The sequence below is a fragment of the Amblyomma maculatum genome, chromosome 10, assembly GCF_055883805.1.
Source record: "Amblyomma maculatum isolate TAMU_Amacu chromosome 10, ASM5588380v1, whole genome shotgun sequence".
Taxonomy (NCBI): Eukaryota; Metazoa; Arthropoda; class Arachnida; order Ixodida; family Ixodidae; genus Amblyomma; species Amblyomma maculatum.
Genome location: NC_139353.1, coordinates 175,665,828 through 175,801,463, shown reverse-complemented (window position 1 = coordinate 175,801,463; position 135,636 = coordinate 175,665,828). Strand labels below are relative to the sequence as shown.

The window sequence follows — 135,636 nt, the reverse complement described above, 5'->3', positions numbered from 1 at the left end:
CCTACGTAGTAGCATTTATACAATTTTGTTTTATTACAAGCGTATCGTTATTCGCGAGAGAAGAATGTCGTAATAATTATTGATTGCTTCTCTTTCCTCTGAATTAGTAACCTTCGAAAACTTCGGGTAGACGTTTCTGGAACTTGGTATTCCCCATGCTTGCGGATGACTAGTTTTCGGCAACTTTTCGCTGCGCTTTGAAAACACTGTCATAAGAGCAACATGTTTTCATTTTCCTGCAATGCCTGCCTTGTAGCTGCAGGTGGCTTCTCAGATGTGCTTGGTCGGTTGACAGCTGAGTAGAAAAAGGAAAATTTAAACCTTGCTTACAGGGAACGAAAGAATATTACTGTCAGTTTGATTCATTTCGAGGACGCTGAGACACACGTCTGTGCGGTGCATCGGTGAGACACTTCGCTTTTGTTTTCTCTGCAAAAGTCTTTCACATCGTGCACATGTTCAGACTCAAAACATTTGATGCATTTAGATTTGTTTGAGCCCCGAAAAAACCTGTCAACCCCAAGGAAGGCTTAAATCCGGCAGCTATCAGCAGCGGCGCGCCGGCTCCTGTTGCCATTCCTGCTACGCTTCCCTCTACAGACACATAACTGGCCGGTGGTGGCGCTGACTGCGCCGTCGGTGGAGGCTCCTGGCGGGTGCATAATTGTGTTACGTTAAGTCGAGGTACAGTGCGGGGAAGCCACTTGCGGCCTGTTTCGCGTGCGTGGTGTTTGTAAAGCATGTTGTAGGCGTTCGGTCAGAACATTATCCACGTGTTAATTCGGCTACAGAACTCGGTTCACTCGAATGCCTTTCATTGTTTAATGAGCGCAAAGCGATGATCAGTGTTAAAGGACAAACACAGGCCGATGTTGCGGATGCTTACAAGAACACGCACTTTGGTCATGCCTTGGTGACAGGATGGATGGAGGTAATTTCTGAACCTAAAATGTACAGCATGGACTGCCCCCTGAATAGGTCACCTTTATCAGAGTGACAGGAAGCGATCGGTGATGTTTGATACGCGCATCCGTCGATGTCTTTTCTGAATATAGCCTAGATCAGAATGGTAGATGAAAACATGAGTTACTGACATGGTTTTCAGTGGAAATAAGGCTTACAGCCTTACATGACCATTTTCGTGCATTCAGAAATACTTCTCATTAAAGGAATAAATATCAGAAGCAGTTTTGCCGCAATTTGTCTATGTTCATCTCAGAGCATTCGAGCTTTACGTATTTGATTTATGTTTGCGCAGAAAAATTTCCCCGGTCTTGATTTGTGACAGAAACATTCTTGCCAAGCTTCATTAAAAAAAACAAAAAAAACACGCAGTTGCTTTTTACAACAGCGTTTTCTTCGCATATCATATATGATTCCCCATGCAGTTGCGATACGTTGCATGCATATACACAAAACATAGGATATGAAGAGCAAAAAAAATAAGATTGGCAAATATGTTGAAAGTAGGTGAAATAACAAAATTTATTGCATAAAATATAAGCTCTGTGATACTTTAGCAGTGAAGTTCCTGCAGTGTGATGACGTCACTCGCATCTCTCATACTTCCGGTTCTCCTAATGAAACAATGCAAAGCAGTTTCGCTCCCTGTTGAAGCGCGGAACATCATTGCACTTCTTTCACGAAACATTTGCGAGGCTATTATGAGAGGGCAGCCTGCAGTGCACTTGCTTGGGAAGCCAATTAGGAATGTGGTCCGTTTTGTCCAAGCGCACGTCAGCAGTTGGCAGCGGTACCAGCGGAGGCCTCGTCATTGGTTGAATGAGCGACTCGATTTCAGATAGTGATTGCCTTGCGCGCTTTCTCTCATGTGGCTTCCCTGCCTTGCAGAGTCCTTCTGTGACGGCAGACTTCAACTCAATTATTGGTGTTTTGCCACAGACTTGCCTTCGCCACAGCAGCCAGGCATTCACCACAGTCAAGTCCATCAAGTGAAAGAAGATCCGATGGTACGACATCTTAGACCGTATTTTGATTCGGTAGTAGCCCAACATCGAACCAACATCAGATCATAAGGAAAGCCACATAAAATCCACACGTGTCATATAAAGGCCTTTACGGGATGCATGTTTTGCTGGGTGAATGGAACTTGGTGAATGTTTAATTAGGCTGGTTAAGATAGTGCAGTGGATGTTAAATGAAAGGCTAGGAAAGAATAGGTGTTTCGTAAATAATTAAGTTACTTCGTGATATAAAAATTGATTGGATCTCCAATCTGCCATTCAGTAGGTACACTGCTTGAATAAATGGACTTAATAATATTGATGCCAGCATTAAAACTAATATTTTTGTTACCTCTGTAGTTTTTAATATCTTATCATTTATATCAATAACGAAAGCTGATGTCAGCCTTAAAATATTATTTATATAATTATACCAGTAGACGTCCCTACTACTGGTATTATAGCTTTAGTGTCTAGTGGTTTAATTTAATGTGTGTTCGTGTATGAAGTTCGTGCAAAAAGGTGTATTGAAACTTTGTGGAAATCCGGATTCTTTAAAATTTTGTCACAGTTATCAATTATGGCAACCGCATTGTTAGACGACCGATTTGTTCTTCAAAATTGTCAGGGATTTGTCGTAAGCATAATTGGTAATGTTTTGCAAAAAAAAAAAAAAACACATTTGCTTTGCCTTGAATGCACACTTCGTGGATCCTTTATTAGCTATCTTCTCTGCCTCCAGCACGGTTTGGATTACTTTACAATTTCACCGCTCAGTAGAGATCTTGCTTTTAAGCTTTTTTAATAAAGCACCATGAGTGGGGCTTTATTTTTAATAGCTGTTATAAGTACTAAATTCTTGGCGAGATCATTTGGTAACGATGATTTGGGCGAGATCATTTGGAAGTTTGACGAAAACAGCAGTTTTCAAATGCGCTTTTTTAAGGCAAGCAAAAATCTCTAGCTCTCTGACTATCGCTCTGTGATCATCGCGGTGATACAGATTTATCTGTTTGTGGTGTTTCCTTAATTACATATGAATATAAGAGGAGTCAGGGTAGCTTAATGGTAGCTTATAATTTGAGGCAATGAAGGGTTAGTTGGTTAGGAGGGGAAGACCTTAGTAGATGAGCCAGTATATTTGCGGTACCAGTCGTTTCACTAGTGGGCTCAATGATTATCTGAACTAGCTAGGAGTATAATAGGCAGGAAACAAAATCAATTCATTCCTTAGAAACTGGGCATGAACTTTGTAAGCAATCTGTGTTACGGTAGCTAAATGTCAGAACAGACCGAACGTCGCAGTTGGATACTTCGTATATACGCAGTGCAGGCGTAGTTCAAGTGCTTATTTGCAATCTCAGTTCAGATTCCTGGACGGCGGCACACTGATAGCACCGTAAGCCCGCAAGACGTACTGAAGGTTACCGCAAACATGTCCAGGGTAGTATCAACGCGTACTTTATATTGGAAGATGTGTCAGAACTTTAGCAGCATTTCGCCAATTTGCGAGGTCCGCATTATGTTACGCAATTCGTGGACCTAGCTCTTTATACGTTCTACGGATGGCGCCACGTCATTTTGCTCCGCATATTCTTTCCTTCCGTGCTTTGCAGTAAACCTCACCTACTTCATCGTCGTGCCCAGGTACTACAGCACTATGCTTTAGGCGCGACCGATCACGCCTCGCGTAAAACTGCAACAGTCTCAGTAGAGTCTATTAGCACGCTCTACTTTCACGCTGTGCAGTAAACATCGCCGTATTCATGAAGTTCCATCTGCGCCGCTCCTTCCTTATACCTTACAAAAACGTAGTACGCATCCGCAATGTCGCTACATAGAGAGACCGTAGTCGTGCCAGGGAGACTCGCCAGGAAGACAAGATTCCCAACTAGCCCGTATCCGAGCTTACAAAGACTGCAAGCGATTCATGATCGAAGTGCTAGCAGCACCTGCGACTGCGGTTCAAGCCCAGCGCTCGTGAAACTTCGTACAAGGACAGTTGAATCTGTATACGTTTTTTTTGTTGCGATCGAGATGTCACTGCCTCTATTATGTAAAGCGTATAGGTCCTTGATAGCGAGCGTACGTAATGTTGAATAACGATGCCACATTCAGGAGACGGGAGTATTTGCCTGATATATATAGGTTAGCTTCGACAGAACGCTTCTAATGTTACTGCGAAAAAGTTTTGAATGTGAAATGAAGTGTCGCCTTAGTGCTCGGCAGGGTGCCTTTTATTATGTTATTACTGAGAGCAACATCGTAAAATACTAAGACTTAATGATATGTCAATGATCGGAGACCACTTCAAAAAAGAAGTTAATGCCATTTCAGCCAAGTTGGTGAAATGCGAGCTAAATGCTCAAGCAAGTTGTAGTTCACTTCGCTTTAAGCTTGAGGCTTTCAAATACAGTGTACAGCAGATATCCATTAAATTGGTAAACAGGATCCTTTGTGATAGCACAGCTTAAACTTTTGAGACCGGTCAAAACAATTTTATGAGGCAAATGCAATGGCGATGTGTAGGATTTAGTTGGGCAAGTGTTCAATTCATAAGGACGATGACACGCAGTGCACAGCCTGACAGAAAAGCAACTAAACAGACGTTATAGTCGGCTGCATCGGTATCATTCTGATCTCTTGTAGTTGTCTGGAAACCGAATCTGTTGGCACCTCTGCCGTACAGAAACCCACTATCGGCACAACGCAGCCAAATTTATTCACCTCAGTCCTAGGTCAAAGTCCTTTCCTAACGTGTCGGCTGTTCTCTGCCTGAGCCGTGCAGCTGGTAGGCAACTACACATGCAGCCCGGCTTAGTTGTTCATTGCGGCCTCTAACGCTAAAGAGTTAAAGCAGCTATTCCGCCGGCTGTTGAAATTCATCGAGTCAGATGGGGGGGGGGGGGGGGGGGGAGCATCGAGCCAATACACGTGAAAGCGCTCGATGTGGTGCCTACGATAGTATGATCGGATGCTGGTTTACCTGTTTAGGAGGTTTACTTTAGAAAGAGATTCAGGCTATGGATACGTGATAGTGGTATCTATCACAGTCTGAGAGACGCCAAAACACAGACTCGCGACATGTATTTGAAAAAAAGACACTTATATAGCTAAAAAGCTTTATATTACACACTATGCGTAGTCCGAAACCTGCTTTCATGCTTACACACTGTGATGGATTGCGCACTTAAAAAACCTTACCCTCGTTCCTTATACAGAACGCTTCGCCTAACTCAGATGTTTCCTAGGTAAGGATCCTCCGCAAAAGTTTGGTATCTGCCAGAAAAGCAGGCACTGCTTATTGCGTGTAGCATCCGGGAATGTGCCACAATGCTGAGGTATATTCCATCCGGTTCCAGATATGCAGCTGTGTTGTTTATTGGGTCCGCTTGAAATTCCTGTCCCTTTTCAAGGTAGAAGAACAACAGATAGTTCCACAGTATAACATAATACTGAACAATGGTTGAGTGGGGCTTCAGTTTGCATGCCGAGCATATTTTTCGACAGGATGACTTGTCTTCGTCTGGCCAGTGGGATCACTGGCGGGGTTTACCAACGCTTTTTCGGCCGAAAAAAAGCCAAGGAGAGGGGGAGGGAGACGTGGAGTAAGGAATGAAATAATATTTTCTTGGGTTTTAACCTAAGTGAACCCTAGAAGGAGAGGGGGGTGGGGTCCCGTGACAAAAAAAAAAAAAAACAAAATTAAAGAGGCAGCAGTCAAAAAATGTAGAATATATTTGCCGAAAATGTAGAAAAATGTAGAATGGGGCTTTCTTGAAAGCGGACATACATTCCAAAGAGCCCTGATAAAGGTTACAGGTACAAGTAAAGCAGTAATAAAAGAACATGTTTAAAAAAAATAAATACGCGAAGCTTACTATTGGGCCGGAGGGAGGGGGGGTGAAATCTTCACGGGTTGCACTAAGTTCAGAATGTCTTGTTACGGGCTGGTTGGTCACATTCGTTCATCTTCAGAATAGAGCGAATAAAGCAAGGACAGAGCAGCGACACTTCGCTTTGTGTATGACGTGTCTCTGCTCTGTTTTTGCTGATCCGCAGTTTTGGAGATGAACAAATTTCACCGTGTCTCTGCTCTGTCCTTGTTTTATGCGCTATTTTGTGAAGAGGAGATGCTGTGAATAAGTTCAGTTCAGGCGTTCAGTCGTGTCCGACTCTTCGTGACCCTATGGACCATGTCACGCCACGCTTTCCGGTCTCTCACTATCTTCTTAACATCACATAACTTCATCTGCAATGCCTCGAGAATGCCATCTAACCATCGCGTTCGCTGCCTACCCCTTCTCCGGCAACTCTCATCCTTTCCCAACATCAAATCTTTCTCCAGCGACTCCTCTCTTCTCATCAGATGACCAAAGTAGCTGAGCTTTAACTTTAGAATTTGACCCTCCAATGAGCAGTCAGGGTTTATGGTCGACAATATCGACTGATTTGATCTTCTGGCAGTCCAAGGAACTCTTAAGAGTCTTCGCCAGCACCACAATTCAAACGCGTCAATTCTTCGGCGGTCAGCCTTTTTCACAGTCCAACTCTCGCATCCATACATCACAACTGGAAAGACCATAGCACGGGTTATACGGATCTTGGTTGGCAGACTAATGTCTCTGCTCTTTACTAGGCGGCCAAGGCTAACCATTGCTCTCTTTCCCAGAAGCAGGCGTCTCCTAATTTCATGGCTGCAGTCTCCTTCCGAGGTAATCTTGGCGCCCAAGAACAGAAAATCTGTCACAGCTTCCACTTCTTGTCCATTGATGCTCCAGGACTTGATAGGGCAACACGCCATGATCTTCGTCTTTTTAATGTTCAGTTTAAGCCCAAACTTCTCACTCTCTTCTTGTACGCGCATCAGAAGTCTCTTGAGTTCCACTTCACTTTCTGCCATTAAAGTGGTATCGTCCGCATATCTAAGGTTGTTGATACGTTTTCCAGCAATCTTCACTCCAGCTGAAGACTCGTCCAGACCGGCCTTCCTCATGATGCACTCTGCATATAGGTTAAATAGGCAGGGCGACAGTATGCAGCCTTGCTTCACCCCTTTCTCAATCGGAAACCAATCAGTAAGACCATGCCCAGTTCTGACTGTGGCCTCTTGCCCTTCATAAAGGTTCCTGAGGAGACAGATGAGGTGAATTGGAACTCCCATCTCTTGGAGAGCTTGCCACAATCTGCTGTGATCTACGCAGTCAAACGCTTTCGCATAATCAATAAAGCAGAAGTAAATAGGTTTCTGGAACTCTCTTGCTTTTTTCATGATCCAGCGAAGGTTGGCAATTTGGTCTCTAGTTCCTCTGCCCTTGCGAAACCCAGCTTGCACGTCCGGAAGCTCCCGATCCACATACTGCTGCAGCCTACCTTGCAGGATTTTTAACATCACCTTGCTAGCATGCGAAATAAGCGCGATCGTGCGGTAGTTGGAACAATCTTTGGCACTGCCTTTCTTTGGAATGGGGATGTAAACTTACCTCCTCCAATCCTGTGGCCACTGCACGGTTGTCCAAATCTTTTGACATAATGTATGCAGTGTGTTAACAGCGTGAATAAACTGTGCACGTAAATCATCACGGGATTGTTTTTCTGACTGGTTATGGCACAGAGGTAATCTATTGAAGAAATTTTAACTTTTCCTCGGAGGTGTTTTTCCTGTTGGCTGCAATTATATTGGTTTATGGATTAGATATGCCTCCTGAAGAAGGGTTTAATGGGTTGTTTGTGGGCATCTTCCTTGCACACGTACTCTTTATTTTAGGTCGCTTTTAATCACAAACTGTATCCTACACCTCATGTCACAATGGGGGTGCCGCAAGGCTAAGTACTAATGCAGCTATTATTGAATACATGCCTAAATGACGTCACTCAAGTAACCAGGGTGCACAAGTAAAAATACGCCTATATGCAGATGTCTCCGGAAAAGACAAAGTAATCGGAAAGGGAAATTTCAGAAAGGAAAGAAAGGACTGTGGGGGCCTATCACATTAGAATGCATGCAGCTCCATGTGAATTAGCGCACCGTTCCTATTACTCACCAATAATGAAGTTAGATCGTTAAGCAACACTGTGCGCATGTAGTAGTAAGTGCAATAAGTTTTCGTGCCTGTGGTTGTCATCGTCTTTGAAATACTGTATTGGATAGAGACTTGCTTTTTATCTTGCGAGCGTTCGATACGGATACGTAATTTGGTTTGTTTACTAGTCTGTTCTTCCAGTAAACCTCAGTTGTTAGTCAATCACTGTCATATGCACTTCTCTTGAGTATCTGCGTATTGTGCTGGTTCAATATTTTATAACTTATTTGTGAGCACGTACTGTACTGCCTGTAGGGTTTCGCGAAAAGATATGGTAGCGCGTGCGTCCTCGTGATAGGAACAGCGCAGCAGACGTCGTGCTAACTTCGTCCGCGTGCGCAAACTCTGGCCGTGTTGCATGCTTACCACCTTTTTTAGGCGCTGATCAGCAGTTTGGTCAACGCGCGCGCTATTACGTTAAATATCAGGAAGGCTGTATACTCTATGAATTTTATGATTTCTATCGGAATAGAGATCCAAGGCTTTGAGGAACCATAGTAGCGGCGTAAGCCACCGAACGTATGATATTTTGGTAGGGACGCTGATGTGACACAGCACTCTGAGCAGGCCTGTTGAAGGTTCGCGAACGGAAGAATCCCGCGTTTGACGTGTAAAATACTGGGGCGAGCGGTGGAAGAGTGCCATGAGATTACGTTGACCTTTAAAGGTTCGGTACTAGAGGAAAACGAGACTGAAAACACATTGGCCCATGCCCTAACCCTCGGGGCGGAGCAGCCATATCCTTCCAGTATCCTACCCCTGTCGTTCGCCTATAGCGAACGCCGACGCGCTGTGCGGCTGGACCGCAGTGCCTGTGAGCACCAAATGGGAAGTTAACCGCGGAATTGGCAGCAGTATTTGAAGTAATGCATTAGCTTTCCCCAAATTTCTAGAAACGTAGGGTGATGCCCTCAGCAACCCCCCCCCCCCCCCCCCCGAAACCTGTCAATGGTGCGGCGCCTGCTCAGTACTCTTACAACTCGAAGGTTAGGTTATAATTCGAAGGTTAGTGGCACGAAAACGTACATATGAATAGCATACATCAGTTAAGTGTAGAGATGCCTACAGCTGTCTGCCGATAGCGTAGATAGTCAACATGCGCTCCTTCAGCAAAATGGGCAAGCTGCCAAGGAAACGTAAGCCTGGAACTCGGAAGCCATCTGCCAGGCTGAAGACCGAAGATTTGCTATGGTGTGAAAAAAAATCCCTTCTCCTTCTTTTTTATTGCTAACACCCAAGAATCTCGTGGTATTTCCAGCAGTTGCTGAACTAAAAGCGTTCACACTTCGGCGTTCAAACATTACACACGTCTCTTAGAACACTGCCACAGTGGTTCGTCAGAAACTGAGCCATGCGACTACTGATCTAAAACGTTTGTGTTCGAGCACAGCATCGGATCTTCGTTTTCACCGCGTTGAAATGGCGCATAAACATGAAGATGCAATGCAGAATGCAATGCAACTACGGTTGAAAGAATCTCAGATTGCTGATGCTATTCGTAACCTTTCATATTGTCATCTCTAGTTGCCTGGTTGACTTTCGAATGGCAAACCTTATAAACCAACCTAGAATAATGTTTACTCAAGGTATAGAAAGTGCCCATTGAATTCAGTAGTACCTACAATAAAATAATACCTGTGTAATGCTATTCTCTGTAATTAATAAAAGTTGTGAACTCAGCAGCCCTGTACAAAACAGCGCAGCATACATGGCATTACAGACTCATTGAATTGGGGAAACCTGACTGCGCTTTGGGTTCATTCAGGAGGCGCACTTTTATCTGAACAAGGCGGCTGAATCTACAGTGGTGACAGTGAGTAGAAGAGCAGAAATCAGGACACGGTAGGATAGAAACGCAAAGTTGCTGTGCAAATCGCTTTTCGTTTACCATATCTCAAATTCTCAAACAGGATAATTTTTATTTATTGTAATGTGTCGCGATTTTGTCGGATAAAATGATTTATTCGTTATATGTGTCCAGACCGAGACCGAGCAGTTGTTTTACGAGATTTTTTGTGTCTATCCGCACGACGTGCTTTTTCCCCTGCCATTTCTGTGAGGGGAGTCGAGATGTTTTTAGTATGACTAAGAGGAGATAAGTGTCCGCCCAATGAGCAGTTTTCCAACCGTGCATCGTTTGGGGCAATATAAGAGCAGTTATTCCAATGTGAATGGGCTGGATTTTTTTCGGGAAAGTGCGTCATCATTTCTACTTTGTTCTGTTTTGAATCCACGCTGCGATGACAATTTAAGTGCTCTTTGCGCAACCCCGCAGCCTGCAGGTGTTTTACAACAGCCTGTGTGTGTACATGCAAGTGTACCTGTTTGCTTTGTGCATAGTGGTGAGGCCTAGATGGTACAAATCTTGTGGAGAACATATGTGTCTCCCTGATGTAAAGTGTAGGCTCTGCAGTGTTTAGAGGAATGTAAAAGAGTAACTATTCCAACAAAGGTGGAATGTTTTTTAATTGCTCCAGTGCAACACAGTTTTCTGGGTTGCTTCTTTGCTTGAGCGTGGCGGATCGTCACTGTAGTTGATTCGCTGTACCTAGTGTGCGTACTCACAGATTGGCATTTTAAGGCGAGTTCCTTTCTAGACTTATGGGTGTGCGCAAAAACTGCGCCTGCGCGCGAAGTTTCCACGCCTGCAAGCGCTTGAACGAATAAAGGTAGGCGAAAAGAATCGATTGTGCGAGATAGATGGAGAAAACAAACGAAACCCGAAGGCAAGTTTGACGACTGCAGAGTAAATAATTACAGCCACAAATGTCAAATCGCCGTCGAAATAGCGCCGGACGTCGATATAATTAGAACACGTGAAAGCAACTCTGACATCGAAATAGTAAAAAAAACGTCATAATAGGGTTACAAACACCGAATTTGTGTGGAATGAGTATAAGAATATGTAATTAAGAGTAAATAACACTTAATTTCACCCAACGACCTATAGGTATCAGCCATGATTGAACTATCATTATCAGCAGCAGCCTGACATACGCACTGCAAGGCGGAGGCTTCTCTCACTTTCTTCCAAATAACCCGGTCCTGTGCTAGCTGCATCCACATGACCCCTGCGAATTTCCTAATGTCATCCACATACCTAATTTTCTGCAGTCCCCTGATAAGTTTACATTCCCTTGGAATATAAATATTTACTTTAATGACCATCTGCAACGACCTATAATTTGGGTCAACAAGCGAAGGAACCTAGATGATGACGTCACAATCGTCGGAAAGACATCTACCCATTGCGCGGTCTCACAAATTGAGTAAAAAACGCCGAATTTGTGTGGCATTACATAAAACCGTGGAATAAATCGTAATATTAAAATCACGGAAAGGTGTGTAATTGGGGTAAGGGGTAGTCACAAATTAAGAAACTTGGATGGTGACTTCACATCCTGCAACCCATGCGCTTGGCGGAAGAAGCCATGAAGAGTGAAGACCACTTTGCCGGCTTCTGATCGCTGAGCTCTTGGCCCCGTCCATTGGGCCTGCATGCAGGAGACGGGGAGTAAGTGGCCTCGTTATCTGGTGGGCAATAAAGTTGCTATCAATCAGTAGAGACTGAGAAGCAATGTGAGTTCGCATAAGGAGGAATAAGATATTTAGGTAAGCCTAATTACAGAATAATTAGTAATATGTGACTAACTATATCACACCTAATTGATCAGCAAGCTCATAAATGCATTCCTAGCAAAAGATGCCAGCGTATTAGTCCCCGCATAGCTCCGCCTAGCAACAGCTGCTGGTGAGCAGCGCATGTGCGTAACGTCACATGTGGCGCCGCTGTCTACCGCCGTGCTCGAGCCAGCTGCTCTTTATAGAAATGCCGCAAATGATTACAAAGAGTAGCATGAGTGCTTTAGCCTTGCCGTTCTTGATAGGTATCTATAAGTGCCCTCAAAGAATGTTTTATTGCGGCAGAGTTAAAGGCATCTTTTTTCAAAACACCAGGCTTCAGCGTTGCCGGGAAGTTCACCGGAAAATAGGGGCCTCTTTTCGACATGTGTTGGCAGCTGACACAGTTGGACGGGGGTTTATCTTTGAGTGGTGGGATTCTACACCGCGTAATGACATGACCTCGTTAGCAAGGGCACCAGCACGGCCAAATTCCCGCCGACGGTAGGTTTAGGTCTCAACAATTCTGAGACACTTAGCTTCATTCTGGTTGATTCAGGAAGCAGATCTTGCATTTGTATAAGGCGATGGAAGTTACAATAATGACAGTGGATAGAGGTGCAGAAATCTGAACACAGTAAAATAGGAACACGAAGTTTGTACAAAGCGTTGTGAGTATCCGGATTCTCAGACACTCACAAAGGATATATGATATTTATTGTGGGGCGTCGTTAATCGTTTTTAATGGGTCCCGCAGACAGTGATTTCTCCCTTATTTGTGGTATTGCGGGCAAACTGTAGATGATTTATGATACATCTGTGTCATACTTGTATAGGTAGGGAATAAGTTGAAATCATCACTTCAGTAGAGGCGAAATGTGTTGGTCCAGTGGACATTTTAGTAGCTCTGCACTGTTCTGCGGAATATAAAAGGGCAGTTATTGCAGGTAAATCAGATGCTGTTTATCGAGGAAAGTGCACCGTCAGCTTCTATTTTTTTCTACGATGTTTTCAGAGTTATTTGGGCTACGGTGGAGCGTGTAGATATTGTACGAGAAGCTGTGTGCGCACACCTAGGTGTACTTTTTCTTCTGTGCTTATTGAAGAGGCAGGCTTTCGATACCATAACTATCGCACAGGACAACCATTTTGGTGTAATGTAAAATGTGTGCTGAAGAGTTTTTAGTGAATTATAAAAGAGTAGGTATTACAAAACCTGCCGGACATTTATTTCTTTCGTGCTATGCACCTAAAGTGCACCTACTTTCCTTGTTGTACGCGCTTCGCGGATAATCATTTACCTCTAATGCTATAGTTGATTCAGGGTACCTCGTGTACGTGTTTACAGGCAGGTCAGTTTTATTGCGATAGTGTTAAAAGCACATTTCTCCAACAAAATCACGCTTCGCAGTAGTCAGCATGTTCAGAGGGAAATGCGGGTATGCTTTCAGGAGGTTTCAGTTTGGCATGCAGGTGACATAGTCAGGCACTCAATCGCCGTTTGGATGTTGTATTTTATAAAACATCACAACATGGTCTAGTTCGCAGGCTCGCCATCTGCTGGATGGTCTAGGGTGAGATGAGAAACAATTCCTCAGATGCCTTTGAGTCCTGTCAGACGGTACCTTTATTCTACTAGCGGCACCAGGGTGATGGAGAACGGCGCGCGCGGGAAGCTGGAGGTGGTGTGTCATGCTTCTGTCCGATTCCGGTGAAATATCCCGCAAAGGTGCGTGCCATGGGTCGCCGGAATCAGGCGGGTAACGCGAACGACGAGAAGAGCCAGGATTGTAATCCTGCTGCTCAGGGTAGTGCATGGAGTCGTAGCCGTAAAGGGATGCTTGACGGCGAGAACATGATCTTGAGAGGTGGCCAGGTTGGCCGACGCGATAGCACACAGGAGGTCTGCGAAATGGTGGCGCAGGCAAGTAGTCGCCACTGTGAGCGTCACGTCGACTGTTTTCATACCAGTTATGTGTTGGCTGGTAGTAGCGGGACCGTTGCCTTGGTGGTGGTATCGGTATGTTGCTCTGCCGACGCGGCTGCAGTCCCCGGTATTCATCGAAGTCCGTTGAATTAACGAAGTCCGCTGCATTAAAGGCGGTTGTAGGAGGCGGACACGGCGGATGCGACGGGGGCAGCGCTGAGGATTCCTAAGCTAGTTCTAGGGACCGGTTCACTTCTTCGCGAACATTCTGTTGGATCGTGGAGGCCAGATCGCCAGACGATGTTACGTTAGCAGCGTCAACAGTGGCCACCGACATAACACCAGCCAAACGTCCGAACTTGGGTGTTATCCGACGCATTTTCGGCGTCTCGAACGTGCGACAATGCTGGATCATGTCAGGAACTGAATCAAGGCTTGATTCTTTGATAAGGAAGTTATAAATATCTATGGCAAACCCTTTAAGCAGATAGCCAACTTTGCCCTCTTCAGTCATGCGAGCATCGACAGGCTTACATAGCTTCAACACTTCCTCGATGTATTTGATGCACGTTTCTCTAGGAAGCTGAGCTCTTTTAGAGAGTGCTTGTTCAGCTCGCTTCTTTTTCGCGTCAGAATCTCCAAAGCACTTTTTTATTTCTTCCGCGAAGCAGTCCAAGGTGATGAAAGTGTCCTCGTGGTTGTCGTACCACGTTAGGGCTGTGCCGTTCAGCGCGAGGACTATGTTAGCTAGCTGGGAGGAAGAGTCCCCCTTATTGTAAAGGCTCACCCGCAGGCAGTGAGTGAGCCACTCATCCACGTCTTCGCTGGATGAGCCCGTGAATGAACGCGGCTCCCGGTGATGCTGCCATGAGCTCCTAGGCACGAACTTCGGAGCTTCGTTGTGAACAAGCAGCGTAGGCTCAGATTGTGGCAGGCCAGCAAGGCGACGACTTTGGCGTGGTTTAAGCTGGGAATCCGTCTTCGGAGTTTCTGGTGATGTGTACTCAGCACCCCAGCACCTGTCACCAAGATTATATATATATATATATATATATATATATATATATATATATATATATATATATATATATATATATATATATATATATATATATATATATATCTATGGGTCTGCAGGACAGATTCGGGTCGAAGCATTACAATAAGACAATAGGGTTTCTAACGTGCTAACTTGTTTATTTTAATACATACCCATATAAAGTTTGCCCAATTCACGAAGCACCTAGTTAGATAAACGTTAAATAAATGAAGTAAAAAATACTGGAATAGTTTTTTTTGCTATTAAAAATGGACCGGCTCAGCAATACATACCATCAGGAAGAAGTAACAAACGGCGAGCTTAACATAAAATCTTACTCAGGAGCGTCACATAATGAAGAGAAACACAGCCACAAAGGACACACAAGCGGTTGGAGATACGCACCCCCCGCACCCACCGAAATCAGTAAGCAAATGTTATCTTCTCACATCAAAGAATGGCAGCTCATTTTTGGCAGTATAATAGACGAGAAGCTCTATGAGCCATCGCCTTTGCTTCGTCTCTAATATTTTTTGCCTTTAATTATTGACAGTAACTTAGAACGGGTAAAGTAGAGTTTGCAAAAAGATTTGTGCTTGCAATGGCCGCCATGATGCGGCTAAAAGTTTGACTTGTTGGGTCTTACATTGTGTGGTGTTCGTACTGCCTATCATTAATGTATCGGCCGATCTAACCGATGTACGTGTTTCTATAAGGCAATGTTTTCTCATGCACAACACAGTAGTCACGCGATAGAGTTTCTGATGCTTTATTGTACATCTAGGACTCGGACTTTTCTTTTGGCCTGTAATATCACATAACTGCATACTTTTTTCTGATGCTGTAAAACCCACCTTTGTGTTAACCTTCATGACCATTCTCTCAATTTTATGTTACATGTGAATAAAAGGAGAACAAGTATTAAATCGACCGCGAAACCTGATATTGACTGAATGTTTACGACAGACGTCTACCTGTGTTTAGGACTATTATGCTTACTATTACTTGTAACTTGCTTTTCGATTAGAAAGAATTCATTCACCTTTGCACCGCCTATTGCACTTCCCTCTGCAAACAAAAGGGGAACAGAGTCAGTTACAGCGGTTCGGCTGCGGCAAGGTGACGCACGTTTCGAGCCCACATCTGTTCTTGCTGTAGCTGAACCATTGAGCCGGCCTAGCTCGGCCTTGGGCAGTGCTTGCGTGTGACGTGCTACATAGAGCAAAAAATAAAACACTTACGCAGGGTACGGCCGCTGCATTTTCAAGCGCTTTAGCGCGTTAGGACGGCATGTAAGAACACGGTAAGCGTACGCGTCCTCGACAGTTCTGGAACTGTTTGGCTGCACCACCATTCTTGTTCGCGCCCTTCGTGCGTTCTACACGCTGTGTTAAGGAAGTGAGTTGTTCAGTTCTGCTACAACACTCTCGGCGCGGAGAAGGTTTGTAGTATTTAGCCACAGTGCCCTTTACTCCTACACGTATATATTGCGCAGTAAATGTATGAGTGAGGTTTATGAAACAAAGATTGATTACGCTATCTTTTAATACTATTATGAACTGGTTTACTTATTGCCACTTCTATATTGTCTTTTCAACTAAACCGCAAGGTCTTCACTCTACCAGCTCCTATTTCAGAGTCACTACTATATATGGGTAATTGAAGATACGTTCGTAACCACGAAGCTCTGGAAATAATACTACGCAGATATGACACATTCTTTCTTCGTCGGTGTTTACGTTGCAGCATTGAGCACATTTGTAGTTGGCCCCACATCTGTTTCGGCCACAGGGGTTTGCAACTGACAGAATTCTTAGTTGTATTCGCTTTCACTCGTTTAAAAAACATACACGGTTTTGTTCGCAGCTTCACTGTTCCTGAAATAAAAGCTGATATGGAGTCCAGGTAAGCTTTTACGTCCTGAAATATTACTTTTCGCTTTTACAACTGTTTTAAATGGCCCGAAGAAATTGCTCGTTCAGCTTCTCTGAATGCTTATAGAAAATCTGTCTCGCATATTTGACGCAGGTGTGGTTTCCCGACATTTAGGCAGCTTAACTGAGCATTTCATTTGGCGCATGTTTGCTCTGACTAATATTTGAACGCCGTGTAAATAATGAGACGTTCGAAGCGCCGCGCCATGCCGCCAATTAGAGAATGCTCGAAGGCAATCCGTCTGTCATTATCTTTATATTGTGCATTTTGTTCTGAAGGGCTAATGCGGGAGATCGCTGATTAGGGTGATCTCGATTATCACTTGCACTTTGAAACAAGAACCCAGAGCTGAAATATTCAGGCTTTCTGCCATTGCTGGTGTTCTCTGCAAAGACTGAGACAAACTGTGCCATGTAAGAAAACAATCTGTTTACACAGACTGATGTTCAACATGCTCAAGTAGAGCGGAAAAGATGCTCATCAGGGCCTTGTTCTTTGACGCCCTTCGAAAATTTGCAGCCAACAATGGGTTCAAGAATTTTACCTGCGACTAAGCAACAAGTCTCGATGGAAATGAAATTAAAACTTCCTGTGCGCTGTTAGATGTAAGAGCATGTAAAAGAGCTTCAGATACCTAAATGTTACCAACATTTATTTAAACATACATAAACTTAGGCTAGGGTTTTCCTTCAGGATATACATAGAAAGCAATGAAAACCTTCCGCTGTGGCCAGCAGTTTTGGGCACTCGACTGCTGCTTGAAAGGACTTGGAGGTGGATCTTACCACTGGCTGCTGCTTTTTTATGGAAGGTAAAATTAAGGCTTCCACGTACTGTGTGATGTAACCAGACATCTTCCACTACATCATCTCCCACAGCCGGAGCTGCTTTTGCACGTTAGTCCAAGCTAAATGAATCTGAGCTGAACGTAGCCTTGACTGAAATCAAACAAAAAGAATAAATCAAGATAAAAATGGCGTTAAAAGCCTCTAAACCAAAGAAAACTACCCAAGAATATGCAAGCATGATTCTAGTAACTTTTTGCTTTTTCTCAACATGAACATTGTTTACTTATCTCCAGTCACTCGAGAATGTCATGTAAATGGGGTTTGGTGAAGCAAAGAAATATGAACGGCGGAAAAATTTGGGAGGCTCATAAACTGCAGGGAGCATACGGCTGTAGTATTTTCTATCATAGTTATCGGCATCGCAAAGCTGGGTAAATTACAATTGTCAGAGAGAACAGAGCATGAGCTCTTAACCATTTTTGGCGATTGCCTTGCTTTTATTATTTTTGAAGAAATATTTAAAACTGCCTTACCAAGGTTTCTTGCTGCTACAGACAAGTAAGTCTAGACAAACATGACCAAACTATTATCTGTTATATTCAAACCACCTGAATTGTGCTTACCTGGAGCGCCAATCCTCTTGAGAATAGACAGTAAGCATTTGCTTTGACTGGAGTAATTAATATTACCTAACAAGTGCTGATACCTAAAAATAAGTCCAGTGGTGTTAAAGTGCTTTCACAATTTTAGGCCTTGAGTAGCGCACAACTATTTTTCATCCCTGGAGGTGTCGTGCTCTTTATTTAAAAAATTATTTGAATTGACAGAGCTAAAACATGGCAACCCTACACTTCATCTACCAACAACAAGGACAGCGCTGATTTAAAGGGTGCCACCCTGTCGGGCCGATAAACAGAGCACCGAACAAAATACAAAACATTAGGCTTGGCACATTACCAATAACATGGCAAGCCACAAATGGCAGAGCACGTACACTGTGCCCTACACAAAACAATTCCCATCGTTTTCGCGACGACACTTTCGAAAAAAGTCCGAGAGCACTGCTGAATCCGCACTGGATAAATGCGAAGGCCGGAGCGTTGTTGCTGAACACGGTGCATCAAGTTTCATTCTTATTATCAAGTAAATGCACCCGTCATTGTTATCGAAACTGTCATTGTCGATATCATTAATTGCAGCGTCATTTTCACCCCTACTATCACCCTTACGGTATACAAGGACAATTACTATGTGCGCTTCACAGTGCCTGGCGTGGAGCTCTTATTTCAAGTGCAAGGTTGAGGATCCTAGGGATGAAGTTTCGACCACCGGTGCGGGCAGGATTTTTATTTCAGGATTTTTTACGGTACATTAAGTTCGCTGTCATTATTATTAACTAAATGCACCGTCATTATCATTGTTGATGTCAACGTCGCCATCATTAGTATTCGCGGTGTCATTCTCGTCGCTATCATCCTAACGGTAAACAAGGAGAATTACGATGTGTGCGTCACAATCCTAGGCGGAGCGCCATCGGCTAAAGCACTCGTCTGGGGATCCGAGGGATTGAGGTTCGATTCCGGGTGTACACAGGATTTATGTTGTGGGATTGTTTACTGTGTTGCGTTTGCTGTCATTATCACTGCCAACTAAACGCAAAGTCATTATCATTTCTACTGTCGTCGCTGTCATTATCACAAATTACAGCATCATTGTCACCGCTACTATCATCCTCATGTAGACAAGGAGAAATACGATGTGAGTTTTATGATACCGGGCGTGGTGCAGTTGCCTAAAGCTCTCGGCTGGGGATCCGCGGGATGGAGGAGGTGCCATTCCCAGTGAAGACATGATTTTTATTTTTCTAATGACGTCATCATGATGATTGACGAGTGAATGCCGCTGAATCCCGCGGAATCTTGCACTTTGGGGTAAACGTTCGAAATTTCTACCTAACCCAATGTGGTGTCACATTAGCTATAGTGTGACGGAAGTGTGTGACAGAATAATGCCCGACAGTATGAACAGTTAGACTTTCATCTTAAAACACGTGTGAGTGACTTTCAGAGCAGCAAGAGTTAGCGCACTGATCGTTGAGTACGGTCGCCGATCTGGCAAGGCGTTGTCGCATGGGAAAGGGGGCCACAGCCCCTGAGCCAATCGAAGCCTTCCACTCACGCCATTCCGAGGAACGGACTCATGCTATTCGTCAGCCGAAATCCTGCAACAGGCGACTAGCTCACTGATACAAGCGGCTGGTAGGTCGGATACATCGACATGTGAAAGGACGACGTCGAGCTCTGATGGGATCGCAGCTGCCACACGGTAAAAATGTAGAGCCTGTCCGCCAGCAGACCGAGGTTACACCCAGGTGCAAACACGTGCCTAGCAGCACTCAACCAATGAATGATGATGGCGCCACCAGGGTAGCACTCGTCTGTAAACAGCCTCTCTAACAGCCTCAAATCAAGCACTCTAGTCACTGTCAGCATGCAGGGCAGAGGCCCTCCCTGCATGTTGGAAGGTGTAGGGCTGGCGGTAAACAAACGCTGTCTCGCTGACCCAGAAAGAAGTTTGAACTTTTACTCGCAACACGTCCTGGGATTTTTGCGACATGTGCCAGGCAAAGCGCGTAACCAGAAAAGAGCTTGCAAGAATTCAGCAAAAGCTCGCTGCCGAGGCTTGTGTAAAGGGTACGCAGGAGATGAAGAAATCATCTGGGAAGCCAAAAGGCTGAAGCACAGCAAATAAGTAACCGTGTTCGACGCAGTCGAGGGCCTCAGCCCGGCCTAAGGAAATGAAAGCTTCAGTAAACTGTTTCCGCCTGTGTACTCAAACACATCCCTGGTTAGCGTTAGTGAACCAATAGACGGTCCGGGCTCAAGACTGGTAGAGCTATCCCAATGCCTAGAGGTAGACTCGCCACCTCCGGATGAAAAACGTTGCAGCGCGTCGATAACCGGTGTTGAGAAGGGTGATCGGTCACCAAGACGACGAACTCGACAGCGAAGTTCTCTCCTTCGGAACTAAAACGATGCAGCCGACATTAAACGAGGCGGCGTGGCGCCGCTTACGAGGAAACAATTCGCTAGACCAAGCAACAAATGCCCAATGACACCGAAAAATCGGGTTAAGAGCTAGTCACTAGTACCGCCGGATCGGACGCGGTGGAATGGTTCATGGCGACCAAGACAACTTGCCTCTTCTCTAGTTACTGGCTCCATAAGCGAGGAGCATGCGTCCTAGGAGAACCGAGGAAGGGGCCCGCAGAACGAGCCAACAGCTTCCTGAAAGCCGTCCTCCTTATTGAGGCTCTGTTGCACAGAGCGACGAAATGCTCGCTGAACAAAGGCTAAATATCCCCGGAATCTGAAGACGTGATGCAGTCCGACAGCATAACTGTTTCTCGCATGTCACTTCGCTAGCTCATGACCATGCATGCCCAAGATCTGCGGCATCTTCAAGGGGAAAACTGAAGGCTCCCACGTACACTGACGCATGCGAGCTTCATTACAGGATGCAGCGATAACATGCGCAAGCGTTTGGAGGTACTCGCGCATGAATGTAAGCACGCCGTCATCTCGCACGGCACTCATTGGAGGCAAAGTCTCGCTCAGCGTGATCGTAGCGCGGCCACGAGCGCCTTCCCCGCATGCACGAAAATTTTGATCCGCAATGTTTTAAGAGCATCTCAGTAGCAGGAGTTATGTCACTAATATGTGCTACAGATGAGCACAAATCTCCGCACATCCGCGTATGTCAGCTAGGCATTGGTCATTATGTAGCACGGCTGCCTCCATGCGAAAACCAAGGGCCTGTTCGAATAGCCATAGGCTGCCTGTGAGGTAATCACCGCTGGCAAATTATCCCTAGCTTAAGGACTCGATGGAAACTACCATACCCCACGCGGCAGCAATCGCGGTGTGAAGCGCAGGGTGAACCCGGACTAAACGGCTTGCGCTTTGGTCCGAGACTCACATTGCTTCGAAGATGTCTGCGTGAGGGCGAAACACGCGTTTCCTAACTTAATGGTCGAAGTAGCGTATAGAGAACTTTAGTGTAGTAGTTGGAAACGCCCTCTCCAGGCTCCCTATATCGCGCGGCGTGTCTAAAACAGAATTAATATCCCCAGTAGGACGTGGGATGTGGCCAAGGAATTTCAGCCAACTGAACGAAGGAACTCGTTCCTCAAACAACAGCTACATACGCTGACGAAGGCATTCCTGCGGCCATCTAGAAAGATGTCTAGAACAATTACGCGCCCATCAACGCCAAAAATTCAATGAGCATATGGATTATAAGATTACGAGAGAAATATCACGAATACACCACAAAACCGCGAGTCCGTTAACAAAAAAGGCATGCATATGAAAACGTGAATGAAAAAAGTACATCGATAGGGTTTCGGAAGTTGCACTCCTGTAAAAACAAAACGTCTACTCGAAGCAAATGTGCGAGATGAAGTACTTCCCTTCGCTTATCGGCATAATACATTAAATATGCTGTCACAATAAATGAAGTAAACTGCATACATGCCATCACAACAACGAAAAGGAAAAAACAGAACAAGCAAAAAACAGAAACGATGAACAAAAGAGAAGCTAGCGATCTCACAGGAAATTTCGCCGTGCAAAGCCTATAGGCGTGACCATACACCATTTTACCATTTTATTCGTCCCCTCGAACTGAGAAAAAAAAAAAACATAAAGAATTGAGGGGGAGCCCGGACCAGCAAAAGCTTTGCCAGGCTTAAACCAATTAAAAATAAATAAAAACGTGACCATACACCACCGTTGAGAGGACGCGGCGGGACGGGTGCTCAGCGTTGAAACCCCAGCTAATGGCTGCAGCAATGGCGGAGAGGCGACAGTTCGCCGATCGCTGCTGGCCGCGAAAACTTTCAGAAAAATATAGAGGGGTTGATTAAAAACTTTACTTTACGGAGTAAAGTTGTCTTCGTCATTGTGTCGACAGCGCAGCTCTTTTGTAGCGAAAGCTACATTGGTCATAGTCTCACCATTTCGCCGTGCCGCTCCGTGCCTGTTGGTGTGAAGAAAAAGAAAGAAAAGAAGAAAACGAAGAGGAAGAAAAAGAAGAAAAAAAAATGTGAAGAAGACATAAATTGGTAGTTGGCAGAAGCGAATGACAATCGCGAGTTGCTAGGACAGAAGGTTTATCCTAACGTTGTGATGGCGGTGTGTTCTATAGTTCGACGTATAGATGATGTCATACCACTAGAAGGCTTTACACCCGACTGAGAAAGGTCAACCAGGAGAGCCAAGAGGGTGCCCATACGTAACGTGATTCCCCTATGGCCTAAATAAAGCTAAAACAATAGAGTAAACAACTATGTGCAAAATACATGTTTTTACCTTCAATCCGGACCTAAGCGTAGCAATGCAGATTGCTCTCGCCTAACTCGAGGTTTAACCACAAGCTAAACCAAAGCTAATTTTTTCTTGCACAGCATTATGAACCAACAAGCCCGACGAGGTCTACTGCACTTAATATACATGTTAAGTGGAGAACAGCAAAAGCCTACATTAGTGATCTTATCATTCACCTCTTCACTTTACCTGTTCTTCTTCCTTCTTATGTTCTCTCTCTATGGTCCTCTCACTTTTCATTTTAGTGATTACTACTCCTTAGTAAGCATATTATAATTTCTAATTATGAGTAGTCGTTTCAGGTTATCGTTAGATATATTGCTCATAACGAGTCATAACTAGCTACTGCAGGGTATAAGTTATTGTAGACATTAATTTTTAGTCATTTCTAATAATTGTAGCCGTTACAGGGCATCGCTAAATGTATTAATCCTTAGACGTCATTATTATCATGCACGTCATTAGTAAACATTACTAGTCATACGTTTTGTCATTATTACTTATTACAAATAATTTTTATTCATTTCTAATTGGGTTCTGTTGAAAGCATAAAAGTTCACCGGCATTCTATAATTGGTTTGAACGAAAGGTGCGTCGCGATAATTGTCACTCATGGAACCTTGCTGACACATCTCGCACACAAATCTCACTAACGCCAGAGAGAGAGAGAGAGAGAGAGAGAGAGAGAAAACTTTTAATGAGCATATAAACAGTAAATATTCGCAGGAGCTGGGTGGTCGGTGCCCCTAGTCCAGGGCTCCGCTGGCAGCAGCTGACTTGCGGACTAGCTGGATAATCCAGGCTTGCTGGTTCAGGTTGTCGCTGGTCAGGGCCGCCTCCCACTGCTCGTGTGTCGGGCATGGCACTATTAACGTTGGGTCAGGTTTGTCCTGGCATTCCCAAGAGATGTGAAAGAGTGTGGGGCTTGCACCGTACCAAGGACAGTAACTCGTGTATTTTGTTGGGCTTATCTTATTTGAAATTTGAAGATTAGGGAATGTGTTTGTTTGTATTTTTCTCCAGTCTATAGCGTCCGAGAAAGGAAGGTGTTTGTGTGGTGGTGAGAAAATTCTTCTTTCTAACCGTAGGTGTTCCAGCCTGTCGCCGTAGGGTCCTAGGAGAGGGGTGAGGTAGGGATGGGGATCCGCCCGGTTTGTGAGAGCTCGGGCTAGATCATTCGCTACCTCATTTCCTTCTAGGCCTTCGTGTCCAGGTGTCCATGTAATTGTGTGCGTCTGGGAGATGGAACGTAATATTGCACACGATCTTTTGTGAGGTTTTTGCGGCCAGGTAGTCCCTGCAGGCTGGTTGGGAGTCCGTCACTACGTGGGATGACATATTTTGGTTGTCTTGTGTTTTTATGTTGATTACTATTGCCAGTGATCCCGCTTCCGCAGGATCCTTGGCATAGATCGAAGCCTGAATAATTGGCCTCTTCTTGTGGTCAACTGCAGCTATTGTGAACTTGCCAGGTTCGCCGTAAGCCCCTATGTCCACGTAGACAACTTCCGCGTCTTTAGACAATTGTTTTTCCAATGATTTGACTCTGGCTTTCCTTCGACCCTTTTGTAACTCATGGTGCATGTGCTTGGGTATAGGGTTCACATAGATGTTGTTTCTTGTGGATGTCGGAATTTGTGATATGATCTCAGAAGTTCTTAGTGCCTGCCATAGCCCTAGTTTTGACAGGATTTCCCTACCCGCCTGCGTTGTTGTTAGGCGTTGTTTCTGACTCTCTAGAACCGCCTCCTTGAGCTCCTCGAAGTTGTTGTGCACTCCGAGTGCCCAAAGACGTTCCGTTGATGTTGTTGGCGGGAGGTTTAGGGCCGTTTTATAGGCTCCTCTTATGATAGTGTCAATGGCCCTTTTATCAGTGAATCTAATTTCGTGATATGGGAGCCCGTAGGTAATCCTGCTAACGACTAGGGCCTGTACAAGGCGTAAGGTGTCCTCCTCCCTCATCCCTTTCCGGTGCCAGGTCACCCTTCTAATCATTCTGGAAATTTGGTTGACTGTGGTTTTGAGTGTTTTGATTGTATAATCCACTCCCAAATTGCTTTGCAACCACAGCCCCAAAACTCTGATCTTATCCTTCTCTTGAATTATCTGGTCTCCTAGAGAGAGCTGAATTTCTCCTGGGGACTTGTAATTTCTTCTGTGTAGCCTGATAAGTTCGGATTTTTCTGGGGAGCATTGAAGACCACTCTCCCCGGCAAATTCCTCGATTGGGTCTATAGCGGCTTGCAGAGCTTCTTCTTTTTGCGCCAAGGATCCCTGTGTAGCCCAGATGGTGATGCCGTCCGCGTATAAAGTGAATCCAATATCAGTGCGGGTCAAAAGTTTTTTTGCTAAATTTATCATTGCTATGTTAAATAGCATTGGAGAGATTATTGAACCCTGCGGTGTACCTTTGTTCGGCATGGGTACTTTTGGTGATCGGATCTCTCCAATTCCTATGGTGGCTGTGCGATCTGAGAGAAAAGCCTTCACGTATTTGAAAATTTTCTCTCCCCAGTTGATATTGTTTAATTCTTGCAATATGGTTTGGTGGCCAATGTTGTCGAATGCTCCTTTGAGATCTAGTGCCAGAATGAAATTTTCGCCTTTTCGGGGTATGTGATTACCTCTTCCCTAATATGGAGGAAAGCATCTTGCGTGCAGAGTCCCTTGCGGAAGCCCAGCATGCAGGAAGGAAAGATGTTGTTTTCGTCGATGTAATTTTGGAGCCTTAGGTGGACTACTTTTTCATAGAGTTTTCCCAGGCAAGAACGCGAGATGTTCACGATCAGCCCAGAAAGTATTTCGCCTTAAAACATACACAAATGAGGCCCACATTCATTTTGAAGCCCGCACACGGTTCACCATTCATGAGCCGCGACTCCGAAGCTGAGGTGGCTATTAAGTGGGAGCGATAAACTATGGCACCACTTTGATGCCTGCTGGGAAGAGCCAAAGCCACCGCTAAACAGGCGAGGAGGACGAGGGTGCGGCTGTTGCGGCCGGTGATCCATAAAGGCAGCGCCGTGGCGGCTTACGCTAGGCATCCGAGAAATCGACCTGGGTGCCGTTTGGAGCGTTACGCACCTTTTTGTGAGGCCCTGACGGGCTCCAAGATGCTCACTGTATAGCGGGAAGTTGACGCTTGACAATCAACTGCGGTTTAGTAACGCGGCCTGCGTTCCTGTGTTTCGGTTTTGCGACGCCAGGATGTTTCGCAGCCGCGGCAACACACAGGAGTCCGTCCTCGCTTGGGAGGACAAAATGGGGACCGGCAGGTACAGGAGCAGAGCGTTTACATTAGCAGACTTTATGCTTAGGGCTTGTACCATATGCTTCTTGTCAGCTTGCGGGGGCTTAGCCGCAACTGGTGGCGACGCGAAGACATGCGCCGCCTATGGCATCTGCTAAAGCCTCAGAGTACGTATGAAATGCGGACACCTTCGTAAAGCCTCGTCATCAGAGGCGAGCTCCGAGATACTAAGTCGTAGGGGTCCCAAACGTCGGCGGTGAGACATCGTCGATGTCCCTCTTCGTCTTCTTGCTGGGCTCCTGGGGACAAACATAGAGCTCCGGGCTTCATGCTAGTTCGGGTCGCACATCAGGCTCCGAGGACGGCTTAGTAGCTTTGGCAGCGCCAGCCGCATACGAGCGCGGCAGACGGAGTGCGCCATCGGGTGCTCGCCCCAACGGCGCTTTAACGCATAACAGCAGCCCACGGCGTCTTGTTCTTAAACGCTGCAACGCCCCACGTGCACGCACCGCCGACGTGGCCCTCCGCACCGCACCTGGAGCACAGACGTTTTCTTCCCCCGGAAATCATTATCATCAACTGGACCATACCCACTGCTGAGTGAAGGCCTCTCTTGTTTTCCGCCAATTTACCTAGTTCTATGCTGGGTGCATACGCTTGATCCCTGTGAACGTCTTAAGTTTATCCACCCACCTCATTTTCTACCACCCTCTACTACGCTTTCCTTCCCTCACAATCTCCTTAGTTACTCTTAGAGACCATCGCTTATCCTCTCTCCGCACTACACGTCCTGCTCATGCCCACTTCTTGATTTCGACTAAACTGTCAGTTGGTTTGGTAAAACTTTATTTCCCCCAGTAGGGGTCCTGAAGGACACTTGGCTAGGCGCCAGGTGTAGAGGGCAGCTCCCACGAGTTATTTCTGTCAACCACTTTGCAAGATTTTTATTTCTTAACATTACATCTGCCATTTTTCGTTGCATAACCCTTTGCGTTGTGGTCAACTTAGCTAGAACCCGTTACGTTAGCCTCCATTCTTCAGCTCCATGGGTGAATATCGGTAAGATAAAACTGATGCATAGTTTCCTTCTGAGGGATATTGAGAAGCTGCTAGTCATAATGTGTGAGAACTTTCCAAATGCATTCCATCCTAATCTTAACCGCCCAGTTATTTCCGTTTCGTGGTCCTGATCTGCAGTTACTACCTGTCCTAAGTAGACATATTTGCCTTCCAATTCCAGGTATTCACTACCTATTTTAAATGATGTTCTTTCTCAATCTGTTCAACACTACTTTAGTCTTCTGAATATAATTTTTTAACCTTACCTTTCTGCTTATCCTGTCTAGGGCATTAATCATTTGTTGCAGCCCATTCCCTGAGTTAGGTAACATGCAATAACATCAGCGAATCGCAAAGTACTGAGATTTTCTGCATCAAATGTAATACCAAACTGCTTCCATTCAATATCTGAATATATCTTCAAAGCAAGCTGTAAATAACACTGGGGAGATTGTTTCTCTTGCCTAAATTCTTGCTTAACTGGAATTTTACTACTTTGCTTATTCAGAACTATAGTTGCTGTGCAGGCAATATAGGTAGCTCCCAGTACTTTCTCATGTCGCTCAATCTTGCACCCCGAACTCACAATGCCTGCATGACTGCTGAGATTTTGACTGAATCATATGCTTTCTCGTACACAGATGGACATTTTTTATTCTGAGCATATGTGTGTCACCTGCTTGTTTATCACCTGCTTTCAGGACACATGCTTGATCTTGTGGTTAATTGAAGCATAAGGTTTTTGTTATCGTAAAGCGATTAACTTATTATATACCTTGTATTTAATTGATAGTAAGCGATTTCGTCTGTAAGTTTTAAAGTCCCTATCATCCCCTTTTTTATGAATTAAGATAATTTTATCTTTCTCCGTGATTCCGGTACCGATGTCATCACGCATTGCGCAGACAGGGTGGCCCGTTTCTCTTTCCAGATATCCCCTCCATCCGTCAACAAATCTGGTAGTGGTGACTATAGTTTATTTTTTTTTGGGGGGGATACTGGTCACGTGTTATGTTAGCCATCTTTGTGGCATCACTCTTGGTGACCAGGGGGAAGGAGAAGTTGGAATTAGGGGGAGGTAGGGGAGGAGGTTGCTGACGCCACCGATGACGCCGCCATTTCCGCACGAAGCACTATAGACCCATGCAGGCCTACAGAACAGAGCTGAGGCCAGTCTCCTCCAGATAAATCACGAGGAGCCGGTGAGCAGAAAGTTGGTTCCGAGCTGGGAAGAGCAATTGCCCTTCCGTATCAGCAGGGAGACCAAGATTCCGGTAGCCAGTCAGAAGTTTCTGGCGATGGCCAGCGGAGGCTGGACAGACAAGGAGCAAGTGTCCCAGTGTGCCAGTGTTGCCGCAAGAGGGACAGGCTGGGCTGGGAGCTCGGCCACAGGCATACATACGGGATGGAGTCCACGTGCAGCCTATTCGAAGTCGTAGGAGGAGGGATTTGTCCTTCCGTGAAAGTTTGTCAGGCAGCCGTTGGAGATGTTCACCAGCGGCAATACGACGGTCAGGATGGAACGACCTTATCGACCTTCTCAAGAGGGGTCTTGAAAAGTCGAAAGGTGTGACATCCTCAGTGACTGGGGCGCCGTTGTCGTGCGCCGCTTTGGCCAGGGCATCCTTCTCCTCATTGCCCTGGACTCCAGTATGTCCTGGAACCCAATGTAGGACCAGTTGATACCCCGAGTCCTGAAGGGCTAGGAGATGGGCTCGGAGAATGTTCACCGAGAGGTTGGTGCCGTGATGGATAGCAGCTGCAGAGCGGATCTGGAGTCACACAGAACATTCACAGGTCCAGGAGGGACACTGGAAGCGACGAACTGTGCGGCTAGATGAAGACCGACTAGCTCAGCAGCTGTTGAACTGGCAGGGAATGACAGGCGGCAGGACCTAGACTGGTCTAGCTGCGGTGCTGTCATGGCAGCAGCTGCTTGCAAGGTAGCGGGACGAACCGAGCCATCCGTAAAGAGGATTGTAGATCCTCTATACTCCTCTAGGAGGGCTGCAGTTGTCTGCTGGAAGGTAGCTGCAGGGTTGTGACATTTGGTGTGGCCGTCCGTATCCAAAAGACAGGAATTGGGGGTCGATTGGGTGGAGGGGGTAGGACTGAGAAACCTGGTACGGGGCCAATAATTTTTCTGTACACTGTACACGGCGGCAGCTTTTCGATGGAGGCGAAAAGCAAGGCGCCCGTGTGCTGTGCGATGTCACTGCACGTTAAAGAACCCCAGGTGGTCGAAATTTCCGGAGTCCTCCACTACGGCATCTCTCATAGCCTGAATTGCTTTGGGACGTTAAACCCCACAAACCAACCAACCAACCATACGAGAATGGGATTTGCTGTGCAGCCGTGCTAGGAGTGAGGCACCATCTGGAGCATGGCTGGGACGATCAATGTGGGTCAGTCCCCTCTGGGTGAGGAGAAGATCTAGAAGGTAGATACCAGCTTCCGCGAGGGTAGCAGGAATCTGTGAGGACTGAGGGACTCCGAGGAATCTTCTAATCCAGCGCCTTCGAATCGTGTCGAGACAGATGACTCGAGTCGACAGAAGGGAGACGAAGGGAAGGGCACACAGCATGACCAATGTCGCCACTGCTTCAAAGAGCTTGATTGCCCAAGTGGATGAGGAACCATTGCCATTTGCAAGGAGACGCTGGACTGTTCTTCCCACACAGTCAAGATGGGGAATGAGGGCTTTGTCCGCAAGGATCCAGGTGAGATGGCCGTAAATTATGAGACCTAGGTATCTCACCTGGCGTTTCTATGGAAGGGGGGTTCCTTCGACATGCAAAGTTGCAAGACGGCGGGAACTCCTTGCTCCTCTGGGATGGTAGACAAGGGCCTCAGACTTGGTAGCCGAGAGGGTCAATCCCTTGGATTCTAGGACGTACTGTACGCCGTTCAGTGCCTATTGCATGGCTTTCCTAGCGGAGACAATACGTCTCTTTGGAGCTCGGATCCAAAGGGCTATGTCATCTGCATAGATGGAGCAGGAAACCTTGCGGATTCTAGTTTTCTCGGCCTCTCCAGCTGCTTTTCTCCTTTCCATAGCTTCTGATGCCTTCGTAACCTCGCCCTTCATTACTGGCGGAACGTCGGATTCCTCCGGTACCAGAGCATTACTCGAGTCCCGATCCGCATGAAAAAAGCCTGGTGATTGCGAAAGCAATGCCGTAACTACGCTTAGTTCATATGGTAGTGTTGCTGGTGGTGGTGCTTGTGATTGGAGTTGTGGTTATGCAGTGATATTACCTGGAGATTATTGGCGGCCGCAGGAGTTAGGCAGCAGCCACCTCGCGCGGCCTCGCCTCGCGACGGCGCAAGTTGGGCCCCTGGTTTTTGCGGCAGATGGTATGATGTCATAGCAGAGGTCAAGCTAAAGGTCAATGGTAGCTACCGCGGCCTCGCCACGCGAGAAGCTGAAAGTGAAAGTAGTATTGCTTTCGCAATAAAATGCACCATAAACGTGTCGTCTCCAACTTGACCAGCCGCGTCCGTTGCGTACTTGCCACCTAGGCTGAAAGGCAGCCTATGAGACGGAGCGGAGCTTCAAGTACGGGGAAAGCGCCGCAGTCAGGGACTCATCACTGGCACAGGGGGAAGAATGCAAACCGTTAATTAGATCACAGAAGCTCCTATCTGCTCCACCAGCGCCTCCTTTCAGGCGAGAAAAAGGACGCTCTTTACCACTACTTTGGTCGCCTGGGCCACGGAAGATGAAGGAGGCAGAAACCGAAGACCACAATCTCCTCGGTGGTATCGATGATGATTTCCGCTAGAACAGGCTCCGGCATGGCGAACATGAAGAACTGCGTCTTGGAAGGGCGCATGCAGGGGATGGGCGCTCTATGCAGCGCTGAGGAGCACGGGCAGCCACGGCATGGAGGTGATTTCGAACAGAAGGCGGCAACCTCCTAGGTTGCAGCAGGAAGAGTTCGGGGGTCCGCCGGGCAGAGTGCTGGCCATGGAGCTCGATTAGTCGACGAGCTGCCTTTTAATGCAGCAATAAATTTAACGGCTACATTTAACCTCCTGTTATCCATCACTAGGCCGTCCACCAAAGCCGATGTATCTCATGTGCATGCTTACTATCGTAGGTATTCGGAAAATTGCCTTGTGTTCTCGTAAAAAGTACGTCAAGCTAATGAGAGGTGCAGAAGTGCTTAACTCTGAATAGTCTTTAATTTGCTAAGTCTAATAACAATATTTCAAGGTAGAGCATTGTTTATCTGATAGACCTTCGAGCACGGCGCCATAAAATATCACTAGCGGCTACCTATTAAACCAGCAGCACACTCTGGAGGAGCCTAAGCACACCGCAATATTGTTTGAATCGCATTTATGGCAAAACATGCGTCACATATTCAAAAAGCCGTATGCTCCGCTTATCAGCTTCTCGTGCTTTAATGAATATTTCTTTTGGCGAAGGTCATTCAAGGCTTATGCTGAAAGTTTCGCGTCAAGGAAGTTTGTCTGCGAGATGTGTCAGCGTATTTCTGCGAGTGGCAGGTACAGCGCCTTTTCTTTTCTATAAACCCCTTATAAATCGCCGGTGAAATATGAGGCATTCAACGGAACGCTGGTTGTGTTCTACAAGAGGCGCGTGATCTACCGTGTGCAGAAGCAACACTGACGTTCGCGCATCTTTACTGCAGGTTTTTCAGTGCTCTCAGAATGTTGTTTTTGTTACTAAGTGCTATGTTTATAATTATTAACTAACATCAAGCCCCTTCGGGAAGCACGAGACGTCGGTGCAGCCAGCAATAACTACTTCTTTTGCTTCGTTATCACATTTCGCTACCTCAGCGAAAGCACAGGAGCACACGCGCTGTTAAAACTAATTTTCCTCACAATCGATAATTTGTTTATGCCAACAGAACATCGACCAGAGTACATGCATTCTTCAGTCGAATAATCTTGGCGTAGCACGGAAGAGACCGCCAAATGTAATGCAAAAGTTGTACATTCCTGGGTAATGATATGAGTAAGCTACAGTCTATCATCTGAGAGGTTCCTTTTATGTGAATAGAATCTGTGTCCACTTAAACGACTATTGGATGCCAGTCGGTAGGATGTCTGAGAAATTTCGGTTATTGTCTGCTTTTGGGAATTTTGAGCACACTTCATTTCATTTCTCACTTCGGTGAGTACAAAAAGGATGCCAAAACTGTCTGGTACCTTTGAGAACAGCTCCAATTTATAAAGAGTTGCGAAAAATTGTATGGGGCTCATGTAAAAAAATGGCGTTTCTTATTGATCCAAATTTGGGAAATTAATGAAACCTGCGGCGACCACGTTCAATGCTGTCTCAAAGTTTTAGGCTTTCATATTGTGGAAAAATGTACGATCACCTTGCACAAAAATAAACTTCCAGTGGCTTAACTCAGCCATACCAGGATATACGTAGCGAAATACACGGTTTGGCTTGTTTGAGCTTGGTTATCTGATAAGTTAGATTGCACCAGTTAAGCAATTGATTTTGTCGCGGTTTCCAGTATGTGTTCAGTAAACGTCAATGTTATGCTCATGGACGCAAAGACCGATCGGTGTTCTATTGTTTGCCATATAGCCTCAATTTTGGATAGATAGCTAGACGTAAGTATGGTCTAAGTGAGATATATATGAAATGTCGGTTTGAATAAAAACATCACTCCTGAGACCGTCTCTTGAACCACATACAATCTATGTCTGGAAGCATTGACGCGAGATGCAATGGAGATATTAAGGTTTAATCACTGAGATGCGATATGCACAACATGTGAAACGAACCTCCTGCCGCACGCTTTCGGTGACTGACTGAGCTCAACGGTCTATATTTTTTCTAAATGTGTGGAGTGGTCATAATGTTTGGGACTATTAAATCTGGCATATATCTGATCATGGATACATAGTAATGATTGTTATTAAGGCTTTTAATTAGGAGGTCGCCTTTAGGGCGCCGACTGTGGCACCTCTTTTAATTATCAAGTTTGTAAAACGGCTGAAAAATGGCTAATAAAATGTTCACTCTAATGTTCGTACAAATTAATCATTTGCTGCCTTGCAGCGTGCCATAGCTGGCCGTGCCTATCGATGGCTCTTAATCTGCCCTAGAGATGTGGCGAATCTCCACGAGCAGTGTTTTGTTTGTGCAGTTATAAGGACCGGATTTGTGGTGACAGCTTACGGCGAAGTGTCACGTTCTTGCATTTGCATTATGCACATAGGGGGACGACGGTCATACACAGGTCACGTTAATGAGCTAGGTGAAAAGAAAGTGTGGAAATAACTTGCAGTACAGAAAAAATTAAGAAGTTACGAAGTTCGCAGGGGTCAAGTGGATGAATCTAGCACAAAACCGGGTTAATTGGAGAAATATGGGAGTGGCCTTCGCCCTGCAGTGGGTATACTCAGGCTGATGATGATAATGAGGATAGAGAAAATAGTTATTTTTGCAAGTTTATAGTTTTTTGTCTTCGGGGGATTTATTCAATCAATCTGCTTACTTCAGCAAACCGGTTCGCGCAGATTACTGTCTCAAAGGTGCGCTTGAACTTCGAGAGACTACGTAGTAGATGACTGCAACCTAATTATGGTTACCAAGGACAAAATAACAGAGACGTGATACTGCTCCAAAATTGCATGAAATCCTGACATCGCACAAAACACAGGAGCTTGTCCCTTTAGCCTCCATCGAAATGAGGCTGCCACAGATGCGATTTTGTTGCGACCATGAGCTTTAAAACTGCTTTATTCTCATATAATTTCTGCAATGAATGCTGTTTTCTTCAGTACTGTGCTCACAAAGCTGTTTAAGGTGAGCATGTGTGCGGCTTGCAAAATCACTTGCGTTATCGAGAGGAATTATTGGTCCAGCTTTTATGTCTTGCGCAAGAGGAACGCAGAGTTTCATTTCATTTCTTTATTCTAGTTTTTCGCGCAATACAAAACATTGTAGATGTCGAGATAAAGCAGCGTTCCGTCATTGTTTGACATCCTTTTCGGATGGCACAGCATCTCAGTAACAGTTTTACTACAATATGCAGTTGGCGTATATTGAAAAAGACGTATTTTGGCACCTTCGGCTACTCCATATTTCTCTATTGATGAAGAAACGACAGGCATGTCCGAACCCTAGGCATACACGGCCACCGAAATATGGAACAGTGATGGCACAGTTTCAGATAACCGCCCAAGTATGTTAGCTATAGTGAACTCGCAGAGATTCGGCGAACATAACGATGAAAGGTCACTTCCCCGTTTGGGCGCAGTATCGGTTTCTTTCCTATACTGCGATACCATCATATGTTTGCTAGTGACCCTCAATAACAGCACCGAGAAAAGCTGCTCCCTATATAGAGCCAGTCCAATGAACAAAAGGTTTGAATGATCGACCTTACTACGAAATCTTTCATAGAAAGACTTAATAGACTGACGTGTGGTCAAATCCCTGTACCAAGCAGGTGAAGCACACACCGGCCTTTATATTAGCGAATCACGTTTTATAATTTCATTGAATGACAAGGCCTATCAGCTGCTTGATGTATTCAAATAACGTAAATATAAAAAAGCTTTTTACATACCCTGAAAATACCAGTGGCTTACCGTGGAGAAGCAAGTATAGCACACGCGGGCTTTACAAATTCGTATTAATTCAACACATAGCATCCTACATCGAAATGGCACGTACCAGGGGCTCCACTTAAGCCTCTGTAAAAGGAAAGGTTAAACTGTGCTTAGGATTTTGTCATACGCCTAAATATGCATTCGATATGACATTGAAATGGGTAATAGTTTGCATACAATACTAAGTATGCACGGCTAATCTTATTTGCTGCAAGGTGTGGGAAAACACAGCCAATAATACCGGAAAAAACGTTAGTACTCTGTGTTTGGGACCTTGAAAGTCTTAAATAAACAGCTACCCAATCGACCAACAATTACCAACGCTAATCTGAGTAAATCTGCGCATGGAGCTTTTATGCAGTGATAGACAGCCGCGCCAGAAACTGGTTGCGCTAAGGAGTTCTGCGATGGGATATGGTATGATAGCGTGCTCTCCTAGTTACTGTAAGCGATATACCACCGTAGGCTCATCATCGTTTTTAATTCAATCAAATGTTGAATTAACGATCATGATTCATATCTTTGACGTTCTGTGCTCCTCTGTGAAAAGAAACTATGAGTCACAGTAAGCTCATACATATTTTCTCATGCCAAACTCTCTCTTTCTCTCGCTATATATATATATATATATATATATAACTTATCATAAAACGTCATATATTTCTCTTATAGTGAATTATAATTGTACGATAAGATATGAGATTAGTACGAGTTTAGTATGAGAACCTATGCATCAGGTTATTGATACCTTATAGCTTTTTCGGGAGTGGTCGCACTGCTGCCGATGGCCAATGTTAAAAAAAATTAGAAATGACTTCTTGTAATACCTTTATGGACAGTGCAGCTGGCTATACCCACTGGATTACATTACATTTGGGAATATCTGCTGGATGCACTGAAAATGAGGGCTTGAGGCAGTAGAGAAGACAAATCAAAACATTCTAGAAAAATGCTTGTCGAGACCGCGTGCTTTTGTATGCCGTACTATTCTCGAACCAAATACCGTGCCTCAAATGTACGCCACTGGTCTTTGATGTGTTCATGCATAAAGATACAGCTTGAACATAATGAACCAAAACTAAGTCATACACAAAATGACAGGCTCCATTATGTTGCTATTTTGTGCAGGTTGCGCCTTTTAATGTATGATGTGATCTGTTCAAATAGAAAAGCACGCACGCAAGAGAAAGTCTAGTGCTTCGTGACAGCAAGAATGAAAGGAGGACAAAACGTCCTTGCCGACAACCGTGCACATTTTGTACGTGCTAGAATGACCACTGCATATAACTGCACACGAAATCCCTTGCAGTTTAGGATGATAACAAGGCCGTAAAGTTTTGTTTTATCTTTTCAACTGCGCAATTGGTAGTTGTCTGTGAACTGAACTAGCTGTACATGTTCAGAGTTGAATCAAAATGTTTATTAGATGCATTATATTCGAGCAGTGTTCACGAGCTTGAATTAGGTGCTCACACGCAACGAAGGCCGTTACATCGCCCGTGCGTGAATTATTTGACTAGAACCACGGCTCCTTAGCGGCAGCGTCTAAGAGGCCTTCTCGAGAAAAGCGAGATCTCAGCTTTCCTTCAATATCGATCTCTGGAACACTCTGTGTCGGCTCAAGCAACTACAATTTTAATGAATGCATGAATAAATGAATAACCTGTTGAAGCATGTGCATTTCCAGGATAACAGCTTGTGGGGCTAGTTTTGGGCCAGTTTGGATTTTATGGCTGCTGATTTTTATTTTTAGTTTCGGAAAAGAATTTTTTATTGATGGGCAGACGTAACTGCATGGGATAGGAGTGCGAGTTTAATGTGCTTGGGGGAGTAGAGGAGGAAGTTGTGCTTATTTCGGAAAGAGGAAGTTTGGGTTCCTTTGGTTGTATTAGAGTTGGTAGTGCGTGCCTGTGTTTTGCCCTCTCTCGTGTTGTCCTTGTTGCTGCATTGTTCCTGTTGGCATGTGCAATACATTGTTCTAAATTATCCACACGCACTTTGGGTACTGATACCCTCTTTTTTCCCGATAGAAATATTGAATATTGCATCATGCTGTGGTTTTGTACAGCCATCTTAACAGCATCAGCGCCCGTTGCGTCTTTTGTACCCCTTCTTACTTTCGCAGCTGGTCCAATCGTGCAGCGTCATTAGGACTTGCCACCCATAAAATCGAAAATAAATGTACGGCATATGAAGCGGCCTGCCATTATAGTTTTTCTGTGTCCCAGCAAAGATTAGCCCGTTAAGAAGGCCAAGCGCCTAAAGAGGCGCCACAAGACTGTGAAAACTCTCTTGGGCGGCTCGTGGCAGTGCACTGCGCGTACTGAATCTGTTGTCTGTACAGGCTCAAGCGGCGAACGAGCGCTCTCAAACGGCTTTCTCCTCAATGCAGGGAGTTTTTTCTAGCAACAGTGTTCCTGCTAATGGTCGTGCCATGGAGTCAGTCTTTCTCTAGTTATCAAAGTGATGACCTGCTAGCCCGTAGCCAACCTGAACCCAGCAAGCAAGAAGGTGAGCAAGCGAACAATTGTGCTGCAAAACGATTACTGCAACTCTTCAAGCTGCGGAAAAAAATTCATCCTATTGCACCTTAGCTCAAATTCGAAAATGCGGCATGGGCTTCTAGTTTTTGTCGCACATTAGTAAGCAGCATTTTAAAGCCGTATTTTACGCCGGGGAGAAGCTCGTGCGCTAATGTGGATTAGAAAGTAACTCTAGATGACTCAAGCATCTGGTGTCATCACCGCAGCGATACTCTGCGCTGCGAAGGTGGAGTAGCCGAGAAAATATAAGGTGATAACGCCATTTCTAGAACCCACCTTTCATTCTTGGTAGTTATTAGGGCTCATGCGCTGTCATTTAGACGTCATTTTACGGGCACGTTAGTCAGCAATCGCCTTGCAAGTTAGGCTCAGTGGAAGCGTAAGCTATCGCGTAAGCTATAAGCTCTAAGACAAGTAAGGTGTGAAACACTTGTTGGGCTAGTTGGTGCATTGCACGAAGAAAGCTATCTGCGAGATAAAGGTGCCATGTTTTACATTCTGAATGGTTGAAACAGGCATTTCGTTGTAATGATCACTTAAAACTTCGCAGCTAGCAATCCGCCTCTTTGAGTTTGTGAACCGAGTGTTCATAGAATTCAAATGTGCTGAAAAAACGAGGTTCGTTTGCTTGTGTCAAAAGAGGGCTGAAGCTTCAGTTTATATTTGTACACGCATTTTATTTCTCATGTCGCCATTATGTGAATAAATGGCTTTGTAATCAATGCTCAAAATACGTATTTTCAAAAACCTTAGTGGTAACTACCGGCTCACTGGCCTTGGACTAAAGGTAAGGAAGATTATCAAAAAATTAATTGAAACCACCTTGTCACCATGCTCATTATTCGGGCCTTCGTAGATGCGTTATCACAGAAGCTTGATTGTTGAGTGCGGACGTCTTAATGGTCACTGGAAGGAAGCTTAATGGAAGGTGAATGCAAAACTTTAGCTTTTCGTAACAAAAGCGGATCCATGAAGAGGACTCTTATTAAAGAGTGCCACCTCACGAACGGAAGAGGCGTTAAACGCCCTTCCTACACGTACAAGGCGTCTTACACCTACAGGCTCCTTCATGTTCGATGAATGTTTTTGTTTAAAAATAAATTAACAGTTTTGATCATAAACACTATTCGGTAGTAAGCCCAGAATCTTCTTTTCTAGAGTGGCTTCTACTTCTTGAAGACCGAAGAACTACTAATGTGATATAATAGATTTAATAGCTGACGAAAACCAAAATATGAAAGGCATGAAGTAGCTTTCTACAGGAAAGGGCTTTTAGCATCATTTTTAGCTTTCATACATGGAAGGTATAAAATGGGAATACTCAACAGAAAATCATCACATTGAAATATATGTTCATAGAACGTTTGAATGTTGGAACTAATTATTACGTTCGTGCCTTATAAAATGGGCTAATATAGAGGAATATTGAAGAAAGCCTGTTAAACGTCAGGGATTTCAGCACATGTAATGTGCCGCCGGCGATAACGCTTTATATTTACAATGGCTGTGCGCATGCTGTAATCTTCTTTAATTGCTGGTAAATGTTTCCGCTATTATTCTACACTTACCTGAGTAGAACGGATTTGCTAATTCACTAGAATATACGGTTATATTTAGAACATGCGCTCTGTATTACAATGACAAGTATACACCCTTAATCGAATCAATGGCTCCTAATTGGGCACAGTGCTACGTTGTTCTTGGTCAGATCGCCCGTAAAAGTCAAAAGGCAATGCAAATTACAAATATGAATAGCCGGGAGGACAAGTCTAATAATGTTTCATGATACAATATAGCGAATACATATCTGAGGCAGCAAAAACCACTCACACAATTCTGGCACTATTTTGATAATGTCCAGCCAAACATATGATACTTGCATTGCCAATACAGTATCAATGTTGGGCCCATGATTTGCGCCACCTGGGAGCTTGTCTCTATTTTGTATGTCCGCTCTTTGAAATAATTTTATATTCATCGAAGGGTGGTTTGCTGTATACTGGAATGTTCACTGCATTGTGCTTCACTCTCATCTCCGTTAACAGTTTAAGCCATAGCCAAGGCTGTGAAAAAATTCCAGAACTTCAGGATACCGGGTTTTATTCTTGTGCAGGGGATGAAGGCAATAAAATACTGACGCTGTCAAAGTGCCCGTATGCTTCACGGCAACCCGGAATTCTGGGAAATGATAAAGAAGTACAGAAAATGAGGAAGAATGTTCAGGACTGGCTAAAAAAGTAAGAATTATATTTTTTTTTTGTGCACCATTTCAATATTCTGCAACTTCTAATTCCTGAACTTACAATTTCAAAAATTAGAGAGAAGAAGCGGTAATAGCAACGGTTAGCTCTTTAATGCGGTTCTTAAGAGCCCAACATAGGACGGTTGTGATTACTGATCTCGAGCCGGGCATCCTGAAGAGTGAAGTTGAATGGGCCTTAGCCAGCCTTGCTAAGAACAAAGCTAGCGGAATTGATGGTATTCCAGCTGAGTTGCTTCAAAACCTCAACCACGACGCTGTTAACACACTGCATACATTATGTCAAAAGATTTGGACAACCCTGCAGTGGCCACAGGATTGGAGGAGGTCAGTTTACATCCCCATTCCAAAGAAAGGCAGTGCCAAAGATTGTTCCAACTACCGCACGATCGCGCTTATTTCGCATGCTAGCAAGGTGATGTTAAAAATCCTGCAAGGTAGGCTGCAGCAGTATGTGGATCGGGAGCTTCCGGACGTGCAAGCTGGGTTTCGCAAGGGCAGAGGAACTAGAGACCAAATTGCCAACCTTCGCTGGATCATGGAAAAAGCAAGAGAGTTCCAGAAACCTATTTACTTCTGCTTTATTGATTATGCGAAAGCGTTTGACTGCGTAGATCACAGCAGATTGTGGCAAGCTCTCCAAGAGATGGGAGTTCCAATTCACCTCATCTGTCTCCTCAGGAACCTTTATGAAGGGCAAGAGGCCACAGTCAGAACTGGTCATGGTCTTACTGATTGGTTTCCGATTGAGAAAGGGGTGAGGCAAGGCTGCATACTGTCGCCCTGCCTATTTAACCTATATGCAGAGTGCATCATGAGGAAGGCCGGTCTGGACGAGTCTTCAGCTGGAGTGAAGATTGCTGGAAAACGTATCAACAACCTTAGATATGCGGATGATACCACTTTAATGGCAGAAAGTGAAGTGGAACTCAAGAGACTTCTGATGCGCGTACAAGAAGAGAGTGAGAAGTTTGGGCTTAAACTGAACATTAAAAAGACGAAGATCATGGCGTCTTGCCCTATCAAGTCCTGGAGCATCAATGGACAAGAAGTGGAAGCTGTGACAGATTTTCTGTTCTTGGGCGCCAAGATTACCTCGGAAGGAGACTGCAGCCATGAAATTAGGAGACGCCTGCTTCTGGGAAAGAGAGCAATGGTTAGCCTTGACCGCCTAGTAAAGAGCAGAGACATTAGTCTGTCAACCAAGATCCGTATCACCCGTGCTATGGTCTTTCCAGTTGTGATGTATGGATGCGAGAGTTGGACTGTGAAAAAGGCTGACCGCCGAAGAATTGAAGCGTTTGAATTGTGGTGCTGGCGAAGACTCTTAAGAGTTCCTTGGACTGCCAGAAGATCAAATCAGTCGATATTGTCGACCATAAACCCTGACTGCTCATTGGAGGGTCAAATTCTAAAGTTGAAGCTCAGCTACTTTGGTCATCTGATGAGAAGAGAGGAGTCGCTGGAGAAAGATTTGATGTTGGGAAAGGTTGAGGGTCGCCGGAGAAGGGGTAGGCAGCGAACGCGATGGTTAGATGGCATTCTCGAGGCATTGCAGATGAAGCTATGTGATGTTAAGAAGATAGTGAGAGACCGGAAAGCGTGGCGTGACATGGTCCATAGGGTCACGAAGAGTCGGACACGACTGAACGCCTGAACTGAACTGAACTAAGAGCTGCAACTATTTCGAGTGGACAAATCGAGCAGAGGAAAGTGATCATGGGGTTTTAAGAAAAAGTGCTGTTTCTAGAGATAATATGCTAACATTATTTGCTCTCTATAAAGTTGTGAAAAAAGGTGAGCCATGAAAGGCATACTGCTGAGATATTTCATTGTTTTGTCTTGCTATCAGCATTGCTGGTTGTTCATAAATGAGTTATTGAAGTGGCGAGTACATGTTTCTGCCGCTAATACTATTTTATTGTCTGGAAAACGAATTCGTGGTGTTAATTGTGAGGGTAGGTCGCTCATGTAAGGCAATAAATTAAATGACAGTGCGCGATTGTGTGCCCGGTTGGAATTATTACAAAGGGCGGCCGCAATGGCCAGACTACGCGTGTTCAGCGACAGTAGGATCATGCTATGGCATTCAATTTCCTTGTTCAGCAACAATAAGGGACTATCTTTGCACATATCTTGATTTCATCTACGCTGCAGTTTCGACGGCATTCAAGAATGCATTCGCTTTTCGCTACGCAGCAAGTTACTCCGAAAGAACGTTTCTGTATTGTGTAGTCCAAGAAATTCACTATTTTCATAGCTGTGTCACAAAAAAATATTAGCTAGAGCTTAAATGAGTCAAGGTTGCCGGTTCCAGCATCTCAAGGTGCAGTATGTCACACTTGTGTCGGTGGACACCTGAACCGCGCCGTAAGGGAAGGGAGGAAGTTGGGAGTGAAAATAGATAGTGAGAAAGAGGACCCATAGCGGAGGGCTACGGAGTAATTTTGACCACCTGGGGATCTTTAACATGCGCTGACAACGCACAGCACACGGACGCCTCATCGTTTCGCCTCCACCGAAACGCAGCCGCCGAGGTCGGGATCGAACCCGGGTACGCCGGCACAGTAGTCGGGCGTCTTACCACTACACCCCCACGGCAGGAATCAAATAATAATTTGAATTCATGTTGGTGAACAAAATGATAATCTTCATGTAATTTTAACCAGAGGTATGTTCGAGTCGACTGCCCTATATGAAAAGGTGCTTCTGTTGGTGCACTTTGATATTCGTTACAGCTGTGCAAAATGCTGCCATCGACACGATGAGGTTCATTTCAAAACTTTTAGACGTCGATCAGGTCCTGTTCATGAAGAGTTCCGTTAACACAGCACCTCCTCAGGGATGAGTGCGGAAATGGTGCAATGGCCGCCTGAGCAGACGACAGCTTAATTGCGCACGATGGCTTTTGTGTTGTGAGATACGTCGAAGAGAGTCGGTTTATTCCATGCACTCGTTTGTGAGAACGGTACCTGTATTCTTCATTGAAACAGTGGCACGTTACGCATGAACACATGCTGCGAAGTCCACTCGTGATCTGTAAAAAATGCATGTGTACTAGTGTGCCTTTTCAAGAGGATCGCGAAATAATATATCAGTGGACACCAGGCCGTAGTGGAATTGTTGGCAACAACGTTGTTGACGATGCTGCTCGATCGGCTCATGATACAACCGACATTGTCGAGGTAACGTAGATAACTTAGATAACTGCCGACGCGGCAAAGCACCTTCGAGTGATCTCCCGAAACGTTAGACAATCATGGTATAGGAACTGGGGTACCGTTCGCACCACACTGAACAGTTACTTCATAATCAGGTACTATTCTGCCTCGCCCGCTGTGATGCTACAATGTTGTGTCGCCTGTGGCTAGGAGTGGCGTTTACAAACGCCTATTCCAAGCTCATCGGAATAGCATGCTCTCCAACGTGTAAGCAGTGCGGGTGTGTTGAAACGATAGCGCACATACTTCGTGGCTGCCCTCAGTTTGAGCGTCAGCGTCAATTCCTGGCTGCTACACTCCGTGCTTGGACTCTCGCCCTGTTACTGAAGCTAATATTCTGGTCCCTTGGATGACACCTTCATCACAAAAGAAAGCAGTGAGGGCGCTCCTTAGGTTTTAAAGAACTCCGGGCTGAGCCCAAGAATCTAAGTGTACGGTCTCTACCCCATTTAAGTATAAATCTCTGGACATGTGACAGACTGTTTTCTATGGCATTCATTTTTTTTTTTTCATTTTTCCCCATTTTCCCCTCATTTTTCCCTTCGCGCGTGTAGGGTAGCATATTGGGCATCACCTGGTTAACCGCCCCGCCGGGGTAGTGCAGTGGTAAGTCGCCCGACTACTGTGCTGGAGTACCCGGGTTCGAACCCGACCTCCGCGGCTGCGTTTCGATGGAGGCGAAACGAAGAGGCGTCCATGTGATGTGCGATGTCAGCACAGGTTAAAGATCCCCAGGTGGTCGAAATTACCCCGTAGCCCTCCACTACGGTTCCTCTGTCTCTCAACTTTTACTTCCACCTTCCTCCCTTCCCTTACGGCGCGGTTGAGGTGTCCACACAAAAAACGAGCGTTACTGCGCCTTTCCCTTCCTATAACTCAATCACTTGGTTAACCTTCCTGCTTTCTATTCTATTTTCTCTCTCTCTTCGCGCCAAATGCCGCAAGATCCACATGCAGCTAGGCAGGTTCAATTCAAAGCTTTTTTTCCGTGTGCTGTTTGACTTCGTCACGTCATTCCGAGGCTGACACCATTTTATGTGATCGAGCGGTGAACAACCATCTGCAGCTTGTTGGCGAAGGCTAGAAGACAGCGCGGCCTGCGCTCTACCATAAGTTTACGAAGTACCCTGCGCCCTTGTTGCACTTGAATTTTTGGAACTGCTGCTGCACGCTTGCCCACCACTGCATAAATTTACAGAACTGCTGTAGCAAGCGCATCTTAATCGGAAGAACCCGGGGTGGTGCAGTGGTTACGGCGCTCGACTACTGTTCCCAAGGAGGCGGGATCGAATCCCGGCCTCGGCGGCAGCTTTTCGATGGAGGCGAAAAGCAAGGCGCCCGTGTGCTGTGCGATGTCAGTGCACGTAAAGAACCCCAGGTGGTCGAAATTTCCGGAGTCCTCCACTACGGCGTCTCTCATAGCCTGAGTTGCTTTGGGACGTAAACCCCACAAACCAAACAACCAACCAAGTTCTCCAGCGCCGCCAAACGCATCCAAGAACACGGAGAACTCTTGGCTGAGATTAGCTGAATGATGGAAGTTAGACGAAAAGAACGCACTGCGCTTTTCTGAACAGTGAGACGCGCTTAGGATAACACACAGATGAATCCTATCGAATTGTGTCAAAATAGGTGGACTATAATAATAATAATAATAATAATAATAATAATAATAATAATAATAATAATAATAATAATAATAATAATAATAATAATAATAATAATAATAATAATAATAATAATAATAACAAAAATAATAGTAATTTAGTCCTGTACTAAAGGGAGCTATTGGCATAATCTCATATAGTTGCATTCCTAATGCTTATTTTCATTGCCCAAGTGCGACACCAATTAGGTATGTTGTTTTAGATTGGTGTAGAGATAGTGAATACAGCATCGTTTATTTGCGGTATATCATAAGATCATCAGCAAACCCTGCTGAAAAATGAACGAAATAGCAATGAAATATCAATCAACCCATACACGATTTCTCATACGTAACTGGTGCAAACGCATATAATCTCACGCAAATCATTCAATACGTGATAAATATTGATATTGTAGGATGTTTTATGAGCATGGTATAAAAAGTTGTATGCGATTATTGTGACTGAGAAGTTTCGCAGTAGGGAATAAATGTCTAGAGGTAACAGTAAGTAGGTAAGTCATTTACATAAATTAGGAATAGTGGGGTGCCAAGCCCTGATCCTTGAGGTGCCCGAGAACTAACTGGTACACTATCCTAATCAGCGTTCTTAGTGCTGACAAACTCCATGCGCGAGGAAAGAAATCAAGATGTTCGGAACAGCAGGCCCAGTAATCAGCACACTGAATTTCTTTAAAGCCAGGGATTGGGTAACGTCTGGAACGTTTTAGCAGCGCCAAGAAATATGAAATAATTTGAAGAAAACAGAGTCATAATTAGGCGTAATTCGTTATTAAAGGTTTGTGGTTGAGTGTTGGAAGAGAAAAACTATCGGAAACACTATGCTGTGTTGCACATAAGCTTTTATGCTCAAGAAAGTTGATATGATAAGTGAATGCTATTTTTTCCATTATTTTTCGTGCATTTTATGCCAGTGTTATTCGTCAATAGTCAGATAGGTTGTTTTCCTTGGGCTTTGTGTGCTAGTATATGCACAGCAGTTTTTCAGTCTTCAGGTAATGCGCCACATAGATACGAATTAGTGAATGTGCATTTCAGTATGATGGTATGTAGGGTGCTAAGTCTGACAGTAGGTTTGATATTCCCTAAAAGAGTCGGCATTTATTTCATCAGTTCCGCTAGGAGATGTGCTTCAAATTACCGATAATCGGTATGACGCGTTGCGAGTCGAACAAAATTAGATCTATCGCTAAGTGATTGGATGGTTGGAGAACGAGGCGTTGAAAAATATTGGGGGAAGAAAATTAAACCTCTGCCATTTTAGTGTAAAAAGTAACGGCGACTCTAGGAAATATTCGCAAGAGTTGACCCATGTGGGGTGGTTAACTTGGGGATGTGGTGGCAGCGAATGTTGAGTTCATTCCAGTAGCCGCAGAAACTGACTTTAATGATCTCATTCATTACAAACTATTTATATAAACATGAAAGCAATTTTTTGTATTAAATCGAGAACTTTCTTGTTCTTTGAAAACTAAAATATCAAACACGAAAGGGTCATGGGAATAATGACGAAACCATGGAAGACTCGTTACGACACGTTGAACCACAGATACTGTGTTATCATCACCGTGAATGAGAATCTATAATTTAAAGCACAACTATTAGCCTGAAACTTTCAATGGCAACGGCTTCTGGTGGTAAAGAGCATTTCTGTAACCACTATGGGCAAGCTTCACATAGCGCTCGCTGCTCGCCCAGAAGGGGGTAACAGTCTGCAGAAATGCGTCTTTCAAGTGCTTGGCTGAATCGCCTTCTAAGACTCTAGCGAAGGTGAAGCCCTTCAACTATTAAAAAAGGAGCAGAAATCTGAAATTTTGTATTCTTGCGTGGATTCAGGTAGTCTGATTACTTTGGTAAAATTACTTTTCCCCCAGCTATACAAGGTAAAGAGGCCTACCGAAGTGAATCTCTTTGATTCTCTACCACAGAGAAATACAGTTTCTCAAAGAATAAAGTGAACAGTAGAACGGCGCGTAACAGATAGCTTCGATTCCACCTCAAAATATTAGCGTTCTAGCGAAACTAATATATATAACTTTTCATAACAGCAAGCAAAGGCGCCCTTTGGCGACCATTGTTACCTAGAGAATCCGCAGCATTCGTTAGCGCGATTTCATAAATACTGAATAGTTTTGTGACGCCCTTTGGGAAATGTGAATGCTGGAACAGCGTAGCTGGAAGAATTAGCTGGAAGAATTAGCAGGAAGAACTTGTGCGAACCAATCTGCCGAGTAGTGGCGACAGCTACTGCAAAAAACCAATGGCTTCAGTTACGGGCAAACTACTAGGGTATTTGAAATCTAGTAGCGTAGCCTTAATAATCACGTACAAAATCAATTTAGTAATGCATTGATCGCAATGTAGATAGGAGACAGAATTTGCACAAAGCTCCGCTGATGCGGAGTGTGGTAACCGGTATTTCTCAGACGGGCATTAGCCTCTATCAACGGGGCTTGTAGACTTGCAATACTTATGAAGTCATGGTGTTACACATGGCACTTTTAATTTAGTGCAAAACATAACAATTAAAGGGCCATATTTTGTCACGTAAACGGCTTTATCAGTTTGCACACCACTAGTAAATAAGAGTCACTTTTGCCTTTGTAGCTGCACTCACGATAAAATGTCACGCACACTAGGTAAATGTGGTCTACAGTGCTAGTCACTAGATGTATTTAGCTGAAAGAAGGGATATTACATAAAAAGTATGTTTGGACACGAGAGAAAATTGCACTAGTCTAGAAAAAAGGGTACGGACAACTTGACGTCGGTCAAGCAGCACTGTGACGTCATCACCTCTGTTATTAATTTTTCGGTGGCCTACTGTAGCACTCTCTAGTTTTGGACACTGCATTCCCTGCCTTGGAAATATCGGCTTGATCTGCCCCAACCACCAAAATTTGCGGGTCGTCCCAAAACCTTTGAAATCAAAGTTGGGTTACTGCCAAAAGTTGGGCGTTCACCCAAACATCCTTGTTCATCCGGCCATGCATTCCAAATAATGGAGGCAAGTTTGAACGTTCGAAGCTCTAGGCCTTCAAATTGTGGATTCGAATGAAAAATTTCATAGGAGGCACTTAGATACCTCTCAAATACGACTCCTTAAATTATGTAAAGTTTAGGTCTCTTTTAGTTATTTTACTTGTTGTTGTGAGATTCACACTGATTAAATGTCTTTTTGTAAGATGTGCCGTCACCATCCAAGTGTTTTGGTTTCTATCCCAAATCAACAACATGTATAGGTCTTCGGTGACAATAGGTATTATTTACACTTCATTCGAACTTGTACTCCCCTATGGGCCTGAAACGTGGAGGCTAACCAAGAGGGTTCTACTTAAGTTGAGGACAACGCAGACGGCTATGGAACGAAAAATGGTAGGGGTAACATTAAAAGATAGGAAGCGTGCAGATTGGGTCAGAGAAATAACTTAAGTGACTGACATTCTAGTGGAAATCAAGAAGAAATGGGCATGGGCGGGACACGTAGTGCGAAGAAAGGATAACCGATGGTCACTTAAGGAAACGAACTGGACTCCAAGGGAAGGAAAGCGTAGCAGGGGGCGGCGGAAAGTTAGGTGGGCGGATGAGGTTAACAAGTTCGCAGGGGTCAAGTGCATGCAGCTAGCACAGAACCGGGTTGATTGGAGAAATATGGGAGAGGCCTTCGCCCTGCAGTGGGTATAGTCAGGCTGATGATGATGATGAATTCGAAGCTTTTTGCTAATTTAGCACAAATCAACCGTTTATTACTCTTTTTTGAGATCTCACTTCCTCGACGTCTTACCGTCGTATGTTACGTCATCATCCAAGTTTCTTCCTTTTTTTTAGCAACATATGAGTCCTTCGGGGATCTTAAGTATTGATTACTCTTAATTACGCGTTATTAATATAACTTGATCCAAAGCCGGTGTCTTTAACCCTATTTTGGTGTCTTTGTAACATTCGACGCACTAGCTGTTTTCACGTCCCCTATCTAAATCGAGGTATGCAGCTATTTGATACCAAATTTGATATTTGCGGCTCTAATTATTTACTAAATCTTCAGTCGTCAAACTTTCCTACTAGGTTGATTTATTCTACCTCTATCTCATTAAAATATTCTTTTTTTCTTGTCTTTATTCGCGGACAGCTCGTGCGGACGCACACTTTCGGCGCACACATGAACCTAGAAAGGCTTTGGCCACAATATTTCTTCAGGGTGTTTGTATTCTGTATCGGTTAGCATCTCCAGTGCCCGCTTATTATTTACTAAAAAGTTATAGAAAACGGGCATGCCGATTTATATTATATTACAATCCGGCGTGCCACACGATGGCAACCTGACTACTCTGATTATGGTGCCGTGCAAGCAACGGACGTGAGCTGTTTATGAGCGCTGCCAAAAACGGCCCAATTTGACAAACATGAAAAGAGCTCCTAAAATGCATTTCCGGTCGATCGTCCTCTGGGAATGGAATATTGTATTTGAGTATAAAAGATTGAGCGTATACACAACTGCTAATAAAGGAGTGCCCACTGCGAGTATAATGCGGGTTGTACTCACTGTTCGTTGTGCTTGCCCTTTGGTTAATTCTTGGGCAAGTGGAATTTTTTCGAATGATGTGTCGCCAACTGGCCAAACATTGATCGCAACTTAAGGCCTAGTTGGACGATCCATACAGAGCAGGAATGTTGTGCCAAGCGTTGAATATGAGCCACTTGATTTTTGCGTGGCCTACACCAATTTTTGCACACATACAGAAGAGTTTAGAAAGCTGACAAGCGAAAGAGTTTGCGGCTAGTATATTCATAATTGAGCGTTTACATGCTACTTTGCACAGATAGTTTTACATATAGCACCATCGCATCGTTAGTTTTCCCCTGATTTTAATGATAACTCTATATAAATCCAGAAATCCTACATGAAAACTTTTCTTCACAGCACATTCTAGAGTTACGTAATAAGGTTATTATGAAGCATTTGGAACATTTAGATGCCCATAGTGAATATGACAGTGGCCGGCGACGGGCTGCGGCCTCTCGATCTATTATAGAAGAGACATCTGGTCGAGTTGGTATGATGACAGGTCGGTAGCGCTTGTATTCCATCATGTCTCTCGATCTGCTCTAGTACCCGGTGCTATCGCTTACGGCCGGCTCTGGGATTCTGGGAAACTTCAGCGGTAGTTTAGAGAACTGTCCAAACACTGAGACTCTCTCACTAGCTGTGAGAGTTGCTTTTGGATGTCAGTGTTTGTAGAAAGCCATTCCACCAAATATATCCGGGCATACATTATTACACTGTTGACGAGTGCATAGGATATATCTTTTAGAGGCCTAGACTCGGAAATGCCTCGGGTTGAAGTCACCGCGCCTTTGACTTTTATTCATTTCTTCTGCTCCCTTTGGAACTGTTAGGACGCAGGCCGCGGATCTTGGTCAGGAAATTCTGCACGGCGCACTCGGTTCGTCGGTGACCTGTAAACAGTCCTTAACTTGTGATCCGAAGCAGCAGTTCAGGAACCCCGATGGCACCTGCAATAACCTGGCCCACCCTTATTGGGGTAGCGCCGGTTCCTGTTTGCGAAGAGAACTGCAACCGGCTTATGCAGACTGTGAGTATGACCGCAGTGCAAAACAAGCTTTAAAAATGTGGAGAAGCGCCTCTACTTAAGCAGAACTTTTGCTGGGCAGTTGGTTCATGTGACTTGAGTGAAACAGCGCGAAAGGAGCCCGAAGGCGAAGCGAAAAAGGGACAGGAAATTGCTCTTTCCTGTCCCCCCTTCGCTTCGCCTTCGCGCTTCTTTCGCACTGTTTCACTCAAGTCACGCCTCTACTTGTTGCGGCTGCCGCAAAGACCTATATTCTACGAGGTCGTACACTCTAATTTTGATTTCTTGAAGCGGACAGACGTTGAGGGCGGGAAGCACTCGGAGAATTTCATAAAACAGACTGTGAAGCATGTCTAAAGGTCCGGCGTAGAGCATGACAACTTTATCGCCTCACTTTAACATAACAGTGAGTTTTTCTCACTGTTACGACTGAAAATATTTCCTTTGTGTTTTAACTTCTTTGTAAGAGACGCAATGCAAAATGGGCTGATTCGTGATGCGCAGAGAAGCTGACCATGTGTGCACTGAACTCGGAGCGCAAAGCTTATTCGCAGGTAACTCAACTAAGACAAGGGAGGGTTTGTAATTGCTCACACAGTTTAGGTGCTCTGCTTGGACAACACATGAAAAAAGGACTGATGCTCATCTGTAACAGAGCAAAGTTTGTGGCAGGCTTCAAATCGCAGACGGCAGCGAGGATATGCGTAGGCTAACGAGCGATGGAAAATAAATGAATTAAAATGGAAGAAAAATAAACACACTGATGCAAGACGAATTAACCTATAAACAGCTGCAGCGGTCTGTTTAATTATACCTTTAAAGTGAAAATTGGCGTTTAGACCCCAGCATTTATAATAAAAAAGCGTTCATGCACCTGCATGAATTGTGTCTTCTTATATGGCAACAATGCAATGTATATCTAGTCATCTGTATTGCGTGTTTCAAGGAAACTAAATTTATATCACCCAACGGCTCACAGCTATATCTATTTCTATTTCAAAATGAGAAAAATGTTTCGTTTAGTACATTGAGAAGGTAACCTGAAAAGGATATTCGGGGAACACGCATATACAGTGGAACAGTCCTTTTGATCCTACTCGACCGGCTAACAAATTAAGATGTCCATGGCTATAGCAAGTGTAGAAAACATTTGGCTAGAACTATATTGTCACGTAGTGGTGACGAGGGCGACGACACAAATGAAGGGTCGATGATTGCACTAAAGAAACTCTTTATTTGGGCTGACTTGCGCCCGCAAAAGAACTAAGCAACTCGGCGGCGGCGATAGAAACAAACGTGCTCGTCGATCGTCGAACAAAGAATGCTCGTCACACTCGGCAACGCTCAATTTAAAGGCTGCACAGAACAATCTAGATAACGTCGCAAACAGCTACCAGCACGGGCTGGAACATTGTGGAAAGACACCCGAGTGGCCGGAACCTTCCAGACAGATCTCGGTGCGTCTTGCGCTACGACAAAACTGATAAAGGTGTGACTCGCGACATCGAGCAGTAACAAACAAAGATTACAGAACTGATACGCGGTCCAGAATCAGAGTGATAAGCCTGTATGCCGGCGGCTGTTAAAAAACAACAAATACTGTTTTGCAGATTTCGCGGCATTACTCCCCCCTTAAAAAAACATCGCCTCGATGTTTCAAAACAAAGAAACTTAAACATAAACACTGCAAAGTATAAACACCACAGATTCTTTAACGCGCGTAATATGGCTTCAGTCGTACAACATGTACAATTTCTGGGCGTGCGCGTCGCCGTTGTGATGCTGATGTTCCGTCGGGAATGACTTCATAGTCCAGGGGTCCGACGCGGCGAAGGATTTTATATGGCCCAAAGTATCGACGCAACAACTTTTCACTTAATCCGCGACGGCGAATTGGTGTCCAAACCCACACTTGGTCTCCTGGATTGTACTCTGCGTGGCGTCGTCGTAAATTGTATCGTCGGCTGTCGGTGCGCTGTTGGTCTTTAATACGCAGCCGTGCGAGTCGTCGGGCTTCCTCTGCACGCTGCAGGTAGGCGGCGACGTCAAGGTTGTCCTCGCTGGTTACGTGCGGCAGCATTGCGTCGAGCGTCGTCGTGGGCTCCCTGCCGTACACAAGCTTAAACGGGGTCGCTCTGGTCGTCTCCTGGACTGCCGTGTTATACGCGAAGATCACGTACAGCAAGATGGCGTCCCAGGTCTTGTGTTCAGCGTCGACGTACATAGCGATCATGTCCGCGATCGTTTTGTTCAGGCGCTCCGTAAGGCCATTGGTCTGGGGATGGTACGCAGTTGTTCGTCGATGGCTTGTGTGACTGTATTCCAGGATGGCTTGCGTCAAATCTGCCGTAAACGCCGTTCCCCTGTCCGTGATGAGCACTTCTGGGGCGCCGTGTCGCAAGAGAATTTGTTCGACAAAAAATTTGGCGACTTCTGCTGCGGTACCATTTGGTAGTGCACTTGCTTCGGCGTAACGGGTAAGGTAGTCAGTGGCCACGATGATCCACTTGTTACCCATAGACGAAGATGGAAAGGGGCCGAGGAGATCCATCCCAATTTGTTGAAAGGGCAGGATTGGGGGCGGAATCGGGTATAGTAGTCCTGCTGGTCTGTTCGGCGGCGTCTTGCGTCGTTGGCACTCACGACACGTCTTCACGTAGTGGGCAACTTCGGCAGGCAGTCGCGGCCAGTAATACTTCTCCTGGATTCGACGCAACGTGCGCGCAAATCCGAGGTGGCCTGCTGTTGGCTCATCGTGCAACGCCTGCAGAATTTCTTGCCGAAGGGTTTTAGGCACTACGAGAAGCTGCGCGGTCTTGTTAGGTGCGAAGTTCTTCTTCACGAGGAGGCCATTGCTTAACGTGAAGGATGATAAATGTCGTCTGAACACACCAGGAGGGGAAGCGGTCTTTCCGTCCAAGTAATCGGCTAGCGCTTTCAGCTCAGGGTCTGATCGCTGTTGTTCTGCGAAACTGCTGGCGCTTACCGGTCCCAAAAAGGCGTCGTCGTCATCGTCCTTCGGGGGAGCATCGACCGGAGCGCGGGATAAGCAGTCTGCGTCTGAATGCTTCCGGCCCGACTTATAGATTACAGCCATGTCAAATTCTTGAAGTCGTAGGCTCCATCTGGCAAGGCGGCCGGAAGGGTCTTTCAAATTAGCCAGCCAGCAGAGCGCGTGATGGTCGCTTACCACCTTGAATGGTCGGCCGTATAGGTATGGACGAAACTTAGAAGTGGCCCAGATGATTGCAAGGCACTCCTTCTCGGTCGTCGAGTAATTGACTTCGGCTTTTGTGAGGGATCTGCTAGCGTAGGCGATTACTTTCTCCTGTCCGGCACTCTTCTGGACAAGAACGGCGCCTAGGCCCACACTGCTCGCGTCGGTGTGAATTTCGGTCTCGGCGTTTTCATCAAAGTGGCCAAGTACAGGAGGGCATTGCAGGCGGCGCTTAAGTTCGTCGAAGGCTTCTCCTTGCGGCGCTTTCCATTTAAAAGGTACGTCAGCCTTTGTAAGCTGCGTCAACGGTTCGGCGATCCGCGAAAAGTTTCTGACAAATCGTCGATAATAAGCGCACAGCCCAAGGAATCGGCGCATAGCTTTCTTGTCGGCAGGCGGTGGGAATTGTGCGATTGCAGCTGTTTTCTCCGGGTCTGGGCGAATACCGTCCTTGCTAATGATGTGACCTAGGAACCGGAGTTCTTCGTAGGCGAAGTGACACTTCTCTGCTTTTAGCGTTAGTCCCGATGACTTGATGGCTTCCAGCACTGTCTGTAGTCGTTTTAGGTGGTCTTCAAAGTTTGACGAGAAGACAACAACGTCGTCCAAATACACCAAACAAATTTGCCACTTCAAGCCTGCCAGGACTGTGTCCATTACTCGTTGAAACGTGGCTGGGGCGGAGCAGAGCCCAAATGGCATCACCTTGAACTCATAAAGGCCGTCCGGTGTGATGAATGCGGTCTTTTCGCGATCTCTTTCGTCGACCTCAATTTGCCAATATCCGCTCTTCAGGTCCATCGATGAGAAGTACCTTGCATTGCAGAGCCGGTCGAGAGTGTCGTCGATGCGGGGAAGCGGGTAGACATCCTTCTTCGTTATGCTATTCAAGCGGCGATAATCAACGCAGAAGCGAAGTGTGCTGTCTTTCTTCTTGACCAAAACGACTGGTGCCGCCCAGGGGCTGTTCGATGGCTGGATTACGTCATCACGCAGCATTTCCTCAACTTGATCGCGAATGGCCTGGCGTTCTCGCGGCGATACACGATAAGGGCTTTGGCGCAGAGGTCGGGCGTGTTCGTCCGTTATTATGCGATGCTTGGCCAGTGGTGTTTGTCGTACCTTCGATGACGATGAGAAGCACTCCCCGTAGCTTCGAAGCAGACTGAGAATCTGGTCTTTCCTGTTGTGGGTCAATGCCGGGTTGATGTCAAATGTGGGCTGACGGAATAGGTCCGGTGCGTCTTCCAGCGTTTGGTCGTGGAGGGAGAATACATCTTTGAGGTCGGCTAATTCGTCGAGAAAAGCGATCGTCGTGCCCTTGTTGAGATGCCGGCATTCTTCGGTGAAGTTTGTTACCAGCACCTGAGCTTGACCTCTCCGGAATTTCGTGATGCCTCTTGCGATGCCGACACCTCGTTCTAAGAGCAATTGGATATTTCCTTCGACGATGCCTTCAGCGGTTTCAATGTTTGCGCTACCTACGCAGACTGCGATGCTTGATCGGGGCGGGACGGTCAATTCTTCATCGAGGACGTTTAGAGCGATGTGTTGCATCGACGTCGTCGTAGCAGGAATGACTTTGTCTGCAGAGAGCTTGATGAGCTTGGATCGCAGGTCGATGATAGCCCTATGTTCATTTAGGAAGTCTATACCTAAAATCACGTCGCGGGAGCACTGCTGCAAGACCACAAAGCTGGTGGGGTAAGTACGCCCATTTACGGTTATCCTTGCAGTGCATCGTCCCGATGGAGCAATCAGGTTGCCACCTGCGGTGCGAATCAGCGGGCCATTCCAAGCGGTGGTAACTTTTCTGAGCTGAGAGGCTAACGGTCCACTAATGACTGAATAGTCAGCTCCGGTGTCTACTAGGGCAGTGACTCTGCGACCGTCGATATCAACTTCAAGGTCACTTGTTCGCGTCCTCGCATTGCACGTGGGCCTTAGTGTCCGATCTCGGCTTCGTCGTTTCTTCAGGTCATGGCCGGGGCATACCGTTGTTACTTCGCTGGGCGGCGGTGTCTGCTTGCACTCTGGTCGTGTTGTCGGCGATGTCGTCGTGTGGAGCGGCGATGAAATGGTTGCGTCGTCGTTAGTGGTCGTCGGCGGCGGAGGATCTTCTTCTTTTCGCCGTTGAGCAACCTTACCTCCAAAGGTTGCTGCCTTTAGTTTCCCCTACGGGGGCTTGGGGACCTTCCGCGCACACTACCATCATAGTTACGTCCTGGCGACGCAAAGCGGGCCCTGTACGGCGATGGAGACCTGAATCGACGGCTTGGTGGCGCAATCTCACCGCTACGCAGATAGTTGTCGATTTCTTGCGGTCGTTCACCTGGGCGTGGTCGTGGAGCGTCGACTGCAAATCCGCGGAGACCGATTCGTCGGTACGGGCAGTGCCGCAGAATGTGGCCGGCCTCACCGCAGTGGAAGCATAATGGGCGGTTGTTCGCTGTCCTCCATGCGTCGCACTTCCTGGGGCTTGTTGGTCGTTGGTAGGCATGGCGGGTGGGAGCCAAGGGACGGTTTTCAGGAACAGGCCGGTAGCGGCGAGGGCTCGGAAAGTCATCACGTCGGGGCGGAGGGCGACGTAATGCACCAGCGTAGTTCATCGCTGTTGCCTCTTGCGCTGGAAAAGTCGCAGCCGTCGCTTCAGGAACGCCCAGCGCCTGCTGGACTTCTTCACGGACGACGTCCGCGAGTGTCGCCACCTGGGGTTGTTGCGATGATGGCTGCATTCTGCGGAGCTCTTCTCGCACGATCTCCCGGATGATGTCCCGAAGGTTCTCTCCGCTTGCAGATGCGCTGGGGTAGTGGCATGAGTAGTCTGGTTGAAGTGGTCGCTCGTAGTGGCACATCCGGGTGTACAACGTCTTCTCGATGGCAGACGCTTCCGTTTCAAATTCCGCCACTGTTGTTGGCGGATTTCGGACAAGATTTGCAAAAAGCGATTCTTTGACGCCTCGCATTAAAAATTTGACTTTCTCAGCTTCAGTCATGTTAGGGTTAGCGCGGCGAAAGAGGCGCTTCATCTCTTCAACGTACGCCAGCACAGGCTCGTTAGGAAGTTGAAGTCTTGACTGAAGGAGGTCCTGGGCTCTTTCTTTTCGGACGACGCTTGAAAAGGCAGTCAAAAACGCTTCCTTAAAAATGTCCCAATCCTTCATAGCTGCCTCATGATTTTCGAACCAAACTCGGGCATGTCCTTGAAGAACGAAGTAGACTTGCCTGAGTTTCATGGCGTCGTTCCAGCCATTGAATTCTGCCACACGGTCGAAAAGGTCCACCCAGTCTTTTGCATCTTCATCCGGTCGTCCATGGAAGCAGGGGGGCTCACGGGGTTGAACGAAAACAACCGGTGCTGTAGGCTGGGCCATTGTGAGCGTCGATGTCTTCCGAGATCGAGTGGGGTCAGGCAGCAGACCGTGTTCGGGTTGTAGGCCTTGAAGTCGGCGGCTGGCTCGTTGACCTGTAGGATGGTTTTCCAGGGCGACAGGAACACGGCTTGGGTCTTCGCTTGAAGGATCAAAGGCAGCACCTCCACCAGATGTCACGTAGTGGTGACGAGGGCGACGACACAAATGATGGGTCGATGATTGCACTAAAGAAACTCTTTATTTGGGCTGACTTGCGCCCGCAAAAGAACTAAGCAACTCGGCGGCGGCGATAGAAACAAACGTGCTAGTCGATCGTCGAACAAAGAATGCTCGTCACACTCGGCAACGCTCAATTTAAAGGCTGCACAGAACAATCTAGATAACGTCGCAAACAGCTACCAGCACGGGCTGGAACATTGTGGAAAGACACCCGAGTGGCCGGAACCTTCCAGACAGATCTCGGTGCGTCTTGCGCTACGACAAAACTGATAAAGGTGTGACTCGCGACATCGAGCAGTAACAAACAAAGATTACAGAACTGATACGCGGTCCAGAATCAGAGTGATAAGCCTGTATGCCGGCGGCTGTTAAAAAACAACAAATACTGTTTTGCAGTTTTCGCGGCAATATAGTGAAAAACGTATTTCTTACGGTTCATCTTACTGCAGCTGGTGATGGCCAGCTGTCAGTCCCAGAATAGCGGCCATCACCTGGTCTTGTGGTCAAGAAAGGCAGATGAGATACTGAGAAAGGAAGAAACATTTTAAAGCCGGCTGAATGTCTTTGCAAACGTGCTTTTTTACACAAACGTCTGTACGAATGCTCATTGAATTCGGTTCCGCACGTTATTGAACAGCTGTGTGTAGTAGCAATACGTTTGACTCTTGCACAATTAACAATTGCACCACAACAAGGGAAGAAGACTTTTCTAAACGGCTCACCGACAACGACAAGAGTGGGAGCCTGCTCCGGTTCCTTACAGAAAGTAATGTACATGAGTTTCTATAATAATATGCCTTATGGCAAGCTCGCGTAAAAAAAAAAGAGGTTGCTTTGTAACTTGTTCATTGCTTGTGTTGGCTTAGGAAATAAATTCATCACCTGAATGCACCTGTCTTAAAATAAAACGTTCATTTTTCACTTGTATAAAAGCCAGAATTCACGTATAAATGGTTTCTCTGCAGCATGTGAAAGCATTATTAGAACGATTTTGAGAAAACATAGCTCTTGTTAGCACATCCTACCAACACAATACTAGATTGCCATGGTCATGCGTTCCGCTAACAATACAGTTTTGTCCCTTGGATTCAAAACAAGTCACTTAAAATAAGTACTTTGAACTCATCCTTACAAATGTAGCAGGTGTGCCATTCTTTTATAGGTTCGCATTAAAAGCTTATCTATTAAGGCCATTATTCAGTGGCCTGCGTCTTGTTAGGTGGTTAAAAATACGGCTTAGGCGTCCCCTCTTTGTTCTTTTTTTGGGGGGGTAATTTTTCTAGGATTTTTATACCAAGCACACCGAGGTGCTTTCTATACTATGGCGCGACCGCTCTTGCAGGCGTGTCTTCAGCACGAGTCTCTGTCAGTGGCCGCCCGCTGCCCAGCGCCCGCCTCGTGTCTATGATTGTTCACCCACAGAGGCGCACCGATGATAGGAACCTCACCAACCTGGCGGTCATGTTCGGACAGCTCCTTACGCACGACATATCGCTGGCAGCGCCAGTGCAGCTGGCGGCGCTGGAGACTAATTTTGGTAAGTTCGTTGAAAATTATTTCGAGGATAATATTTAAGAAGCGACAACTCCATATCCCGTGGTGGCAAGGAACTGGATGACCGCCTTTAAGAAAATATTAGTGCAGGAAAATAGCGCGCTACAATTTGAACCAGTTTGTTTTTGGTCCTTCACTCGAAAATGCTTGGCTTCAATTATGCAGAGGAGATAGCTACTATGCTGGCTCGAGTATTTAATTTTCTTTAATGTTTATTCAATATACCCGCACAATTTTTCATGTCTTCATAGAATGGTTTGACTACGTCGTCATAAGGACGGCGCGTATGTGCATAAGAAGGAACAAAGTTCAATGCGCCCCGCTTCAGGAAATTTACAGCTGGCGCATTCTCATTAATGGTTCACCCGACAGTCGCTGAAAGCATACTATCGGCACATGCAAAAAAGTGTCGCTAATCTCCCCAAGTCTCTAGATTTTTATAGCATGAGCGCTTGAGAATAACCGTTTTATACGCATATGAGGATGTAGAATCCTGCTCAAAAGTTGCTTAGGTATTTGCTACGAATTCTTTACACTCTCAGCTTTATCCGCGTCTCACCCGTGTGCGGAAGTCGGTTAACCAGTTTCTCCTGATATTGCTGCCTTCAGAGTTGACTTGAATTATTTTGTTGATAGTCGACGAAAACCCTGCCTCTTAACTTTCCGCCTCGTCCGATAGCACTGTTTAGAATCTCTCATAATTATCATACGAGCCCAATTCAGCCCTCTGATTCAATTTATTCCTAAGTGTATCAGGAACATCTCCGGTTATGTTACCTACAGAGGCTTGAAAAAAAAAAAAGTTATGCTTTCAGGGTAAAGCACCTTGTTTGCAGTCATAAGCAATATATTATATAAATTGCCGTCGTGATTGAAAAGTTTAACGTCGCCTCGTCAAATGTGCACTGGAGGGTTAATGGAACCACCACAAGTTTTTCAGAGATGCTCATCATGTCGGATACAAGGAAAATTCCTTTGCCGGAATCGGTGTAGATGAGTATTTTGACGAAGGGGGTGCTGCGTGAATAGTTCGGAAGAATGTCATGTTTTTCAGCTAACTAGCAAGTATAAAAAGGCCCTCTCTGCGACCTAAGCGAGCTAAATGGTTCCCAACCCAAACATTTACGCCGGCTAAAAACACAAGACAAAGGGCCGAACTTGAAGTGCACAATTGTGCGCATTTCTCCAGAAATCGTTCATTTTATGCATTTGCTTATTGAAGAGTAATGCGTCATCCAAGCTGCGCAACCAACTAAGGAATAAAGCAAGCACAATCTTATATTTGTATAAACATCGTTAACAAAAAAGACGGACACCTTGAGAGATTAGTTTTTGGCAATTTCTACACTGAGAATTCTGAAAAATCAGTACCACAATCTTATATTTGTATAAACATCGTTAACAAAAAAGACGGACACCTTGAGAGATTAGTTTTTGGCAGTTTCGATGCAGAGAATTCTGAAAAATCAATACCTCTTTGGTTCCTCACTACTATCTACAATTATTGGCTCTAAGAGGACATAAGTTCACCCATTGACAAAAACATTCTTACCTTCCATTGCCGTCTCTTGGTATAAAAAGTGTTCCCGTCAATTTCAGTGGTGGCCTTAGCTCGTGTGATATCTACTTATATTGCACGTATTTAATTTTGCAAGAATGCATCTGGCTCAGTATTGGTTAACTATCGCAAGGTTTCTGTAATTGAACGGCTGCAGTTATTTTACCTGTGAAGCCTAATTTTCATTTTATTGTCTGCCCTCATTGTTGCTGGAAGAAATGTAAGTACTCATGCAGTTGTTTAGTCTTGCCCAGTTAGGCGTTGTGAGCAGTCGCAGTGTTGCATACAAGGCGGTGAAGATAACACAATCTGGAAGGACAATGAAGAATTATGCGTTGTCTATAAGTGCCGTCTGGCTCGTCTGAGCCGACTGTTTTGTTTAAGTAATGCTAATGTACATGTTGACATCAATAGCGTTACAATATTGCCAAGCCTTTTTGATTGTACTGTGAAAGCAGCATTGGTCATACATTATAAATATGCATGACTATCAACAGATAGCGTGAAAGTTATGCAAGAAAAGTATAGTAAAACTACAGCGCCTCAGCAGAACGTTTAAGTGAAAAGCGACTATTACGCCTTCCACAACCGACCAAAAGCCTTCAGCGGTCTTGTTTGTGCCATCGCTGTGACTGGCTAAGCTGTTTGTGAAGGTTCCAACTACGTGATCTCGAGCGAAAAATTCAAACTAAGCCTGGTATAGCGGTTCCAAAGTGCAGTTATAAGGCAAAGCTTCTATGAGAGGTGTATCATATCGATAAGATATCCGACGTTGCGTTGCGATACTTCTGTCCGCATGTACTGAGCAGAATGTGCCTTTCTGAACATGTTTTTTGCTTTAAGCTGCTGCTGCTGCTGCTGCTGCTTTATCTGTCCTCTTCTCCGCATGCTCGATTTTTCTTTATATATATATTTTTTTACATTGCTATGAATACACAGTTGGTAGTAGTGCTCATCAGTCGTCTTGTGTGTCCTTTTTCGTCCATTGGTCGTTATTTTTGAGCTACCTTGTTGAAATAATAGGTCAACAACTAGACCAGCAGAGTTTCCCTCGTTATAACCAGATTTAAGTATTATTATACAACCGCCAGTTCACGCGGCGCCTACCACATGCTTCAAATGTACTGCTGAAATCTAATGGGCAAGTCGCAATAAACACAGAAAGTGCGTAGGAGATAACTGATGTATCATGTAAAATACAAGAATTGAGCATAATTTCAAATAATAAAAAGAAAAACGTTCGTGCTCTTACATTAGCATCGGTTTATCAGAGAAAGCACCAGATTTTGTTCTTGGCTGCTTGTCAAATTTGACTGCCACTGGTCCCGTAGTAAGCTTCAACAGATGGAATCGATCTATATAATGGGTGCCTTAACGTCGCCATCGGTATATAGTTCTGCAGCACTTTACTCACCAGACAGAAAGAAAAACACTTTCAAAATCAGCAAACAAGCTTTGCATGTGTGCGACTGAGTAACATCATATTTGCTAACTGTTATCCATAGGCCCAGGCCCGAACCCAACTTGCCTGCAGGGGCCCGACTGCATGCCCATCGATGTGCCAGAAAATGACAACTTCTACGCACAGTACAACGTGACGCGGATCGGCATGATGCGGACCGAGACGTGCCATAAGTGCGGAAGAGGTAAGCTTGCTCACTTTATCATTTTCTCGTGGACGTGTTAAATAAGTTGCCATATTTTCCGCAGACCCTAGAGACGGTCACCAATCCTGTAACATACCTAAGCTACTTGAAACGAAATAGCAGTCAATGATAAATATTGAGAAGCCTGAAAACGGGAAGCATGCCAAAAACTGAGGACTAGCGGTGTCTTATCTTGACTTGTTTGTCTAACACAATTGGGCAATTCTCCATATATAAGCATCAATTCTCTGATGTGGCAATTTATCACTCAATCAAGAAAAAAAAGGTTCTCTACCTTAGAATGTAGACAATGTCTTAGAACTTCGCCACTGCTTTTCTCACTCATCACTGTCTTCCTCTATCACTACTCCGGAAGCGAAACAAGAGGCTCTCTCGCCTAACGCAATTTATCTTAAAGGCGCAGGAAGGCAGCCAAACCTTTAACCGCAGCTTGGAAAGCAGATGTAAACTTGTTTTTATTTTATTTTTACTGCTCTCTCGCTATTTTCCGGTCTAGAAGTTATAGAAGGAAAAAATTTGTAAAGGCTCAACTAGCCTTGAACGAAGTTTCCATCGGGCGCAGCCGCAGTGCTCCTGTTTGGATCTTGGGTCCCTTCAGCGCTTAGTAAGCTTCTAGCCAACAGCTTGTTGTTCGATGTTCTCAGAAGGTTACTTGGCAATGCTGCGGCCTCTGTCTTGAGCGGGATGGCTTATGTGTATGGCGTATATGATTACGTTAAGTTAGCCAGCCTAGTTCAATGAAAGAGCACCGCAGATGGAACTTGATGAAGAGTACGATGTTCAATGCATGGCGCGAGCGTGTTTTGCGTTGTAACTTGATGCAGAAGACAATATTTATAGCACAGCGCGAGAAGACAACGACGATGCTCTTTACGAAGGAGGTTCTTTACAAAACTTTGCTGAAGAGCTAACTCTCTGGGACAAGAAGAAAACAAAACCCGAACGGACCGGCCAATCTAAGAATACACATTTTTATTCACAGATATATGACGAGACGAGAAAAGTTATGTATGATACAAAGAAAAACACTGATTACCGGAAGCAACCGTGCGTAAGATGAGTCGAATGTGGTGTCCGCGTCGGGCTGTGTCTTCCATGATGAATGTCTTAGTGGTATGCGGCAGAGAAATTGTGGCAGAGAAAAATCCTTAAACCAAGGAGCGCGGAACACGGCGGGCTCGATGATGAGATCACAGAACAGTTGCAGCACATTGCTTGCATCACACACGCCATGATCGTTACCGGTTTTTAAATAGGCCATAGGAGTCGGCACGCAAAACACACAGTACACGATTCTGTGCACAAAGTGTCCTGGAAACGCATCGGGCACGCAACATGGAAAAAGAAGCAAAAATACAATTAACAGACAACGATTACATGAAAGATCACTATCGGCTTATATAGTTGGCGCCTTATGCTTTCCGTTCACGCATTCACTCAGTGCATAATCAACAGGTGCATGAATGTAAACATCCCTTATTTTCCTTCAGAAAATTGCCAGATATAGAGCCACTCAATCTTAAGAGGACTTGTCCGTACTATCTCTCCTACAGAGAGAGCAAACATTCAAATACAGAAAGTGAAAAATGCACAATAGAAAATGTTAATATCCCACAGGTCATTGACTGCTACCACTCCTCGTTTATAGTTAGCTGATTCCAGCAAGCCCATTACTGAACTTATAGAACCTCAGATCATGCACCTTTGTGTCGCCACACAGCACACCGGCGCTATTTCTCGACGAATAAAAATGCGGTTGCAGGTGCTGTCCATTTAGTGCTTCTCAGCCGGTACTAAGCGAACAGCATGACTCTGGCATCCGCAGAAAATTGCTCACATGTGTTGTTTTCTTCTGTAGTAGAGCCGGTATGAAGGCAGTATACAGTGGTTCGGCAACAACGAGTTTTTTCCCGCGCTCGTGCGTTTTGGTGCTGGCTAAACCTGAAGTTTAACTAGTCCAAGATATCGTCTTTATACCCATTTTGTTGCTGGCTGCTGGCCTTGAACCTGATAAGTTTACCATATATATATATATATATATATATATATATATATATATATATATATATATATATATATATATATCTTGAAGCCATAGGTAGCGTAAGAGGGTTCTAGCACAGGTTTCGCCCTCGCTCTTGATCACGTTCTACGTGACGCTGGCGGTAACAAAGGATGTTCTACGTCCGCCGTCTTGGCTGAGGGTGGCGCTGGTGAACACTCTCAAGGTTCGTATACAGACAACATAAATACCCAAGAAAGTAGCAGGGGGGTCAGCGGCCGATGTAGCCCAGTTGGAAGAGCACCGGACGTGTTATTCGGAGGTCGTGGGTTCGGTTCCCACCATCGGCACGTTGTTTTTTCTTCTACTTTGTGTTTAATTATCTTTCCCCTAAACACTACATTACTAATTTCTGTGATTATCCAAATAAACAATTGAAAAAAAAAGACATAAAGTACCATCCCCTACGCTTTCCTTGGCCTCGCCGACTGTTGGCTTCTTTCCTTCATGTATTATAACGAGCACCCTCATTTCCCCTTAATTTATCTGCTTGTAGCTTACGGGGGTCTCGGTGCTGGCAGTCTTGAAGCCATAGGTAGCGTAGGAGGGTTCTAGCACAGCTTTCGCCCTCGCTTTTGATCACGTTCTACGTGACGCTGGTGGTAACAAAGGACGTTCTACGTCCGCCGCTATGGCTGAGGGTGGTGCTGGTGAACACTCTCAAGGTTTCTATACAGACAACATAAATACCCAAGAAAGTAGCAGGGGGGACAGCGGCCGATGTAGCCTAGTTGGAAGAGCACCGGACGCGTTATTCGGAGGTCGTGGGTTCGGTTCCCACCATCGGCAAGTTGTTTTTTCTTCTACTTTGTGTTTAATTACCTTTCCCCTAAACACTACATTACTAATTTCTGTGATTATCCAAGTAAACAACTGAAATAAAAAAGACAAAGTACCATCCCCTACGCTTTCCTTGGCCTCGCCGACTGTTGGCTTCTTTCCTTCATGTATTATAACGAGCACCCTCATTTCCCCTTAATTTATCTGCTTGTAGCTTACGGGGGTCTCGGTTCTGGCAGTCTTGAAGCCATAGGTAGCGTAAGAGTGTTCAAGCACAGCTTTCGCCCTCGCTCTTGATCACGTTCTACGTGACACTGGCGGTAACAAAGGACGTTCTACGTCCGCCGCTATGGCTGAGGGTGGTGCTGGTGAACACTCTCAAGGTTCGTATACAGACAACATAAATACCCAAGAAAGAAGCAGGGGGGACAGCGGCCGATGTAGCCCAGCTGGAAGAGCACCGGACGCGTTATTCGGACGGAGGTCGTGGGTTCGGTTCCCAACATCGGCACGTTGTTTTTTCTTCTACTTTGTGTTTAATTATCTTTCCCCTAAACACGACATTACTAATTTCTGTGATTATCCAAGTAAACAATTGAAAAGAAAAAGACATACAATACCATCCCCTACGCTTTCCTTGGCCTCGCCGTCTGTTGGCTTCTTTCCTTCATGTATTATAACGAGCATCCTCATTTCCCCTTAATTTATCTGCTTGTAGCTTACGGGGGTCTCGGTTCTGGCAGTCTTGAAGCCATAGGTAGCGTAAGAGGGTTCTAGCACAGCTTTCGCCCTCGCTCTTGATCACGTTCTACGTGACGCTGGCGGTAACAAAGGACGTTCTACGTCCGCCGCTATGGCTGAGGGTGGTGCTGGTGAACACTCTCAAGGTTCGTATACAGACAACATAAATACCCAAGAAAGTAGCAGGGAAGACAGCGGCCGATGTAGCCCTGTTGGAAGAGCACCGGACGCGTTATTCGGAGGTCGTGGGTTCAGTTCCCACCATCGGCACGTTGTTTTTTCTTCTACTTTGTGTTTAATTACCTTTCCCCTAAACACTACATTACTAATTTCTGTGATTATCCAAGTAAAGAATTGAAAAAATAGCCATAAATTACCATCCCCTACGCTTTCCTTGGCCTCGCCGACTGTTGGCTTCTTTCCTTCATGTATTATAACGAGCACCCTCATTTCCCCTTAATTTATCTGCTTATATATATATATATATATATATATATATATATATATATATATATATATATATATATATATATATATATATATATATATATATATATATATACACATGTATACGAACAAACGACTGGTGTCACATTCAACACACACTCATGGTCGCATTCAACTGCCAGCTATGTTATGCACGATAAATTTTTTTTGTTTCGAAACAAATTTAGGTTAAGTTTCCCAATTTACTTAATGTTGAGTTTAGGCTTTAAACGTTATTTACAAAGGTATAGGGCGTCTCACACTCCATTTATTTGCTATAAAGAAAGTCGCACGCGAATCTTTTCTCCGAGCTCCAAAAAAAGCCAATGCAATACGAAAACAATCACGTGAGAAGCGCATACGCGCGCCACAATTGGCTTGCTCTAAACGTTGGATTGGTCAAGGTAAAATCACATGCTGCCCTTACTCGATGGCCGACTTCTAGCAACAAGCGGCAAGGCGATGGCTGCAGCCTGCTCAGCTAGCTTGCCGCGCTCGCTGCAACGTGTACCGTCACGCGCGCCATCTGGCTCACGCAGCCGAAGAGACCACCGCAGATATATTGGCCTGCCGCTGAGGACAGGAGCCATGCAGCCATGAGCCACATTTGATTTCTTTAACCTAAGGCACGGGAGAGAGGAACGCAATAATGGCTTAGGAATGTAATTCTAATTCGGCAGTTTTTTTTAGCTCGGAAAAGAGACACTTGCGCATTTGTTCATCGGAAATAGAATAAATGGTTTTGCTTTAAGTACTTTTCCAATTAAAATCTCAAATTTATTGCCTAAGTAAATGTTAAGTAAAAGTTTTAGACCACCTAGAAAAACGGCCAGCTACTTTGTCTCCTTCACGCTCTGACTTACGTATCTCTTTTTAAAAGGCTTTGTAAATGTTGCCACGTGACCGGATGTTGTTTTAAATATTTGGCCAAGTGCATACACCTAGCTTCATCAGAGAGAGCACTGCAGAGAAAAGTGTATTTTGTTATCGGGGATCGTCTCGGGCTTTAAAGTGGCAGCGCTGTCAGGGAGGCCTTTGCTGCGCCAGGTATCATTTTCGGCTTGAAAAAAACAATTTTACGTAAATCTTAACCTGATGCAAACAATGCAGCTAGAAGCTTTTCGATCCAATCTGCTACTTTTGCTTTGACAGTTTTTTCGATGCAGTCAATAAAATCAGCTATTAGTCCCTGTTAATATGTAACAATGATGAACCAAAAAATACTGCAGATCAGCATAGACGGATATGAACAGCTCTTAATTGGTTTGACTGAGCTAGGGCTACTGATATCTTTAAAACCTTAATTACATAAAACTTGGACACTAATATATATATATATATATATATATATATATATATATATATATATATATATATATATATATATATATATACATATATATATATATATATATGTATATGTATATATGTATATGTATGTATATATAGCGACCCTCAGCGACCAGCGACCTGAGGGTAACAAATTGGATTCCAAGGGAAGGAAAGCGTAGCAGGGGGCGGCAGAAAGTTAGGTGGGCGGATGAGATTAAGAAGTTCGCAGGGGTCAAGTGGATGCAGCTAGCAAAGAACCGGGTTAAGTGGAGAAATATGGGAGAGGCCTTCGCCCTGCAGTGGGTATAATCAGGCTGATGATGATGATATATATATATATATATTTTATTTATTTATTTTATTTATTTATACCTCAAATGCCCCTGGTGGGGTATTACATGAGGGGTGGGCTGTTACAGTTCATTGGCGAGTCTTTCAATGAATGCTTTGAAGTGTGCTGGATGAGCGTGATGAACTGCGTCGGCAGGAAGGCGATTCCAGTCCTTTGCTGTCTGGACGAAAAAAGCATTTAGATGTGCAGTGGTATTTGCGGATGGTGGGTATACTACTTTATTGTGGTTAAATCGATGGGATACGCGGTGACAAGGCATGATGGCACAGTTTCCTAGTGATGAATGGTAAAATTTATGAAAAAGGCACAGCCGGGCTATTTTGCGGCGTGATTGGAGGGAAAGGAGATTAGATTTTGTCTTCAAATCTGTAACACTTGAGTGATATGAGTAGTCTGAATGAATGAACCTTGCTGCACGATTTTGGATGGATTCGAGGGTGAGGGAAAGGTTAGACTGGTGAGGGTCCCAAACTGCGCATGCGTATTCCAGTTTGGGACGGACGAGTGTTAAATAGGTCAGCAGTTTGACAGAAGGAGGTGAAAGTCGCAAGTTACGGCGTAAAAAACCAAGCGTGCGATTGGCGTCTTTAGCAATGTTAGAGACGTGAGTAGACCAAGTGAGGGAACGGTTAATGGTTACACCAAGATATTTATAAGAGTCAACTGCGGAAATTTTAGAGCCAAATATATAATACGAAGGTGAAGGAAAGGACTGTCTACGATGGAATGTAATTAATAACGTCTTATTTGTGTTTAGGGACATGAGCCATTTGTTACACCAGGATTCGATGTAATTCAAGTCGTTCTGTAACAGTTTAGTATCGTTGCTGTTAGCGATAGGTCGATATATTACGCAGTCATCCGCAAATAGTCGTATGTTAGAAGTTATATCAGTAGCCAAGTCATTAATATAGATTAGGAAGAGTAATGGACCGAGTACAGTACCTTGTGGCACTCCAGAGGCGACGGAGCTTAAAGGTGAGAAAAATTCATTAGCATGTACGAACTGCTTACGGTTAGTGAGGAAGTGTTCTATCCAAGTTAGAATGAGTGGGTCAAGGTTTAAACGTGAAAGTTTAAGTAGAAGCCGTCTGTGGGGAACTTTGTCAAAAGCTTTCTCAAAATCCAAGAACAATGCGTCAACTGGTATGTTGTCATGTAGGTTAGAACTAATGTCATTAATAAATAGTGCTAACTGTGTGTCGCATGACATTCCTTTACGAAAACCGTGTTGGTTAGGGTGAAAAAAATTTACAGATATAAGAAAATTTGCGATGTGTGTGTAGATAACATGCTCCATTAACTTTGAACAAATGCTAGTGAGGGATATGGGACGATAGCTATGGCGTGAAGATGGCGAACCTTTTTTAGGAACTGGAATCACCTTGCCTACCTTCCAGTCCTGTGGCAACACTCCAGATGATAACGATTGCTGAAAGATATGAGACAGAATGATACTTGTGATATGTTTGGTGTTATTTAGTAGCTTTGAGTTGATGCCATCAACCCCGGCTGAGGAAGAGATCTTTAAAGAATCGATTAATTTCGCAATTCCGTTGGCATGAAAAGTTATGGGAGGCATGACAGGGTGATTGTGTCGCGGAAAATCAGGAAGTTCATCATTAGACTCGTTAGTATAAATAGATGAAAATACGGAGTTCAGAACTTCTGGTACATCTTTATCAGGAATAGGATTATTTCGGTCATCGAGCAGAGATAAGTGATTGTTACGCGATGGATGAACAATTTTCCAAAACTGTCTAGGATTTGTCCGCAGCATGTTGGGCAACGTGTTGTAATAAAAGCTTTTCTTTGTTTTGGTGGCAAGCGTCTGAAATGTTTTGTCGATGGTGTGATATTTTTCCCACGAAACTGAGGTGTTTAAGCGTTTAGCTGCTCGATAGTACCGTTTCTTTTTGTTGTTCATTCGTTTTAGGGTAGCGTTAAACCACGGCGATGTGAGTCGTTCCGTAACAGTTATAGTGGGAATGTATGTGGTGACAAGTTCATGCATTTTATTCTTGAAAAGCGACCAGTTAGTTTCGACAGAGCGAGTAGTGAAGTCTGTTAAGTACCACGTCGTAAACTCTGACAACTTATCATTTATGCATTCATAATTACCCTTATGATAGAGCGTTAGTTTCTTTTTAGCCTTTTTTGTGCAAGGTAGCTGGCATTGGAATGAAGCTTGTATTATTTTGTGATCGCTAATGCCGGGTAAGTACGTAAGGGGCGAGACGTTGTCGGGGTGGGAAGTTAGTATCAAGTCGAGTATATTCGAAGAATGGTTATCTTCCCTAGTAGGGGCGGAAACAAGCTGTGACAGATTGAACGTGAGGCATGCGTTTAAAAATTCGCTTTCAGTGTTATTTTTGGCGATTGTTAATGCGACATCAGACCATGTGATAGCAGGAAAGTTGAAATCACCAGAAATAAGAACGGAAGCGTGGGGATATTGCGAAGTTAAGGAGTGGATAGTGTCGTAGAAGTGATTAGAAAACGAGGCATCAGCATCTGGGGGGCGATAGAAGGCTCCGATGATGACGGGAGGGTAAGACATGTTGCACATTATAAAAACAGCTTCTAACGGGCAATTTATGTTAATTACGGCGCAATGTAGGCTATGATGAGCAGCTATTAGTACACCACCACCTCGTCTATTTACACGATCGCGTCGGAAGATGTTGAAATTTGGAAGAAATGTTAAAATCTCGGAGTCATGGATAGTTGCGTTTAACCAGGTTTCACTTAATAGCACAAGTTTGCTGTCTGTTGTGTCGATAAGGTAGCGAAGTTTGTCAAGCTTGGGCATTAGGCTCCTTATGTTAGTGTACAGAAACGGAACGGCTTTGGTGCTTGAAATCGGGTTAGCTTTGGATTCTAGTTATGGGGTACGTGGGACGACTCTCTTCGTGGCATGGTTAAAAGTATAAGTTTCATTATCAATAATGAGTTTATCATGACGTAGCTTGAATTTTTTCGGTTGTGCCTTGCCGTATTCTACAAGATGTTTTCGCGCGATACGGGTGTTGGGTGAGTAGTCCTGGCTTATGCGGTAATCTGTGTTTTTCAGCTTATTAGCGCTTGAAAGTATGTTTTCTTTCGTCTTGAAGTGAGCGAATTTCACGATGATAGGTCTAGATTTGTTGGAATCAAATTTCCCTAGTCTGTGTGCGCGTTCAATATCCATCGGTGTGATATCGATCCCAAGTTCTTCGCTGCAAAGATTTATGATTGCGTCTTCGGACTGGGACCAAGATTCGTTTTCTTTATCGGTTAGTCCAAAGAATAGGATATTAGATCGGCGCGCCCTGTCTTCTGAATCATCCAACCGGCTTGTTAGTACTGATATGTCGTGGGCGTTATCTTCAGCCAGGGCCTGGACATCTTCAATTTGGGTCTTTATTACTGCGATAGACGAAAATTCATTTTCGATTTTTGATAACCTTTGCCTAATGTCATCTAATACGGCGTCGTTTTGAGTGAGTTTAGTTTGCATTGCCTTTACTTCGTTTAAGATGGAGGCTTGACCTTCACGAATTTCCTTGAGGGCGGTCAAGATGTCGCCAGACGCCTCGGTTGAAGACGAACGCGTGGGAGGGCCGGGATTTAGCTCAACGTCGCCAGCTAGTGCTAGCAATTCCAACAATATGTCTGCACAATCACGCATAATGTCAATGCAACAACAGGGGCTCGGCAGCACTAACAAGGCAGGGTAACGGGTACGCCGTGCGTATAGTGAGTACCGATTCGTTACCTGAAAGGTGAGGAGATGGCTGGCGTAAGAAGACCGCATTGTTGCTGTGCTGCCGAGCCCACTGAAGGGAGTGATGGGATGGGAAGCGCTTTTAGGCGGCTGTGTTGATGTTGCTTTCGATGCGATGGCTAGCTTTCGGGGGGTGGAGGGTGACAAGCGCCGCGCTGACGTGTCCAGAGGCGCACCGGGGCAGCAGCGCAAAGGTTCCGCTGCGCAGTTCAGTCCAGATGACAGGCCGCGCGGCGAGGCAGGAACGTCCGAACCGCCACCGCTCAGATTGGCAACCGGCCCCGCAGCAGATTCGCCGACCAAGCAGTCATCGCCAGATGTCGGCAGAAAGGCCAGAAGGAACACCTGAAAGGTGAGGAGATGGCTGGCGTAAGAAGACCGCATTGTTGCTGTGCTGCCGAGCCCACTGAAGGGAGTGATGGGATGGGAAGCGCTTTTAGGCGGCTGTGTTGATGTTGCTTTCGATGCGATGGCTAGCTTTCGGGGGGTGGAGGGTGACAAGCGCCGCGCTGACGTGTCCAGAGGCGCACCGGGGCAGCAGCGCAAAGGTTCCGCTGCGCAGTTCAGTCCAGATGACAGGCCGCGCGGCGAGGCAGGAACGTCCGAACCGCCACCGCTCAGATTGGCAACTGGCCCCGCAGCAGATTCGCCGACCAAGCAGTCATCGCCAGATGTCGGCAGAAAGGCCAGAAGGAACACCTGAAAGGTGAGGAGATGGCTGGCGTAAGAAGACCGCATTGTTGCTGTGCTGCCGAGCCCACTCATATATATATATATATATATATATATATATATATATATATATATATATATATATATAAATATACCCCTTATTTACCGACTTATCGGTGACCCCAATGCCTGAAATACAAATCAGTCCTGATGTAATAGCGAATTTGATTAAATCCCTGAAACTATCATCGTCAGCTGGCTGCGACCAAATCAGCCCCAAAATGTTAAAAAATACTATCGCAATATCAAGCAAACTACTCTACCTGTTATTCACACAGTCGCTTAGCAATGGCGAAGTCCCTCACGATTGAAAAAAAAGCAAAAAGAATTTCCATTTTTCAATCCGGTGATAGATCAAAAGCTAATAACTACCGACCAATTGCGCTCACCAGCATTCCGTCCAAACTTCTGGAACACGTGATAGCATCAAATCTAATCCCCCCATCTTGAATAACTGAAATACTTTTATCCGCTTCAACACGGCTTTCGTAAGGTTCTGTCATGTGAAACTGAACTTGCCTAATTCCCATACGACATCCTTCAGTACATGAACGATTGCTTACAAATTGACGCCATATTTCTCGACTTATCAAAGACATTTCACCGTGTTCCCGATAATCATCTACTCAATAAACTTGCCTCCCTAGGAATACCGCAGACATTACTAATCTGACTTGAGCACTTCCTGAAAGGCCGTGTACAGTTTACATCCGTCAACTGTCATAACTCATCGCTAATTGACGTAACATCAGGCGTCCCTCAGAGCTCTGGATTGTCGCCGTTATTATTTCTCATATACATTAACGACCTCCCAACTAACATAAAAACAAAACCTCAACTTTTCGAGGACGACTGTGTCATAACGTTATCAAAGGCCCTGAGGACACCAGTAGGTTGCAAAATGACATCGCCACGGTTGTATCATGGTGTGAGCACTGGCATATGCCGCTTAACTTAAGCGAATGTCAATCCATGTCTTTTCTCGTAAGCGCAGCTCTGATAACAGCACATATCGTATCAGTTCCACTCCCATTGCTCGAACGTCATTTTATAAACACCTTGGCGTCCACCTAACATCAACTTTATCATGGCTTACTCACATGAAATAATATGCTCGCAGGCTTCACACAACTCTTGCTTATTTACGGAGAAATTTACAATCAGCACCACCCCAAATCAGACAGCTCGCCTTCCAGACCTATGTTCGTCCAAAACTAGAATACGCTTCATCCATCTGGCACCCTCCACAAGCATACCTCGCTAATAATCTACAGGCCATCCAAAACCGTGCAGCGCGATTTATCATGTGACAGTACTCACGTGAAACCAGCATCACAGCACTAAAACGAACTCTTTCCCTCCAATCACGCCAAATTATATCACGTCTCTGAATCCTTCATTCTTTTTTTTTTTTACCGTCCTCACAACCAGCACCCTCTCCTGCAACCTCCCTCAAGAATGTCCCGTCGACGTAATCATAGTCACCCGATAAATCTGATTTTTGGCCGCACTGCAGCAATGAGTAACTCTTTTTTTTCCAGATGCAATCGCCCAATGGAATGCTCTACCGGACGTTCTTGCTTCATGCAAAGATCGTGAAATTTTCTGAGCGAGACTAACGAGTCACCTTCAGTGTTCTATTTGACAATGCGCACTAGTCTGCTCTTGTATATTTTGTTTGATTGTTGCTTTCGTTTTCTTTTTTTGTTTCGTTTCTTGAACTGCTGTTCGTATGCTGTTATAAAATGTTATTGCCCCCGCCCTCGGGCCTTTAAGGCTTCAATAAATGAAATGAATTATATATATATATATATATAGGTGTATTCGGATCAGAACTATAATATTTGGTGGCCAGATGTCTCTACCAAAAGGCACAAACTGTAGTTTAGCTAGATGTGCTGTAGTTTTTTCTGAAAATTTTGTATATCTCTGAGGGGGAAAATGTCTTTTGTAGATTTCAAAAAATTGCAAGTTTGGAGACCTGCTGTAATCAGAATAATAAACCTTACTGAATATTTCCGTTTTCTTTTCTGCGCATGCAGGGCCCATATATCAGATGAACCAGCAGACATCCTACGCGGACCTGTCTCAGATCTATGGTTACAACGATCAGGTCGCAAAAGTTGTGCGCAGATTCCGTGATGGTGAGTACGCTAGGGATTTTGGCAATCATGATATAGGCAACTTAGGTCGGTAGTGGTTGTTTCTCATGAAGGAAGTTTCAACGTACCAACTAATAATTTGTGTCAATAGTTCTCAGCCACGTGACAGAAGCAGAGCCACGAAAAAAAATTGTGAGACTTGGACCCTTGATGTGTACAGGTCTACTGCTGAGCCAGGAGCTGGATGGCGCCGAATACCTTCCAGCCAGTATCTTTCCTTACATCGACAATTGCAGTTTACCTGAAGAGAATGCCTTCTGTGTTCAATCTGGTACGTCCATCATCTGAATTCCCCGTCCATTCTTTCCAGCGCTGTATATTCCTATGACTGGCAAACAAGGCTAAATGGCGTCAAGAAGATATCAATGTATCCGCGAATACTTGCATGGTGGGTGTGAGAAGGCATTTTTTATTTAAAATCATATCTTGTCATGGAATATCTTCCAACGGATGATACCTCTTCAGTAGGCAGTGCTGTCCCCCACATATGAAATCAGTAAGGGCATAAAAGTGATATTTATTAGCACGATAGCATTAAGACCCCGCGTCGCAGTAAAGCCGGTGAGGGTGTTCCAGTTGTAACTCGAAAATCAGGAGAAACTAAATGAACTATTAAAATCATGCGGAAATTCGTGAAGTCGAACGCGGTCCCTTCGCAATGCCACGCAAGCATGCAACCACTCCGCCACAGAAACATTGCTTCGCAGCAAATAAAAGTGGACCTAATGTGTGCATTGGCTTGTGAATGTCGGCTAATGTCAAGTACGTCTAGAAGAACACTTCCGCTTTGCTTATTTGCGATGCGGCACTTACTAGAAACGTCCTTCGATCATACGGCGCTGCTGCAACTGATGGCGGGATCCGCATCCTGATTCAGTCATACACATCCATCCATCATCATCAAAGCATTGGGGTTTAAACGCTATCGCGTTGAACTCCTAAATGCGAAGCTTAAGCGCTCTTCAATTCATTTTGCTTTATTCGTCACGAAATGTACTGAAAAAGATTCTCTGTGCGTCATTCCCGCCGAAACATAATGTTAAAGCATGTTTGTGTACTGTGGGGCATGACGGATTCCGAGCATCCAAGCTTCGCCGTACGCAGCATAGTCATGTCTGATGAATAATGGGAGCTTGGTGGTCGAGCCGCTGCGGAGTGTTAGTGCTAATAAAGCGCCTCTGATGAGGCAACACATGATCATTTCCTGTGCTTCCCTGTGCTTCATGTAGAGTATACCTCCACGCTGATTTTAAAGGTGGAAATGTGCAGTCACCCTTTCCAGCCACCTCCACATTTATTGCCCTCCTACATTCGTTCTCATACTTTTCCTGTCTTTTCCTCTCCTGCTTTTTTTCATCGTCCTTGGGGCTAATATATATATATTGCGGCTAAACATCCCGTGTGTTACCATATTTTTTTATAGCTGGTGTGTACGGCTGGGTGGGTAGCCATGCTTAAAAATTTCTGCCGGCTCCCTTTTTTGGGCTCAATTCTGGGCAGTCGGTACGGGAGCTGAATATGGCTTCCTATTGCTAAAGAATAAACAGTTATTGGAAAATAGGCGCGGTCACAATGCGTGATAGATCTCCTGTACACGCTCAACAGAAACCTGAATAAATAGCTTACAGTACATTCTGAAATGGAAGGCAAACCAGCCTCATTCTTCTTCTTATTCGTAGTAACCAGATGCTTGATTCAAATTTGAAAGGCCTAATTCTTGGTTTTAAAATATATGGTCAACAAATAGCAAAATAGATCCAGCTGCTCGAGCGGCACGATGAAGCACAGTTTGAGAAGTTCGGCAGTCATGTAGGCATAGCGAAATCTTGGTGTAGATCAGCTGTACATGATAGTACCGGACGGTAACCTATAGTGGCTGTACAGCCACCATAATCCTGCATAAACAATAACAAAATTGCTGTAAGGAATGTTGTTTAGCAAAGAGACGCGGTCGGCCCAGTACTATTCAAAGTTTCTTCAGAGGAAGTATTCCGAGACTGGGAATTAGAACAGTTAAGGATAAGAGCGGATAGAGAATGCCTCAGTAATCGGCGATTCGCTGATGACATTGCCTTCCTAAGTAACTCAGCAACCTGGCACCTAGCTGCCAGGTTGCGATGCGGCAGTCTAAACCTGGGCGCCAGATCGGCGTAATTTGCATTGTCAGTGAATATGGCTGAAGTTTTATGTCAACAATTTTCTGGCTTCTCTGAAAGAAATGTTTGGTTTGGTTTGGTTGATTTGTGTAGTATAACGTCTCAAAGCGACTTAGGCTATGTGAGAAGCCGTAGTGGAGGACGCCGCAAATTTCGACCACCTGGGGAGCTTTAGGTGCTCTGACATCGCACAGTACAGGGGCGCATAGGTTTCGCGACGAGTGAAAAGTTGCCGCTGAGGCCAGGATTCGATCCCTCATCTTCAGAAACAGTAGTCGAGCGCCGCAAACATTGCAACGCCCTAACGGCGCTCGAAATGTGTTCCTTTGTCTTGATCTTCATGATCCCTTATTTATTCATCCAGTCGAGATGAGATTATGAATGTGTAGGATGGTAGAGGTTGCGTAATGTGGCACTACTGCGTCACAGTTGTCAGCAAGGTGTTCTTTAAAGGCACAATCTGTGTAAGTTTTGCGGCAATGACAACTCTATAACACATTTTCGCATTGCTGACAGTTGAAGCATTCACGGGGTCAGGTATGTATGAGACATCTGTATTTAGGTACCCAATTTCTGTTTCTTCTGGTAGTGCGGTTGAATGTAAAGTGTGTCAGGTGTTTCGTAAGAATCTATTTCCACCATTGCGAATGGTGCTGCTCTGTATTTGTATTATGATTTGTTTAACAAGACCATTCAACATATATTTTTATGATGTGTAAGAAGGTTGAGGAATAAACCACTACTCGACATCCATGCATAAGTGTACAGTGATAGTCGCAGCAACATTCCTAGTGGTTTCAAGATTTATGAACTTCACATTATTATTATCGGCCGGACTCTACCCAAAGCAGGGCGAAGGCCTGCCCCAAAATCCTCCAGTTAATTCATGTTACCTGCATCCAATTGACTCAAGTGAAACAATTAACCTATAATCATGCCACCTTACGTTTGCACCGACTGCTACACTTTCCTTTCAGTGGAGTTCAGTGTGCTACCCTAAGCGACCATTTTTTATTCTCTTCAACCAGCATGCTTTGTCCTTGGCCATTTATTCTTCTCGACTTCTACTAGAATGACATCAACACTAATTATTTTTCTAACAAAAGGTACACGCTTACTATCTCCTAACGTTACACTTACCATTTCCTCCTCATGTCCTTCTGCGTTGTAGAACCTTTTTCGGTAGCCTGCAATTTACAGCCCCATAGGTGTGTATAGGTAAGATTCAAATATTATGTACTTACCTCTTGAGCGATACCGATAAGCAGGATACGTTTTTGGGCGAGTTAGTTTACGACGATGGCGAGGTATGTGGGCAAAAAAGACGATCACGACAAAAGAAAAGACAGGTCGGAACGAGCGCCAAAAATGGGCAAGCTGCTAGTCATAATCTTCGAATTATTGCCAAATACGCACTATCCCCATCTTATCCTCCTTGTTATTTCCCTTTCATGGTTCGGACATGCGGTTACTACTTGCCCTATGTAGAAATATTTGCCTACTACTTCCAGTGCTTCTCTACCTAACGCAAACTGCTGTTCCTACCCAAGGCTGTTAACCTTACCTTATTCTTCTGCGTGTTGATTTTCAGGCCTATTCCTGTTTTCCTGTCTAGTTCATAGATAATTCCTTGTAGGTCATCCTCTGAGTTACTTAGGCAGGCAATGTCATCATAAAGTTTGATTTGATTTTTGAGGTTTATCGTCCAAAAGCGACTAAGGTTACGAGACACACCATAGTTAAGGCCTGCGAAGTTTTAACCACCTGGGTTCATTAATGTGCGCTGACCTTGCACAGTTGAAGAAATATCCGGAATTACAGGCAAGTTCGGTCTTGGTGAGCCAAATGAAGCTGGGCAGAGGCTAGTAGAGTTCTGTCAAGAAAACAACCTGACCATAGCGAATACTCATTTTCAACAGCACAAGAGGCGCCTGTACACATGGATTTCACCGGACGGTCTGTACAGGAATCAGATCGATTATATTATTAGCCGGCAGAGATGGAGAAGCGCTATACAAGCAGTAAAAACAAGGCCTGGGGCCGATTGTGGCACCGATCATCAGCTTCTTGTTGCCAAAATTAAGCTTCGATTGAGGAAAGCGCAGAAAACTAGAAGGCCTTTCAGGTATGATCTGGATCAGATTCCATTAGAATATGCTGTGGAAGTGAGGAATCGATTTCAAGAATTAGATCTAGAAGACAAAGAGCCCGAAGAGATGTGGACTGATGTTCGTGATATAATACAAGAAGTTGCTACTAAGGTAGTTCCAAAGCAAAAGAAATGCAAAAAAGCAAACTGGTTATCTGAAGAGGCTTTGCAAATAGCTGAGGAAAGGAGGATGGCAAAAGGTATGGGGGAAAGAGAAAGATACAAGGTGCTCAATGCGGATTTTCAGAAAATAGCAAGGAGAGATAAGAATGCCTTCCTGAACATACAGTGTCAAGCAGTTGAGGACAACAGCCAATTAAGGAACACAAGAGCTCTGTATAAGACAATCAAAGATATCAAAGGAAGCTTCTGTGCTAAGCTGGGCGTGATAAAGGACAAACGAGGCAAGGACCTCACTGAAGCCTCAGAGATAAAGAAGAGGTGGCAGGAATACACAGAAGAACTGTACAAGAAGGACCCGGATGTGCAAACCCAAGATAGGACGGTTGTGATTTCTGATCTCGAGCCGGGCATCCTGAAGAGTGAAGTTGAATGGGCCTTAGCCAGCCTTGCTAAGAACAAAGCTAGCGGAATTGATGGTATTCCAGCTGAGTTGCTTCAAAACCTCAACCACGATGCTGTTAACACACTGCATACATTATGTCAAAAGATTTGGACAACCCTGCAGTGGCCACAGGATTGGAGGAGGTCAGTTTACATCCCCATTCCAAAGAAAGGCAGTGCCAAAGATTGTTCCAACTACCGCACGATCGCGCTTATTTCGCATGCTAGCAAGGTGATGTTAAAAATCCTGCAAGGTAGGCTGCAGCAGTATGTGGATCGGGAGCTTCCGGACGTGCAAGCTGGGTTTCGCAAGGGCAGAGGAACTAGAGACCAAATTGCCAACCTTCGCTGGATCATGGAAAAAGCAAGAGAGTTCCAGAAACCCATTTACTTCTGCTTTATTGATTATGCGAAAGCGTTTGACTGCGTAGATCACAGCAGATTGTGGCAAGCTCTCCAAGAGATGGGAGTTCCAATTCACCTCATCTGTCTCCTCAGGAACCTTTATGAAGGTCAAGAGGCCACAGTCAGAACTGGGCATGGTCTTACTGATTGGTTTCCGATTGAGAAAGGGGTGAGGCAAGGCTGCATACTGTCGCCCTGTCTATTTAACCTATATGCAGAGTGCATCATGAGGAAGGCCGGTCTGGACGAGTCTTCAGCTGGAGTGAAGATTGCTGGAAAACGTATCAACAACCTTAGATATGCGGATGATACCACTTTAATGGCAGAAAGTGAAGTGGAACTCAAGAGACTTCTGATGCGCGTACAAGAAGAGAGTGAGAAGTTTGGGCTTAAACTGAACATTAAAAAGACGAAGATCATGGCGTCTTGCCCTATCAAGTCCTGGAGCATCAATGGACAAGAAGTGGAAGCTGTGACAGATTTTCTATTCTTGGGTGCCAAGATTACCTCGGAAGGAGACTGCAGCCATGAAATTAGGAGACGCCTGCTTCTGGGAAAGAGAGCAATGGTTAGCCTTGACCGCCTAGTAAAGAGCAGAGACATTAGTCTACCAACCAAGATCCGTATAACCCGTGCTATGGTCTTTCCAGTTGTGATGTATGGATGCGAGAGTTGGACTGTGAAAAAGGCTGACCGCCGAAGAATTGACGCGTTTGAATTGTGGTGCTGGCGAAGACTCTTAAGAGTTCCTTGGACTGCCAGACGATCAAATCAGTCGATATTGTCGACCATAAACCCTGACTGCTCATTGGAGGGTCAAATTCTAAAGTTAAAGCTCAGCTACTTTGGTCATCTGATGAGAAGAGAGGAGTCGCTGGAGAAAGATTTGATGTTGGGAAAGGTTGAGGGTCGCCGGAGAAGGGGTAGGCAGCGAACGCGATGGTTAAATGGCATTCTCGAGGCATTGCAGATGAAGCTATGTGATGTTAAGAAGATAGTGAAAGACCGGAAAGCGTGGCGTGACATGGTCCATAGGGTCACGAAGAGTCGGACACGACTGAACGCCTGAACTGAACTGAACTGACCTTGCACAGTACGCGGGCGCCTTTTTTTGGCCTGAAAGTAAACGTGGCCGCCGCGGCCGGAATTCAATTGCGCATGATTGGGGACAGCATTCGAACACCCTAATCACTGAACCAGAACGGCGAGGCAGTTTTAGAAGTGTCGCGAGCCTAAATGTCAAGGGACTGTATAGATAATCACATCTTGGCCCGGAAAAGTAGAATGGCAGAAGCCTTGGCCTGCAAAGCTGCTGCTTTGAATTCGTAGCAGTGTTGTTCTGTAGAGAAGCGTATGCTTCATCATGGAATCTGAGGCGTTCAATTAGAAGCAAAAATCATTTATATTGACATTCGTGAATATTTCGAGCGTTAACTAGAATTCCGTTCGCCTTAAGCATTCAGGCTCCCAGGGGAGAAAATCTTGGAATTGCAACGATTGTGCGAAAATTAAATTGATTGAGGTCATTCCGCGGCGGAAACAGCACACCTTCGCTGCGGGGCTATGTGAGTCTATTGAATGAAATATGAAAGCCGTACTCTGCCGTGACTTATAGCTTCTTCGAACGCTGGGACGAGGTCTAGGATTTGCACACTGGCCGCATATGGTGAGGCGTGGAGCAAAACGGTTAGTATTTTTCTTGCTACTTCATCTTAAGAGCGCGGTAATTGTTTGTGTGCTTTTTCAGAGGCTAGGATCATAGCGAAGTTAGCAGCGTCTGCAGAAGGTTAGGTAGGGGAATGGGATTAAATTTCCGGTGACGAATTGAAATTAGCTGGCAAAGTATAGGTTTATTTTAAAGGTGCTTGAGAAGTCTTTGTCTTAAATAGTGCAGGAATGCTGACAGTGATAGGCCAGGAAGTAATGAGGTTCGAGGCATCATTCAAGGGTATTAAGTTTCTACATGTTGCCTACTCGCACGAAGCAGCTTGTATACTGAGCACTAGAAAGGGAAACTGGGTAATTATATCCACTTTATCATCAGTGCCCATACAATAAGGAAAAAGTTGGAGATGGACAAAACACTCTGTTCTATCTGTATCGTTTTTCCTGTTTGTGTGCGCGCTGCTGATACAAATAGAGTGCTACCTCATACATCACCGCAAACAAGTGCTGCTCTACTTCCGTAAGGGTATTGAGCCATTCAGTGTTCTTTAATACTCGCAACAAGCAGTACATTCATTCCAGGCAGTGCTAATATGAAGAATGTAAGACTGCTCAAGTCTCTATAACACGTATCCATGCTGAAATATAACCATATTATCTTGTCAGAAAACTATGTCACGCATAATGCCTGAAATGAATATAATTGTAATATTCTGTAACCTTTAGTAAAGGTGAGCCAAACACACAAATGACTCACTATAATAAAGCGAAGAATTTTCTTTAAAGACTATTTATGGCAGGATCAAAAACCACCATTGATGGTCAGTAGGCACATGACCATCAATGGTGGGTCATGTAGGCACATTGGCTTTACTGAAATACTAGGGGGAGTGATGTGTATGTGTGCAGCGGCTTAGCTCGTGCTTAATATTCTGGTAAGGCTGGCAAAAGCCGTGAGTGTTGTTGAGAAACAAACATTGAAACAACCATTACCACTATCGCATCGTACTCTAGAGGCAGAAATTGTGTTCTCATTGATTGGTTTGATTTACTTAATATTATTACCAAAATGCAACACTCTACCTGCTTTAAGCGAATTACGTTCTCTCACATGTTCAGTACTCCTCGGAATCAATGAAACTTCACATTCGTTGTATTAGGGATGGCTGTGTCAGTGGCATAAATATATTTGTTTGGCGTAATACACAGTGTTCAGCACCAGTTCAGCTTCTTCAATATGTCGGACACGAGCACTGCAATGGGATCACCACATTACCAATTATTTATTGTAACATGCATGGTATCATTTTGCTCAGGTCACCTTCTGAAGATATTCGATGGAGTTTCATTGTAGATTCGCCACTTGCTTTCGGCGTTTGAAGGTGCTTCCAATCTGATTTCGTAAGTGGCCATTCGCAGAGGCTTCGGCATATAAGTATGGCTTCGCTCCTAGTGATATTATCTCGGTCGGTTATATGAGCATGATGTCTTCTGCAAATTGTATCTTGGCATTTCTCAGGGACAAACCCAGTTTCTGCCGATCCTTGAATAGGATGAACTATCATCCTCTTTGGAATCTCTGTTTGTACCTTTAGCTTCGGATGCTTCTTATCTGTTAGTGCTTTTTGGTGTTTAACTCGAAGACATCAAACTAACGCCGCCTCTACCACATTGCATGTATATTTATTTGCTTGTGCATGCACGCTCACAAGCTATGGCTTCTCGTATTTGCCACTGCAGCAAAGGCAGCCAAGCTAGCGCAGATTCTGTTTCGTAAGGCACGGTTCTACCTGCGAGAGTAAAAGTGTTGACTTAAACGGCAGTTCAACAACCGGGAATTTGGAGACATGGTGGGTTTGTGTGAAGCACATTGTGGGTGATAACACCACAATAGGTTGAACAGAAGCGTGTCATCTATTTGAACGGCCACATAAATGGTCACGCGACAAGCTTTGTTAATTACCTGACTAAAAAAAAAAGAGAGAACCAGTAATTTTGCAAGACCGACACGGACAGACGCTGCTGAGGGGTTCTTTGGGCGGCTAGAGTACACATACTAGCAGAGTGTATGTCCCTATTTGCAATAAAGCAGACTTCATAGAGTGAGATCTAAGACAGTTGTCTAGCATAAACTATGAGCATCTGCTTGTTTGCCGGGTTTACATTTTTTTATCAAGTCCAGAGGGATGTTAGAAAAGGTGTAAAAAGGTGGAAAGGAGTAGGTACAGCTGCGATAGGCTAATTAGGTCACCTCACAATAAGAAAGGGTGGTTAAGTTGCTTAGTTCAGATTAATCTCTGATGATTTTTAAAGTTTTGAATAGCGTCTTTAAAAGGCATAGCATCACGAGATCGGTGCAGGCACACTCTTATTTCGTATCGTCCAATCAGAGAACCTAGGTGATCCTGTGTGCATTAATTGACTGATTAAAACACGTTTATTGACAGCCCTGTAGAGCACGTTTGCTGCTGTTATCTGTGCGGGCATCTGGCCCCACCACATCACGGCAGCCGAGGAGCGCGCTGATTAGATTCTCCGTGACATCTGCCGTAAATCTAGGCTCTGAGGCCTAACCCAGCAAACTCTCCAAGCTTTACACAGAGTATAGAGACGGTCGCATTGTCGAGAGACAGTGGAAAGTTCCAGTCGATGTAGCTGGTCGGACGGCTGACAGTTGGAATATCGGATGCATTGAAGACATCTAAATATGAGCCTAGTTGACTTCTTGGGGACACACTGCATCCACTTTAGGTAACAAAGGTGGAAGCATCCGTCAAAATCTTGAATGATGATACCATCACAAAGGCAACTGTCATTGATATAATAAGTGGAAACTGCAGATGCACAAGAGGAGCATTTGGTTTGGTATCGTTTAAGGGGTTTAATGACCCACTGCGAAGTATCCGCGATAGACGCCGTAGTGCATTTCTCCGGTTATTTCGACCACCTGGGGTTCTTTACATGCACTGATATCGCTCACGGGCGCCTTGTTTTTCGCCTGCAACGAAAAGCGGACGCTGCGGCTGGGATTCAATCCTTGAGCCGGGGGCCAAAATTAGTTTTTATTGGCAGCGTGCGCTTATTTGAAGACTAATAGCTGTAACATAACATACTCACATAATGCATGCTTTTCAATCGAGCTGCACACGTACCAGCGATATCAAGTACCTGCTGCTCGTCTTCATAGGAGATGTTCGCGTCAACCAGCAGCCTGGACTGCTGTCAGTGCAGACACTCTGGATGAGAGACCATAACCGAATCGCTCGCCGACTTGCATGCATGAATCCGCACTGGGACGACGAGCGCCTTTTCCAAGTTACCAGGTGAGAGGGAGAATTTCGAGCTAAAAATTAATTGGGAATGATTAAGCGAGTACCTGTGTGGGACAACGGGCAAGGAGCATTGCTCTGAATAACGTAATTTATTTCCATAAGTCTAAATAGTCATTTACAATAGTAATGTAGATCGTGACCATTTGTGGACAGAAACAGCTCTACATTGGCGTGCTCCTTACATTCCATGCACGATAGACAGGCTCCTAATATCATCCTGACCGCTGCCTGATGAAGGGTGGCAGCTACTGTATACAAATACTACGTTATTATTATTATTATATTTATTATTAATACTAATAATATTATTATTAACCTATTATTAGTATAAAATATATGAAGTTTAGCAATGAAAATCGATGAATTGGCGAGAAGGGCCATTTATATATTAACACTTACAGGATAGAAAAACGTCCAGGGCACGAGAAAAGCGATTCTGGCGCACAAGACTTACGTTATTTGTCCATTACTAGGCTTGATTCGAAGTCGAAGCAACTCTGACTTTCACTTTGGCATCTGGTCTCAGACACCGATTAGTAAATGAGCTGTTAGCTTTGATTTCTGATAACAGGACACGGCGTCAATGCTGCAAGCAATTCATATAAGAAAACCACAAGTACTTGGCAGCTTACAGATCTTGTCAATAAAGATTCACATAAGTTGCTCAGCATCGTTCCCTACAAATCCGAACTTCCAAATCATCCAGCGATGAACTCAACATACAGATTTAACCCAGGAAGCGCACCTGAAGCCGTCCGTAACTTTGATGATTCTTTACTAGAATAGGGTAACGTTCACAGCCGCAGGAATGACACTACGTGTGTCACGTCTGAAATGTTCTCTGAAACTGCCGGAAGCAGTAGGCAAAGATTGTACATTGCGTTAAATCTATGCCTAGTTACGTACAGTGAGGGTGTTGCAGAAACACTCGTATTTTGCTTAGGTAGATCCAAGCTTTAGTAGACAAAAGGTTCCTCCTGCACTGCATTACCTGTCGCGAGGCATCTCCAGTGAACACATCTGCTCTTTCACACTGTGCTGCAAAAAATGCGGGACCGGTCTGCGAAGCTTTTAATGTCCTACCTACGCGCAGGTGCGTGAAATAAAAGATGAAACATTAGGAATTTACACGGAATGAATATAAACGACGTCGTTTCCGTCCGTGAGCACTGGCCTGTCCGTTAACCACAGGATGTGCAAGGTTAGAAACGTCTGTCGTATATGGTTCTTGACGTTTGTCTTCTGTTGCTCATTTCTCCTTTATTCTACAATAAAGAAAAATATGAGTCAAGGTATTTGCGTTTCAATACTGAAATAGATTTACTATATATTTTGAGTTTAAAAAAAAAATCCTTGTTATCGCAAACTGAAGCATTCATTTGCATCTGACCACATAGTTATATGCAGAGGTCTTACGAGTTCCAGTTATTTTAACGCAATTTGTTGCGAACGCCTCCAAACCGATTAAATTTCGGCCTTTGTTAAGGTACGGCTGGCATAAGCAACAACGTACTCTGGGTTGCCGGGCTTTCGTTGTGCAAGGACAGCGCCGAGACCTACACCGCTGGCATCAGTGTGAATTTCGGTAGGCGCCGTAGGGTCAAAATGGCGGAGAATCGGAGGCGACACTAGAAGGCGCCGAAGTGTCGAAAAGGCCTCATCACAGTCGGATGTCCAAGACGAAAGAATGGCGTCACCGGCAAAGAGATCAGTCAGCGGCGAGATGATCGAAGCGAAATTGCGGACAAAGCGACGAAAATACGAACACAGCCCGATAAAACTACGCAGCTCCTTTAGAGAAGTTGGGCGTGGAAACTCAGCTACTGCACGGAGTTTCGCAGGATCTGGACGAACACCGTCTTTCGAAACAACGTGTCCCAATATAGGAAGCTGGCGAGCCCCGAAGCAGCACTTTTTCAAATTTAGTTGCAGGCCGGCATCAGTCAAACACTGTAGCACACGCTCGAGAAGGTCCAAATGTGACGCAAAATCTTTTGAAAACACGACAACATCGTCCAGGTAACAAAGACAGTCATGCCACTTGAGTCCGCAAAGAATTGTGTCCATCATGCGCTCAAAGGTGGCCGGCGCGTTGCACAATCCAAACGGCATGACGTTAAATTCATAGAGACCATCAGGTGTCACAAAGGCGGTTTTTGGGCGATCGTCAGCTGCCATGGGTACCTGCCAGTAGCCCGAGCGAAGATCCAGAGATGAAAAGAATTCGGCACCTTGAAGGCAATCGAGAGCGTCATCAATACGTGGCAGGGGGTATACATCTTTTCGCGTTATCTTGTTCAAACGCCTGTAATCGACACAGAACCGTATAGAGCCATCCTTTTTCCTCACGAGAACAACTGGAGAAGCCCAAGGGCTGTGCGAAGGCTGGATGACGCCACGGTGAAGCATGTCATTAACGTGCTCAGTGATAACTTTACGTTCAGCAGCCGATACCCGATAAGGGCGCTGGCGTACCGGGGCGTGCGTACCGGTGTCGATGCAGTGAGTGACTACGGATGTGCGCCCCAAAGATGTCCGAGGAAGGTCGAATGAGGAACGGAAGCGCTGCAGCAACCTGACGAGCTGGTCGCGTTGATCTGCTGAAAGGCTGGCAATCAGACAGCCAGAAAAAGCTGCAGTGGAGTCGTTGTTCTGTACCGAAGCGGGCAAGTCAATAGCATCGAGTTGCAGTGGGGTTGGGTCTTCTGAGACGGCAGATGTCGTAGCGTCATCACAGGACTCGACATGACCAAGACGTTCTCCACGAAGAAGCGTTGACGGACAAGGCGACGGGTTAGAGACGTATATGGCGCTGTAGCCACCACAGAAAGTGAGAAGGGCGAAAGGCAGGACTAAGCAATGGCGACGATTAGCGGCGTGCGTCGGAGTGAACAGAACTGTCGAATCAGAAAAGCCGGCGCAGGAAACGGGCACGAGGACGGTAGAGCAGGCGGGGATGTCAGTATCTTCGGCCACAGTTATCTTATCGACGTGGAGCGGTGTGTCAGATGAGGCGGCCGGCGAAAGCGGAGACAATTCGATGCTGGCTCGGGCACAATCAATAATCGCATGATAGCTGGTGAGAAAGTCGCAACCCAGAATCAGTTCATGAGAGCAGTGAGGCAGCACAAGAAATTCGGCGACGTACAAAACACCCTGAATGACAATTCGAGCTGTGCACGCCGCAAGCGGTTGAATGTGATGTGAGCTGGCAGTTCGGAGAAAAAATTTCGAAACAGGCGTCGTAACTTTGCGAAGTCGGCGGCAAAGGTTGGCACTTATAACAGACACAGCGGCGCCAGTGTCCACAAGAGCGAGAACTGCGACGCCATCAACAAACACTTCGAGAACGTTGGTAGGGGAAGACGGAGGACTTGTACAAGTAGAGGAAAACGCAGTTCTTGCCTCCGGAACTGCGGCTGTTAGTTTTCCTCCGGGCCAGCAGGAGAGCGACGGCGCAGCGGCGAAAGGGAACGACGGCGGGGAGACGGCGATCGACGGGAGGAGTGAGAGGAGCGGTCAGGATAATTTGAGTCCGTAGAAGTGCCAGCAGGGACAGGGGGAGGGGAAGGTTCAAAGTTTGCACTGTAGTTATAACTGTACAGGCGGGGGCCATTGCGGTATGACTGTGTGCGCTGGCGACAAAGCCGGGCGACGTGGCCAGGAACGCCACATGAATAACAGATCGGGCGCTTGTCGGAGGTCCGCCATGGATTGTTGACCGGACGTCGAGGAGGCAGGTAAGGGCGGGGCGGAGGTGGTGGCGGTGGTAACGGCGCAGCATACGCGACAGGGCAGGGTGGTGGTCTGGCGGCGACAGCGGCGTATGTTAATGGGGCTGTCACAGGCGTAATTTGAGAGCTTGGCGGTAAAACTTCTGCAACTTGCTCCTGGATGGTGCGTCGAAGTGCAGAATCTATCGATGGGGTGGTTGCGGCAGAAGCAGGGAGGAGCGATAGTTGGCGAGCCACTTCCTCCCGTATAAAGGCCTTGATCTCGGGAAGGAGGGAAGGTGGTTGAGAAGTGAGACCGCATGCTGTCGGAGGTACGAATAACCGATCGTTCACGAGAGAACGCCGGGTAGAAGCTCGTTGCCTTTTGAGGACGTCGTAACTCTGACAGAGCTGAACCACTTCGACGACTGTTTGGGAATTTCTGGCCGTCAACATGTGAAATGCATCGTCGGAGATTCCCTTCAGGATTTTGGTGATCTTGTCAGTTTCGGACATACAAGGATCAACACGTCTACAAAGGTCCACAATGTCCTCTATGTAGCTGGTGAACGTTTCATCGGGATTCTGAGCGCGGGCTTCGAGGCGTTGTTCGGCGCGCAGTTTGCGCACAGCGGGGCGGCCGAACACCTCGGAAAAACTCGTTTTGAAGCCCGACCAGGTAGGTAGGTCGGGTTCGTGGTTGCGGAACCATAAATTTGCTACATCGGTCAGGTAAAAGAGGACGTTGGCTAACTTCGTGGTGTCGTCCCACTTGTTGTAGGCGCTTACGCGTTCGTAGGAGGATAGGCAATCGTGTACATCTTGGTCGACGGCGCCACTGAAAAAGCTGGGGTCACGCTGGCGAAGCCCACCAGAGCACAGGATGGTAGGGGAAGCTGTGGGATCAGCCGAGTGTGAAGTGGCGGTCTGGCTTGTTGCCTCAGGCATAGCGGATGGCGGAGCGAGTGTGCGGCTGCGAAGCTCCAGCGTGAGGGGAGGGAACGAAGAGCAGCCTCCACCAAATGTAAGGATGCGTTGAAGCTCAGGTCGGTGTTCGGGTCGACCGTTTAACTAGCGCGTCAGTCTCTTGCGTCTTCGTCTTTTGTCTGCCGTCTTCTTTTTCAGCACGCGCCTTCCGACATACGCTCGTCGTCTTTGTCACTGTCGACAATCACCGAGCGTTGGTGTGACACTACACAGTGCAATGTGTGCAGGCGTACCTGGCTAGCCTTAAGCCAATTCTTTGAGTAAATGTTATCCCTTCATTACATAGGTTGGTAGGTATGAGGAGTTTCCGATTTAAAAAGAAAATAGCTCTGGTACCCCAAGCTCGCTTCCATTCGTATGTAATAAAAATGTGCAGCATAGTTTGCGAAGTTTTGCTTTGAACATCTTAATATATATCGGAAGCGCCAAATGTGTACTGTGATCTTGCATTCAATGTCTCTTGAAAAGGGCAGGTTTGTAAGATCACCTGTGTTTCAGCGTTGAGTCTGAAAAAGACGTTGCTGTGCAGTTGCAGAATGCAAAGGTAGCCAGACTGTCTCTGATAGTTAAAGTCGGGTAGATAGCACAGCACCTGGGTTGTTTCAACATGAACAACTGAGACATAATTAGGCTATTTGAATGCGAACACATCATACAGCACTTCTGAGTCCGTATTCAGTGCGCAGTCGTTTCGGTTTTCTTTTCATATATCGCGGCCTAATATATTCAGCATCTTATTCGAGACTTTTCATTAGGCACTAACGCCAAACGACGGGATACTAACGCCGAAAGGGCGCATCTTAAGAATGTTTACCTGTGAAATTTGAGAACAACACTGTGTGCGGCAGTTTCTTTGCAAATGTTTCCAAATTCATAAAGTTCGTTCTTTTAAAGTGATTACGTGTTTGTTCCAAACCTGACCGGCGATATTCGGAGCTTGTCGCTACGAAGAGAAGAAATGGCGAGTCAGCACAACTAGGTAGCGGTCGTAGCGTAATTGTATTGGAGGTTTCTTTTGTGTTTCACGCAATTATTCGGGGTGTCGATAATTGCCAGCTTCACTCGCTGCGTAGGCGCTGCCACCGCGCTTCCCTGTTGCATTTGACCCTTAATATTTCTACACCAACAGTATGGAGCCCAATGGCGCGTTTGGCAGGTTATACGCACAATATCGCGTTCACTAGGTGCTCATTTATTAGGCGTAAATCAATTACCTCTTATGGCCTATGCGCTGTTTGCCCGCCCGGTGTGCGGAAAACTTAGGCATAAGCTGCCCTTGCGATATATATGTGTTACAAAATTCTATTTCCCGGCCATATTTTCGCCCACTAGTTTCTATATTTGTGGCTACTATTGAGCGATGACAAAGGCAAGTGCAACAACAGCAACGCTAGGGGAACTCCCGTGCAATGAGACTGGGGCTGCTTCTGGATAAAAAAGAATTGTTTTGACGCGATATTGAGAAATAAACAACTGTATTGATACATCAATGCATAACAGGCAGAGATAATACTAAGGAGCAAAGTTGCTGGAGGAATGCATAACGTTTATCTCAGCGAAACCGAAATTTCGACCTCCGGTGAGTACATGGCTACAAACCAGAAATTACAGAAATTGCAGCAGTTAGGACACTCGGCTCTTATGCTTAATGATGCAGGATGTAATACCGGCAGCGGCAGCCGCTTTTCGATGGAGGCGAAAAGCCAGGCGGCTGTGTGCTGTGCGATGTCAGTGCACGGTAAAGAACTGTAGGCGGTTGGCATTTCCGAAGCCCTCTATTTAGGCGTTCTGGAACTTCTGTAAACGTGTGCTGTACGATATACTATGGAAGGAGAGGGAAATGTTTGCTTTGTATGATTTAACGTCCCAAAGCAACGTAGGATATCAAGCGTGCTATATTGAAGGGCTACGGAGTAATTTAAATCGTCTGCGGATCTTCTATGTGCACCAACCCCGTACAGCACACGGACGCCACATCGGTTCATCTCCATCAAAACGCAGCCCCAGGCAGCTGGACTCGAACCTCGGTACTACAGTATACTAGTCTGGCGTTGTTCATTATTGGGCTGCCATAAATGTTCACAGGTGAAGTTTTGCGGACGTGCTCAGAGCCTATCTGGAACGTTCCTAATTTACAATTGTCAAGAGCAAGTCTGGATCCTCAGTGGTGGCAGCGTTGCTTTGGTTTCCAGTTGTAGCATTGGAATAATACAAAGCCTAGCAAAACGAAAACTGATGTTGAAGGCGTCATTAATCCAGAGCCATGGGGCGCGAAAGCGCACAACCAGGCCGTGTCCGGTGCCAAGTCCATGTCCTAATAAAACTTCTTCGTCATTCACCTATTTAGTACCGCCCTGCTCCGGTGGCTCACTGATTATGCACTAACCTAGTGAATATATAAAAGCGGGATCGAATTACGGCGGCTGCGGCCGCTTTTTGGTGGAGGGGAAAAACAAGGCGACGGTGAACTGCGCACGTTAAAGATCCTCAAGTTGTCGACACTTCTGGAGGCGGGAAACTACAGCGTCCGTCATAATGTGGATTGTTATGATACGCTTAACCTCATAAAATAAAACCAGACTATTTCACCTTATGATAGGAGGGTTTGCTCGCTTAACGTGCTTCTAATGGCTCTAGCACCAATAAACGTAATCCAGAGTAATCGTCTACTTCAGTTTATTCGTATACGCCGGAAAACAAGTGTTTTTCGTTTTCAGTGCTTATGTGAGACTTCAAGAAGCGCAATTTATTTCAAAAGAAGGTATGGCAAAGACAATGTATTTACATTATTTTTCGTATTGCTGCGTGCTAGAGCGTTCAGAAGCAGAACAAATTTCGTTTCATTCGTAAGTAAAACAAAATGACCTTCAGTTGTGTGTAATTCCTACGTAAGAAATCGTACATTAGCGGTGAGACACATAAATTACTGCATGAAATATTCCTGAGCAATGTCAGAGGAGAAGCCTCATTTTGCATGAGGAGCAAACTTTCAACACGCAAATTGGGTGTGTCTCGGTAGCTCTGCCAAGATGAAGACAAGGCCACTTGTCGAAACGTTGTCTCGGCTTGCGAACTGAGGCTCCTGCTCCATCCTTCTTTAGTACTATTTCGTACTGTGTAGCCATCTTCGTTCTCTCGTCATGAATTGCTGCATAATATCTGGGTTTCAGCTCCAATTTCACAACGTTTTCTCACCGAACCCTTCTACCCTGCAAACTATGTGGCCATCATGGGTGGCATTCGTCTGCTGGCTACATGCACAACAGTATTAATCTGTTAAATTTGAAGCTGTCCACGTCGCTTAATGCACTGAGCCAAAAGATGCCAATTCAAGCCATTGACTAGGGTGAGCATGTTTAGGGAGAATATTGCACAAAAATTAGCTACATATTTCTGCTAAGTGTTTGTCCAAATTAATGCAAGCGCATACCTGGAACTACTCAAAAAGCTCTATTTGAGCCTTAATAATAGCTGCCAGCGCAAACGCAATGCATTCCCTGGTTTGTTCTCTCAGGCGGATCGAGGAGGCCCGCTACCAGCACATTGTGTTCTCCGAGTGGCTCCCGTGGCAACTGGGAACTAAGGCGATGGATGAGTACGGCCTCTGGCCAAAGAATACTGGTTGGACATCGTACAAGGAAGGACTAGACGCCACGCTCAGCAATGAGTTTGCGGCCGCACACTTCCGCTATGCACACTCCAACATACCCGAAGGGTACTGGAGGTGTGTGCCTCACGTCTGACTTCTCCAAGAAATATTTTTAATGGTCGATAATAATTTTTACTAGCAGCCCCTTGGTACAATTCTCGAATGTAATGAAGCTGGATGAAACAGCATGTATTCAATATGTGATCTATTTCCGGATTTAGTTTGTTTTCGAGATGATATAACAAATGCAGCTAGAAAAAAGTTGAAGTTCACTTATTAGTAATTGAATTCTCTTTTCCGTTGTCTCACAGTGATGACAGGCCCGAGCTGTGCGAAAATATGCACATTTACATTGCACATAGCAAGTGAACCACGTAAATATAGAGAACGAAATAATACGAAAGATGTTTTCAGAAAACGCCTGAAGGATTCATGCAATTCTTCAACAAATACTATGAAAATCAGTGTAAGGTGTACAGTAAAAGCCGAAAAGGAATTAAAACAGCGGTATAAAGTAGTTAAAGTAATTCTCCTAACAATATAAATTTATACGTATCCATAAGGGCTCATTTCAAAAACGGCATATGAACATCAGGCGATTACTAAATAGACTTAGAGGTGTGATGTTTTCTCAATAAGAAAACAATTCACTCACTATGTTTAGTTTATATTGTCAATTGATAATTTTCCGGCTGTTTTCAAACTGTGTGAGAAAATCTGAGGAAATGACATTCAGATGTAGGTATTTCCTATAAGAACTATACTTTAAAAGTAAATGTTCCAATACTGTCAATACTGCATATATCGCATACAAGCTATTCTAGTTGCAATTCTAATCAGGAGCTGGCCTGTCCTGAAAGAGGGGGCGTCAGTAAAGAATACAGAAAAATCAACGAAATAAATAGAGGCTAATGTTATGTGCGAATATCAGCTTTTTAAAATCGCGGTCAAGGATAGAAATGAAACGCAAATCACGCACTAAACATGCAGGTATAGGGCAAGAGCTGGTACATACGTTTAGGAACCGCGTTGAGTAACGTGTAGCCTATGTTCTCGCGCCCACTTTATTTCTTGATGTTATAAAAAAATGTCCCGAAGAGCCATTTTGACGAAAGGTGTGAAATTTTGGAAATGTTGAATGGCTTTAAGAAGTGTTTCACAAAGTGATTTTTTTTTTGTGTGAAACATTTAAACTTTGGGCGAGCAGGATTCATCATCGGCCGCGGCCGCCGTTTTTGAATGGAAGCGAAACCCAAGGCCCCCCTGTTCTCTTGTATATCGGCACCCCGTAATGCATCTCGTTCTCGTGTGTACGAGATTGTTCCGAGCCCTCTACTACGACAGCGCTAATAGCCTGAGCTGTTTTGGGATGCCATAGCCCATGAAAAAGTTGAAGTCAAGTTGTGAACATTAACATTCTCTTTGTACAGGCACGCTGTAGCGATTTGCAAAGCAAAAATAAACGTGAACAGAAAGTAACCGCTCACAAAACATTGAAACAGCAGAAGCAAATTTTCAATTTTTCGCGTCAATTTTGCTCCACGGAAGAAGAGTTTCGTTCATTTCCTTTCAATTTGCAGGCTTTATTTAAGCATTCACACCTGTAAGCTTACAAGAGCGAAACTTGCTCGGTTACAAAATTGAGGACATTTTTTCATTCTTTGTGCCGTGTGGCACCTTTCTTCAGAATGATAGTCCGCCTTAATCCGCAACGTATCAAGCCGTCAGCATGCTTCTTAACGTTGTTGCACAGATACAATGAAGTAGGCACTGCGGTTCACTTATTTTGGACATTACCCGAAAGAATAATGAATCCTATATTGTTGGTCGGTTTGAGGTGTTTAACCTCCCAAAGCGACTCAGGCTATGAGAGACGCCGTAGTGGAGGACTCCGGAAGTTCTGACCACCTGGGGTTCTTTAATGTGAACAGAGAACGCACACCACACGGGCGCCTTGATTTCCGCCTCCATGGAAAAGCTGCCGCCGAGGCCGTGATTTGATCCTGCGTCCTTGGAAACAGTAGGGCACCACTCGCACCCCTGCGGGGTAATGAATCCTATATTTATCTAGGCCTGTAAGAAACAGCCCGGAGAATTCAATATCTTCTTGTTTTGGCGGCCATAAAGTCACGTTATTTGTTATATTTTTGAGCCGAAAATGAAACTGGTGAATGTCTAAAAAACGTGTGTATGTGTCCGCTATCGAGCCTGCTCTCCATCATAAAAGAAAAATGGTTAAAAATATGAGCTAGGAAATAAAAATGGCGCCGAAAGGTTTTAAAGAGTCTCACAAATCATGGAACGCGTTATGCGATCTCACTTAAATAGAAACTTGCTTTGAGTTTGAAAATACTGCATTGCAATCGTTGGTAAATGCTTCCCTAGTATTTCATATATTGTGTGTATTATGTGTCTAGGGTAAGAAAAGTATGTTGAAATCCGAAAGGCACGCGGTGCTTCCCAATTGTGAGTACTAAAACTGTTTGTGTGGAAAGCATTCTTTCTTTCCCTCCACAAAGGAAACGTTTACGAGGGATACTTCTTAAATGTTTTTAGTTCACTCTCTATATACCTAAGACAGAAACGAGAGCTTTAGGGTCTAACTCAAGTTTGTTCTAAGTTACCATTAGTGCTCAGCAGAATGTTTATATTAATTTAGTTTACAGAGCTTAAGGTTGCAATGCAACTCAGCCTATTGGACACGACGTAGTGGGTACCTCCGAAAATGTCGACCATCTGAGGTTATTTGCACCGATATCGCCATGTACAAGGGTGCCTTGATTTTCGCCTCGATCGGAAAACGGCCGGCAGACCGGTATAGGCTGGCTGGTATCGGCAGGCTGGTATCTACACACTACCATGGTCTCACCTGACGAGTTTCCTCTCCACTGAGGCACCGGAGCGGGCCGTCACTGCCTGTGGGCGGTAGTAACTGTTTCTGTATATGCTTTCTAGCACTTTATATTTGAAGACAGCACAGTTGTCTCAAGGTCAACCAAAGCGATCGCACACTAAAGGAGTAATACAGCATATGCACAGAAGTTTACCCTGACGGTTAAAAAACTGCATTTTATGTTGAATATGCTGTGGTGTATGGCAGATCTGACAAAACAGACTCCATCAATGTGCTTCAAATTTTACAGCCGAACGTTAGGCTGTCCTCGTAGTTGTAAAAAAAATTAAGCACATGTGCATTGAGAACAGTGTTATGTACACAGATTCGTGGCTTGTATTCACAGCTCTAAGCTTCTTTCTTCTCTGTGGCTCAACTTGAAATTGAAGGGGGAGTGCACTTGCCGGTTTACTGCCAACGGAGTCGATACCGCCTCTGCCGACGTGAAGATAATTGGAGAAGGGGGAGGGAAGGAAATATGAGTGAGAAAGGGGTCGCTAGCGCTACGTAATCGCAGTCATGGTGTCATGCCTCTAGGGCGTCTACGCCGGGAGAGGCCGGTTGCCGCCAGGAAGGCGAGGAGCAGGTGGAAGGGCTTGTGTGAGACGGGCCCACGAGGAAAGAGAACCTCTTCTGAGGTGGAAGAGGGAAGGAAGGGGGAGCGATAGCCTGAGGAAAGGCAAGAAATGCTGTCATGGAATTAGTTGGTAACATAATAAACAACTTAAAAGGTTCTCAGCGTAAGGACATAACAAAGTCTTGTAGGCATATATGGCAATGAGAGAGCGGATATGTGCCCTGTGCTAGGTTTGAGGAAGAAAAAAAATGAGAAAATAGAATTACCGTAAAAAAGATAACACAAAAGTTATTTCAACATAAACAAAATGAAAATGGCAGTCTGGAGTAACCAAGGAACTAATAAATTGCACCTCGTAAAGCTCATAATAGGAGAATGAAACACAAGCACTAACCAGGATCGCTAAATGAAAATTACATTATGCCATCTCCGAATTGGGAACACACATCTCACAAAGGATGTTTGATAACTAAGATGATAAGCGTATGTGTGAAGAATGATAAGAGGTAATTACAGTCACCGACAAGTTAATTACATGCCCAAAGCTAGACACAAAACGAAACAAAAGCATTTCACTGTTTTCTACAATAATGCCATTCCATACCATCCGATATTAATGTGACGAAAAATAGCAATGGTAAACTTATCATGTATTTTTAGTGTTTTAAAAAAGGAAACTTTCTAAAGAACTATAAAATTTTTATTGCATCTGTTTTCGTTTTCCGGCAAGAACACATTTTGACCTTGCTCTTGGTGGATTATAGCCTTAGTCGCTTAGCGCCATAAAACACAACATAACAACAACAAAATGACGCGGAAACGTAATTTCTACTGATTTCTTAGCAGCCATTCATAGCGGTCTTTTTGAATACATTTCTAGTGCTGATGTGATGCTCAAATGATTTGTGATATCAGATGTCCCGATATATAGGTACGAAGTGTTTTATAAGGAATTTTTCTATACCTGAAATGTCATTAAAGTGCAGCTGATTTTGTGCCTTAAACTGTGAAGATTCAGTTGTATTCGCATGTCTTTCAGAATAGATGAGGAAGGAGTGAATCAAACAATGCTCAAGCTCAAGGACGCCTATTTTCGGCCAATTAACGGCAGTTACAGGCCAGTAGACAACGTTCTACGTGGATCCACTGTGCAGCCACAGAAACCTTTCAACAGGTGAGACGCCACCATGAGGGATTTGCACGCTTCTGAAATATACCGCACCGCCTTTTTTGATCTAGCATCCTTTTATAATCACCTCTTGTAGGTATCCGGTGAGGATCGCTATGCTCGTGCCCTATTGTGAAAAAGTAAGCGCCTCGCAGTATTCTAGCGCATATTTTCTTCATCCATCCAAGTGTCTTTAACACTCACCCGTGTTGGAAGAAATTGCAGCTATCGCAGAACAGCAAATATGTGAAAAAAAAAACGGGACTGCATATTCATTGCCCAAATAGATATATGTATAAAACTTAAATTTGCGCCTTAAGAAGGAGCCATACTAGAAAGAGTGATCATTATAATTAATTATTAATTTTCAGTAAAATTTGCGGAACTAGGGTATATCGTTTTAGTGATTGTCCCTTCCAAATTGGGTTTACAACCCCACATTCCTACCACAGTGAAATTTACTCTACGGAAGCGTATGACGTGATTGTTTCCATATAGTGGTGTATCTCAAGCACACATAAAATTCCTTTCAGAGCGGAAACGTCTTCAAACAACTTTGCGACGAACCTGAGCGCACAATGGTCTTACAAAATCAGCATATATTTAAAAGCAACTGTACCTTTGTCATATACGCATGTGTTCAGTGAGCGCTCTTTAACTGTTTGAGCATAAAGGGGTAGCTATTCCAGTCTTGGTAGAGGCTCTCGGCCTAGCAGGAAAATATCACTGGTAATCCAGCTACTAAAGAGGGTGGCTGTATTTTATACTTAGCTTTTCCTGTCGGAAACCAAGAAATCGGGGACCCCTAAGCTACGCTTTTAAAGCTAAGATGCGACGGCATTGAAGGCTCCCTTTCGTAAGATCCCTTTTATCCTTTCGTGTTTATGCGCTTTGCTGCTCGTATTTTTAGTATACTTTTAACTAGTGCTTCTATTATTCCTCACATGGTCATTAACATGCAGTCGTAAGATGGCACCTTATGTGAAATACTACCCAACACAGATACAAAGCAGCCATTCAACCGAAGAACACAAACGTACCGCTGTGACTAAGAGGCTGCTTGTCAAACTGGGGATACTCAGATTGTAGAGAAATTGATTTAGATCACACTTTCTCATCTCGAATTTAATGCTGATCATGTTATGTGATCTCATGTCATCACAAAAACCAACGACTACATAGTGTCACCTGCAGCTGCCACCTGCACGGTGTCACCTACACATCACCTGAGCCTGAGGCCATGCCACATGCCAGAGCCCTTTCCAGGATTGTCAGCTCATGAAGCCCAGGCTATGATCGGTTTTCTTCAGAACGTGGTCTTTCACGCTATCGCGCAAAAATGATTGCGAATCAAACATTAATGCACAAAATAATGTTAAGCACAACACAAACAAGACACAGCTAATGATATATCTTTCAAAAGAAGAACTAAAAAAATTCAAAGTATGAATATAACATCCCACGCGGTGTATGCGTAGATAATCGAAATTTTGAGGCGCTGTACCTAAATTTGGAAATCATCACAGATTTGAAGCATTGTATTGTAAGGTGTGTATTTGTTGGTCAAGTTTTAGGCGTCCGGTAGGTCAATTCTTGAGAGCGGTGTGCAAAATTTGTAAAGCGCCAGTTTGTTAGTGATAGCCAAATCAGGTTCAACGCCAACATTGGTTAACTTGGACCAAGCCAAATTTCGTGACCCCTGAGAGCTCACTTCTAGGCGGTCCTCCAAATTTGGAATGTTACCATAAATTGGGTCATATTCAAATTAAGTTCGACATCCATTCTGGTAAAATTTTTAGCATGTCTTATTTTGAATGTACAGTGGGTAAAGCTTAAAATTTGATGCCACTTACGAATTGGACATACTAGTATCAGGGCCGATATAATTTTGGTCAAGTTATGTCGAAGGCAGGTTTGCATGTTCTAGGATGAGTACTTTCATGAACTTATGAGCCAAGTCTTGGGGCTTATCCAGCGAAACATTTTAATGACACCGCTGAATTGACCATATCTGAATGAGGGTGGACACCAAATGTGGTCATATGAAATTTATGGGGGTTCTCACAGATACTTTTGTACCCGTGGCCGTGTACAGGCTTTGTTTTCTGTGAGCGTATTCCGCGCACACCATATGCGCACGCACTTTACACCATCATACGGTTATTGGTCACTCATTATTAACCTTCGCGCTCTTTACTGTACGTTGTAAGATACACTCGACGGACATGTCAGGTTGCGGCCGTCCCAAAGATATGTGTACATTCCGTTGCAGAGCCTAGCTCAGTGTGATTGTTTACCCGGAGTTATGTTGGAGCGCTTATCACAAATCTGATGGGACACAAGGTCATCGTCACCGCCAAACGTCCTCTCATAGTGGGCGCTGTGTCTGCGTTTAGGTACAGTGGCAGGCGTGCAGAATTAACATCAAACCAATAGGTAGTGCTACAGCGGGGCATATTCAACAAGCGTCTTAAGTCGTTCGTCTTTTCGTAGGCGACTTTACTGAGAGAAGTTGAAAGGGCAGCACTTAACCGCACGGGACTGCGTGCTGTAATATGATTATTAAGCAAAAAGCCCTTCATGGCTCATACTGTCCGCGTGTGTTCGTTTGGTCACACTATAGCTGTCTATCAAATGAAGTTGTCACCCCAACCCGAAAATAACGTAATCAGAAAAATAAAACTCTTATCTCCAACGTAATCGGTCCTCATCCATCGGATCCTTAGCCGAGCGCTTCAACCAACTGCGCCACACCCGGGACCGTGAAACACACATCATAATTCTCCTTGGCTACAATGGGGATGACAGTAGGGATGAAAATAACGCTGCAATTAGTGATGATAATGAAGGTGCATTTAGTTGACAATGATAATGAGAGCAAACATGATTGCACTGTGTGATTCAGCAACGCTCAGGTTTTCTCATTTCTGCACTGTAGATTCCACAGTGCACTCGGAATTGTTTTCTTTAAGGTTCTCGAATCGTCTATGGCATACAGGGTAGATATTTGTTTGGGCGCCTCATCAGCTTCCAGGATCTGCACTGATGTTTTGGACAGCCGCTTACTATTTACTGCATAGAGTACCCGGAGTTGAGCCTCCTAGTACCTGCTTGCGGATTGTAATTTTTTTTAGTTAATAAAGGTTTGTTTTGATGAAACGCAATATATATAATGCTTTCATCGATATAAAAATAGATCATTATTTCCCTTGGAAGCAGTAATGTAGGCAGTATACTTGACGTCGCTTTGACGGAGAAAGGCTGTCGCTTATAGCAATGCACTGAAGCGCACTAGATATATCGCATCGAGTATAAAGCTTTTGAATGTTGCTTTTCCTGCATAAGGATTCGTGCTGTTTTAAGAATATTAGCTAAACCTCGTCAGCGTGGTCCGCTGTACGAAGCCAACCGCGATACCTACTACCCTATGTGTCTCAAGCCTAGATAGGTATTGCAGGTCTCACTGCTTGTCTTCGATTCTACTGTGCTTCTTAGGCTGTTTGCGTTACAGTTGGCGCTTTACGCTGTATTTGCTGCGCCATGCGTTATCCAAGCGCAATTGATTTCACAGTGTCAGTATTCCTTAAAAGCAGGAAAAAGCGCACATCAATATGGTTAACATGAACGTTATCACAACGAGTGTAAGGATGCAGGTTGTGAGAACAGCAATAAAAGACCCAAGGATATTTACACAACGTACAATATTCGTCAGCAAAGAAACAGTCAGTAACGCTGTAGGCAGCGCTTTAAAAAACAAAAATGAACCGTGTATTGCGTGTCTCGTAAACATCTATCACGTAATTACAAACCGGCTTTTGATTGACGTGCGCGTGGCATAATCATTCTTCTGTGGCTCTGCTGCACAAAGTAACCTGTTGTAGCATGCATGTGCATCATGCGGAAACAAAGTCGAAAAATCTGAACTGAACCACCTTTGAAGGTCCTCTTCACATAGGCGCATTTTACCTTTAATGAGAAAAAAACAAGACAATGTATTCCGAATAGGGCATAGTGTGTTTTGTACGAGATGTTTCCAAATTGTTTTCCTGGCTGCCGCACAAACGAAAAAATGACCATCGATATAACATCCTGAGAAAATGTGAATTAGGTTGTTTACCATATCGTTTGTCACTAAGATATCTTTATCAGCATACAGTCTTTATCGCGCGTAATCAACTTCATATGTAAAAGACTACCTTCTATATACATAAAACACATTACGAAGCCGTACAAATGTTCCTGCGGCCTTGGAGTGCGGTCTCTGACTCGGTATCTAAAAACAGCGTTTGATTCAGCTTCCTCCTCGGTAGTACTGATCCAGTTTGGCATGTTCCCTTAATTTTATCATGGCATAGGGTTGCGTAACTTCACAAAACATACAAAAATACAAATATTCACAAAGTTGCTGAGTATAGATATGGATGGATGTATATCAAATGATGCAACAGCTCTCGTAAATAAGTATACAGCAACCCCATTACTGCTTGAATAAAGCTACCAAGATAAAAAACAACCAGCATTGCCACCTCCTCAGGTACAGCTCAGGAGCATACTTCAAGCAGATTGTTTTTGGCAGGTCACACAGCCGGGCACAGATTGGTTTGGTTTGGTTTGTGCGGTTTAACATCCCAAAGTGACTCGGGCTATGAGAGACACAGTAGGGAACTTAAGATATGACGGTCACCTGGGGTTATTTAATGCGCACTGACATCGCACAGCCTACGGACGCCTTGAATTTTCGCCTCCATCGAAAAGCACCCTCCGAGACCGGGTCACAATCCCGCATCCCAAGGCACAGTAGTCGAGGGCTCTAATTACTGCACTATCACGGCGGGGCAGGGTTCGAGGGAATATAACCTTTTGCAATCCTTCAATATTGAGCCATTCTCGCTATATATATACAGGCACCTTATGCACATTTATACAGTTCGGTTTAAAATTGGATTTTATACCTACGTCACGGGGTACTTCTCTTAACAAGGCTGGCCATTATTGATATATAGTACGCAGGTAAAATGACAGGTAGACAATTCCTCTGTGGCAGAAAGTAGCCGGTTGTTAGGGTTTTATGGTTGCCCAAATATGAAGCTAACCATCAGAGGGAATTAAAACCGCAAGAATATCAATGCCTCTACCATGATTGGTATTGTGAGGTCTTAAAAGCTTTTTCATTTTGCTGTTTTGCGTAGTAATACACACGCCACGTACTACCTCCCATAGTTAACATCTGCTGTTATTTAATTTCTTCCTCACATAGTGAAGCAGCGAGTCTGAAACGTTAATGCGCGGAAAATAGAATCCGCAACGACAGCAGCAGGCAGAAGCCAGTAGTACTTTAGCATAATGCGTTTAAATGTGTATCCATACGACTAAACTCGGACTGAGCTACGGACAGGTCAAAATGTGTCGACTGCCAATGGCCCGTCGCATGACAGCATCCCCCCCACGGCGGTCCTAAAAATAAGAACAGCCGATAGGCCCGACCAACCAGCGGACCAAAAGGATACACTAATGATTTCGCAGCGCAGTACGCTATCTGCCGTTTTCAACATCATCTTACAATGCCGAGTTGTTTGGATAATTGGAAAATATCCAGGCACAGCACTGGCTTCGTGTAGCTATGGATGCACCTAATGAATGGCTGTGCTAACACCGTAGCTATTTTTACCACGCTTCACGCAACCCTTTTCATTTCAGACGTAAATGCGAAGACGATAATGGCATTAGCAATACACGCCACCGGCATAGCCGTGGATACGCGTATACCGGAGGCTCGAATGATTAAATGCAGTTAACGCGAATAGCAGTTCGTCGTTGTTGCAAATCTCGCGACCGTTGCTTTCGGGCGATCCGCATAACGAAGCTGCATTCGCAAAACGTTTGGTATTTGTGTCGCTGTGAGTGGACTGGCTTCATATTGGACGGCAATAGCGTGCTCAAGCATCGTCCGATGCGCTATCTCTACAGCCACGCCTCACATCCTGCAAGCTTTCTCCAGTGGAACGGGAGGGGCGGATAGCGCTTGCGGCTGCGTGTGCAAAGAAACAGTTTTCCGCTTGATTAATAAGCGTGGTTGAAGGCGCATTCAAACTGACCATCTCCTTATAATCGCTGACTCATGCAGAGTGGCTGGTAAGTGTAAAAACAAGCAAGTTTCTTCTCGCAGCTGCATAGCAGTTGTCGCCTTTGCAGCACGTTGGCTCATCTGCTATTGTAATCTAGCTCCGCTGTTAAGGCCTTACCGAAATTGCCATATCTTTCTTTTGTTATGGGACAGGGAGTAGACTTTTTTTTTGAAAGAGTACACCCTTTTATATAGCACTGATCATCTTTAAAACACAAATTCGCTGTGGCTACGACGCAAAACAATCTAGGCCTAGCGAGTACTTGGGAGTAGCGCGGGGGGCGCCATCATCCGCCGAGCTCGCTGCGGCACCGTTCCGGCGAGCTCGCAATATTTTTTGAGGCACGTGTTCATATTCTAACTCTGATGCTTTCATGATGTAGCTAGAGCCAAATCTTTCTCTAAAGTTTTCCCTAAATATGTCGCTGCAAAGACTCGTCCGGGATGCAACGGTGCAGCTTTAGTGGTGCATGTACCATCGGGCGGTACTTGCATGTAGTGTAAAAACGCCGTCGGACGGCACGCCAGATGTTGCCTATATGCTATGCGGCTCTTCAAATCGTGTGCAGCCTGTTGGCACAAAGTGTGCGTTCTTGATGGGGCTATTTCATGCACATTAATCGGACGCCAAAGCGTGCCCTCCGTTTACAGATGGTGTCAAGTCCGCTGTCTAGAACGCGAAATATTTCCCAGCCGTTTTTATTGTCTTCTCCGTTCCGTGAACCGGGTGCGGACCTCATAAACCGATCCGCCATACAGACAGAGATTAAAGGTTAAGCTTATGTGGCTCCGTAGATTTTATGATGCCCAATCACTCAATTTCCTAAAATTCTGCTTGCTGTTCTGATACTTTTGAATTTTATCCCTCTGATATCATATTTGTGTGCTGCTATTTCTTGACTGTTTGAACAGCTGGTGGCTGGCCAGTTTTACCTTTGCCCGGCAGTTGAGAAAGCCAAGATAAGGCGCTAGCCATCATATTTGTAGCACCATGCAAGTTATAAGGATTGACGCTTGTTGTTTTCTAAAACGTGATTTGGAAGCTTGCGAAACATCTCGAAGTAGGTGCTCATGCCGCGTTGACATTCTAGCTTGCGTTGAAAGATTTGCCTGTTTTTTATTGCTTCTCAGAACGGCGCGCGAATAAAATGTTAATGTGCGGCTGCTTTCGTTTTGTCCGCGTTCTCTATTTGCCTTCCGCCAGTTCATAAAGTAAAACTACTACAAAATCTCCGACGGGGCAAAACAGGCATATTGCCTTGGGTGTAGCGTATTTTTTTCTACAAATACCGCTTTGGGCATTTAAGAGAAATCTCTTATTCGATCACTACGCACTTTCTGCAGGTTCGGCGACCATGCCGTGACGCACTTCCTGTTCCGACAGCCCTGGGCGCCATATGGTGACGATTTGTTCGCCGTGGACATACAGAGGGGCCGCGACCATGGCGTTCGTCCCTACGTTGACTGGGTTCGTCTGTGCCAGAACATCACCATTGCCGATTTCGACGATTTGACCAAGGTCATGCCCGAAAACACCGCAAAGCTGTACGCTGGAGTATACGAGTAAGATATTGACCTCACGGGAAATGTTTTTGTTTTCTGTTCGCGCCAGATATGAACTGCGGACAGCGACTACATCAAATGGATGCAATAATACGCAAAGCGAGGTGACTCAGCGCAAACCTATGCGCTTGGAAGCAATTTTACGCCACCTGACACCTGCAAATGCTAATAAGCTGCAGGAATCCAAGCACGTTAGAGGCAATGCGCTATATCGGCTTTGCAAAATAAGTAACTGAAATCTGTGCTTTATGTGAAGCAGAGTGAAACTGGGAATCTTAAACGGAACGGCAGAAGCAAGTACTGATACATGGTAACATAAAAGTATACAGGACGCAGCAGTGTATATGGGTCTCTTGCGGAGCGCTAAGGAAGAAGGATCCCAAACAACTTCAACTCTGAGTCCATCCCCATGCGACCATTTTGCGTGCCAATCTGAATATTTATTATTTCGCAGACCGCCTCTCAGAAAACCGTTGCCTTTCACCATCGCTTTATGCAGTGCCTTTCTTTTATCATTCAAAGAAGGAGTGCATATCCGGATGTAATGCGGAGGGACTGTATTTTATCTTCTAGGAGGAAAGTATGAATTTACTTAGGAGGAGATTGTGATGTGACTGAAAAAATGAGTAAAAAGGCATTGCGTTTTCTGAGCGCTTTATGAAATAAAAATATATTTTACACAGTGTAAGACAAGTTCTATGAAAAAATGCGCTATAGTTATCTGAAGTTCTCCATGCCACTATTGTGTCTTAAAGCTTATTCATTTGCTGCTTTCTGACTAATCTGTAGTAAGATGGGCAAGAAATATAGTGCTTTTTTATCTCCAGCCGTGTGTTTTGAAATGCCGTACACACGATTGAGGGAAACACTGTGCATATGAAGCCGCCTTTCGACGAACGATGCAACTGCTGGTCACAAATACCACTGGTGAAGCTCGCGTTGCATGTATTGACGAATGAATTGGTTGTGCTGCTGAGAATGAAGCAAATAATCCACTTCGTTGTCATATGTATTTTTTTTTCAGAGCTGCTGCGTGTCTGTTTTTATTTTCTACAGCTTCGCTCACATGAGCGTATTTTAAATTGTGTTGAACGCACAAGCGTTGTGGACTCGCGCAGTCTTGATGAAAGGACACGTGCTCCAATATCTCAAATTTGGCGATACTGAGGCAGATCACAATACACATTTCAGAGGTTAATTATTCAGGTCAAACAAGTAAACAAATCAACAAAGGTGGTTAGCGAGTTTAAAAATTAAATTCACTTATACTAGCAAGCAAAATTTAAATAGTATGGGTCGCACTACTTAACAGTTTGTGTGCCGATTACAATGTAAACGGCGACGATCATTCAACGGCGATAGGAAAAATATCAAGATACTGCTACTGCATTATCGGAGGGCTTCATAGAGTGTCTCGCGGTGATTCGAATTAGCTTATATAGATAAAAATAATAATTTTGCTTAGTTGCCATGCGGCGGCAATGCAATATATATTGCACACACATCAATACAAAGCTAAGCAATCATAGCACCCCATTTCATTTGATCTTCCCTGTATTTGTAACAGAAAAACAACGTCGCGAGAGATCAAATAACACCACCGCTGCTGGCAGCTTGTGTTCGCTCCTTGTTTGCATGAAGGCATAAACTTTGATTCCGAATAATAATAATAATTGGTTCACAGGAAGGGAAAGGTGCAGTATCCGTCACACTTGCTTTCTGGACACCTGAACCGTGCCGTAAGGGAAGGGAGGAAGGTGGGAGGGAAAGTGGAAAGAGAGAGAGGAGAGCCTCTAGTGGAGGGCTTCGGAGTAATTTCGACCACCTGGGGATATTTAACGTGCGCTGACATCGCACAGCTCACGGACGCCACTTCATTTCGCCTCCATCGAAACGCAGCCGCCGTGGTCGGGTTCGAACCTGGGAACTCCGCCACAGTAGTCGGGCGTCTTACCAATGCACCACCCTGGCAGAAATATTTTTTTCCCCAATGTTTACGCGAATATTATGTTCACACTAACCGTCAACACCTTACGCACGAGGCGTACTGAATTCACCAATGCATTGTATTACTTTTTGTGCTCCAATATCTCACGGCTCAGTCATAACATTGCTTGATTTCCTGGGTCTGTTAGGTATATAATTCCGGTGTTGCAAGATACAAATAATAAAATACCCATGTAATTTCTGATTCAAGCTACTATTATATACCTATTTTGCAGGCATGTCCGGGACATCGATCTTTTTTCCGGAGCGCTCTCCGAGACGCGCATAGAAGGTGCGCAACTTGGTGAAACTTTTGCCTGCGGCGTTGCGAAGCAGTTTTACTTGCTGAAATATGCCGACAGGTTCTACTACGAGCATGCGAACCAGACGGGCTCGTTTTCCAAAGGTACGTTCAAATAAAACATCTTTTACGAAAACTATAAAGATCTCTCAAGAACGGGAAATTTGCACAAGTAATAGGTATTTTATCAGTCCTCTCCAAAACCCCACAATTGTAGCTTGGTTCTGCAAAACGGAGAATATTGGAAATCAAAAATGATGTTTCGCCCCCCCCCCCCCCCGCCCGACTCGCCTGCATAAAGTGGGGGCGTCCAGAGAGTAGGTATAGTCAATAAGCTTAGTTAACATCATCGGGAAGGGCGCGTGCGCTGAGATGCCGCGCCGATCGGTTGCTAGTGGCAATCTGGAGCGCTGTTGAAAATTTGTTTATAAATTATAAGCTAAAGGCTGTATCTTACAGTTTACTCGAATATTCACAACGAGCACTACTATAACGTTCTTTGAACTGCAACATTAGCGTAAGTGTCGTATGAAAGTACGCAAACATTTTAGGTGAATTCTACATAAACGAGTTGGTTTATTTACAGCTTCTATTATTAGTTCAGTGCCCACTTGTGTGTCTCATATGAAAAGGTAACGATCACGTACGCTATAGAAAACGTCAGCAGTCTGCAAGTAATTATTAGCTTGTGAATTAAGCAGAAAGACCTCAACATCAACAGTTTTGCGTTTCACAAGACGGGGCTCTGTAGAAAGAGAGAAGGTGACGAGTTTACGCTTCATCGCCTGAATGTCAACGCCTGAATGTCAGGAGACCTGAATTTCAACGTCAGTTCTTCTTTTTTTCTTTTCATTAGGAACAACATAGAATATCTTTCCATGTTACTCTTTGTTGCGGGTTTTACGCCGGTAGGTACACCACCAAGAATACGAAAGTAAAATATACGAATAAAATGTAGATATGCGCAAAAATTATCTCATATATGCCTTACAGGCATCTGTGTTGATTTTCCTTGGTATAATATGGGCAAACACTTTGCCGGAGTCAATCTAAATCAGGACGGGCTGCTGAAAACGCACTATTTTAAGCCTTCCTTGCGTTGCGTGAAAAGTGTCTTGCTCCGTATGTATTTTAGAACAAAATTCTCATGTTCTAGCTTTGTTTCAGACATTCGCAATTCACATAAAAACCTGTTCGGCCCAAAACAGTTGCGATGAGAACATTTGTAAAAACCTTTTCTGGAATTGTTAGTATAGAGTATATATACTGAGTCCCACATTCAGCCATATAGAAGCCTTAGGTTTGCAAAGTTATGGCGGCCGGAAGTTACTCCACCAAGAATACGAACCTGAAACATTCAATAAAATGTCGATATTTATTTATTTATTTACATATACTGCTGCCATGTCAGCGGCTATTGCGGAAAAAAGCAGAGCATAACCAATTCGTGAAATTATCCCAGATACGCCGTAGTGGCTCAAATGATTATATGAAAAATGAGCACATTTGTATTTTACCTTATATATATATATATATATATACGTGTGTGTGTGTGTGTGTGTGTGTGTGTGTGTGTGTGTGTGTGTGTGTGTGTGTGTGTGTGTGTGTGTGTGTGTGTGTGTGTGTGTGTGTGTGTGTGTGTGTTGATATAAATATCAAGAAAGACCGCATTTGTAGAACCTGTTTATATAGTCTGTATAGACCATACGTACTGAGCGCCACATTACGGCCATGAAAAAAGCTGTAGGTTTTCAAAGTAACTTTGTAGTACTAAAGTAGATGAGCCGAACATAGAATTTACACAAAATATGCCGCGATCAACCTTGATCTTTAATTATTGCTGCCATGAACAGCTGGCATGCGGCGTTACCACCTTTCTTGCATTGCGTCGACCTATATATTCTTCTCCGTGCTTTCAAAACACGGCTCCATTTAATTTTTTTTAACTAAAGGGGTGCCCAGATATATCTCGAAAAACTGCAGCCAGGCGGGACTGCTTTCACAGTGCTCCAGGTTGTTCTAAGGCATTTTGGTCAATCGATCTAAATGATTGTTTGCGATTTTAAATTGAGCACCCCGGCGTGCTGAGGGCACACGTAGTTCGACGACGACTCAGCATGCTAGTTGTTATTGTTCTGCCGACTTATTTGGTTAACCTAGATTTACTTATTTATGTAAGCGCAATAAAGAATTCATATAAGCGAATTTCAGGTTGCTCATTGGTTGCTGTCATCCTTTTCAGCAAAAAATGACGATAAGTAGATTATTTTTAGCTCATAAAGGTTGCAGTGCCCCTAATGTTTATTTTGTGCCAATAAAAATTTCCCGTTAGCTAAAACCATCTTGTGAGTCTTTCGAGAAGTGCTTTGTTCTGAGCGAGCAAATATTTTTCGCATAGCCGTAATGTAACTTCTCCATGCCGTACGGGACAGCGTCCCAGATAAATACCGGCCTATAGTTTCCCATAATAAATTAAAATGAACGGTGACTGCACATTAGTGTAGTAATTTACTCTTTTAAATGCAACGTGCTCAATATCCTTATGCTGGAGACTCTAAATGATCCCGTATGCAATGCTAGCATCTTACCTCATGCAAGCAAAACGCTTTATGTCAGTTTGTTTCCAACACTGTACGCTTTCACGAGTAACCCTGTTTCAATAGTTCCTGTGGAGTTCTTAAATGGTCTCTCTGAGTTTAAACCTTACTGACTAGATGCCGCGCACAGGCCTCACTGCTACGACAAATATCTTCCAATGGTTTCGTGGCAGATCTGATGCAGTGTAGTTTTCACGTATACCATTTTCGCCTTTTCATTTCTGGTTGAACGCTCTTAACATCTGGGTCCATCAAGCGCACCGGTTCGGACAATAGAGCCTAGAAGGCAGGAACTTTAACTTCGGCTTAAACTTAAATAGGCCACTTAACACTGTGTTGACCAGTTTTCCCCAACGACCTTGATCTTTGACCTTTGATATTTGACGTCAGAGCCTAACAAGCGCAACAAACTAAACCGAGCTCTCGCTCTGTACTTAGGTTTAGGTGATATAAACCGCCATACTAGCTTCGTCTTGTGTGCAGTCGTAACGTTAGCCCAAAGTAATGTTGCTGCGGGGAGACAAGCCCATGCACACATAGAACTGAGAACAGGGGAGAGAGTCGATGAATGAGAGATGATCTAATGAATCGCGACGGGCCTATCGTGAGCGCTTCGGTCCGTGCCACTACCCGCTTCTTCCTCGACAGTAGCATTACTCGTGGCCACGGAGAGATCGTCCCGTTCCTGGACGAGGAAGTTCGCCGATGTCAATGCGATCCATGGCATAACGACGGGTATGAGTAGATGGCTGAAAAAGACGGGGAAGAAGGAAGAAGACAATGGCTTGCCGACAAGATTCCCGATGAAGCCTGGCCCAGGACGCTATCGGACCAGAGGTCGCCATGACCCGATGGTGGAGGCCCAGGCGCGCACCGCATGGCTGGGGCAGTGGTAATGTCTTCGAGTGTAGCGGCGTCTTGGGTCATGGGTATTAGCCATTGGGGTCTTTTGCCGGCACATCGGGTCAGTGTTGTTCGGTTCTATATGATGTTCAGTTGTCTTGTCGTGTCTTGCGGTCGTGTGAGTCCCCCCCCCCCCCCCCCATCTCGTGTCAGTCTCTTATTCTTCGAGTCTTGCGGTCGGGGCGGGGGAGCGGGTGGTAGGACGGCGAACTCTAGAGACCGGCCACCGATGCCTCCTATACCTTCTGCCACACGACTCAAGAAGACGCATGGCGCCGGAGCTCCGAGTCAGGGTGAGGAGAGATGAATTTCTCAGCCCCTCCAACCAAATGTTACGGGGTGGCCAGCCGATGCACACAGAGAACAGAGAGAAAAGATGATCAGTGACTAAGAGATTATTTAATTAATCGTGGCGGGCCTAGTGCCAGCGCTCCTGCCCGCGCCACTGCCCGCTTATTCCTAGTCCATAACAATACCAGGCACAGAAATGCAGACGATGAGCAAACGTCTGGATTCGAATCGTCAATGAGAAACGAACAGATAACTGGAGCTATAGAAAACATGCGCTAGCTGCGAGTGCACAAGTGATAGCTGAGGCTAGCATTTGCTGCTTGAGGCATTACAGTTTAATGACTCTAATCTTTCAGAACAATTGGACACCATCAGGGAGACAAGAATTGCCGCCATTCTCTGCTACAACGTCGTGGGGCTTAACGGTGCCAGCTTTAATCGCAACGTTTTTCTACGTTCTACGAATGGGTAAGCAATGACAATAATAGCTGATTGGTTGCGAATGAATCGCAGCTAGGTTATAAATATCTTGCGGATATTACCTTTTACTTGCCACATTGGCTAAATACAAACACGCAATGCGTATTAAATGCAGGCAACGTCTATGCACGACAGATACAAACAAAATTTAAATATTATCAATGATAACGAATAAATGGGCGGTGAATTTTGCACGTTACAAACAGCCAAGAAAAAAGACACTACAGAGGGCTGAAGAGTACATGTATGTACGGCAGGTGTACGTTCAGCGGTGCGTACTTGAATTGTTCTAGTATGTTTTTCTTGGCCGTATGTAACGTCCTCCATATGGACCATATAGGTCAGAGACAAATTCTTTTGCTGAGCATTGTGTGCCATTTGTACTTTTACTATCTGCTGGTTGTATTGGCTGAATTCTATTTTCAACATTCTTTGCGACTACACAGCAAGTTATCTGAATAAATTTCATCTTCTGAACCTACTAAACCGAAGCACCCTGGTTCAAACGTTACTGCAGATGGCCGCTTTTCGCTGCGAAACGGTGGGTCGTCAGTGCGCTGAACGATGGCAGTGCACATTATAGATTCCCAGGTGGTCAAAATTAGTTAGCAGCCCTTCACAATGACTCATCTTTTTCGTACTTCCCACTTTCATTCCTACCTTCCTCCCTTTCCTTACGGCTCGGTTTAGGTATCCACATAGATAAGTGGGTGTTACTGCGCGTTTCATTTGTTGTTGTTGCAATTGAAGGGAGAAGGAAAAGAAAATGCACAGGCTACTGGCTCTGTAGCTGAGTCACATTCGCTGCCTCGTGCAGACAGAAGAGAAAATAAGGAAACGCGCGTTGAAACGGCCGCCGTCCACCCCCGAAACGGTAGCGGCTGCAATGACGGCCTACAATATATAAAACTATGGTGGCAGGCTAGCCCCCGCCGCAGGCGGCAGTGACCTACTAGTCCCAGCCCCGTCGGACCAGTATCAGCCACCAATCCCTGTTTCCTTTATCATAAACCAGTTTGCATTACTCCCAGCGCATTGCTATTTAAAAAATTCTAGAGGGCACTTTGGACAACTGAAGTGCAGTTCTACGATCCCAAATGTAAATATTGCGGGAAAAAGGCAGGCCTGCACCTCATGGTGTGAACCTAGCCACGCAGTCCACCCGATGACCCAAATGCAGTGCCAGTTATTGAGAGGTCGGAGGCTGCCCTATTCAGCTCTGGACTGAGGCCCACCGGGCCCTCGTGACACGTGCGCGGATAGCAGCGGCAGCCGCTGGAGTCCCGGACTAGTGACACCACCTACACATCAACCTCCCATTATCTCTGTCCAATAAAGTTTTTTAGTCAGTCAATGAGGCGAAAGTCATTACAGCGCGGTGGATCCTAGCCCTCCACAACGGCACACCTATATCCCTCTATTCGTTGACGCCCACCTTTCTCCTTTCCTTTACGGCCTGGTATCCGTGTCCGCATATAATTGTGACAGATAGCGTGCCTTATCTATCCTGCAAATCAATTTGAAATGCCGCAGCTACCTTTTGTACTAACGCCCCTAGACGTCTGGATCTGCTTCTGTGTGCTCTATGATGCGGAATTCAAAGAAGCGCCAAATGAACAGCATCGCACAGACGCCTGGACCAGACCCCCGGCGGGGTCAGCTTCGAGCATTCATGAATCGCCTGGTTACGTCATGACCTGTCGTGACGGTAAATAGCACGCCCCTTGTCGAACACAACCAGCATCCCATTGAACGCATCAAAGTTCACCGGCATTCTATAATTAGTTTACAAAAAAATTAAACGCCCAGTATATGTCACTCGCGGAATGCCGCTATCCACACTGCAGACAAGGGAAATTATGATAACGTTTAATGAGCCAGGACTTGCTCAACCTGTTTGAACCCGTAACCCTATGCCGATACATATATTGTGAAGGCCCAGGACAAGATGTCCTAAAGAGAGTTAAGAAGGTGCCAGTTAAATTGCGAACGGGGTGATGCCCGTCGACGTGATCAATATGACGTTGGTGGTCGTATAGGGCGTCAGTCGAACGAAGAGCGCCAAGCTCCTTCGTCCGCTCGTCCGGCGACACGTTGCAAGTCGGAGACTTCTTGAATATATAAGCCGTTTATTTAAGAGAGCCAAAGATAGACGTACAGGGCGGTTAAAACGATGACAATCCAGAGGCGGCAGAGACCTGGCGCGCTCGCCCTATTTCGCGCCAAAACATCCCCTTAAATCAGTTTTCCCAGGTTTCTGGGGCACCTCCTACGCATCAATCACAGTCCTACTTCTGGTAGCCAATCCGGGAATTTAGTCAAACTGAAATAGGCCAATGGCGTGTCGGGGCAAACGGAGTTGTTTTTATTTTCCCGCACCACGCGTTTCCTGGAAACTGTCGAATTTCTAAACACATGGCTACAGCCCCGCGGACCGACACGGGAAAGCACTTAACGAACAAAAGCATCGCGCAGCAAGAGCCACACGTGCGGTCCAAGGAGCAGTAGCCGTAGTAGCGGTCCCCATCCCGTCTCCATTTCTGGGGAATCCGCGCGCCGCATCTTCGAGGGCCATAAAACACAATTCTCAGAAACACCGCGGGGTGTCCCGCCTGACGCAGAAGGGCTCGCTTGTCTTCGAGTCGCACACCTCCACACAAAAGACTCACCGCTCCGGCGACGGCAATTTAAAGAGGGGGACCAAGTCAGCGAGCAAGGGGAGGAGGGGGAACCGGGACAGCCGGAGGCTCGCAACCTAACAGTGCCCATTAAACCGACCGTCAAATAGTTTTTCTTCAAACATCACTCTGGTACCCATCCTGTAAAAACATGGCTTAATGATAAAAGTATATTTGTGCCTGGACGATCAAATGCGCAATCTGTAAAAAACCACAGGTCATCGGTCATGTTTTTATAGAATGCTGGGATCCCGTTTCTTAGTGCGATATATTAAAAAGAACTTCATAAATTAATCCTTACAGCATCCGGCTTCTATTCGTACAAAGTGACGAGGTCCCATACGACGTGATTATGGTTCTAGGTCTCCACCACATTTGAAAAACGTGGATGACCTTTATCCCCGCCGACGAAAATGTACGATCGCTCAGGAATCACTTCATTGAAAGTGTAACAGTTTTCGTAGATGTTCTCCATGGTCAGCCTGAGCAGCCTTAGTGAATGGATGACATCAACGGATTGATCAAAATGAAAATAATTGAATACATCGCTTAAGCCGAAGGCCGGCTACTGATTTTTATGCCTGTATGTACTTTTTTCACAGGCAGTAAAGACAAAAAACTCTGGTGTGTGGCGTAGTTGGTAAAGCGCTCGGCTGGGGATCAAAGAGATGGAGTTTCGATTTTCGTTGGAGACAAGCTTTATTTTTTTAACTCAGTTCAGTTCAGGCGTTCAGTCGTGTCCGACTCTTCGTGACCCTATGGACCATGTCACGCCACGCTTTCCGGTCTCTCACTATTTTCTTAACATCACATAGCTTCATCTGCAATGCCTCGAGAATGCCATCTAACCATCGCGTTCGCTGCCTACCCCTTCTCCGGCGACCCTCAACCTTTCCCAACATCAAATCTTTCTCCAGCGACTCCTCTCTTCTCATCAGATGACCAAAGTAGCTGAGCTTTAACTTTAGAATTTGACCCTCCAATGAGCAGTCAGGGTTTATGGTCGACAATATCGACTGATTTGATCTTCTGGCAGTCCAAGGAACTCTTAAGAGTCTTCGCCAGCACCACAATTCAAACGCGTCAATTCTTCGGCGGTCAGCCTTCTTCACACTCCAACTCTCGCATCTATACATCACAACTGGAAAGACCAAAAACACGGGTTATACGGATCTTGGTTGGCAGACTAATGTCTGCCAACCAACTCCGTCGAAAGTGTGAAACCCTCTGCCGACAGCCACTGCCGACTGCTCCTGCTGACAACGATGCGGAATTGTTTGGTTGATTGAATAACTGTTATTTCCATCGTATTAGGGCGTCCTCTTCCGCGCCCCAGGCGCGTAGGCCGCGGAGGATGGGGAGTTTTGCGCCCGCGGATTAGAGACTGACAGGTAGCTCTTCGCTTGTTGCGTCTTCTTCCGCCAGATGAATGATGCGTCGCCGGATCGTAGCACTTCGCAGCAGTGTACCCCACGCTTTTCTACTTATTATATTTTTTCTTATCCCTGGGGATTGTGGGCACTTGCAAATTATGTTGGCGAGTGACCCCCTCCCCCAGCCTCTCCCAGTGTTTGCAATGATTATTGTCACTAAGGTCTAGTAGCGCGTGAAACGCCCAGACCGAGTTGATGAAGATATTAGTTGGTCGCCACCTCCAAGTGACAGCTTCTCTATTATTTATGCCAACATCTGCGAGGGGTACCAATCTGCGTCAAAATTTGTAATGGCCGAGGAGTTCCCCGTAATTTTGCAGGCCCTCGTCGTATGGCCAGTGTTCGGGGGGTTTCACGATTACCTGAAAGTAGAGAGCTTGGGCTATCTCGTGAACCGCATCGTTACCAAGGACAGCAGCTTGAGCGGGTGTCCAAATTAACTGAAATTTCCTACTCAGCGTTCTTTGGATGAGGATTTTGGCTGCATCCGGCATAGTCGTGCCTTTCCAAAATTATAGTTTGGATGGCAGTTTGCTGTCTCTAATTATGAACTTGGTTTCCGCTGCTACGCAAGCTATCGCTATCGCAACTTCCTCTGAAGTCTCTACGTTGCGGCCTTTGATGGCTGCCGTGGATACCAGCGTCCCTCAGCAATCGACTATCGAGGCTACCTGCGCACCTGTTCTGCCCCTCGCCGCATCGACATAGGCTACTTTTTTCGCTTTCATGTTTTCGAAACGCCGCTCTAGAGCTTCAGCTCGTTTGGCCCTTCTTTCATTTTTTTTTTGCTTTCCCCTGTCTCGGTTGAGTCTTACTTTTGCAAGGATCACCCTTCCCGTCTTGTTCGTGCTAGTCACTCTAACTCTAGACTCGCACTGCCTCCGTCAATTCTGCCCACGTGTTGTGCACCCAGAGTTCGAGCAGTCATTCACTCGAGGTGCCCATGGGCAGTCCTAGCGCCTTCGTAACGCACCTTTGAATCAGGCATTAGGGACCTTACACTGTAAAAACAAAAACACCTTTTTGGGCATTTGTCTGATTCAAAACACCCTTACACCCTGAGTCTAGGGTGTTCGTGCCACTGGAAATCACCTCTTGCATGCCAAAGGGGTGCTTTGGTTGGATAATATGCCTTAGGGTGTTACGGGCAAGCAATTATCACCTAACATGCTGGGCGTATATGGCTGCGTAACTTCGTAGCCTTTTATACACAAGCGGCGCTGCTAATATAACCCAACACCTAAATAAAGCACCAAAAGTAACGCTAAAATTAAAATGCCACACGAGTGCTTTCTAAAAATGAAACAGAAACTGAAACAAACTTTCACCGCCAGGAGGCCGCCGGTAGCTACGAACGCTCTTTTCAAATTTCACAATATGGCCGTTAGCATTGTGGGGTGCGTTTCGACCACGTTTCGGCGAATGCTGAATGTGCTTCTTAGATTGTGTACATTCGTCAAATGTGTTGCATTTCCCATGCATATGTGTTACAGAAGTGTGTACGCTTGTGAAGTGCCTTCTATATGTGGTGTTTAACGCAAACGGGCATTAATCGTGTCGGCAAGTGTCCGGGCTTCTTTTTGCTTTGCTCAGGCCGAAGGACTGCTGCACCGCCTTATGTTTGAGATGTTCGGAAGAAGAAGGCATGGATGATTTTTTTTCTGCGTGACTAAGAGGTACATGCGCCGACTACATTGCACTCGCGCTGAAATCGCTCTGGTTGGTTGGGTGCCGGTGATACGAAGGCGGACAGCGTACTTTGCGGCTGACGCTAAAGGTAAGCCTATTCTCACGCATATTGCGCTTTGTGGGAGCAGTGTCCTACCGGATTGCTGCATTCTGTGTCTTTTTGTGCCGGAACGCTCCAGAATGTGCTGAAATGAAAACGTGAGACACGCGCTTGTTTTCACCTGGCTGCCAAAATGACATCGCACATGTGGTAGATGTCGCGGCGAGTTACACAGATTTCGCGCAAGAACATCAGTCTCAACTTTCTTGAACAGAAATAATGTATGTGCTACTTTTCCTTGCATTTTGTACGCGCAGGAGGTTCACGAAACGATTTTCGTTTCTTGACAGTTTGATACTTGCGCTCAGTTCGCAACGACTCGGTTTTGTTCTACCGTTTCCGTTCGTGCGGCAAGGTCATGTTGGCGTACTACCTTAATTCTCCTAGCCATCTCAACTCCCCCCTCCTCCCTTATCTCTTACACTTCGCGCTCGCTCTCCTGAAACCTCTTTCATGCTTCGTCATCTTCTTTCACTCGGAGCGCTGCGACCCCCCCCCCCCCCCCTTTTTTTTTATTTACTCGGAGCATAGACGCGCACCGTCCTGTTTAAACGTTTTTTTCGAGGAGGCTATGTTCTCAGCGGCCGTTCAGCGCGGCACGCCTCTGCGCTCGTGCTCTCGGCATCGAAGTGCGCTGGTCGGCCGGCCTGGTTGCATAATAGTTTATTCCAAACTGCGTAAACTATATGCCGCTATCACCAGCCTATGTTAACTTCCCCGCGTCTGGATTTGCCTTTTTTAATCACAATGGGAGCATTTTTCAATTTACGGGGACCATATTTTGCGGTTGCATGGAGTGTGAATTTGCATTTTTATTATGCTGCTTTTGTTATGGCGTTTACTTTCGCTCTCGAATAATCATTTAGGTACTTATTTTATTTTCAGCAAGACTTCAATTAAGGCACTTGTACACGTGCTAAGCCAGCTGATGTGTTTCAAACCATCCAGTTTTCATTATTTTTGTGGTCACATTTCAACATAACTGTTTGACCGCATTACTTGATTTTTGTAGTGTCTTTAGACTAGAATAAATGGATATTCGATACTGATGCCTCAGCATTCAAGTAGAGGTCGACAGCTTGAATTCTGTGGCCAAATATTGTACCGGATGTTGCTATTACAGAGTTTGATTCTGACCAGATGTTTACTTTTTTTTTGTCTTTTGCTTAAATTTACATATGAAGCGGTTATCATAGCCTTAGTCGCATATGTTTACCTTCTTTGCTCATCACAGTGCGCATATTGCAGGCAAATTTGTGACTTACTGTTAATAAAAAATTTGTAATGTATGTGTTGAAAGCAGTTTACTGATTTAAAGGGCCCAGAAAACCATTTGACTTTCATATGCTAACGATGCATGTCTGTAGATTGTCTCTAAGAATTGAAGCCTACTTTTTAAAGCTGAAGGGGGACCCTTAGTTTAGAGATATATTACATATTTTATAGCCATTCAGCCGTGTGCCAAGTTGAGGGAAGGAGGATTATAATTTTTGCTTTGTTATTTTTTATATCAGACTTTCCTTAATATTGCTTGCAGTTTGGCGATGAGTGGCAAAATACTGATGGTTTTTGCAGTTTTCTAACCTTAGTAAATATTTGTATTTGCTGTTTGCTAATGCCAGTTTTTTTTTTTTTTCAGATATATACAATGGCATCAATTGCCTTAGCTTTTGTACAATGATTTTAATTATTCAGTTACTTGAAACATTGAGTAAAATGAATTCTTTATGGCTACCATTCACACAAACTTGCAGTTCTTACATGACATCAACATGCTGATCAAGAAGGACGGCAAAGAGGCAGTTGAAATTGGCCTTAACAAGACACTTGTCTTGGTTTTGAAGGACACCATTCGTGCAAGAAAAAAGGACATTGCCCGGGTGCTCGAAGTATGTTCTGAGGGAATGCGTGAAAGGAGGAAGAAGCGTAAGTATTAAGCTGTTTCCTTCTGTTTGCTGGCTGTGCTATCTAATTGGCAGTTTTTCGCTAAATGCCTACATTTTCGCCATTTTGCATTGCCTTATAGATATACTAAAAACAGGGCTGAGCATCAGAAAGAATAATAAAACCATAACTAGCCTGTGAATTTCTTTATATCTAACAATTTTCGCATTAGCTAAATTTAAATTACCTATTGTTCTTCTCCATTGTAATGGTGCAGCCTTTTCGAATCTGTTCAGCTAGTAGCAGAGAATTAGGTGATACCTGATTCAAATCTTCACAAGCTTTGCTAATTTTTGCTGTCAGATGTTTGGCTTTCAGTTTGCGTGCCTCTACATGTTTTAAATTTTGTTTATTTGCCTTCCTAAATTAGACAATAAATTATCGCCTCAAAACGCGGCTGTCTCTTTTTACCTGCAAGGAGATACACCATTGTTGTGCTGCTTATTTCTATTGTAGATGTACAGACAGTATGCATTCTGCAACTCTTGGCAAACATTGGGAACCAGCCGGGAGCTCTGGATGTTGTTTGTATCATTTGTAAGTTTTCTCTTTGTCATTTGAATATTCAGGAAGCCTACTTGAAACCGACATTATTAGCGAATTTTCTTTGTTTCTAAAATGGTTTACAGTCTAACTTGTAATATGTATTAGTGATTCATAATTCAAATAAAAATACTACACAAGTTTTCATCACAAGTCTGAATTCTTTGCTGTGAAATGATTATTTGCACTGTAAGTACAATCAAAAGCACTTTTAAGAGACTCCTGCCATCACATGCTTACCACGTCGTATTGCATACAAGAGTCACCTGATGAAGCACTGGTAATGTCCAGATTGGTGCAATGTGCCATTTGACTAAGCACTCTGCTGCAGTGGACCAGCAGTGCTTTATCAGATGGCTCTTACAGGCAGCTTGGTGGGGTTTAGCATTTGCTGGAAAGGGGTCTCTCAACCTGCTCATGCATGCTAGTACCTAACATGTTCCTAATGTCTGGAATATATAATCTGAGACTGCTTCAAAAGAAATATTTGCCACATTGTCTTATCCTACAGGCTTCTGAAGGTGGGTCATGCAGTTTAATTGTTGTTTTAAAAAAATGCTGTAATTTGCTAGCCAAGTTTGAAATAATGTAATAATTTTAATTCTTCTGAGATTAGGTTTACCACATTGGTTGGGAGAAAATACTGCTGTGTTTCAAGGTTCATGCTGTATAAATATAGTGCCTTCAACTACAGACGCCAACATTTCATGCCTTAACCATGTGGCACTGTCGTAGACATTCTCATTTATGCTAAACATTCTCAATAAATCCAAATTGTTATTTTTGCATTTCAAGTTAGTCAACATATTTTTAGTATTTGAACCTTTAGTATTTCAAAGTGCTCAGACTGCCTGCCGCTATTAGGATTACAACTTCTTGAACACTTGAGCTTCCTGCCGCCTCTTGAGGCTCACCACTGATGTTCTGGATGTCTATGTATACAATGTGCTATGCGTGGAAAATGTTTTAACATGCCATGCTTCAGTGTTGACATTTTTTAGAGCTTCTGCTGTTTGGTTGTTTGATAATGCTCTGCTGTTGCACATGTAATTGTCGCTCAACTCAAAGCTCCAGTGTACACTTTCAATGAATAATGTGTGATGAAGTTTCAGAACTGCCACATAGAGCAGCGAGAACACTTTTTCCTTGTTACTAAACCATAAATGTAAACACTTCAGGAAGCATTGCGATGACCTAGGGCTTGGCTGGTTCATTCTTAGCACAAGAAGACGTGCAAAAGTTCAGAAATGCATTATGTGTTATGTATTACATGCACTTTTTTTTTGTAGTGCCCAATCACTAAGTATGCTCTTTCCACGTTTTTTTTTTTTTTGGTTCTGCAGTATCTACTTAGCCATTGTAGGGTGTGCTGTAGGCCTTGTGTGAAGCCTTCAATTGAGCCAGCTGTTAATATTTTAGTAGTAAACACCGTGCTCCAGTGCTGTTTATTGTTTATTTAGATTTTTAACTATCATAATAAGCATTCCAGTTCATGCGAAATGAAAAGTTTGTGGGGAAGCATAGAAGTTCTCTAACCCAGGTGCTTTTGATGAGTGTAGCCATTTTTGTTTGATAAAATAGCTTGCATAATCTAAAATTACCATGCAACAGCATGCTGCATGAATAAAAATGGGTTGACCTTATGTGCTCTCATTTATGACTTGATCAGACTGCTGGCTTTGTGCCTCCTTAACCAACCATAATAGTATACTCTGCATTGTTAATTGTGAGATAACCACCAGTGGTTTCCAATAGGGCCCTTTTCCAGCACACTGCTGTACACTAAAGGGGCATTGGCGTATTCTAAATATAGAGTAGAAAATATGTTGAATTTGCTTTTTGCCAGGTGCAGTGCATATTTATACAGCTGCTCTGTTATGCACTTCTTTCACATTTTTATCAAGAAACAGGAAGAAAAGCCTGCCACGCCGTGCGCCGGATATACTGGGAGCAGCATCAAAGAAGCTGAATAGCATTTCCCCTTCATTCAGCAGCGGAAGCTTCTTCGAGTCATCGACTCTACTTAGGGTATTGTTCCAATAATGGGTCGATTTTGGCTGTTCAGTCTGACATATGACAAGGGGTCCGTCAATTTGTTCTGCTTTATAGACCAGGCGTCTGCGTGTCGAAGCCAAGATGCGCAGCACGACGCTTTATTTATTCGCTAAAGGCCGAATTTTATGCAAGCGCACTCGTTGACGCTGACAAAGCATAGGATTAATATTGCGTACTGCGATTATTGTTGCATACGACTAAAAGTTTTGTTGTTGTTTTTTAAGAAATGTCACCATGCTGTTGTGTTCATTGTTCGGTTTTGTTTTTGAAAAAAATTGTATACTTTGTTGTCTGCATTTGTTGGAACTGTTTTGCTTCTTTCATTTTTTTAGGTATTTACGTACATACCATGTATGTTTTTGCCCGTCTGCTAGGTTCTCGGTGGAGAGTGGCAGTATTGTTAAATAAATGAGGTTCCATAGCGCACATCAATGAAGAAACAGAACACAAGTGCCCCCCTGCCCTCCCCCCCCCTTCCACCAGCACCCGAGCACCCACTAGCCCGAACCCTGACCCTTCTATGCCGAATAAAAGACTTCCAGTTTCCTTTTGTGTGACATTTTTTTGTAACATGCTCTGTGAATTTGAAAAAAACAATCATACTGGCATGGGCCATTCGCGATGTCAAAATAATGGCATGCAGCATCTCTTTACATGCTCATTTTGGCAGTACAGGTGGTTAAAAGGAATACCATTAAGCTTGATTGCAAATGTGCACATAGGAAAAGCATTAAGGAACGTGTAGTGGCAAAAGTAATTCCTAATTAGGAAATGCAATATATGGACGTTATCCGCACTAATTTTTATCAAGGGGTGTAAGGGTGCAATGCCACTGCTTCCACCCTGCAATAGGGTGTAAAGATGACGAAAACACCCCAGTGCATTCGCCCCATAGAAGGGTGTTATGACCAACCGAAGCACCATCTTTGAGGGTGTACTGGCACTCTGATGCCACTTTTTTTTCAAGGGTGCATGGGTGTTAGTTATAGACATGCGAAAACACCTAATAAGGTGTTTTTGTTTTTACAGTGTAGCCTTAATACCGGTAAAACTTCAGCAAAACTTCTATTTCATAAGCTAAAACCTTTAATGGCTCATACTTATGGCAACCGGTGTCCTGTATCCTGACAGCCACGCCGGATAGTTCTCCCTTTCTAGCGTCATGTCAGCATGGGTGCCATGAAGAGTAATTAGTTATTAAGTTAACTACCGAATTATAATTAGTTAACATGTAAATGGTAATTGGTATATGAACGATTAGTTAGTGATAGTTACAGTGATGATAACTGAGATAACTGACTATTACGTCAAGACAAGTCCTGAAGTCATGATCGGATATGACATCACCAGACGTTTCCCGCATGTGCGAAGTTGACCATGCCGGGCGTCTTATCCAAGTGTTCGTGTGTCGCCTTTAATTTGGCGCTTCCTCGAACACCACACTACACTGCAGACGAAGTAGAGTAGGCATCAGCGCTGCTTCAAATTGATTTACAGGAAAGGAAATGGGAATTTTCTGTTACATTTCTCCGCGGACACCTTAACCGAGCTGTAAGAAAAAGGAGAAATGTGGTAGTGAAAAAAGAAAGAGGTAGTGAAAAGCTCCGGACCACCGTGCTGTAAAGGCTTTCGCCTGATCAGGACCACCTAGTGTTTTTAATGCGATGCTGTTTAAGCAAGTCGAAGATTGTTTCTTCTATCTAACACAGCTGACCTGTTCACAATGTGTAATAACCGGAATCGACATCATCAGGATGCCACACTGGTCATGACGTCACGTCATGTTCTACACGACTTCACCTATGGCATCATCATGACTGGACGTGGCCTCAAGGCGGGATGTGACGTCAACTTAATGTGAAATTCGGACATGTCTCAAAACCAGAGCTGGTGTCATCATCGCGTCACGTCCGCTCATTACCGATGTCTTCACTAAGTGATTAAGGCATATACGGAGCTTACCTCGCAGGGCGTCCGATCCAGGCATCCATGCTGCAGCCTTCATTTGGCACTTGTTTTTGCGACTGCAGGAATAATTAAAAGAAAATGCATGGGCCTGCTAATGTCTCTGTAGCTCTGCCGCCTCGTACGGACAGGAGAGAAAATGGAGAAGAAAAAGAAGAGGGAGCGAAAACCGCGCGTCGCAACAGCCGCCGTCCACCGCCGATGTGGTGGCAGATGCAATCACGGCATACAACAGGTACAAATCCAGTGGCAGGCTAGCCCCCACTGCAGTTAAGCAGCGATGACCTGCTAGTCCCAGCCTCATAAAACCAGGAGCAGCCATCTTAACCCGTGCTTCCTTGAACACGCGCCAAACAGCATACAGAACCAAGCGCACAGAAGCAGGCATCAGCGGCATTGCAAATTGATTTACGGGAAATAAAAGGCACAGAGTCTTTCACACTTTTTCGCCGACAGCAAAAGAAACAAGCGAGGAGTCTCAAATTATAATCGGGAATACATAGTCGAGCTAAACACAAACAGCATCGCTGTATCACCAGTCTTGCAGGATAGTGTAATCTGCCCTAATGTTTTTAGGAAATCAGTAGAAATGAAGACCTAATGCCTTAACCGCCGGTGGCTCAGGTTTCAGTCTAAAGCATCTGCGAGGCAGATATTGTCGACGAAAGCGGCTTTTATACAGTACTAATCTCACAGTATGGCTGCATAAATAAATAAATAAATAAATATAAATATATATATATATATATATATATATATATATATATATATATATATATATATATATATATATATATATATATATATATATATATATATATATATATATATATATATACATATATATCAATTAAGGGGAAAACGAGGGTGTTCGTTATAATACATGAAGGAAAGAAGCCAACAGTCGGCGAGGCCAAGGAAACCGTAGGGGATGTTACTTTATGTTCTTTTTTTTAATGTTTACTTGGATAATCAAAGAGATTAGTCATGCAATCTTGTTTAGGGGAAGATAATTAAACACAAAGTAGCAGAAAAACAACGTGCCGACGATGGGAACCGAACCCACGACCTCCGAATATCGCTTCCGGTGCTCTTCCAGCTGAGCTACAGCGGCCGCTGTCCCCCCTGCTACTTGCTTGGGCATTTATGCTGTCTGTATACGAACCTTGAGTGTGTTCACCAGCGCCACCGTCAACCATAGCGGCGGACGTAGAACGTCCTTTGTTACCGCCAGCGTCACGTAGCACTTGATCAAGAGCTAGGGCGAAAGCTGTGCTAGAACCCTCTTACGCTACATCCCCCTACGCTTTCCTTGGCCTCGCCGTCTGTTGGCTTCTTTCCTTCACACACACACACACACACACACACACACACACACACATATATATATATATATATATATATATATATATATATATATATATATATATATATATATTGGCGTGTGTGTGCGTGGTTAGGGGGTGCACGTGCGTGTGTACCACAAAAACGTTATAGCAGCTGATTATTCAATATAGAAATGAATCACTAGGAAATTGAAAACATAACAGTGGCACGCTTCCATCGGCGACCGAACTTTCTCGGTATATATATTCAGTTTTGTCAACTCTTAATTTCTTTCAGAAAGGATGGAGCAACCTGCGATGACCTTCCGGATATCGACCTAAGGAAGTGGAAAGAAGGTAGCGGTGAGGGGTCTGACGCCGATGCAAAATGCGCACCGCAGGATTCTAAAGGCATTATTGGACCTTCTTAACAGTGTGTGATCACGTTTCATGCTGCGGCCCTAGGAAAGCTTTTAATGCAATGTACCTGAAACAAGCAAAAAAATGAAAGTGAACGTGGCATTTTGCTACTGATATTTAGTTGAGATCTTTTTTTATCTTTTTGTAAAAAATTACTCTCCGGCAGGTTTTGTACCATGAAAACGTTAGTTTGGCGTGTTATGTTTTAAAAACAGATCAGACGCTTTTGCTTCTTTGTCCAGGGGAGAATTTTGGTTCAGGATGTATGTTGATTGCAGTATCGGCCGCTCTCCGACCACTTTAGAGCGGCTATGTTAGCCTCGCTAAGATAGAAGAAAATGAGAGAAAGGGGTAAGCAGTAGCCTGTGAGCAGGAGAGTTCTGAGACAGCGTGCCTTTTTTGAGCATTCTTTAATAACCTAGCCTCGCGCGTATCCCGCCGAGTTGCTCGAGGAATGTTGACAAGGGGCGCTGCTCTGTGGCCATGTCGAGCGGGCTTGATGTTGCACTACGTCTGATCACTGAAGCCAATAAAGACGCGCAAAGCCATTAGGATGACCTCATTTTCTCATGAGACCTGCTGTGTTGCAATAAACGTTTTGCTTGCAAAAGTTGCTGCTTACTGACTTGCATAGCGGAATTCTGACAATCATGAAACTGACACACACACACGCACGCCCCCCCTCCCCCCCCCCCCCCCCCACACACACACAACTGCTGAGAATTCAAAGCCAATGTTTGCTGATGTTTTGTCAGTGCTATAAAATTTAAAAAGAGAAAACAGCAAATTCCTAAATTTCAAAATAATAAATTATGCCAGTATGCGTAATACGCTATCGCTTCATATCCTTGACAGAAAACCTTAGGTGGTCCCAATTTGTAAACATTTTGTTGAAAAAATGGTGCCTCTGATTAGAGTCTTTTCGCCGTTCATGTTCCGGTATAGTTGCGTTCGCTAATATCATTTTGGGGGTTTTAAAAAGTTTCAAAATAATGGACCCTTTCTCCAATTATTGTTTTCAGTATTTTAGATAATTATGTGATTAGGTACGTACTCTACGTTTTTCTAATGGACATGTAGGACGGGCAGAGGACCTAAAGTCCTCTGCCCGTGTATGGCCTGTCACCGGCAAGAGACGACTGGCAGAAAATGCAGAATGATAATCTATCGCCTTAATCAATGGTACCAAATTGCACGCACTTAAGCACAAAACACGCCAAGCAACACGCTTGCGGCGGCACACAAAACATAAATTCGGCACAACGATTTTCGTCCAGCATCGATGCTAACGTGATGGCAGGCTAGAAAAAGCACTTTCCACAAAGTCCACGACACCAGGCTAAATTACGCGATACACTTTTCCGCCGCGCTCGGCTTATCACCGACGGTAGTCTGTATATCATCGCGTCGTCGCTACGCCATGGACCCAAATCTTTTTTTTTTTTTGGCCGCGCTGTTAAACCGGCACCTTTTCCGCGTCGCTGCAGCTTTCGACGTCGCCGTGGTTATGTTCACGACCGTTTTGCGCTAGCCCAAAAATATGAAATTAAAGAAAATGTGAGGGGAGATGAGGGGCTCAATGGAACACGAAGGGCATAAGCCTACAGTCGGCGAGGCCAAGAAGAGCGCAGGGGATTTTTAAATTTAATTTTTTGGTATTGACCTGATTAGTAATATAAATACATTAGCGTTAAATATATCTGATTACAAGGTAGAAAGAAAAACAGGAAGCCGATGTTGGGAACCGACGCCCAAATATCGCACCTGATGGTCTTATCAACGGAGCTACACCGAGAGCTGTTGAACCTTACACTTTTCGGTTATTGAGCTTGTCTGTAGCCGAACCTTGAGAGTGTTCACCAGCGCCAGCCTCATCCAAAGTGGTGCACGTAGAACGTCCTCAGTTGCCGTGAGCATGACGTGTTACGTGATCAACAGAGAGGCTGAAGCGGCGCGGGAACCCTCCTACACTACCCTGAGACTTAAGTCAAGAAATCGTATGGTGTTATATTGCAGGAATACAGACGTGAATACCAGAGGATGCAGACACAGGCGAAACATGAAAATGAAGCTACAGTCTGAAGTTTTCATCGCTAAACTTTAAAAGGGCGAGGTATTCGTCTATAAAGCGGAAAAGTTTTACAACGCAAGTGTCACTGCTAGTTTTCTGAAGCGATCTCTCATAGTAGAAAAGAAGACATTTTGCTAAGGCGGGGGGCGGCATATGAGCCTATGCACACAACTTTCTCCTGGTGGTATGTCGTCGTGGTACACGTGATAAAGGATGATTTCAGGTAAAATTCTAGAAGTCGCATAAATTCACTGCTTGACAGCTTGGTTTATTTTTGAATTTAACTACACCATAGATGCCAATGGCTTCTTCAGAGCAGCGCAAGTTCCAGAAGCGGCAAATAATAAAAGCATTTCACGTCAGTGCAAAGTCCTTTATTGTTTATAAGAGGATGCATGCTTCCGAAATAACGATGTGCTCAGGACCGTCAATCACAAAAGTATTATCCGCGACTAGATGTTTTGTCTTTAATGAAGGTGACGACTAATTACCGCCAGAATTCATGGTTGCAAATGATGACCTTAAACAGACATTCTAGGCTAACACATTTCGTGTTAATTGACTAATCAATAATAAGGTGCGTACCAGCGTATTATGTTTGGCCGTCTTGCAGAAGCACACTCTGGAATTTTAAGGACCGACTGGCGAAACTCATCCATCGAGAAGTCACTAAACACGGCGCCGATAAGGTGACGAAAGGCATCAGCGACAGATACCTGCCGACTACGCCCACGGAGTGCCACGGGCCGTACGGGAGGCTGCCCGACGCCCGTCTCGACAGAGATATAGACGTAGCAGAAGTTCGTACTGCACTGCAGGATCTCAACAGCAGGTCGGCGGCCGGGCTTGACCGCATCACCAACAAGGCGCTTAAGAACCTCGACGACAAATCCATAGAAAGCCTCACGAGCTGGAACACAAATGCTGGAAATGGAACACAAACACAAACACAAATGGAACACAAATACAACAAATGCTGGAAAACGGGAATGCTGCCGACGCAGTGGAAGAAGGCCAAGATCATCCTGATCCCCAAGCCGGGCAAGCTATCCGACACGGATAACCTCCGACCCATATCGCTAACACCTTGCGTGGGCAAGGTGTTGGAGCACGCCCTGCTCAACAGGTGGTAAGAATACCACGAGAAAGAAGATCTCTACCCGGAAACGATCATTGGCTTCAGGCAGCATCTAAGTACCCAAGACGCCATGGTACAACTCAAGCACCAGATCATCGACGGCAACACTGGCGACAACAAAGCAGCACTGGAACTCGACCTGCAGAGCGCCTTCGACAAGGTGAAGCACTCGGCGATCGTATCCCAAGTCTCGAAACTCAACATGGGAGAGAGGTCATACAATTGAATCAAATACTTCCTCACGGACAGAACGGCCGGGCTCAGAGCGGAGGACCTCCAAGCACAGGAGAAGAAGCTGGGAAGCACAGGCACACCTCAGGGATCGGTCATCTCACCGGTGCTTTTCAATCTCGTGATGACAAGGAGTGGTCGAAAGGCTCAGGAACATCAAGGAAGTCCGACATACGATATACGCGGACGACATAACGCTGTGGGTGGAAGGGGGCAGAGTGACCACATCGAATCCACCCTACAGGCCGCCGTTGATGCGATCGAAGACCAACTCGACGGAACGGGACTCAGATGCTCGCCGAGCAAGTCGGAGCTCCTCATCTACCCGCCCGTCATGCACCGCAAACCCAAGAGCAGCCCGAGAGAGTACGAGGCAATCAAAGTCAAGACCAGAGAGGGAAACGCGATCCCAAGAGTCAACAAGATCAGAGTGTTGGGAATGACCATCGAGACGCACGGCAGAAATGGCGAGACCGTCACCCGGCTCATTGCGAAAGCGGCGAACGCCTCGAGACTACTCAAACCAGTCACGAACAAGAAAAGGGGAATGAGGGAAGAGAGCCTGATCAGACTGATCCACTCGTTCGTCATATCTCCCGTAGCGTACGTGGCGGCGTACAAGTGGAAGAAAAGCCAGATAAACAAGATAGATATACTCATTCGCAGAGCCTACAAGACGGCAGTGGGACTGTTCGAAACAACGAGCACCAAACGCCTCCTGCAGCTGGAGGTGCACAACACGCTGGAGGAGATAGCGGAGACCCAACGCACCGCACAACTCAAAAGACTGTCTACGACCAAGGCCGGCCGGAAAATCCTGGACAACCTGGGAATTGGATATCAAGGCAGGGAGCAGACGCAGCTTCTCGTCCCCGATGAGATCAGGCGCAACATCAGAGTGGACGCGGTACCGAAGAACAAGCACCCGGAGTATAACAAAGGGAGGAGAGCAGCGAGAGCCAAGTCACTGATAGACCCGCACGCGGCCGACACACACGCACGCTACGTTGACGCGGCTGAGTATGTCAAGATACACGGCTTCAAGACGGTCGTCGCCGACGCGACCGGCAGCGTTCGCACGACCGCCAGCACGAGATGCACCAAGATAGAGCAAACGGAGGAGGTGGCCATTGCCCTGGCCATCGCCATCAGAACATCCCATATTAACATTTGAACCGGCTCTACCATGTGGACATCACAGCTGTAAAATTTACCCAAAACGCACCAAGAGCATTGAAAGTAGTATTTGAATTCTAGTCAGGAGAGCTTTTAGTGTAATATGCCTTCACAAAAACTGCAAAATAATTACACTCAGAATACTTAACAGGTAAACTATGAATAAGGATTTTGGACAGGGAAACACTCATTTGCCCCCCATTTTAAGCGGTGCATCTTTAATATAAGGTGCAATCATTCATAGCACAGGAATATATTATTGCGAATGAACTGAGGGAAAGAAAGACTGAAAGCACGCACAAGCATTACACGCGTGGCGCCAGATTAAGGCACGAAGCTTGCGCACTGTAAACTACATAGGTTAACATTATTTCTGTATTCTGTCCACGAATCTTCAGTGAGGGGCGGAACGCTGCTTAGGTGTTTAGGTACATTAAGGAGGTCAATATCTTTAATCAGCAAAACGACAAAGTTGTGTGCAGACGTATCGTTCGAGTGAATTAGAAATTTTTTGCCCTCCCAATGTTCAGGATCTGACATGGTAATAAAAACAATAATAATATTAATTCTTCCGTATCATTTGCAAACTGATACGGGCATATCGAAGCCATAAATGGCCATATAAGGTGTCGCCCAAGGGCAGTGATAATTGATGGGCACAGTAGGCTCGTTATCAAACGAGACAAAACAAAAAAGAGAAGAAACAAAAAGCTATGTAGAGGTGCGCTAATGCGTGTACACTAAAATAAGTAATGCATAACCAATACATTGAAATGCAATCAACCGCAGCAACCGTCGCTTACCTGCGGAGCCCATCCAAGTTTGAACATTAAGTTTGGGTTCACTTCACAACTGAAATCGGCCTGTCATAGCATACGAATAGCGTCCGCAATGTGCTAAGCAGCGCGTCGCGACTCTTCAGTTTCAGTTTCAGTTTAGTCGTTCAGTCGTGTCCGACTCTTCGTGACCCTATGGACCATGTCACGCCACGCTTTCCGGTCTCTCACTATCTTCCTAAAATCACATAACTTCATCTGCAGTGCCTCGAGGATGCCATCTAACCAACGCGTTCGCTGCCTACCCCTTCTCCGGCTAACCTCAACCTTTCCCAACATCAAATCTTTCTCCAGCGACTCCTCTCTTCTCATCAGATGACCAAAGTAGCTGAGCTTTAACTTTAAAATTTGACCCTCCAATGCGCAGTCAGGGTTTATGGTCGACAATATCGACTGATTTGATCTTCTGGCAGTCCAAGGAACTCTCAAGAGTCTTCGCCAGCACCACAATTCAAGCGCGTCAATTCTTCGGCGGTCAGCCTTTTTCACAGTCCAACTCTCGCATCCATACATCACAACTGGAAAGACCATAGCACGAGTTATACGGATATTGGTTGGCAGACTAATGTCTCTGCTCTTTACTAGGCGGTCAAGGCTAACCATTGCTCCCTTTCACAGAAGCAGGCGTCTCCTAATTTCGTGGCTGCAGTCTCCTTCCGAGGTAACCTTGGAGCCCAAGAACAGAAAATCTGTCACAGCTTCCACTTCTTGTCCATTGATGCTCCAGGACTTGATAGGGCAGGACGCCATGATCTTTGTCTTTTTAATGTTCAGTTTAAGCCCAAACTTCTCACTCTCTTCTTGTACGCGGATCAGCAGTCTCTTGAGTTCCACTTCACTTTCTGCCATTAAAGTGGTATCATCCGCACATCTAAGGTTGTTGATACGTTTTCCAGCCATCTTCACTCCAGTTGAAGACTCGTCCAGACCGGCCTTCCTCATGATGCACTCTGCATATAGGTTAAATAGGCAGGGCGACAGTATGCAGCCTTGCCTCACTCCTTTCTCGGTCGGAAACCAATCAGTAAGACCATGCCCAGTTCTGACTGTGGCCTCTTGCCCTTCATACAGGTTCCTGAGGAGACAGATGAGGTGAATTGGAACTCCCATCTCTTGGAGAGCTTGCCACAATCTGCTGTGATCTACGCAGTCAAACGCTTTCGCATAATCAATAAAGCAGAAGTAGATGGGTTTCTGGAACTCTCTTGCTTTTTGCATGATCCAGCGAAGGTTAGCAATTTGGTCTCTAGTTCCTCTGCCCTTGCGAAACCCAGCTTGCACGTCCGGAAGCTCCCGATCCACATACTGCTGCAGCCTACCTTGGAGGATTTTCAACATCACCTTGCTAGCATGCGAAATAAGCGCGATCGTGCGGTAGTTGGAACAATCTTTGGCACTGCCTTTCTTTGGAATGGGGATATATACTGACCTCCTCCAATCATGTGGCCACTGCAGGGTTGTCCAAATCTTCTGACATAATGTATGCAGAATGTTAACAGCGTCATGGTTGAGGTTTTGAAGCAACTCAGCTGGAATGCCATCAATTCCGCTAGCTTTCTTCTTAGCAAGGCTGGCTAAGGCCCATTCAACTTCACTCTTCAGGATGCCCGGCTCGAGATCAGTAATCACAACCGTCTTATGTTGGGTTTGCACATTCGGGTCCTTCTTGTACAGTTCTTCTGTGTATTCCTGCCACCTCTTCTTTATCTCTGAGGCTTCAGTGAGGTCCTTGCCTTGTTTGTCCTTTATCACGCCCAACTTAGCACAGAAGCTTCCTTTGATATCTTTGATTGTCTTATACAGAGCTCCAGTGTTCCTTAATTGGCTGTTGTCCTCAACTGCTTGGCAATGTATGTTCAGGAAGGCATTCTTATCTCTCCTTGCTATTTTCTGAAAATCCGCATTGAGAACCTTGTATCTTTCTCTTTCCCCCATAACTTTTGCCATCCTCCTTTCCTCAGCTATTTGCAAAGCCTCTTCAGATAACCAGTTTGCTTTCTTGCATTTCTTTTGCTTTGGAACTACCTTAGTAGCAACGTCTTGTATTATATCACGAACATCAGTCCACATCTCTTCGGGCTCTCTGTCTTCCAGATCTAATTCTTGAAATCCCATAGGGTTTTCTTGGCAGGAAATACTGGAGTGGGTTGCCATTACCTTCTCCAGTGAATCACATTTTGTCAGAACTCTCTGCCGTGACCTGTCTATCTTGGGTGGCCCTACACAGCAGAGCTCACGACTTCATCGAGTTTCGCAAGCCCCTCCGCCACGACAATGAAGTGATCCATGAAGGGGTCGCGACTCTAGCTTCAACCAAAGAAACACGAACATGTTTTGCCAAATCGGAGCACAAGTTGTGTTACGTCGAGTGACGATCTTGGCTATGTGTGGTGTGCACTATGTGCACATAGCAACAGCAACAGCAGGGACAATGGCTACTGCAATTATAGGTGATTCCGAAAAAGCAGTATGCAAATTTCTCAACGGAAGGGTCTCTCCACAGGCAAAAAGGGTACTGAGAACACGTCAGGATGATAAGAATAATCGGGCTAATATGGGCACCAGCCCACTCCCAGCTTCAGGGAAAAGAGAGCTCATAAGTTTGCCCGCGGTCTCACCTTCCGGGTAGGCTCTGATCTTCAGTACACTCTCACACTACAGAGCACTATCGACTAAACAGGTTAGAATACCCACCGGCAGCTGGGACACTAAATAAGATCCAAGAAACATTTGGAGGCTCTTACAAACAAGGACGTTTTCGAACCCAGCTGCTTTAAGTCAGTGGTACCAGGAGCAATTCGCAGACAGGTGCAAACTATGTCAGGATAAGGCGGATCTGGTACATATGATATGGACGTGTCATGAAATCAAAAAAATATAAATGAACTGACAAAAACGGAAGAATTTTGGGAGACACTACTGTTGAGCTCACACCCTGAGACTTAGCTAGGTGTAATCTGACTGGCCGAACACGCCGCCCGGGTCCAACGGCTCCAGGCCGTCGTGTAGGCGGGTAGGTTGACGCCTACCCTGTATCTATTGGAAATTTTTTAAAACCACCACCACATAATACAGCGGAGGTATAAAAGCATAACTGCGAAATATACTCTGTTGATTGGGATTTGTCGAAACCATCAAAGAAAGTTGGTTCTTTGTACTAGCTTGCATACAGTGGAATTAATCCTCAATGCTTTCTCTGTATTTGCGTGTGATGCATGCTGATGCAAATGAGGCGGTAAATTGCGACTGTGTTCCAGTTAAACAGAATGTATACCTATAAGCAACAAGGTTTATTTTTAATTGTTACAATTGAAAGATTTACTTAACAGCCCTACTGCAAACCGCAGGACGTGAACAGCTGGTCATACGTCATCATCTTGAGATATTTAAGTTGTTCTACTTATTTTGTGACAGTAATATAAAAATGGAGGAATAAATTTTAGTGGAGCCTATACTCGCCGCCTTACACGCTCCTGGAATTCTAGAGAAGTTGCCGCATTTTCATGCAAAACTAATGCTTTTAAATACGTGTGATTTCCCTGTACTACCGCTGAATGTAAAGCTGTGCCCGCAGATGTAGTCAATTGCAAATCAGTGAATTTATTTTTACATGCTCTTCATAAAGCACAGGGCTCACATGCATTCCCGTTTTGTGCCAAGTTCGCTGCCTTCTTTCGTTGCTACGTTCGATATTGGCAATGTTCAGCTTTTTATTCCATTATGTATCTTGTTTAGTGTTCTAGTTTTGTTTTGACTCTGTTCACTTGATACTGCTGCAATGTGCTTCTTGTTTTTTTTTTTCATAATGTCTGTATCCACAAACCGGCAGTATTTGCTAAGTGAATAAAAAAATATAAACGGCAAACTATCACGCGAGATATATCTTAGAAATTGCAAAACTCAGGAAACCGCTGTCATGTGGGGGACTGGTACTCTTCAAAATCATTTCTTCATAAGCAGAAATACTCCTCGAGTATACGCAGCAAAACTACGAAGTTTATTTATTCGGCGTTTATCGAACGTGACTAGAATGAATATGCACTTGAATTCTTGGTGTTGCTTTCTTTTGGCATCTGATGCTTAGTAGGGTCTTCCCAGCAGGCCAGTGTGCTAGAAACACAAAAGAAGGCAAGGTTATATGTATGCAGCGTTTTGTTCGTGGTGGGGTTGATGCTTGTGATGTTGGCATTTTAAGAATAAAGCATATATTTAAGAATAGAGAAAAACTGCGCTAGGGCGAACGGGATACGTGAACGACAGACACAAGTATGTGCTAATGTGTCCCGTTTCCCCTAGCGCTGTTTTACTCGACCAACCAGCCCGTATTTGCCCTCTTCTGGCATATATTTAGGATGCAGTAAAATTCTCCAGCTACCTACGCTTTAGGCCTACATTGGCTTCGTGACCATGTAAATGCCCCCAACACTCCGATTCTCGATACATGAAGGAGGAAATGCGCCAATAATAAAAATACACGAATGCTCCTTTGATCAGCTGTCATCTACTTCATCAGACCGATAGGAGGTGGGGCACTCCGCGAATCATTTGTTCAATACCTCCTTGCAAATATAGATTTCTGTGA

General features: G+C 44.9%; 1 protein-coding gene, 1 long non-coding RNA gene and 1 other non-coding gene across 3 annotated transcripts; all 3 read left to right on the top strand.

Annotated features, from left to right (window-relative positions):
• The first annotated feature begins 29,739 nt into the window (after positions 1-29,739).
• Positions 29,740-112,698, top strand: LOC146177978 (salivary peroxidase/catechol oxidase-like). The gene is made up of 14 exons (XM_084581663.1): positions 29,740-29,773; positions 39,321-39,444; positions 49,752-49,948; positions 58,098-58,292; positions 61,373-61,513; positions 73,828-73,929; positions 74,108-74,218; positions 84,074-84,209; positions 92,433-92,642; positions 97,077-97,211; positions 104,674-104,892; positions 107,115-107,284; positions 111,327-111,438; positions 112,608-112,698. The coding sequence occupies exons 1-14, from the start codon at positions 29,740-29,742 to the stop codon at positions 112,696-112,698; spliced, it is 1,977 nt and encodes a 658-aa protein (XP_084437789.1).
• TRNAT-UGU (transfer RNA threonine (anticodon UGU)) lies at positions 63,814-63,886 on the top strand. Its single transcript has one exon. It is a non-coding gene; the product is annotated as a tRNA-Thr (tRNA).
• A 6,431-nt stretch (positions 112,699-119,129) lies between the features above and the next one.
• Positions 119,130-121,891, top strand: LOC146177977 (uncharacterized). Its single transcript, XR_014701411.1, has 3 exons — positions 119,130-119,276; positions 119,751-119,831; positions 121,742-121,891. It is a non-coding gene; the product is annotated as an uncharacterized LOC146177977 (long non-coding RNA).
• The last annotated feature ends 13,745 nt before the right edge of the window (positions 121,892-135,636 follow it).

Excerpts from the sequence above, each read along its gene's own strand:
- LOC146177978 (XM_084581663.1), top strand. The coding sequence starts at position 29,740 with ATGGGGAATGAGGGCTTTGTCCGCAAGGATCCAG. Across the intron at positions 39,445-49,751 it reads GTTCAGGACTGGCTAAAAAA|GACGCAGGCCGCGGATCTTG; the intron begins GTAAGAATTATA and ends TGGAACTGTTAG. Across the intron at positions 49,949-58,097 it reads GCAACCGGCTTATGCAGACT|GCGTGTCTTCAGCACGAGTC; the intron begins GTGAGTATGACC and ends CCGCTCTTGCAG.